The sequence below is a fragment of the Nuphar pumila genome, chromosome 1 (assembly GCF_984573655.1).
Source record: "Nuphar pumila chromosome 1, dmNupPumi1.hap1.1, whole genome shotgun sequence".
In the NCBI taxonomy this organism is placed as follows: Eukaryota; Viridiplantae; Streptophyta; class Magnoliopsida; order Nymphaeales; family Nymphaeaceae; genus Nuphar; species Nuphar pumila.
The window spans coordinates 41,527,173-41,653,006 of NC_143249.1; the positions used below are offsets into that span (position 1 = coordinate 41,527,173).

The 125,834-nt window shown below is 37.4% G+C and overlaps 3 protein-coding genes across 3 annotated transcripts; 2 read left to right on the forward strand and 1 right to left on the reverse strand.

Moving 5' to 3' along the window:
* The first annotated feature begins 24,440 nt into the window (after positions 1–24,440).
* Positions 24,441–71,724, forward strand: LOC149848799 (phosphopantothenate--cysteine ligase 2-like). The gene is made up of 11 exons (XM_090005285.1): positions 24,441–24,495; positions 24,996–25,119; positions 25,203–25,247; positions 25,342–25,427; positions 27,752–27,804; positions 27,886–27,945; positions 28,036–28,137; positions 69,147–69,266; positions 69,465–69,693; positions 70,156–70,203; positions 71,418–71,724. Exons 1-11 carry the CDS (start codon positions 24,441–24,443, stop codon positions 71,432–71,434), a joined length of 939 nt encoding a protein of 312 aa, XP_089861411.1. The 3' UTR covers positions 71,435–71,724.
* Positions 71,725–82,056: 10,332 nt separating this feature from the next.
* Positions 82,057–87,641, forward strand: LOC149848800 (protein SPIRAL1-like 2). Its single transcript, XM_089997541.1, has 3 exons — positions 82,057–82,145; positions 86,626–86,918; positions 87,343–87,641. The coding sequence occupies exons 2-3, from the start codon at positions 86,658–86,660 to the stop codon at positions 87,421–87,423; spliced, it is 342 nt and encodes a 113-aa protein (XP_089853667.1). The 5' UTR covers positions 82,057–82,145; positions 86,626–86,657; the 3' UTR covers positions 87,424–87,641.
* Positions 87,642–89,410: 1,769 nt separating this feature from the next.
* Positions 89,411–117,227, reverse strand: LOC149848801 (uncharacterized). The gene is made up of 3 exons (XM_089997515.1): positions 116,693–117,227; positions 91,889–92,045; positions 89,411–89,768 (listed from the first exon to the last, which is right to left on the reverse strand). Exons 1-3 carry the CDS (start codon positions 116,858–116,860, stop codon positions 89,635–89,637), a joined length of 459 nt encoding a protein of 152 aa, XP_089853641.1. The 5' UTR covers positions 116,861–117,227; the 3' UTR covers positions 89,411–89,634.
* Between the last annotated feature and the right edge of the window lie 8,607 nt (positions 117,228–125,834).

The following is a 125,834-nucleotide window of genomic DNA, read 5'->3' on the forward strand; positions in this document are numbered from 1 at the left end:
TGCACAGTCTTTTCAATGGGTCACTTTAGTTTTATTAAATGGGATTTTTCCAAACTAATCTCAGTGATTAAAGGATCATCTATACGTGTCAAGCCCATCTTGAGAGTCTGCTATAACACATTTTCAGATGTCACATCATCTTTTAATGTGTCAAAGTGGAGAATTCATTGTTCGTATAAGATTTGATAATCATTATGTATTTTCTAGCTTTATAAGAAAAGTAGGATAGGCTGAAATACTGTGATGTGAAATGTTTGGATGTGCCCACTTATCTAGAAAATTAGGATGAGTAGGAAATTGCAAGTTGTGTCATAATGTAAAACTCAAGTTTGTTGTTTTTCATGTTTATCTAGATAAGTGGGATATATTTTGGTACAATTGTTTGTATGTCCAATCTAGTTGAGATATGATGAGACAAGTTGGATCAAATCAATATCATGTTGTGGATGTGTTAAGCATGCTTGAGTTAGTGGGAATTGCACTTTGGATCTTGTTTTTGTGCGAAAGAAAAACATATTTTTTTGAGTCAAACAGATTTGATGTATTTACAGCCGTTGATCTTTCAATCACTTGAAAATTCAAATAAAGATCCTCACAAAATGAAGCATATGTTCTCAAAACTTGGTTCTTTTTTTCTAAGGCAGATGTTACATCAACTATTGTTTCATATAAGATTTGGTAATCCTTGTGTATTTCAGTAGAGGGTTTGGCTCCTCCCTTTATATAGAAAAGGATAAAACTGAAGTAATGTGATGTGAAATGTTTGGATGTGCCCACTTATCTATAAAATTAGGATGAGTAGGAAATTGCTAGTTCTGTCATAATCTAAAATGAAAATTTCAGATTTATCATCTTTCTCTGGATAAGTGAGTGCATATTCACAGACTGCGCCCAGCAATTCTTGTGTTGGTTGCATAACAAGGCTTCAAGTTAAAGCAAATTTCTTAAAAGGCATACGAAAATGATGTCCCCAGTAGGAATCACCTTTACCATGTGAAAACAATTCCCCACATAAAGCACCAGTTTCGCTATCATCTATAAAAGCCAAGCAAACATACAGTGAGAGATGTAATTGGAAGCTTCCAAGAAAAGAGTGTTTGAGATGTAATTGGAAGCTTCCAGTAGAATCATGCCTAATCCTAAGGTTGTTTGTTGTTGGAATTTACCATTTTTTCCGATGATTCATTAAAGGGGCGTTTGTTTCATGCCATTTCCTATGAAAGAGGCCCATAAGTTTTATTAAGAGAGTGTTTGTTTCGTGTTATTTCCTATGAAAGAAACCCTTTTTATAGGAAAGAGGAAAACGGTGCCTCATTCTTAACGAAACAAACATCTCCATGAAAAAAGTGTTGAGAACCATATAATAAATGCGAAAAAAAGCTCCTTTTTCTATCGAAATGAGATCGCACCTAACACCTCCCCCCAGTGGGCAAGTACTTTCCTATCTGAGCGTCCTTTCATAGGAAAGTTGCACCCCTTGGGATGGGAGATCAACACCTAAAGAAGTGTTTGAAAACCTCAGGTTTGGTTTGGGGACTGCCAGATCCGAAGTTCACCCAAACATCACCCGTTTCTCATTTGGGTCGGGCCAAAGATTCATGATCCTAGGTTCTCAAACCATAAGCACAAAAGATACCTTAAATTCTGGGCAACGGGTCCCGCCCCATTTGGACCGGGGATGGAGGACATGAAGCAGGGATAGAGGTTAAAATCCAAATCCGTACGGGGATGGAGGTCCGGATTTTGAGACAGGGCGGGGGTGGAGACCTTGTCCCCCGCCCCAGTCCTGGTCCACTGCCATCCATAGTCTAACCATTGAAGATGGATTTTTGGTGATTATCATGATGATGTGTGCCATTTTTTAGTTGAATCATGGTGCGAAATATAAGACGTGGTCTTTTTGAGTTTGTTCTTTGATAATTTCTTCCTTGCATATAGATGAGCTAAGCGCACTGTTCATTCTTTCCTTTATGTGCGGGACGTTCGGTCGGTTTTCATTCTTTGATGCTGAGGTCATCTATCTTATAGAATAGAAAAGAAAATGATGGTTTTCTACCTAATCTGTTTACATAACATCAGTTAAAATGCACGGATTTTTTTGGGCATATGTTCTCAGTCTTGGGGGCCTATATATATTGATCTAATTCATGCTTGGTTAGAGTCACCGGTGACTGAATTAGGTTGGTTGTACTCTGTGTAACACTGGTGTTTCAAGATGCCAACTGTACCAATGATCTGTTGAAACTTTGATCAAATCATTGAGTCAAACCATGACAATGACATAAGTTATATTGGGTCCAGACCTTGGTTGAGGCTCCCGGAAAGTGGTGATTCAAATTCAAAGATTGGTGGAAGTGGGCACCTGGTTTCTGCAAGAAAGTGCTTGGTCAGCTGAAATCTTGGAGTGAAAGTGGGATAGCTTTTGTCTTGTTTGGAAACCTTGAAAACTAGGGCCAATATTATTCGCTGGCCAAAGGATGAGGTTTGAGTCACTTCAAGGTGATAGTTCTTTGGGAGACCAACTTGCTAGAACTTCAAAAACCGATGCATGAGTTGAGCTAGAAGGAATTGTCTGATGTAGGCCTGCAAATCAAGGCATTGGGAGTTAAAATTTATGAGTAGAGAGTAAGTGAAGAAATTAGATGGAACCAGAGAGTTTAAATTCATTGGCTGCTGTATGGAGACTAAAATACAAAAAAAAATCCGTATGAAAGCTTGCAATTGAAGGAGGATTAACAACATCCTATGTATCAATGTAGAGGGGAGCAGAAAAGTAGGATGCATTGCAGTAAGTGAAAAACTGTATCAAAAATTGTTTCAAGAGGGGTCTAGAACTGGGTGTGATAGGTATTCAGTTCTTAATACAATATCCCATGTATTAAAAAGCGTGCTTTGCGATCCTATTCTCATAATCTTCAACCGTACTTCAGTTGTTGCTGCAGAGGCTATGTTGTCATTTCTTTTCCTGTAGTAATGCTTTCTTGATATGTTGTTTCTCATTCTTGTTTATAATGCAGGGAATTGAACCTAGCATAAGGAGGTTTGGCCTTTTCTCCTTGGAGTGTAAGATTTCATCAACTCTGCTCTTTTGTTACTTTTCATGCATTAGCAGCATTACCCTGTGTGTGTGTGTGTGTGTGTGTGTGTGCACGTACGTGCACACATGTTTTTCTTTATATTGGGTACCAAAGTTACATTTCTGCAAAGTCATGCGGCTTTAAGGTGGCATTTTATACTGCAATATGTGGGCAATTGCCTTCGATATTTTTGTCTATATATTCAAACTTGGGACTTGTTCTGTGATTTCCTGATATTGCAAAAATATTATGATAATGTCTCATTTTCTTCCTCATGTTATTGTGATGTATCATTTTGTCCATTCCTTTTCTCTGGTTTTTACCTTAAAATCATGATTGAACTAGATGTTTGAAAAGTTCTTGTGACCTTGCTGGTAGGGTAGTGTGGGAATCTATTGGTCAATTCAGCCACAGGATAAACCTTTTTTATTCTCAGATTCCACTTTTTCTTTGGTCTCAGAAACTGTATATCTCATGTCCCTGTTAACTATGTTGTTTTTCTTGTGATCTTTAATAGAATACTAATTGTGCTTAATTGTGTGGGATGGTTAGGTTTCCTTTTGATCATTTATGTTACATTCAGCTGCAATACTTTAGTTTTTTATTAAAATGCATTGAATGTGGTTTGTGTGTGCAGAAACCTCAGTTTATGACCCAGAGATTGGTTATTGTCCAGGTATGATCGATCTACTTTCACCAATAATTGCTGTCATGGAGGAAGATGACGAAGCATCTTGGTGTTTCGTCGGTTTTACGAAGAACACTAGGCACAATTTCAAGCTTGATGAGGTTGGAATTAGGAGGCAGCTGGACACAGTGTGGAAGATCATAAAGTCTAAGGACTCCCATTTATATAAACATTTAGAGAAGCTCAGAAGAGAGTTGAATTTTGGAGACTTTTGAACATACACTGTTCTAGCTGAAACTCAGATGCAAGCTTTATTTGATCAATTTGACTAGGAAATACATTTTAAATTGAGTGGTTTTGATGTAAAAATATGATGTACATTGCAAAATTTGACACATTGTGGACTGTTCAAATTTGAAGCCCTTAAAAATATACATATATAACCTGACTGGACCATCTAAAACTTACTTTGAATAAGCAAACCATATACATCATATCCATAAAGTTAGGTCCACAAAAAAAAAAAAAAATGTGAAGAAAGTCTTTCTACTAAAGAGTACGGTACACCCGAGGGTAGCCAGTATTATCCCCTAACATGATACTAAAAAAATTTATATTTTGTAGCACTTTTATGTTAGACGTACATTTAATTTTTGTATATGCAAAAAATCTTCTCCTGATTTTTCTGAGAAAAATGTAAAATTTTAAAATGTTGATAGACTTTCCCTCGTCGTGATTTTTCAGAGAAAGAAATGTGGCATTGCCCAAACTCAAGCTAAACCCAAGCTCAGTTACGAACGGTTTGACCTGCTTATCAGGCCTATTCATGGCACCCACAGTAAGAGAAAAAAGGGTGAGGCTAAAACAAGAACAAGCCATATGAACAAATCCACAGTGGCTGACTCTGTCGAACCTGATGCGCCTCTATACCAGCGCACACACCATTCATTGCAGCCACACCCTTCACTTTTCATCTTATTATCAGAAAATTAACAAAATCAGAATAATTTACTTTATGTTTTATGTTATATAAACATAACATTTTATCCCTTACTAGGTCCATCATGAGCTCTCTCTTGCTTGATAGGGAATCATATTGCACACTTGCCAAACATGTATCAGACAAGGGAGCTAAATTACTTCAGTCAAGTATAAACTAGCTCTTGCATTCTTCAGATTCATCGTTCAATGACAAGAAGTTCTGTTTTCCACCTAAAAATTAACACAACATAGAGATCGGTCGCTCGCTGGATCCCAGCATTAAGAATCACGCACACACAAACAGAAAGGCCTGATACACAGGTAACTGAATCACCAGTTGCACATAACAAGTTCACAATCATCTCCATTACTCTGTTCAAAGAAAATGAAACCTTCATGCCACTGAAGATTGGCAATAAGTATGTGCAAATATGCAGTCTAATATGTAGATTAGCGACGACCTCAATCCATCGCTAATCCCTTGCCACTCTGTCGCTAAACAGTTTAGCGACGGATTAGCGTCGGCTTAGCGACGGATAGCTTCCATCGCAAAATTATAGCGACGGAAACTATCTGTCGCAAATTCCATCGCTAATTTGCGACGAATTAGCGAATGCCATGATTCATCGCAAGGCCGTAGTTAATATACGAAGATTTTGGTTTTGCGACAGATTAAAATCTGTCGCTATTGTAGCGACGGACTTAGCGACGAATTAAAATCCGTCGCAAAAACATTGGCCAATTCACATTTACGATGGATTAATATTCGTCCCTAATCCGTCACTAAATTGGACGCCGGTAGTAAATAGTGACAGAAAATATCTGTCGCAAACAAGAAAAAAATTAAAAAAAAATTGTTTGAAACATAAATATCGGGAAAAAAGTCTCGTGATACAATTTATATTTCTTGTACAATTTATATTTCCTGTGTCTAAAAAATAAAGTACATATAAAAAGCAACTAAAACAATTTATCGATCCACTATAATTTTTGCCAAGTTCTAATTATTTACAAGTGAACATTTACAGTTTTGAAACAACAAGAAGGTACAACAAATTCAACACATTAATCTAATCATCACCAAAATTTTGTGGGTCATCTTCTTCATTGTCTCGATCTGCCACTTCAGCTCCTCTACGCTAATTATCTCCAGCAACCTATAAGAGAAAATAAAGGTTAGTATTGATAAACAAAATATAATAAAATAAATTATATGCAATGCACCTAAGTTAAGGCAAACAAAGTAACATGAAATCTAACGACATACAATACATCACATGAAACTTTCATACCTGAGAGGCACTTGCAGACAAAGTTTCTCTATCCCAAAACAAATTACACAACTCATTACGGACAATGTCGAAAATTGCTTCATATAAATAGTCACGCATTGTGTCCTTAACGAGCTGGCGTACACCATCCCAAGAATTAGGCGGGTCAGTCGGATGCTTGGAGTTGATGCTGACAGGAGAACTTTGTAAGTCGTGACTGCAGGAATCAACGATTGGTGAGGTATTCATATTACTCCCAAAACCGAACACACGACCCTTTTTGGGTTCACCTATTGCAGTCACCCATGCTGCAGGATCAAAAGGTGGATGTTGAGTGGAGTCATCGTCATATCGCTCTACCATCTGTTGCTCATATGACTCCTACAAAGTAATGATTACAGTATGAATTAATAATTAAGAATTACAATGTTTATGATAACTTATATATTATAATGTTTATTAATACAATAAATACATACAATTGTCGTTCTCGCCTTCTCTGATATGAACTCTTTCGTGGTCTTACGTTTATGTGTTTCAACAAACACATCCTTGTATGACACAATGCCTCATTTTTCTACTTCCTACAAAGTTAAATGATAAAAAAATTATTTAACAGGTTCGCAACAATACTTATAAAATTGACAATATATAAATTGATGAGTTACCATTTTCTTCAGGTGGCTCCCAAAAGTCCTATATCCACATGTGTGTAGATGGGCATCGAGCATTTTTGCTCAGTTTTGTGCAGTCTCCGCTGAGCGGTTTCGAAATTCATGCCCCGCCCACTTGTCGCACATTGCATCCCAAACATCTGACCTGATAGTAGAAGGTTCATGGCCCTTCCACTGCAGTGGATCATCTATCCTGCCAGATGCTTTTCTTGTTGCAGTCTTCATATTGTGCAGCATGTCTCCAAATTGATTGGCAGTCACCTTCTGCCACACCTTCCTCGCATCATGCTCCTCCATCGTAGTCGCGAAGCGATTCGAAGCCTACAAATATTTTCAGAAAGTTAGTAGACATGACTATAACAAAAAATTAAATATAAAACACATTAACTATGAGAAACGATTGTATACCATAAATGAGGACCACAATCTGTCCAACACCTCCTTCGGATACTCTTTTCATTGAGCGATCGGTCCTGATAGATGTTGAACTAGTGAATTCCTAATCTCTCGTATTGCTTCTTGTGGCTCGAACCTCGCGCTGCACATGAATTGGTATACATTAACTATCAATATATAATATTTATAAGATAAGTATAGGATAAGTGAAAATGAAATACTTATGATCGATTATCGATATATACTATTTGAATGAGTCTTCTTCTGTCAGACTGATAAGACCCTGCATCCAGCATTGTCTCATGACTTGTATAAACAGCTGGTGTAGGTGGGTCATGTGCAGGCAAAACATCATCTATAGAAAAATGAGTTAGAAATTCACAAAACGTGCATTTAAACTAATCAAGTATATAATTAGTTAAATGATATACCTATCAAAGCAGCCCATGAAGATGAAGGTTGAGACTGGCTACCACTGGGTGATCGACCACTATAACCTCTATTAACCATATTCTAACAAATAAAAAATGTCATGCAATATATTCAAACATTTCAATACATTCAAATAATTCAAATCATTCACATCAAATATTGCAATACATTCAAATCATTCAAACATGTTACAATACATTCAAATCATAATTCTATATGTATCGAAGATACATTCTAACAAATAAAAAATGTCATGCAATACATTCAAACATTGCAATGCATTCAAACATCGCAATACCTTCAAATCATTGCACTACATTTCAATACATTCAAGTAATTCAAATCATTCACATCAAATAGAGGTTTATATTACAAGATTTATTTCACTAGCTCGAGAATTCTTTCTCATCACTTGTTTGACTTTCATATTCTTCTTCTTCCTCCTCCTCTTCTTCATCTTCTTTTTCTTCTTCTTTATCCGCCCATCCACTTGGTATATCATTTGGATCACATTCTTTCATGAATATTTCATCGACCAATGGAGATATGACATGCATACCATGCGCGACATCGTGACCATAAGAGAAGTCATACATATCATCTGATTCATAGTAATCACTCTCTTCAGTTAACTTGTCTTCTTGTAACTGATCATACTCGGGGTATAGTTTGAACTTCACCTTGCAAACTGCCCACCATTCATTTCTAACTTATGGACATCGTACGTGAGAACACCGTCATCCCACAGTACTTTTAGTTCAGCAATCAATGGCCTTAAATATACATTAAGATTTTGGTCTGGAGAGGTCGGACCAGAGATCAATAGAGACAAGAAAAGATTTTGACGCTTCATACACAAGCTTTGAGGAAGGTTGTATGGAGTTACAAATACTAGCCAACACGAGTATGGAGTTGATCTACCCCGAAATAGATTAAATTCATCTGTACATAAATCGAGCCTAACATTTCTCACTTCATTATGAAGTTCTGATCAGTACGATCAACGTGCTTCCAAACTTTCGCGTCAACAGGATGCGTGATCTTGTCTTCATCATATTGAACTTTATTTGCATGTCATCTCATGTGTTTAGCTATCCTTGAAGACATATACAATCATTGCAATCTAGGGGTGAGAGGAAAGTAGCGAAGCGACTTGTATGACACTTCTTTTGACCTCGTGCTACCATTGCCTCTTGTCTTTGGCTTGAACCGAGGATGCCCACATGACGAGCATGATCTGCTATTTTCTTGTTCTTTGAAATACAACATGCAGTGATTTGGACAAGCATCAATCTTTTGATACCTCATACCTACAGTGTTGACCATAACCTTCGCACGATAGAAATTTTATAGCAATTTCTCATCTTTGGGCAACATATTCTTCATAATAAAGCACAAACGGTCAAAACATGATTGACCCAAATTAAACTCAAACTTCAAATTCAGTAGTTGAAGAACTGCAGACAAGATAGTGTGACTCCCGCAACCATTCCAAAGTGGCTCATCAGCATCTCTAAGTAAATCATAAAATCTGCTAGCTGCATCGTTTGATACTTCTTCCTTTATCCCAGTTGTTACATCACTAGAACCCATAGCAGAACTCAGTTCTGGTCCTGCGACATCAAATATCAAATTCATATAAGGATTATCGTGCACCACATCCACCCGTGCGTCAAAATTATTCCTAAATTCTTCACCATGAAATGTCTAATTCTGATAATCACTCACAAAACCCTTCTTGTATAGGTGATGTCTAACGCCATGAGGTTCTACAAATCGATTGTTCTTACAAATCTTCCAAGGACACCTAATCCGACCTTTGGGATCCACTGTACTAACACTTGCCGTTGCAAATTCAATAAAACTTTCAACATCATCCATATATTTAAGTGATACCTCATTGTCAACTATTCTATGATACATCCATTCACGGTTTGCAGTCATTTCGTTGTATGATGTTATGAATATTATCGTACCAGTTAAAAGAGAATCATTAGAATGCTATGATGAAGAAAATATCAAATTTATCATGCAGTAGTGGTAGATGTAATGATTTGATATATATCACACACACACACACACACACACACACATATATATATATATATATATATATATATATATATATATATATATATATATATATATATATATATATATATATATATATATATATATAATGTCATACAATCACAAGAACTATGATGCATGCATTGATAACTTAATATTTTTATGTGCAAACTATTCATAACACAATACATTCATTTGAAGCATGTTTTCATGATACAATTTCAGATGGAAGTCATAAATAAATTGAAATTAACTTCATGCAAGCATGGATACAATCATATCAAACATTGCAATACATTCAAATCATTCATATCAAAACAATGTCTAACATGTACCTGCAACAAACACACTCCAATATCCCGCTAACTACTACCATGACTAGCATGGAATCCAAACTTCAAAAATAAGAACACTTCTATTCTCATAAATTAAAATCATGCTCAACATGATCTCTGAACTCCATCAAAGCAGTCCTAGATATCCACAACTAAGTGAGTGTGTGAACAAAAAAGTGTTGCATCCAATAAATTAAATAACATGTGATGCGCCTGCATCACTTACTCACCACGAGTATTTACTCGATTTGCAGTTTTCAAAGTCCTTGTGCAGTTTTTCCCTACCTTGTGAGGTTGTGATGCGCTCGAGTGTCTACGAGTGTAAATGATGCGGAACTCGGGCCGCGGAGTCAAAATGTGGATGTTGCGTAAAACTGCAAAAGTGTGAAGACTTAGAAGGTTGTAGCCATATTAAAGAACAGAAAGTGACACGAGTAAAACAGATTTTTATAAAACATACTTGAGAGAAAAGAAGATAAGCTTCAAAGATACGTGGGAACAAAATAAAGAGTTGCAACTAGGGCACGTCACCTTGTGTTGGGACGTTGCAAGCTCAAATCTCAATAGTATCTTCCATCGATCCATCGCCTCAGCGCAGGTTTTTTTTCAATTTATAACCCGAAGAAACTGCACCATGTGATGATAGCTTAAAACTTTAAGGCTTGGACCCCTGATCCCAGGGCTTATGCTATGCATTAGCTTGCGCAGAAGAGTGATGCCCATGAGAATCAAACCTTGACTGCCCGTCAAGCAGCATTTGTAACCACAGAGAGAGAGGGGAGGGCACGGCAGGGGTTGCCGACCCTCCGGCAACCCGAAAGAGAGAGAGGAGGGTGGGCCCTCCAGCAACCACAGAGAGAGAGGGGGGCGGGAGATGCGGCAGAGGAGCATCGGCCTACTGTCGGCCTTCCGGCAACCACAAAGAGAGAGGGGACGGCACAGCAAGGGTTGTCGGCCCTCCGACAACCTGAAAGAGAGAGAGAGGAGGGCGGGTCGTCCGGCAACCACAGAGAGAGAGGGGGCGGGAGATGCAGCAGGGGGCCACCGGCCTCCCGGCGACCACAGAGAGAGAGGGGAGGGCACGATAGGGGTTGTCGGCCCTCTGGCAACCCGAAAGAGAGAGAGGGGGGCAGGCCCTCCTGCAACTACAAAGAGAAAGGGGGGGGGGGATGCGGCAGGGGTCGATGGAAGGAAAAAGAAAAGAAAAGAAGAAGAAGAAGAAGAAGAAGATAGAGGGGTGAGAGGTCACCTGCGATTGTCGGACGGGAGGTCGACGGGCGGCGGGCGGGCGACGAGAGGTCGCGGAGCAGCGAACGGGCGACGGGAGCTCGACAGGCAGGCGACAGCAGAAAAAGAAAGGGAAAAGGGGTTCACATTAGGGATTTATGAGAAATTTAACGACGGATTAACAACGACCAAATTTTGTTGCAACTTTGCAACGGAGTAGCGACAGAAAATTTATGTTGCTGAGCCATCGTGCATTCACGACGGAGTTTGAGACAGAATTTGGTCGTCGCTAACTCACGACGAATTCGCGACGACATGTTTTCCGTCGCTAATTCCACAAATATTTCGAACATTAGCGACATATATTTTTCTCTCGCTAATCCGTCGTAAATGGGCGACGAAAAAAAACTGTCAGAAATATTCATCGCTAATTGGAGTTTTTCTTGTAGTGACAGTAAATAAAAGGTCCAATCCGCCATGTATAATAAGATCAAAATCAACAAGGCAACTTCTTCAACTGCTCTTGGTATAGTATCTTAGGACAACGGCAAACCTAAAATCAGTAGCGGTATGAGGAACTGCAAAATCTTTATCACAAACTCGGGGGGTTTATCTGGATTCTGGATTGCAAGGCTCTTGTTTGGTGGGAACATACTTTTTCTTCAAGGTGAAAGTTGAGACATCAAGCTTGCCTATACAGTACTGCGCCATCATGTCCTTGGCTGCATTATTGTGACCCACATCTTCAAAATCATTTGTCACATCTTTTTCTGCTAAAGGACAGACCTAGCTTGGTATCTGTTAGATTATTTTCCCAATCACATTGTTTCACAATCAACATCATGATAAAAATATGAATAGGTATTAAAATAATAAACATGATTAACAGTCGATCGAAATGAAAACAGGGAGCAGACATGTTGAATTCCATATTATACCAAAATCCAAACAAATAAAAAGGACCAAACAGATGCATAGAACATAATAAAAATAATACAAACATGTTAATACTATGTAACAGGCTAAAACGTATAAAAATACTCCCCTTAGAGAAGATTTACCTCCACATAAGATGATAGTAAATTCACTTTTATTAGATATATTTTTTTCCTTAGATGAGGTGTTGTTTCTTGGTCTTGTAAGAAACAGGGTTGTGTGGCTCAGCAAACTCAAGAAGTTGGGTATGTTGTTTGCAATGATGTTGTTATTTTTACTGTTTAAATAAGTTGCTTCATTAGCGATTTGAAACACAGTACAAATTTACTGTGACAACCAAGCAACAATCACTCTTATGTATTGTGGAGCAGATAGTTTTAAAAGCAAACATATAATGATAAATTATATTCATGATATGATTGAAAAGAATAAAATTATAGTCAATTATTTACCAACTTCTGATATGATTGTGAATCTTTTAACCAATGGCATATTTGAAAAATTGTTTTCAAAACATGTATCCCGTGGGATTAAGATATGTCTAATTGAGATATCTAGCTGGATGAGTAAATATGTGATACATTATTTATTTATTTTATGTAAGAGCAAGACTCCAATAGTGGGTGAAAAAACCATGCATTATGATTTGACTTTCATGGCCAAGTGGGAGATGTTAGCCATATATTGCAACTGAGGTGGGCCATGTCGCTCCTCACATGCATGGGTTCATGCGTTAATGAGAGAGTAAAGCTCATTCTCTCATTAACACATGGATTTCCTGTTATTGGGCATATTCAAAATACGTTTGTAAACCTAATTGTAAAAACTTTTTTGAAATAAAAACAGATTTGCGTACTTGTTTTCTTGGGTATGTTTTGCATGGTTAATCGCTCTTAATTCGGGCTGGAAAATGGCTACCTAGGGGAGGGTTATATATACCCAGCCCCTCATGAACGCGGAGGCAAGAAACCTAGTGTTAAAAAGTACTATGAAGCATGAAGCAAGAAGCAAGATTCGTTTTAGAAGTGATTAGGGAAGCATGTAAGAAACAAAAAAAATGAAACAAGGGAGAAGCGAGAGGAAAGCTAAAAATAAATAATAACATGAAAAATACAAAAATCAAAAGAAAAGCCTAGTAAGAAGCGAAAGGGAAACAAGTGAAAAACAAAAACAATGTGAAAAGAAAACAATTTTAGGAGTGGTAAGCACATTTCCCCTAGATGGGAAGCGAGCTTTCCCTAAGCTTCGCACTTAACTAGGAGGTCACGTGCACCATGTACTTAGCAGCTGATGCTAGCATTGATGTCCAGTGCCCTAACGTGACCCTGTAATAAAGGTCTTGTGCAAGTGTGTGTGCCATATGAGACCCTTTAATTAATAGGGCAGATGTTGCTTGTTATGCTATGTATGAACCACAACTACCTTAAAACCAGTCACACTTTTTTAGGCCAACTGGCCCATTACCATGAATGTCAAAGTTTTGATTTTTGAGCTGTGATACATGGACACGATATCTGGGGGCATGGTGACACGACTGGACACGTTGACTGAACATTGACATGAATGGATATTGTTCTCATTTTTAAAAAATTTAAATATATTAAATATAAAAATTAATTTTATCCTGACCTATTTTTTTAAAAAAAAAAATTGAGCTTGCATGTCGAACTCACAGTGGGTGTCGGGCCGTACCCATATCTTTGTGATACTTAGCTATTTCTGATATGAATCTGGCCTATTGTTTTTCAGATTTGGATCTTACAATAAGATCTAAATGTGGATTTGAATAAGATTCGATTTTCTAAATTGTATTTCTTCCATATTAAATCAGATCACATTTGGATCAAATACAAACTGATTGTTTTTTTCAATATGTAACTTTCTTTTTTCATTTTTTACATGATCCAGTACTACCACATATTTTGCAACCGTATTTAACCCTTCCATATCAGATCCGAATTCAGATTCTTGTCTAATAAGATCCGGCCCATTTCTGATCCGATGGAACGCCTGCGATTTCATGCCTTCAAATGTCAAGTCCACAAATCAGAGGGTTAATATAGTTAGGTTCAGTTTTGCATCCCTTGCCTCATTTCTTGGCAAGCAAAAAAAAAAAACGGCAATAATCAATAAAGTTAAGCATTAATAAGATCCTGCCACCTTTATAGTTAAGTTGTATGGAGGCATTAAAAAAATATTTTTAAATGTTAGAATGTAGTAGTAGTGTCACAATATTGTGGAATACTAAAATATGTGATAATTGACATTTCTCCTGATTTTACAATGAATGTGATGGCCTTTGAATTTCTTGAAAAAAAATCACAAGAAATTGATGTTATCACCGGGTTTTCTAGACTTTCTATATAGATAAATGGAAATTATTGGCTACCCTCAACTATACCATACCATCTAGTAGAAACAGCCTGTTGCATTACATTTTCTTGATTTTTGTGTGGATCAAGTCCTATAGATATGATCCATATGATTTTTCTAGTCAAAAACATGTTTCAAATTGTTTGATTGCATCATATAAATATTTTTTTTAAAGCTTCAAAAATCAATAACATATATTGTACAAAAATTTCACGATTGAGAAATCCATGTATTTACATCAAAACTACTCAATCAAAAGCGCATTCCTCAGTAAAAAGGGACATGCTGAATGCTTCTGTAAGGTCAAATGATTAAATAAAACCCACACTTATAAGTTTTAATTCGAGAGTACAGCTTTAAGTGCAATCAATATTTTCTCATATATATACATAGACATAACGAATGCACCTGTAAGGTCAAATTGATTAAATAAAACCCACACCTATAAGTTTTAATTAGTGAGTACAGCAAATTATATATATATATATATATATATATATATATATATATATATATATATATATATATATATAAACACAACTGGTCAATAGGATGACAACCATGTTTGTCCAACTCCAAGCGTTATGGTTGTGCTGGTTTAACCTGCCTTACCTAATGGTCACCATCTCGATAAAACTGTGGTGTTCTCCTATGGTCACCAAGAAATGCCACCATGCTTTGCCTTACAAGAAGAAATAGCCACATGAGAACTCAAATTTGGAATAGAGAAAGATCCTTATCTCCAAACCCGAGGTGAAGCGGACAACCCCTTGGATTCTGAGCGTGGAGAAACTTGTTTCCTTCTTTATTCTGTGTCAGGTCATCCATTTCCCAATTGGTAGTCAAAGCCGGGGCGGAGCCAAGTTATTGGGAGGGTAGGCACGTGCCCACCCTGACCCACAAAAAAGGAGGATATGGATCAAGGTGGGCAGTTCCTACGTGACCCGCATAATATGGGAAGTGCCTGACCCGCGCCCAACCCAAGGAGGGCTGACGTTCCCCAATTATCTCTCCTCCCATTATGCCCTAATCTCTCTCTCTCTGACATAGCCGGCTGCTGCCACAAGCTCTGGTTAGCTCCCAACCTAGCCCATCAAAAGAAGTTTTGAGATTGTTTCTCTCTGCCGTCGGGCTGAGCAGACGTTTCTCTCTGCGGGCAGGCTGCGTCCATCGACAAACAGGCATTTCTCGCGTTCTGTGTTTGCAAGGGGGCATCTCTCTCTCTCTCTCTCTCTCTCTCTCTCTCTCTCTCTCTCTCTCTCTCTCTCTCTCTCTCTCTCTCTCTCTCCGGGTCCCCATTTCCCTGGTGTCGTATCTTCGCCATGGGGGTCAACCTCTCGCTGGACTAATTCCTGTGTGTGTCCTTCTCTTTCGTTCATTCCCCCTCTTCTTCTATCCTGTTTTTCGGCTCTCCCTCCATTTTTTTTTCCTTTGATCTCTCTCCATCTTTTCCTCTCTTTCTCCCTCCCTCCTTCCTCCTATCCTTTCTCCTCTCCTGCCTTGGCATCTCCTGTTTCCCTCTATCCTGTTTCTGCTTTCGGTATCCCCCCCCCCTCCCGACGGCCCGTTTCGGAGGCCTCGCTCCAGATCGCTTGTTGGGCTCAAACCAGCAAGCCTTTCGTTTCATCCAGGTTGTTATCAATAACTGGGTGGGGGGGGCTGCCTTTGCTCTTCGTCGGTGGGGTATCTACGTTGTCCTTCCTTTCAGGCTCAGATATAGATTTTTTTCTTTGCTTTCGACGTCGCTGCGCTTCTCCCTTGTCGCGGGCTCGCTTCTCATCTCGAACGTTGGTTCCGCCATTCTTCTTCCGTGTGCCATCGATTCAGGTGACGGATAAGTCGTGGCAGCGTTCCTTCCATGCCCTTTGTTCTAGATCTCAGTTAAGTCTTGCCAGGCCGGGGGATTGGTGGTGTGTTGCTTGTTTCTCTCTGAATTTTCATAAGTGTCTTCACTGTCACAAGTGTGATTCCTTCTTTTTCTCTCGGCGTCACCCGGTCTGGATGCGCAGGTGTTCTGCCTTCTCTCATCCGCTCTCGGTGGGGATGTCTCTTCCATTTCAAGTTCTTGTTGGGTTGAGGTGTTATTATGCTCGTCGGAGTAATCCTCGGCTAATCAGACATCTATCTTTCTCACCGTGGGTGCAAATCGGTGATCTTCAGCAGCCGACAGATTCCTTCCTCGCGATCAAAATTGGGTCTATCTGGATCTCGGTCTGGACATCGTCCATTACTAAGGTTTCTTAGTCCTCATCTTCGGCTTTCCCTGCCTCTTTTATGGTGAAGGATAGCCTCATTCTAGCCTGGTTTCTCGATGTGCGTGTCTCCCAGCCGTCGGTTGTTCCACGTATGTCTTGTTTTCCTGACGCTTTTTCCCGAGTCTCTTTGGCGGCTCCTCCAGGTATGCTTGAATACAGTGGGGAAATCAGACCTTCATTATTCAACGTCATCGCTCGTGCTGCCTGGTATGGGCTCGCATGCCTATGCTCAGGCCTGCATTGATTTCTCTAATGCAGCTCAAATGGTCAATTTGTCTCCTTCTTGGGACCTGGCACATTTTTCATCTCTCTCCAGGACGTCGATCGTTCCGTATGGAGAAGGTCTCATTCAATCTGTCCCTTTCAATGATTTCTCTTCTCAGGACTTTGTGTTTTTTTTTTCTCCTTCTGTGCGGGTTCCTCGGCCTACTTTTTCTTGTGTGCCTTCCCAAGTCTCGTTGGTGATGCCTTCAGGTTTGCTTGCTCGAGGTGGGCTTGTGGTGCTTCTGCCTTCCCCTTCACAACTCATGTCGCCAGGTTTGGGTTCGCAATGCCATGCCAAGGCCTACTCTCATTTTCATTCTCCAGTTAAGTCGGTCATTTCTTTGCATCCTTGGGACCCAACATTTTTTTTACCGTCTCTCTTTTCAGTTGTTGCTCGGTGGCGCGGGTGGATAGTCTTGCTCGTGGTGACCTTAGTTCAATCTCTTCCTTTATTCCCTTTCCATCTCGAAGTTCTGCTTTCTCTGTTATCCATATTATGGTAATTCATGCTTTCTCCAACCAGACCAACAACTGCATGGTGATTGGCTTCTCGGATCCTCATCCTCACCCCTTTTCCCCTCATGCTCTGGTGGTTATCTCATATTCCCTGCGTCCGATTTTTTCTCCTATCATTACCCCTGGCGGCGGTCTGTCGGGGGGGGGGGGGGTGTTGACCCACTTGCCTTCTTCTCAACTCCATCTGCATCCCAGTTCGCACCTTCTGGGTATGGAGATTGGCGACGTTGCTCTGCTGCTAGATATCTCTCTTTTCGCATCTCAGCTGCTAACTCTATCGGTTGTCATGGATTCAACTATTTCTGGTCTCCATTCTGTTTTTTGGGATATCTTCCCCCCCCCCCCCTTCTATTTCGTTCAGTTCTTCGCAGGATGACTCTCTCATCGAGAATGTTCGGCGTTCCCCCATTGGTAACCATAGACAGAGGAGGGTTGTCTTTCCTGCCTCAGTTTCTCTTGGTTGGTCTCCTCGTAGATCGCCCAGGTCGCGATAGCCACAGGTCTTTTCAGATTTTTTGTTATGAAGCTCGTTTGTTGGAATATTAGGGGCCTCAATTCTGTCCCCAAGTGCTTATTTTTAGCGAGTTGGATTAGACAGGCTCATGCTGACCTGTTTGCCATTTGTGAAACAAAAATGGCTGACATCCCGCTTGCGGTCGCTTCTTCCATTTAGCGGGGTGCGGATTTTTTTTAAGCCCGCGGTCCACCATGTCGGTGATATTCTCCTCTTTGATAAGAAGTCTTTAAATTTATCGTAGCTGGACGTGGGTCTCTACTCTTTGTCTGTTGCCTTCAGCTTACAGTCGGTTGGTTGGAGAGCAGTAGTGTCTGTAGTTTATGAACCCAATCTCGCTGCCAAGAGGCCCGCGTTTTGGGATGACCTTGACAGGGTGGTTACTTCTAATGATCAATGTCACCTTATTATAGGCAATTTCAATTGTTTGCTTTCTCTTCATGATTCCAATTCTATCATCCTTCCTAATCCCTCTATTTGAGGCTTCCAAGACTTTGTTCACTGGCATCTCCTTTATCATCTTCCTCTTACCGATGAGCGCTTCTCTTGGTTGAATAGGCAGTCACGCCCGTGCTGTCGGGTTCTTGACAGGGTATTTGTCACCCCTTCTTTGTTGGACCTCATCACTGACGTTAATTGTGTCTTGCTTGCACCCTTTATATCTGACCATGGTCAGTTCATCACTCTTTGGGGGATGACTTCTCCTTCACCAGGAGCTTTGTTTTTTTAGCAATGGTGGCTTCAGGAGCCAGATTTCAATTCAGTTATTTCTGCCTCTTGGTCTAAACCTTCTGTCGAGCACTGGGCTGCTCTTCGGCTTATCAACAAGCTTTCGCGTCTTGCTAAGTATATCAAGACCTGAATCCATAATTGCAACGTTGTTAAATTTCAGCATTTGGATGCCTGGGAGCATGAGCTTTTTGAATTGTACCAGTCTATGTCTTCCTCTGGTGCTTTTTCTAAACCTCAACTTTTGAGTTTTCAGGCCAGGTTCATTGACCTATCTATGCTATTGAATAACTGGAGAGTCAGGGATGAAATTCGTTGGAAGCAGCGATCCAGGGTGAATTGGCTCAAAGTCAGTGATGGCAACACTAAATTTTTTCACACCTATGCGTCCCATCGTCATCAGAGGAAGGTCGTTCCTTCTACCTCCATTGGGGGTGTCTACTTCTTTGATCAGCTTGTCAACCCGATCGTCACACGCTATTTCAAGTTTATTTATGCCTCTTCGGTGGTTGCAGAGGGGAAAATTGTGTCTATCATGCTACAAGCGATCTCTCATGACCAAGCTTGTACTTTATAAAGAAGATCCTTGGATGTTGAGATCCTTCGTGCTATCAAGGATTTGTATGGTTGGAAAGCGTCGGCTTTGATGGGTTCCATGTTGACTTTTTCAGGATTTTCTGGGATTCTGTCAAACCATACGTGGTTAGCCACTTCAAAGAGTTTTATCGCAATTTCAGGCTACCTCACCCTTTTCATTTAGCCATTATTTTGCTTATTCCTAAATATGTCGACGCTTCGGATATCTCTCAATTTCGCCCGATCTCGATGATGAGTGCTCTTTACCGTATGATTGCCAAGGTTTTGGCAAATAGGCTGAAATCGGTGGCTCAGCAGGTCTTCTCGAACTCTCAGTTTGCCTTCATCCATAATAAGAGGGTTTGTCATTCTTTTATCATGGCAACCGAGGTTGTGCACTCTTTGCATCTTTGCGGTCAACCTTCTTTCATTCTTAAAATAAATTTTCATAAGGCCCTTGATTTTGTGCAATGGCCCTTTTAATTTCGAATGTTATCGAACTTCGGGTTTGGTCGTCGGTTCTTTGGTTGGGTTAGGAAACTAGTATTGAATGCCCAGACTATGCTAAATATCAACGACACTTTCGGGGAACGGTTCAAGCTGGAGTGGGGTCTGCGTCAAGGTTACCCTCTTTCGCCTTTATTGTTCAATGTGATCGTTGAGGGTTTTACTGTGCTGCTTAAGCAAGCCGCTGGCTGCAGTTTCATCGATCCCTTACCAGTCCAGGACTTCTATGCTCATGCTCTTATTTATGCTGATGATATGATCATTTTCGACCGTGCTAGTGTTCAGCAAATGCTTCGATTCAAGCTTATTCTTCACTTTTTTTTCTCTCTTTTCGACCTTTCTCTCAATGAGCAAAAGTGTTCCCTTTCTGTATTCTACGTCCAACCCTCTATGTTAGCTGCTGGGATGAAGATTTTTAATTATGTTATATCTGAGCTGCCTATGTTGTACTTGGGTTTGCCGTTACAAGTTAAGTGTCTTTCCTCTGTGGCCTAGGCTCCGATGCTTCTTAAAGTTAAGCATAAATTACTCTTGTGGCAAGCTTCTTATCTCTCGTACGTTGTCCGCCTAACTTTAGTGAAGCACGTTCTCTCGACCATTTTGGAATTCTTCATGTCCATGTTTTTTATGCCTGTGGGTGTGGAGAAGCAACTGACACGTCTGTTGGTAGGCTTCCTTTGGTCTGAGTGTCATCTCAAGGGTAAGCGCCACCTAGTTGGCTGGTGTTCGGTAGTCTTGCCGCGTTCTATGGCCGATTTAGGTATTTTTGCGCCCATACTCAGGAGCATTTCCCTGGTCTCTAAGGAATGTTGGCTTGCTCATCAACCAGATAATCGTTGCGCTAGTTTTATTCTCTCTAAGTATGAGCCTCTTTCTCTCCTTCTGCTTTTCCTTCGCTTGTGGTATGGAGCGTTTTTCCATTTGCGTAAGTCATGGTTGTCGGCTTTAACTTTCTTCAACGACAATTTTGATGATCCTGTCGATATTGGTAACTGAGTGCATTGGGCTATTGCTCCTATCGAAAAGTTTCTGACCAACAAAGTCTATAGATCATTGCTTCTCCCAGGGGCAGCCTGGTTGCTCGAATCTGTGCTCTGGGCGAAGGGCCCTTCACCACGTTCTCGGGTCCTGGCTTGGTTAATCTTGTACGATAAGGTCCAAACTCACTCTACCTTAAAGAGGTGGGGCTTCCAGCTTTCGAGCTGGTGTGTGCTTTGTCATGCTGCTGAAGAATCCTTGTTTCACCCCTTCTGGTCTTGCCCTACCTTTGTGGAGATCTTTCGTAGGACTTGAAGGCACTTAGAGATCTTGGTCATGGAAGAGTCCTTTGTGCTCGACCTCATCTTGGGTCTGGCCTGCCTTCGGTGCAGTAAGCGGTGGCAGTTAATCTAGAGGTCGTGGTTGTTTACCACTTGGTGGTTCGTTTGGATGGCGCGCAACGATGCCCTGTTTCAGGAATCTCTGGTTGACATTAATCATCTTGCGCAAAAAAACTTAGTAGACCTTTACGCGATCCTGTGTATTCATTTTCTCGATCTAACGTTTCCTCCAATTGTCGTTGCGCTCCCTCCGGACCTTATTGGTTTTGCGGCTCCTACGTGAGCCGCTTGTTTTTCGTTTGTTTTGCTCCTGCTTGTTTCTGTTTTGTTTTGTTTTTCTGCTTTTGTTCTCTTTGGGTTCAACTCTGTTGACCCTTTATGTGGCTATGTTGAAATCATGTTTCAGCTCTCTCTTTTCGACCCTCTGCCATACCTAAGATGGCATTGCCTCCACTGGTCTAGCCTCTGCCATGTGTTGTTCACACGTGTCCTCTCTCTCCCTAAAACTACAGTGTTGTCTAGCGGCAACCTTCAACCGGGTAACATGCACCCTCCCCCTCTTTGTTTAGGAGGGGTCAGGCCCTCAGGCACGCTACTTGTGCCCTACGTGCCACCTCTCCAACACTGTGGCATGTCACTACATTCTTCTTGTTCTTCTTTTCATTTTTCTTTTTCAAATTATGCCCTAAATAGACTTCTGATTTTAAGGGTTTTATTTTTTTTTCAATTAGCAAGGTAGGATGTTTGTTAGGATTTAGTTTTTTTATTTAGCTTATTTTTTAAATAACATGAATGTTTAATTGGAGTTTTAGGGTTTTTATGTATTTTTTTAATTTGCATTAGGCATATAATGAATGTCTGATTTTGATTAGAATATTAAGGATTTTTTAATTTGCATAAATCTATGAATCTTTTAAGATTTAGGGCATTACTTTGGATTTTTTAAATGACATAAATATTTAATTAGGGTTTTAATTTTTTATGTCCTTTTCGTTATCATAATGTATGATAATAAAATAAACATTTTGATTTTACAAGTTTTATTTATTTTTTCCAATTAGTATAATATATGGTGTTTGTTAGGGATTAGGTTTTTTATCTAGTTTATTTTTTAAATAACATGAATGTTTAATTTGGGTTTTAAGGTTTTTGTATATTTTTTAAATTAGCAGGAAGCAATTAATGTATGCTCGATTTTGGTTAGACAATTAGGGTTTTTTCAATTTGCATAAATTTATAATTTTTTTAGAAATTAAGGTATTAATTTTGGTTTTTTCAAATGACATGAATGTTTAATTAAGAGTTTCAGTTTTTTTTTTATGTTTTTTTTCTTAAAAATTAACATGAATGTTTTGATTTTAAGGGTTTTATTTGCTTTTCTAGCATAATATATGATACTTGTTAGGGTTTTTTGTTTTTTATTTAGTTTATTTTTTTTATATAGCATAAATATTTAATTAAGGTTTTGAGGTTTTTTTATGTTTCCTAATTAGCTCATGCTTGATTTTAATTAGAATATTAGGATTTTTTCAATGAACTTAAATTCATAAACTTTTTAGATATTAGGGTATTGATTTGCATTTTCGAAAGTTGACAAGACGTCATTGACAACCCTCAGTAGGGGTGACTTGTGAATGTCATCAAGTTGACTAGACGTCATAAATAGTGTTCCTTGCGGCAAGGTTGAAGCTAGGTGTACTATCAATCAGAGGCCTGCCGAGTGCTGCAAGTGATGGGATTGTTTTCCCCTTGGCCTAGAAAAAAAAAATGTTAGAAAAATAAATATTTAGTGGTTGTGATCCATAAACCAGTGGCTCCAGCATGAGCTGCCTGGACCAGCACCGTTGGTAGGAGCTGTCAGTGTGCATCTCCTTGGGGTAGGACGTTACAGGTTCAAACCCCAGTGGTACGTTGAATAGTAACAGGTGGGGTCTGCCCAACCCAGCTTGCCTTTCAAAAAAACTAAAATATGAGCTGCCTGACAGCAACTCATGGGCCGATTGATGTTTACATCCAGCAATTAACCATTGCTTAAATTCTTCCTTTTCTTTTTTTTTTTAGGTTGATGATGAAAATCAAAGAGGGATTTTTGGAGAAACTACACAACAACTATCGTGAGAAATTGATTGAAAGTTTAAAACGGCAATTTATTGCCAGATTTTCAAAGCGTGACAAATATCGTGCGATTTTACATTTTTAACAGATATTGAAACCCCCCAAGTTTTTTATTTTTAAATATATTTTATTATAAAAATATATTTTATTATAAAAATATATTTTATATTACTTATTTATTTTTTATTGCCAAGATTTTGCCAAAAAAACACGAGATTTATGAAAGATTTCAAAATCTCCCGAGTTTTTGACTGCCAATATTTTGCCGTTTTTAACTTTTGTCACTGTGACAACAACAAACCACTGTAATTGTACTAAAACCGTAGAACAAAAAGAGGAAAAACGAGAAGACCAATCAATCTCCATCCTTCCTCTAAAGCTCCCCTCTTTAATGCCCCAACCTCTCCGATCCTTAATCCTACCTCCGCCGGCCGCACCCCTCCGAAGATCACCGGCCATCTTCCGGAGATCACCGGTACTCTCTCTCTCTCTCTCTGAAAGTCAAAGGGGTAAGTTTTGGGGATCAATTGGCCAGAAAGAGATAGATCCCAGATCAGTATCCCTGCTCACCATGTGTTTGTAGATATGCCTCAAACAACTTTTTTTGCGAGGCCCCAACGGTAAGTAGTATTATCCAATGTTACCACTGCAAGCTAAGTGTTGGATGCCCCAAAGGGGTTTGGCGTAGTGAGATGGGGCCTAATCTGCTAGGCGGGCCGTTTAGGTTCAAATCCCATGGGCGTCACCCCTCGCGCAAGCCGAAATATGGCGACTCCCTGTCAGAACAACGATAAGTACGGCATACATAACTGTTAAAATTGCCTGAAAGAGTTGCCATCTTACAAATCAGCATATCATTTTATCGTTTACCTTTTTCTTTTGTTTGTGTTTAAATTCTGAATTAGCTGATTATGCCTGATCCTAACAAAGAGATCAAACGGGTTGCTTCTTCAGTCACAAAGCAACAATCCACAATTTTGTATCCAACCAAACGTGTAAGAAATTAAATCCTAGATAACTTTTCCAAATTTTGAAGTGCATCGAAACACAAGATTTTTAAAACTAAAAAAGCCGAGGTCTGAAAAACTATATAAATATTAACACAAAAAATTAAATATCTGGGTGGTGTACAACTGTATCTTGACTTCCTGGATTTATAATGTTGAAAATTTCATGTCTCATGTTTCATTATTGCTCTTATTTTCATTTATTCCTTTGCAACCACTTGAATTTCATGTTAGTTGGATGTTTGACACTGTGAACGAGAATTACAACCAGCTACAAGCAAGCACTCAAGCTGGTATTTGAGTTTTTGTAAATTAATCAAATTTGTATGTACTAGATATGTTATAGTTTGCTTCCTTGGTTTGAGTTTTTATGAATGTTTTTAGACTCTATATTTTGCTTCTCTTGTTGCCATTGTGTGTAATTGATAGACCGTATTATTATCTAGAGAAGCTGAGTGTTTCTCTTTTAGCTTTTGAAACGTCAATTCTGATGCAGATAGACTGTAGATCAGTTTGATGGGGGAAAAGAATAGCACAGTGCCTACTTTTGAGACTTTGGATGTGAATGCAAGATCCTTCTTTTCTTCAGCTCCTCCACTGAAAGATGGTGATGATGTTGTTACGAAAATAAAAGAATTCATTGCTCAGCATGCTGAATCTGTTGGCACGTTTTCCTTTTTCTCCTCTTTTCTATTTCCAATCATGTTTGGTGGTTGCAGTACATGAAACATATGCATATGCAAGCACACATTGACACACTTTTATTGTTTATTTTTTTATCCAAATTGTACAGAGAGTAGGAGGCTCATTGGTATTGTTTGTGTAACTTCGGGGGGTACTACTGTTCCTTTGGAGCACCGTTGTGTTCGATTTATCGACAATTTTAGTTCAGGCCATCGTGGCGCAGCCTCCACTGAGTATTCTTTTTTTTTACATTTTGTATTCTATTTAGTTTAACCAAAACTTTTATTACAATAAATTATTTATCGGATATGTGCAGGTATTTTATAAAGGCTGGATATGCAGTTATCTTTCTCCATAGACGGTACTTGTGTCGAGCTTACTTTTTTGTCCCATTCAACATATTGTAGATATTGATTTGTTGTCAGCTATATCAATTGTTGCCTGTTTGTTTCCAGTGGGACATGCCAACCTTATTTTAGGGATCTTCCAGAAGATTCTTTTATGGAGTATTTCGAGCTCAGTGATGAGCTGACCATTAATGGTATGAATTCTATAAATTGTTTGCAGTTAAATTTGATCACCTATGTTACTGTAGGGCTTTATGCACTTGCATCTTGACATAGATTGCTTAAATGGGGTTTACCCTTTGCTCCTAAATCCTGAAAACCTCAGTAACCAATAATTTGGGATCTTATCGAAGAAGTTCAAAATGGCATAACTCTATGTGCTCACATCCAAAGATGTGATCTGAGCATAAACAGTATACCCAGTTGCTAGGGCTGGAGATTTTGTGGAGGGGCCATTATTTATTGGAAGCATAGCATCAATTGCACCCTCTGCTTGGCTGGTTTGCTCCTTTATATTCTTTAACTCTTAGATTTATTATTTTCTTTTTGACATTCAAGCAAAAGCTTATCAGTATCCCTTTTTTTTATAGTCAAAGGGAAACCCCCCCCATTCTGTCACAGGGATACTCCATTTTAACTGTTGTTCTGTATTCCTTTATATTCACGTCATATTATAGAAATGGCCGTATCCCCGTTTCAGCAGCTGCATCCATGTGAAATAGCCCCCATCACCGACCGTATATTGGTTGGCCTCCGGTTGGTAAAACCCTTGAGGTCCCCCCTGCCCACAGGGGAGTACACCCAGCTTCGACTTTGCGGCAAGGGATGCCACCTGTGGGTTTCAAACTTGTCACGTCCCGTCAACTTGGTGTCATTCACAAGTCGCCCCTACCAGATGAGCAGAGCCCTTGTGGTCAGTTATCACTATTTCTTTCAAAAAGGGAAAAGTGAGTGTGTGTGTCTGTGCATGTGTCCCAAACATGGAGATAATCCACCAAATTTTTCAAAATTCATGTGGATTGGAGAGGTCATTCAATTTACTAAAATAAGGAGCTATTGCAAATTGCAACAAGATCAGATCTTGTTGTCCAAAGTCAACGGTAACTAGGTAGCTTGGCATTACAAGAAGAACTGCTTTTTTTTGAAGAGGAGGTGGGAGAATGCAGTGGTTAAGGGAAATAGAAGGAAAAAAAGATCGCTATATGTGTTAAAAAGCCCATGATTTCCATCATTTTGTCAAAAATAGATTCAGAAATTGGGTACTGAGCCAAATTCAACTCATTAGTAGCCTAAAATTTGTCGATATATGGGTGAGCTTTTTAAGGACAGGAGCCTCACAAAACATCTCTATAAAATATGGTTTGGTTTTAGACATGTATGAATATGTATGAGAAGCACGTAGATTCTTCTCAAATCTAATCCAGATTTCTTGATCTATTTCTCTTGGACCTATACACATAATATATGTGTGTATATGTGGATCAATCAGAATGAAAGTTAAATAGGGTCCTCTTCCTTGCCATGTTCTTTATATGGAAATAGGAGGCGAGAAAAACATGCCAGTTAGATGTACGAATGAGGACTTAACTGCATGAGAAATTAAACAGAAGCTGATGAATCAGCCTATCTTTACATCTGAGTGAATCATTTAAAAAAGAATCAAAGAAATCAAAGTGCTCCTTGGCATGAAGGAGAGGGAGGAACAAAAGGGAATCTCCCTTTTCTTTTAGTATTAATCTAAACGATTTAGTTAGATCACATCTCACATATGCTGGTGGAAGTATCATGACCTGCATACTGTGGATCAGGTAGACTATATAGAAAATCCATATGTGAAGAAATTTTGTCAACGAAACTGAATTTTTTGTGCTTGTGAAATACCACATAATTCTTCCATTTTCAGATTATTAACAAGTTATTTGTGCATGTATGTGTGTGTGGAGAGAGAGAGAGAGAGAGAGAGAGAGAGAGAGAGAGAGAGAGAGAGAGAGAGAGAGAGAGAGAGAGAGAGAGAGAGAGAGAGAGAGAGAGAGAGATTCTAGTGCATTATTTTGTTACTTTTGTATTTGTTCAATGATTTTTTGTTTATTGTGGGTGGTGCATTTTTCACTAGGTTAATAAACAAAGCTAACATAAATTTCTCGTCTATTCTTTGCCAAATCTATGCCTATTGCTCATGATTACTTTATTAAATATAAAATATCACTAGTTTACCTCAATTATGATCTAGTAGATTTTTCCAATGTTAAATTATTTGGGTAATTTCTTGCTCGTTTAGGTCATCATTGACATACAATTAACTTTGGCACTTCCTTCAGTTTTGATCTGTTTCATAGTTCATTCATTTCTGTATTTTGATAATCTCATATTGACAATTAATTTTAAGCATGAAGAGTATTAACTTGTTAGATGCTATACTTATTTGTGCTGTTTTACATTAATAAATTATCCTATTTCAGTTCCCTTATTCATGACACTTTTGTATCCTATTTATTATTGTAAATTTTTCTCTTTTCAGTGCGACAGTCACATACTGAAGTCGTGAAAAATTCAATTGGCAATTACCATGCTGTATGCTCTGAAATATTTGTTTTCTTTGATGTTTTTTCCTTTTACATATATAGAACTTATTACTATTTTTTTTCCTTGCAGGCTGTAAGAGAAGGTCGCCTACTAAAAATTCCATTCACCACCATATTTGAATATCTGCAGGTTGTTCACTCTAATTGCTATAATTGAAGATAATGGTGTTAATATGGCCTTCAAATATTAATGCATACCTTCTTGGGTGATATCGAACAGATTTTGCGGATTGTTGCAATATTAATGAATAATCTTGGGTCACGGGGCATGTTTTATCTTGCTGCTGCAGTGTCTGACTTTTATGTTCCTTGGAATAGCATGGTAAGAATGTTGTGTTGTTAATGTTGCAGCATCAATTACACTTGAGCCAGTATGGCATATTTCGATTTTAGTATTCAATTACTGTTCCATCCAATAAATAGTTTTTTTTTAGGAAGAAATAAAAAAGATCTAGTATTATATCTTGTTCTCAAAGTATCTTAATTTCAAGTTATTTACCTATTTAGAGAAATGCCATTTACCATGCGTCAGATTTTTCAGAACTTCCATTTTGTTGCTTTATTATAAAACAACAATAGCAACATAGCTTACCGATGAATTGCAAGTGACAATAAACCTTGCTTTTTTAACACATACATACATAGGTTCTATTTCTTCTCAGAAATATATTGAATTGCCTGATATCTGCACTTCTGCTGATTCTCTTGTAGGGTTATGAAGTATCCAAAAAGTTGTTTATGAAAGGGAAAAGAAAGTAGAACTTGAACTATGATTCTGGGTATGCTTTTTCAGATCAACATTTTCCTGTAATACAAAGAACTTTATCTAAAAGTCGAAACTTTTTATGATTGCGAATGGAAATTTAAGCATGTTAAAAGTTCAAGAAAAAAAATGACTTCCAATTCATGAATGAAGAAAAGAACTGTTAAGTTTTGTATAAAAATGAAAAATATTTGATCACTGCCAAGTGCCTTATCATTTATCTATCCTTAGAGATAATTATGTGCTTAGCCATGGTGAAATTATTGTGTGCTTTATGCTTTTGTTGGACTTTGACATAATAAAGAATTTTCAACAAGGTTACAAACCTCACTACTCAACAAGCAGGAGTCGACCCTCACGCCTGAACCATCACACTGAACAGAAGAGAGGTCACCCAACTCAGGGGCCGACCCTCCCGCCAAACAGAACATACTGGGAGTCAACCCTTACACATAGGTGTCGACCTCAGATCCCAACAACTACCACTCAACAAAGCAAACTTCGAGGTGTTGATTCGAGGTGTTGACTCCCAACTCAGGCCAAGTCGACCCTCAGGTGCCCAAATGCACTAACACACATACTCATACTACATCCGCCTATAAGTGTAAACGTCTAGGTTATCCTTCAGTTTTGTTTCTCTTGTATTACGTGGCACCTCAATCCTCTATAAGCTTAACGGCATTGCATCATGCCACAACACAACATATTTTCATGATACCGGCATCTGTACAACATACCACTTTCGGTATCAACATAAAGCCAACATCACAACGTACCATTATGGCACCGACATAAAGTCAATCATCACATCATACGATTATGACACCAACATAAAGCCAAAATCATCACATTGTACCCTTACAACACTGGCATAAAGCCAAAATCATCGCATTGTACTATTACGACACTAGCATATAGCCAACATCACATTGTACCATTACGGCACTGGCATAAAGCCAAAATCATCACATCGTATAATTATGACACCGACATATAGCCAACATCATGAGGGCACAGGGTATTTATAATTTGATGTGTCGCGAAATGGTCCGGATTCCAATGCACTCCATAAGGAACTCCAAAAATCAAAACATTATACATTTGGACACAAACTTAAGAACTAGAAAGACACATGAAATGTAACACCCCAAATTTTGTATCCCGAAAATTGTGATTTTTTTTAAATACTTTTATAAGATTGCAGCGAAAAATTCAACGGGACAAAAACTTGGCGCGTTACTTCTCGATCACATTCATTTTCATACGTACATTTGATTCAGAAAATTTAACATTCATAAATCAAATAAATGTCCATCAAATTTAATAATAATAATCCATTTAAAAATTTAAATATGAATCAGAGTCTTGAGCATGACAGAATGCTCGCAGTCCAAAAACACTTGAAGGTTGGGAAAGGCTTTTCTCGGCCCCCATCACAACCTCCCGCCATCGCATGTGAATTCACTCGCTACATGAAAACATTTAAAAACAATAGGGTCAGACAAACAATGTTTCAGTAGGGTAGAGCTATTCAAAGCACACAAATTAGAACAAGCAGGAGTCATTTCGATCTTTCATGCATTCAAATAATACTCATTAAATTAAAATTTGCATATACGCATATTTAACAAGTCATTCAAGCAGGCATTTACAAAATCATTGTCACTCAATCATTCAAGTAAATATGAATAATTAAAGATACATGAACAATTAAGAATTCATCCACTTACCATTGCAGAAGTCAACTTTATATGCATGAACCAGTTATTATCTTTAATTAAATTTTCTTTCTTATATGATGCATATCATGCCTATCTAATGCACAACCAAATTAGGTTACAATTCTTATCCCTGTGGGTACAAACACAGGCAGTAATCCTGGGTCAGGGTCACGGCGCAGATGGTGTTTTCAATCAAAGGTGACTTTGGCCTGGTCGGGCACCATTCGCCAGTGCTGGGTGAGGGACGCTAAGAGCGAGATAAGTTTCCACACTACCATCCCGATGCTTCTGATTTTACTCATGAGACTCTGTACCTACACATTGCAGTCTAATGTGGAGGGTTCTCTTATCTTCGTAGCTGGGGAGGAGCAACTTTCCATGCTCAATTCGATGCCCATGAAGCCAGAGTAGTACAACTTTCCTTCTCTTATTAAGTATTGATCTTTTAATGTTGCATATTTAAACTTTTAAATTATTTGTTTTACATGCAATATTCACATAACAGTTCCACTTAAGGGGTTCGGCCACTTCGGGCCTATAGATGCATATTTGAAATAGTTAAGTTCTGTCTCATTGCACATGCTTCTTTCTTTTCAAATTTAAACATGTAAGCATAATTAAAGCAGTGAATTTTCTGTTACACTAGATGCATCCAATAAATCAACTCATTATCATCATGTATATGGCAGTCACATGAAAACAATTACAACATGTGCAGTCCTTTAACATTCGCATTGAATTTGCAAGATGGACACTTTTGTCCATTCATGAGCGAGAGGCCACGGAGGCACACTTGTGCATTAGCACACTAATCAGTTCGTGCCTTATAATTGGGTACTTAATTTTCTGCAGCAAACTAACTGTTTACAGTACATAACCAATCCGATATTCATTCACAAAGGCATATATAAAAAGGCATAAAATTCGAGTATTTGATAGTCGGGTCTCAAACCGGTTCCAAACTTGCGAAAACTCAATTCTATCTGTCTGTTACAGAGGTTACAAAACATTTTACAGTCGTCGGACAGAGCTGAAATTTTCACAGTTTGCAGAGAATTTCGTCAGCTTTTCGATGCTACAAACCGTTTGTAAAAATTCCTCAGAATAAGGGAGATATGAACGATTTAGTGTGGACCTGTACTTTTTTGTTCCGACTGTCATAGTTCAGTGATTAATTCATGAACAAAGATCAAAATTTCACAGAAGCAGTGAAATTTTGTTAGCTTTCCAATGCAACAAACTGATCGTAAAAACTCTTCCGGACGAGGGAGATACAAACGATTTACCGGTTGAGTGTCAGGCCAAAAATATGCATTTACAGGAATATGCATTCGGGTGGGCCAAAACCGGCCACCCGAATTTATATTTCCGAAATATTTTTACATGAACATGCTAAGAAAAATCATAAAAACAACACTACACTACTTTAAACTAGTCTACCATGGACAAATCTCGTTTTCACTGTTGTTAGGCCGAAAAACAGACCCGTCCCCCCGAACCCTATTTCTTCAGAAATAGTTTTGGTGATTTTTGCAACAAGAGACACAAAAACACGTATTTTTCTATGACAAAAATAAGGAAAATCATGCTAATCACTACAGTACATTCACATGAATATTGAGTACAATTTCTAACTAAATTTTGCAGGAAAACAATTAGATATTACATGTATTTTTTAAAAATTACAAATTTTATTTCTGACAAAATCAGTGGCATGCATACATAGTTTTTTTTTTATTTTAATTCGAAATTTCGTCCAGTAGAAGGGGTGAATCGATTTCTTCTAGGGGAAATCGAAATTAACCCCATTTTATTAAGTCCAACATAAATTCTTATATGAATCCCCTTTTTAATGATAGTTCGAATCGGTTTCGAAAATCGATTTTTACAAGAAACGATTTTGAGAGGGGGTTTTCTTTCGAAAACCCTCTCTATTTTATATTTCGACAAACCCCACGCCAATCCCATGTATGGGTGTAATGGTATAGAGTCTGTCCTTATGAAAAATCGAAAGAACTCGTGTCTACGAGTTTCGATTTACGTGTAGAGAATAGAACTCCCTACCTCTTTTGCGAAATCGTTTCCTATGCTTGCGAAATCGAACTTCGGACACGAACCGGCCGCCCAACACGTACGGTGACCGTGCCAACGAACTCCTTACACTCTAACAACTCACGTGGGTGTCCTCCTCGTTGGGCCAAGAGGGAAAGCACCAGGGATACGTAGGGAGGAACAAAGAGGGGAATCAAAGAAGCAAATGGGGGAAAAGGGAGAACGAGAGAGAATTTCTCAAAAGTGCAAATAGGGGGGGCAAGCCCCTCCCATGATTTTATAGGAGGTGAGGGTGAGGTCAAGGGTTAAGTTAATCTCAGACCTTCATCTCAATCAAGGGTCACTTTTCTTTTTTCTAAAATTCTCTACCTTCATTTTCCCTTTTTTATTTCCTTTTTCTTTTTTATAAATCTTTTGCTTAGCTTAGGTTAGGGTATATGCTTTATATCATAATATATATATATATATATAATGTCAAATGTGGGGCTATATGGGCTGGTCGACCCCCATGGGGTTGGACCCTTTCCAAGTTTGAATTTTCAAACTTGCTTTCTTGGCAAGCAAGTTTGACTAATATATTTTATTTTTTTCTTTCTTTTTTCTATTGTCTTTCCTATTTTTATTTTTATTCCAGCCATCCTCATCCTAGAACCATCTAGCAGGGGATGCCCCTCCTTTGGGAGGCCTCTGCTTTGAGAAATGAAAACTTTTGACTTCTTACACCTTATTTTGGTTTTTGGAAACTTTCAAAATAACTTTGATTTTTAAAGCTAGTTTCATTTTAAGTTTTTAAAGTTGGAAATGGGTGCCACATAGGATGGGACGGCCCACCTATGGACTCCTACACATTTATAAAATTTAGTTTAGTTACAATTTCTATTCCACTTAATTAATTACAATTAATTAAATTGTAAATTGGACTTCAATTCTTTCAAAAACTAGATTTTAGGTTTTTAAGTGAAATGACGCTAAATGACACTTTAAATTAGGTTCAAATGTAGGCAAATGTCTCTACTAAAATTTCAGTTATATTTGTTATTCATTATATATATATATATTCTTTTCTAACAAATATCGAATTCCTCAGAAATAATTTCTGAGAAAAGGGATTTCACTAGGGTCGATGAGACCCTTGGGCATGTGAGTGTATTTCATACACTTAAAAATTTTCTCTAAGTCTTACCTAACCTATAGCACAACACTTGGTCCAAATTATCAATTTTAATTTATCACACATAAAGAAAATTGCAAAAATTTGCGAAATTTTTTCAAAAAATCACGGGTATTACATGAAAATGTGAATGAATAACTTTATTAGTAACAAATATTAAAAATATAAAAAGAAAATTACATTCAAACATCACTACAATACACTCAAACACACACAAGCCTAATACTACTCATCACTCTCTCAACCCTTATACATACACACACATCCCTATTTATAAAGTAGTAAGAGAGGGAGAAGAATAGTGAAGAATAAGAGGAGGGAATGAGTCATCTCTTGTAGCTGTTCAGAGTAAGTCAACTAATTTGACTTGGTCCCCAACATTATATATATATACAAAATGATACATTAATCTTAACACCCCCCTCAAACTTACTTGCAAATACAAACTAAGAACTCATTACATGTGAGTTCAAGTTCTTCCATTTGTTGCTTCCTTAAATGGTGCTCTTGATCTTCAAGCATATGCTCTAAAAAGGTCTTTAGGATTTCCAATATCATCAAAGCTTGAGAACATGTAAATTGAGCTTACAAAATATCTCAACTATACATATATATATATATCATTAGAAGATTTCAAAAAAATTACTTATATTAATTATATATTAAGGAGAGAGGATGGCCAAACACACCAAAAATACAATATATAGGAAATATTTAATAAGAAAATTTACCATTTAAAAAAATCATTAATTTTGAGAAATCATAGTTCTTAATAAGAGAACACAAGTGCATAATATCAAAAGGAGAGATGCATGCATAAAATATCTCAAAGATAGGATTATAAACCATTAATCACCTTAAACATTCATGAAAGCATGCATTATTTAAAGTCAATACACACATCTATCTATCACTTTAATGAATCAAAGACATGAAATATGGATTTTCAAACAAATATCAATAAGTAACTCACAAAGGAGTTTAACTCATAAAATCCCATAAAGAAGTGTAAATTTTCACATAGATTTTCTTTTGAGAACAAAACATTTTTACACAGCGGAAGATATAATGATTCAAATCATTCAATCAAGACAGGACAAGTATGACAAACATGAATTAATCAACTATTTCATTTCTAGAAGCAATGTTAACCATACAACTAATGTATATATAAATGTCATAAAAGACAAATACGAGCCAAAAAACACAATTCAATATGCACAATCACAAGTTCACTAGGAACAACATAAAAAGCTAACAAAGAGCTTACAAAAAGTAAAGGATTTTATTGATAATATGTTTAGCAAAAAGCATTAGTTTATGCAAAACATGCAAGACAACCATCATGGATCAAATTTAAAATATCTTTAATCATGCAATTAAAGCATATTCAATGCACATAACAATGCATAAAAATATTTTAATAATCAAGCCCGGATAAAGGAGGAGGGTTGCGGTAGGCCTGTGACAGCCAGCATTAAAACTTAGTCATACCCTATGAATATGAACCAATATGAGAATTTCGTTGGGGTGTTCCCTATTGAGCGACGCGCTGTACTCTATAGGTCCGGAGGCAGTGATAAATGGGCAAGGGTTGCTAGGTAGTCGCCCGGAAGCGACACGTCACACCGGTGCCCGTGTGTGGTGTCAAATAGGCAAGGGTTCCCTCACTTTGTTAGACGGGTGAGGATAAATAAGTTAGTCCAAGACCATAAAATTAGGTTAGCCACTTGGAATATAGGGTCTTTAACTAGTAAGTTGGTAGAGTTAGTAGATGTTATGTATAGGAGAAAGATTGATATTTTATGTCTACAAGAGACCAAATGGGTAGGTGAGAAAGCAAAAGTGATAGAACCTTGGGGATATAAGATTTGGTATATAGGAATAAATAGGAATAAGAATGGAGTAGGGATTGTTATGTGTCGTGAGTTTATAGATAATGTAGTTGAGGTCCGTAGGAAGGGTGATAGGATTTTACTTATTAAATTAGTATTAGGTACGGATATTATTAATATTATTAGTGTTTATGCACCTCAAGTAGGTTTAGATGATTCCATTAAGCATCAATTTTGGGAAGATTTAGATGGAGTAGTACAAGGGATATCTTATGGAGAAAAACTTTTCATCGGCGGTGACCTTAATGGGCATGTAGGCATTTGTAGGGATGGATTTGAGAGTATCCATGGAGGCTATGGTATAGGAGAAAGAAACGAAAGTGGAGAAAGGATTTTAGATTTTGGTTTGTCCTATGATATGATCTTAGCAAACACTTGGTTTAGGAAGAGGGAGTCTCACCTAGTAACATTTAAAAGTAGGGTTAATACGAGTCAGATAGATTTTTTCCTACTTAGAAAGAGAGATAGGGGTTGTTGCATCGATTGTAAGGTTATACCGGGAGAAAGTGTAGTTACACAACATAGAGTCTTAATTTTAGATCTTAGAATTAGACAATGCCGCAAAAGGGATAGACACAGGATAGATCCTAGAATTAAGTGGTGGGCACTGAAAGGAGCTAAATAAGGAATGTTTGTAGAGCAGGTAGTTAAGGAAGTTGATTGGTGTCTCGAGGAGGATTCAGAATCAATGTGGAATAAGATAGTGGGTGGCATGAGAAAGGTGGCTAAGGAGGTATTGGGTGAGTCTAAAGGCGGTGCACCGCTAGGTAAGGATACATCGTGGTGGAACGAGGATGTCAAATTAGCTATTAAGGTTAAAAGAGTGTTATAGAAATCTAAGTAAGAGTCGTGATAATGAGAATTTGGAGAAGTATATGATAGCAATGAAGGAAGCTAAAAAAGTAGTTCGAAACGCGAGGGATAAGGTATATAAAGAGGTTTATGCCAAGTTGGATACCAAAGAGGGCGAGAAGGATCAAAGATGAGAGATAGGAAATCGAGGGATCTGGGTATGGTTAGATGTATCAAAGATGAAACACAAAGGGTTTTAGTCAAAGACGAGGAGATCAAGGAGAGATGGAAAGATTATTTTGATAAGCTATTTAATGAAAGTCATGCTCAGGATCTTGGAGACTTCTTCATTCCTTTTCATGAGATGAATCGTGACTTCATGCGCAAGATTCAAAAGAAAGAAATTGCAGAGGCTTTGAAGAAAATGAAATCAAGAAGGGTGGTTGGCCCATATGGTATACCTATCGAGGCTTGGAAATGCTTGGGAGAGAAAGGTTCAGAATGGTTGACAAATCTTTTTAACAAGATTTGGCGGACAAATAAGATGCCTAATGAGTGGAGGAAGAGTACTTTGGTGCCTCTATATAAGAATAAGGGTGATATACAAGATTGCACAAACTATCGTGGTATAAAACTCATGAGTCATACTATGAAACTTTGGGAAAGGGTGATTGAGTCTAGGTTGAGGAAGGTTGTCATGATATCGGAGAATCAATTTGGTTTTATGCCTGGAAGATCAACTATGAAAGCTATACATCTTCTTAGACAACTTATTGAGAGAAATAGAGAGAGGAACAAAGATTTGCATATGGTTTTTATTGATTTGGAGAAGGCATACGATAGAGTACCTATCGACGTTCTCTGGTGGACAATGATGAAGAAAGGTGTTTCTATCAAGTATATTAGTATAATTAAATATATGTATGAAGGAGTAGTAACCAATGTCCGCACTTGTGGAGGGGTGACAACCAATTTTCCTATAACGGTTGGGTTACATCAAGGATCTGCTTTAAGCCCTTTCCTATTTGCTATAGTGATGGATGAGCTTACGAGATCAATTCAAGAAAATGTGCCGTGGTGTATGTTGTTTGCTGATGATATTGTTTTGATTGATGAGTCTAGAGCTGGGGTTAATGCTAAGTTAGAATTATGGAGACAGACATTGGAAGCAAGAGGTTTTAAGTTAAGTAAGAGTAGGACAGAATACATGGAATGTCGGTTTAGTAAGCAACAAAGTAGTGATGGGAGTGTAGTGAAGCTTGGTGAGCAAGAAATACCGGTGGATGATTGTTTCAAATATTTGGGATCTATCATTCAAAAGTATGGAGAAATTGATGGAGATGTAAATCGTAGGATAAAGGTTGGGTGGATGAAATGGAAAAGTGCAACTGGAGTGTTGTGCGATCGTAGAATGCCATTGCGGTTGAAGGGAAAGTTTTATAGGACGACTATTAGGCCCGCTTTACTATATGGTACAGAATGTTGGGCTGCCAAGAGATATCATATTCAAAAAATGAGTGTAGCTGAGATGCGTATGCTGAGATGGATATGTGGAAATACAATAAAAGATAAGATTCGGAACGAGGAGATACGTAAGAAGTTAGGCGCTGCACCCATTGAAAATAAGATGAGAGAGAATAGTTTACGGTGGTTTGGACATATTCGGCGAAGGCCTAATGATGCTCCAGTTAGAAGGATGGAGAAATGGGAAAATATATTAGTTAAAAGAGGTCGGGGTAGGCCTATGAAAACATGGCATTGGATAGAAATGATTGGAGGAGAAGGATTCATGTGGAAGACCCAGAATGATTTTCTTTTTTGGTTCATATCGCCGACCCCAATTGTTTTGGGATGAAGGCGTAGTTGTTGTTGTTGTAATCATTTCCCATACAAGGTGAGTAGTAAAAATTTAGAAATTTTATAAATAGATTTAAAAATCCCGTATAACACAATGATGTTTGCAAATCTCAATAATAGTTCGACCATCACAAGCAATCATCCCACTAGACCTCTAAACCTCAAAAATTTAGGTATATCAGCTAATAGAAGAAGAGCACAATTACAAATGTTAGCATAAATCATTTTTGTAACCATGCACATACAATGCATTGGCTCCCTGACAATACAAATTAAGAAATTAATTACAAATGTCAGCAACAATCATCTCTATAACCATGCACATGCAATACAAGGCTACCTGACAATACAAATCAGCTACAATCCATAAGAGGTGCACGTAACCCACCTTACAAATGATTGTAAAAATGTAAACAACATCAGTTTCAAATGTCAGCAACAGTCATCTCTATGACCATGCACGGGCAATATAGGGCTACCTGCCAATACAAATAAGCTACAATCCACAAGAGGTGCACATAACCCACCTTACAAATGATTGTAAAAATGTAAACAACATCAGTTTCAACGGGTGCCACATAACTCACCACACTGATAATCCAAAGTCTTTTACAACATCAGTTTCAATAAGTGCACATACCTCACCCCACTGATAAACGTCTATTGTCTACATAAAATGACACTTAAATAAAAGGCATAAAAAGGAGAAACACACGTGGTAATAGATCTTGTAATGGAAACAAACTAATGTTACCAAGAAGAATATCAATTTTAACAATCTTTCGAAACCCCATGGTTTCAAAAATAGATAGTCATCATAGATAAATACAATTATAAGCATCCATGGTAATAACAATGACAAAAAATAAATAAGTGATTCAACACAGATCTAGAGATCAAGCAACCACCAGTTAGAGCCAAACCATAAATTGACAATCTAAACAGACATAAAACAAGGTGCACATAACTCGCCCCAACAAACATCTCCGATTCAACAATAACAAGGACAAGAGAAATAATGCATTATATAAGTTTTTGTGATGGACAAAATCAATGCTATAAGAAGGCAATAAATACTCACAAAAATCAATTTCCAAACAAGTGAGTTCATATAAAATAACTTATTTGAAAAGACAGTTTCAAATCCAATCCAATAAAGGTAGATGAAAACTTAGAATGAATATAGTGCAATCATATGCACAACAATGTCAATTGATGCAATTATATGCAATACATGATGTCTTATTACCATTTTTCACAAATTTGAACAAGCAAATGATGAACAAGGTGATAAAATGTGATTAGACGTCAATCCAGATCCGTGCGTCTGATCACATAATCATGTTTTATATTGTGTAATGGCATATTTTGTAATTTGTTTGTACTTTAAACCCAATGTATATTAAGTTGCATATAATACTATTAGGGCATGCCTATTGCAAGCGTGGCTGCCGTTTTCTGAGCATCTCTCTCTCTCTTTCTCTTTGTCCCTATTTCCTGCAGAAAGCTAACTCTAGTGGCTTCCACACATCTAATATTCGATTTATTTTCATGGTATGAGACCAGGGCTGAGGATTTTTTCCAAAAGGTATGCCCATAGAGATTTGAAATTTGGTCTTCTAGTCAGAATCTTTCTTCCTTCTTGCTTCTTTCTAAACCTTCTTCTCTTCTTCCTTTCTTTCCCTGCCAATCCATTCTTTTTTTTTGTATTTCTTCACTCAAAATAGCGTATTATCCTCTTTGACGTCAAGCATTCTTTTAAAACCTAAAAATCTTTTTTTGACGTCAAAACAGTGTTCGTTTGTTTTTAAATATCCTAATCTGAAAATCCCACTTGTTCTGGTATTAAACCAAATTTTATTTTCTGGGATTTGCCGATTGATCTGAAATACTCTTCTTTGTCGACATCTCTTTATTGTTGAATTCATTATTTTTTTTCATTGTTTTCGCATATATTCAGTTAGCATATATATAGGCAGCACCTTATTGTATTAGCAGGCCTGGTTTCAGGGATTGGACTAAGTCCGGAATAGTGCCTTTTTCAATTAAAAAAAAGAAAATAAGGCACGTTTTGCATAAAAAATACAGTTTTTCCTGCTTATTGGCCAAATCTGATTTTGTTGCTGCATATTAGTTCTTGACTGAATCAGTCCTAATCTTCTTTTTGTTCTATCTTAACTCTCTTCTCTTTTTATCAATGGATTCTTCTACCTATGCTGGACTCTCTTCGAATTTTTTGAGCCAGCTTGTTTCCGAAAAGCTTAATCACTCTAATTTTCTGACTTGGAAGAGGCAAACTGTTCCTTTCGTAAGGAGCCAAGATCTGTTTAGGCATCTGGATGGATCAATTTCAGTCCCACTATAGTTCATTTAACGAGAAACGAAGGATGATAAAGGAGTTACATCAGTTAATTATATTTCAATTCTTGAATTTACGACATGAATGAAGCGAGATCAGGCCTTGGTTGCATACATTACTTTCGCGCTATCACAGAAAATATTGATATCAATACCGGATGATTGTATAGCTGGACAAATATGAAACAGGCTTGCACAAACATATTCTCAGATTTCAGAGGCAAGAGTCTTATTTCTAAAAAGGGAGTTTCAGACCCTTAAGAAAGGCTCAATGTCAGTCACGGAGTTTTTAAACAAGGTAAAGTCTGTTACAGATGAGCTTTCTATTGTTGGAAGTGCAATCTTTGATAAGGAAAAGGTACAACAAACTCTTAATGGACTGGGCCCAGAATATCATGTACTCTCTACATCCTTATCGGTTCTGCCAGTGTTGCCCATTTTTGAAGATCTTTAAGCTAAACTTCTTCAGTATCTGATGAACATAAAGAACATGACTGAAGGTGGTGAACATACATATTCACATAGTGTCTTGGCCTCAGATATGTCTCAAGGTACTGGGTGTGGGGGTAACAGTTTTCAAGGTCGTAGAGGACGTGGTCGCTTTGGATAGGGAGGTCGTGGCATTCTTCCTACTCCGAATCCACTAGGATTCTTTTATGCAGGGAATCAAGGGAGAGTGCCTACATGCTTTCTGTGTAATAAGAAAGGACATGTGAAATTTGACTTCTGGTTTAATCCCCAAAACAAGGGAAAGAATAACAAAGCAGGAAATAAAAGGGAATCTGAAGGGCTGAAACCCACTGGAGATATGCAACAACTTTTGTTGTCTGCTTTATCTCAGATGAGTATTAAGCAGAATGAGCAAAGAGAATGGTATGTGGATTCCAGAGCAGCTACTCATGTTATAGGCAATGTTGGTAAGCTCTCAAATTTATCCCCTTATTTCGAAAAAAAAATAGTAGTCACTGGAGATGGCACACATCGTTACATTTCTCATATTGGAAGTGCACAAATTCCTTTATCTAGTACTTCTCTTAGTTTGTCCATTGTTCTTCTTGCTCTTATCGTTAAAAAAAATATTGTCTCTGTATCTAAACTTGTTGATGATACAATTTCTTCTGTCGAATTTACTCCCTCTTCTGTGTATGTTAAGGATCTTCGAACAAAGGAAACGTTCACTGAGGGGGAGCGACGAGGAAACATGTATATCTTCAAGGAGGATCCCACTTCTCATTCATCTTCTACCTTGAAGTCAACTTTCTTGGAACCGGTATCACAGAGTCTTAAGTCTTGTCATACAGGTGTCTACAATCTTTCTCAATATAATAAGCCAGATTTGTGGCACAGTCGTTTGGGTCATTGTAGTCATGGTTTTATTAAGAAACTTGTGTCGGAAAATTTGATTCTAGAGTCTTGTCTGCACCCTGTTTTGGATGCTAAAAAATTTTCGAGTTGTAGCCTCAAGAGCTTTTGAAATTGTGTACTCTGATGTATGGGGACCAGCTCCTGTCTATTCTTCATCTGGAAGTCAATATTATGTTTTATTCATAGATAGTTATTCTCGCTTCACCTGGATATACTTCATGAAACATAAGTCCAAAGTTTTTAGATTATTTCAAGACTTATGTGCACTCGTAAAAAATTGTCTCTTCTAATATTATATATTTCCAATGTGATGGTGGAGGTGAATATTCTTTAAACGACTTCATTGATTTTCTTTAAAAAAATGGGATAAGTAGACGAGTGTCTTGTCTATGTACTCCTCAACAAAATGGAGTGGCTGAACGAAAACACCACCATATTATTGAGAGTGCTATGAGCATGATTCATGATAGTAATGTTCCTATTAATCTTTGGACAAAAGCTTTTCACACCGCAATACATGTAATTAATTGCCTGCCCATGGGAATTCTAGATGACAAGTCTCCATATTTTACACTTTTTGGAAAACATCTTGATTATAATGACCTGCATATTTTTTGTTGTGTTTGTTATGATCCTGTAACTAAACTTATCACGATTTCTAGAATTGTTTTTGATGAACAGAATTTTGAGAGCATGTCATTGTCTCAAGAACAAAACCAAATGTTGAAGTTTATGATCCCTAGATGAGTGCAGAATTTTTTGCAAGTGAAGGGAAGACTTGTCGGCCATTTTGTGAAGAATTGTGCTTAAATGGACAAAATCTTGAACCTCCACATTCTTCAGAAAATGAAAGGCCTAGAGAAATTCAAAATTCTCTAGTCAAGTTTATGTTCGAAGAGAAAAAGATCCTGTCAGAGACAATGCCGAGCAGAATATGAGTCAACCTCCATTAAGATCGGAAAGGATACGTCATCATATTCAAAGATGGGTTAGCTATGATAATTTCTCTATGGATTTTCAGTTGTTTATGTCACAAGTTGAGAAACATGATGAACCGGTCAACTTCTATCAAGCCATTAAATCTCATAAATGGATAGAGGCTATGAATAAAGAGATGGAGGCTCTACATGAATGCCAAACCTGTGAAATTGTTCATAAACCCGAGGAGAAAAACATTGTGGGGTGCAAGTGGGTTTATAAGATTAAATATAAGCCTGATGGATGCATTGAGAGATATAAAGCAAGACTTGTGGCATGAGGTTTTACACAAGAAATGGGTAAGATTATGATGAGACTTTCAATCCTGTAGTTAAAATGAGAACAATACGGATTGTTATTGTTGAGAATAGGTGGTTTTAGGTTAAGTTCTCTTATATTAGAGGTTTTCTGAAATTTTATTCTCATAAGGACTTAGATGTAATTTTTCTTTTTTGCCTCTCTCTATTTAATATAGAGAGAAACCCTAATCAGAATTAACGAGTTCTATTGTGCAGCCGTCTCTCTCTCTCTCTCTACACCCACAGGTGGTTGTACATCCCTTCTCATTCTACATGGTATCAGAGCCCTCGATCGTGGGAGCGTGATCAACAGGAGCTGATTTTCATCAACGAGGAGCAACAACCCTACGACTTCTTAAAATCAGGTTCGGTGGTGGTTGACTGGGGAAGATCTGATCACAGATCTGGGATGTTACCCAGATCTGTCGTCAGATCTAAGGAGAAGATCTAAATTTGTTCTCCTCATCTGGATTTCCTGCTGCGACCTAGTGTTGCCGAGACTTGTTTCTGCTATGACGTGATTTTTTTTTGGTTCGTGAGTTGTCGAGGGGTATTCCTGATGGTTGGGAGTAACAGAATTTTTTTTCTGTGTTGCCGTGATTGTTGAGTTCTTGTCGAGGTGTGTTCCTGCTGTTTGGGAGCAGCAGAATTTTTTTTTTCTGTGTTGCCGTGATTGTTGAGTTCTCGCCTGTGCTGATTGTGTGTGATCAGAATTCTGTCGTGAATGGAACTTTCTTTTCTGTGCTGATTACTTGTGATACTTACTGGATGTCGTGCCTTATATGTTGGAGAACAGCAGGTGCAGTGAATATTCTGTTTTGCGACTGCATTCTATCATTTATCGTGATGTATTTGGGTGCAGCAATGTTCGTGATTTCTGTGGTATCAACAACAACTGAACTTTAGTTGTTTTTAGTGGGTTGGTTTATTTCAGAATGTGGTTTTCAATGACTCCCTGCTGTGTCGAGTTTTTTTTTTTAAGGAAGCATGGTAGCTTAAGTTACTCTTCTGTCGTGGAAAATAGCAAGTGTGATTTCCTGCTGGGTTTAATTCTATTTTGTGTGTGGGCTGCTGTTTGTTGTGGAAACAGCAGGTGTGGTTTCCTGCTGAGTTGACAATTCCTCTTGAACACTTGTTGTTCAAGTGAGGTATTCTGTTTTTTTTATCTTCAGTATGGCTGAAACTTCGAAATGTGATTCCAAAATGGAACATATTGGGGAGTATAAGGCTTTTGCCAACCCCTTCTCGTATGGCTCTTCCGTAAGGTTGAATGAAACCAACTATGCCAGGTGGTCCAGAACTTTTATGATGTCGGTATCTGGACATCGTCGAAAACATATTTTGTTGGAAGGCGAACCCATTGAGAAATTGGGAAAATATGTTACTTGGGATGAAGATAATGACATAGTTATGTCATGGATCATGAATAGTGTCGAACCCCATATTGCAGATGGGTTGATCTTGTAATGAAATATGCGGAAAAGAAAAGTATGTCCTACAATGGACATTCACACATAGAAATCAAAGAACAAGTCCAAAAGAGGACATACACAAAAGCCAATAATGGCTAGAAAGCATAAAATCTTATAAATGCACTAAAGGGCTTGAAGAAGCCACACTTTACAAAGGGGGAGACCCCACTTATTTATAGGCAAGGGAGGAGTGAGGGAGAGTTAGAGAAAAGCAAGAGAGAGGGACCATTGGGAGTCCCAACAAGGAGTCGTTGGGCTCCCAACGGTCACAATTGTGACCGTTGGGGGCCCAACGACTCTTTGTTGGGGCCCCCAATGGCTGTGCATTAAATGCACAAAAAGAAATAAAAAAAGACAAAAAAGAAAAAGGAAAAAATAGAAAAAGAAATAGGAAAAAGGAAGAAAAAGGAAAAAGACTAAAATGCCCCTATTGGGCGAGATTACAGAACTACCCCTTATCGGGTAGTGAATGATAAATATATTTATATATATATATATATAAATATAGATTACATATATTTTAACACCCTCCCTCAAGTTTTACGGGGATACAACGGAAAGCTTGTTGAGAAGAAACATGAAACGAGGAGCAGCAAGAGCTTTGGTGAAGAGGTCCGCCAACTGGTACTCGGATGTGACGTAGGGCAGTGCTATGGTTCCTTTTAGGTATTCATCTCGAACATAGTGGCAATCCATCTCAATGTGTTTAGTACGCTCATGGAAGGTGTGGTTGCTTGCAATATAGATAGCACTCTTGTTATCGCAACACATCTTCGAAGGAATTGAGATGACGATGCCCATATCACAGAGGAGACTTCTAAGCCACACAAGCTCCATGGTTGTAGTGACCATTGCACGATATTCCGCTTCAGTTGAGGACAATGATACTTTATGTTGCTTCTTGCATCTCCAAGAAATCATAGAGTCACCTAAGAAAACACAAAAACCAGTGGTTGAGACTCTATCATTGGGATTTCCTCCCCAATCAGCATCTGTATAAGCAATTAAATCAAGGGATGAGGAGGAGGAAAGAAAAACTCCCTTAGTTATGGTGTTTTTAATATATATGACAATCCTTAAGACTGCACTCATGTGCACAGTTGTAGGAGCATGTTGAAACTGACTGACAGAGTGAACGGCATGAGCTATGTCTGGCCGAGTGATGGATAAGTATGTCAGAGCCCCAACGAGTTGACGGTAGGGAGTAGGATTCTCGAGAAGTGTCCCATCTTCCAGCCTGAGCTTTGCATTGATAACCTCAGGGGTTTCTGTCTTCTTATCATCCGAAATTCCAGACTTGGCACAAATGTCAGCAGCAAGTTTCATTTGAGAGAGAATATACCCCCGGGGAGAATATGCAACTTCAATTCCTAGAAAATATCTTAAGAAACCAAGGTTAGACGTCAAAATTTTCTTTTAAAATTTTCTTAATCTCATGGATTCCTTGCTCATCACTTCCAGTGATGATCATATCATCAACATATAGTAGTAGAATAACTACAGAAGACCCTGCACTCTTCACAAACAACGCAGTATCAGTATAACATGAACAAAAATTTAAGCTAGTCATTACATTGCTAAATCTGTCATCCAAGCTTTTGGAGCTTGTTTTAACCCATATAGTGCATTTTTTAGTTTAAGAATTTTGTTTTCACCAATAGATACTTCTGGTGGAGGATCCATATAAACCTCTTCACTTAGTTCACCATTAAGAAATGCGTTCTTAACATCCAATTGATAGATAGGCCATTTTTTAACGGATGCAACCGCAATAAGAGTCCTAACACTAGTCATTCTAGCTACAAGAGCGAAGGTTTCTTCATAGTCTATTCCGTACTCTTGAGCATATCCTTTGGCTACCAACCTAGCTTTATAGCGTTCTAATGACCCATCACTTTTAGTTTTAATTTTGAAGACCCATCTACATCCAATAGTCTTCTTTCCATTGGGTAATGAAGTTATTTCCCAAGTTTTAGCTTTTTCAAGGGCACTAAGTTCTAGTTTCATGGCCTCAACCCATTAAGGAATGTTTTTGGCTTCATTATAGTGTGATGGTTCATGATAAGAGCCTAATGCAATTAGGCATGCCCTATATTTGGGTGTTAGGGACTCATAGGAAACAAACCTATTAGGAGGATTGGAGATTCTGCTAGATCTCCTTAAAGAGGTTTCTTCTATGTTGGAACTCTGAGAGTATTTTTCTAAAGCACTTATGGGAATTTCTTGACCACGCCTAGCATAGGTTTGAATTGACCTATTTTCAACATCATTACTTCCATTTTCAACATTACTGATAGGAGTATCCTCTAAATCATTAGGAACATCCTCTTCGTGAGGAGACACATCTTCTTGAGAGAGAAGATCAAATAAGAAAGCATATTCGCTTTCATTAATATCTTTATTTTTCTCAAAACCGTTCTCATTTTCTAAAAAGGTAACATCTTTGGATACATATAGTTTGTTGCTTTTGGGGTCGAAGCATCTAAAGCCTTTTTTATTTTCTCCGTATCCTAAGAACACACATTCGATAGCTTTGGGAGATAACTTATCTCTTTTATGTGTAAGAACAAAACACTTACACCCAAAAATTCTTAATCTATTAAAATCGGGTGTTCTTTCAAAAAGTTTTTCATATGGAGATATGTTTTGTAGGGATGAGGATATCATTCTATTTATCAAATAAGTGGAGGTTAAGGCGGCTTCGGCCCAATAGCATTTTGGAATTTCTTTGGAAATAAGGAGAGTCCTAGTGGTTTCCAAGATGTGTCTATGCTTTCTCTCGGCTAGACCGTTTTGTTGGGGAGTCCTAGGACATGACCTTTGATGACAAATTCCATTGGTTTCCAAATATTCTTGAAATTCATTTGATAGATATTCTCCACCGGAATCGGATCGAAGAATGGAGATATTAGTTGAAAATTAATTTTTAACAATCATATGAAATTTTTTAAAGAAGTTAAAAACTTCGGATTTTAGGTTGAGAAAATAGATCCACACATATCGAGTGAAATCATCAATGAAAGTAACATAGTAAGAATATCCTCCTTTTGATATGACCGGAGAAGGACCCCAAACATCCGAATGAACTAATTCAAAGGGTCTTTTGGACACAAATGTTCTCTTTGAAAAAGGGGTGGATTTCATTTTTCCAAAAATACAACTCTTGCAAACAAAATGTTTCTCATTACAAAATTTCTTTTCAAAAGGAAAGGAGTACATTTTTGAGAAGCTAGGATGTCCAAGTCTTTGATGCCAAGTTTCTATATTTTTATCTTGGACATGATTACAAAATGAGTTGATGGGAAGTTTCAAATGGTTCATGTAGTAGAGATCTCCCCTCCTATGGCCTTGCCCAATCCGCTTCCCGGACTGGAGATCCTGTATAGAGCAACCCTTGGTTGAGAAAGAGATTTTACATCCATGATCACATATTTGAGAGACGGATAAAAGATTTAAATTAAGTTGAGGTACTACTCTTACATTTGGCACAAAAAAGTCTTTTGAAAAGTCTAAGGTTCCAAAACTTTTAACTTGTAAAGAGGTACCATCGGCGGTTGAAACAAAAGAATTTTTGGAGTTGCTACATACATTGGATAGTCCATTTTCAATAGGGGTCATATGAAAAGATGCTCCAGAATCAAGAATCCAAGAGGGCGTACCTGGAGGAGAAGAAGAGGCAATGGCGGCTCCCGAAGTTGATGGCGATTTGAGTAGAATTTGAAGTGCTTCGGATAGTTGAGCAAGGGAAAATGACTCTTTCCCTTTCATTGGCTCCTCCTTCTTTTGTGAAATTTCTTCAATAATAGCAACTTTCCCTTTTGGAGGTTCATTTATCTTTGGACAAGTCTTATATGACCCGGTTCTTGACAATGATGGCAAATGGTTTCCTATAATTGCCATTATAGTTATTTTGCCTCCCAAAATGTGGAGGCTTATATGCTTTCATATGATTGCCGGGTTTAGACACGGCAAGAACATCATCTCCTCCTTTAATCATGCCAAGACGCGTTTCTTCTTGGCATATTTCGGCTATGGCATCTTCCAATGGAAGTGGTTTGGATCTATGAAGGAGGGAGGACCTAACTTGTTCATATTCGGGCCTAAGCCCATGTAAAAATTGGGAAAAGTGTTCTTTCTCCATTTGCTCTCTTCGCATTTCCATATCTTCACTTGATACCCATTTGGGTTCAAGAAGGGATAGCTCATCCCACAAAGGTCCAAGAGTGCTATAGTAATCTCTTACACTCATTTCACCTTGCTTAATGGTACGAATTTTTTCTTGGATAAAGAATTGACGAGCAAGGTCTTTTTGGGTATACATACCTTTCATAAAAAACCATGCTTCATTGGCTAGACGGAATTTGGCAATGTTGGCGCAAATCTTTAGCTCCACGTTGTTCATGAACCATGCAAGAATTTTTGCATGCTTACTTTCCCAATCTTCTACCTTGGATTGGTGATCTTCAATAGCCTTCATGCGAGCATTTCCTTCTAAAGCTTTTTCTTGATCACCATCTATTTTGGTAAGTTGAAGTTGAGGTTCCCTAATGGTGTCCATAACATATCCCCAAAGCTTTTTACCTTTGAGGTTGTTCTCCATGGCGGCGGCCCACGTCATGTAGTTAGTACCATTGAGCTTGAAGTAGAGATCAATCTTTTGTTCTCCTTCCATTATATAATCAAGAATGGAGGATAAACAAGAAGAGAGATAAAGCTAGACAACTAGCAAAAAGAATCAAGAGCACAACCAAGGCTCTGATACCATGTAATGAAATATGCGGAAAAGAAAAGTATGTCCTACAATGGACATTCACACATAGAAATCAAAGAACAAGTCCAAAAGAGGACATACACAAAAGCCAATAATGGCTAGAAAGCATAAAATCTTATAAATGCACTAAAGGGCTTGAAGAAGCCACACTTTACAAAAGGGGAGACCCCACTTATTTATAGGCAAGAGAGGAGTGAGGGAGAGTTAGAGAAAAGCAAGAGAGAGGGACCATTGGGAGTCCCAACAAGGAGTCGTTGGGCTCCCAACGGTCACAATTGTGACCGTTGGGGGCCCAACGACTCTTTGTTGGGGCCCCCAATGGCTGTGCATTAAATGCACAAAAAGAAATAAAAAAAGACAAAAAAGAAAAAGGAAAAAATAGAAAAAGAAATAGGAAAAAGGAAGAAAAAGGAAAAAGACTAAAATGCCCCTATTGGGCGAGATTACAGAACTACCCCTTATCGGATAGTGAATGATAAATATATTTATATATATATAAATATATATTACATATATTTTAACAGATCTACTATAATACAGCCAAACTAATGTGGGACAATCTTCGTGATACATACTCACAAGAAACGAATGTGAGTCGTATCCTACAAGTTGAACAGGAAATATATAACTTACAACAGGGAGATCAGACCTTGGCCCAGTACTATGCCTCTGTCAAAGCTGCGTTTGAAAGACTTAATGCTCACAGGCCTCTTTGTTGCTCGAAGCAAAAGGATCATCAAGAACAAACCATGGTTGCTCGTTTTCTTACAGGTCTTTCTTCAGATTTTTCTGTTGCAAAAGTTCAAATGTTGACTGGTTCAGATGTTCCCACTCTTGCTGATGCTTACAATCGTCTGAGTAGACTTGCGATCTCTTTGCCACAATCTCAGCCTGTGACTCAGTCATTTGCTCTTGTTGTCCCATCTAGTTATGGGCGTGGAAATATTCAAAATATCAGAGGACGAGGACGTGGACGTGGTATGGGAGGCAGAGGAAAGCTTCAATGTACATTCTGTGGAAAATCTGGACATTTAGAAGATCGTTGCTGGGATAAGCATGGTCGGCCAATCTCTTCTTTATCAAAATCATATACCCCTAAAGCAAATGTTACTACTATTGAGGCAGCAAATGCACAAGAGAATATCACTGCAAATGAAAGTAGTATCACCCTTAGTCGTGCTGAATATGATGAGTTGATTGCTCTTCGACCTTTGAGTTCCACCACTCTTGTAGCTGGGGTTGCCTATTCAACCGGAAATCATCTCCATCCGAATGATAGTAAGTGGGTTATTGACTCTGGTGCATCCAAACATTTGTGTGAAAATTCACGTGTTTTTTCAGATCTAAAGGTCATTAAGGCTCAACTTGGAGTCTCATTAGCCGATGGGAGCTCCTCCCCGGTTGTTGGTCAGGGAAATATTTCTATATCCTCCTCATTACAGTTGAAAAATGCTCTTCATGCTCCAAACTTTCCTCAAAGTTTACTTTATGTTAGTTGCCTTATAAAAGAACAAAACTGTAGAGTAATATTTGATCCAATGGGTTGTCATTTTCAGGATTTGCTGACGGGGAAGAAGATTGGTGGAGGCTATGAAGAAAATGGAATTTACTACCTACATCATCCAATGGGTTCTGTTCATGCTGCAGTGGAACATTCATTCAGTCCTGTTCGGTGGCATCGTCGTCTTGGTCATCCTTCATTGTCAAAGCTTCGGTCGGTCTTTCTTCAGATTTCTTCCACCACATCATTTCAGTGTGAAGCATGTCAGTTGGGCAAGCATCATCGAAGTTCGTTCCCTTCGAGTCAGAGTCAGTCTAGTAATAAAGTTTTTGAACTTCTTCATGCAGATGTATGGGGTCCTAGTAAGATTCCTACTAGGACTCAGTGTCGTTATTATCTTGTTATTGTTGATGATTTCTCTAAGTTATCATGGGTATTTTTAATAAAAGAACGATTTGAAGTTCCAAGTCTTATCAAATCCTTAATTCTTGAAATAAAAACTCAGTTTGAATCTATTGTCAAGATTGTTCGCACTGATAATGCTCTCGAGTTTAAATCAAAAGGTCTGTTACAATTTTACCAAGATCATGGCATCCAACCCCAAACTTCTTGTGCCTATTCATCTCAACAAAATGGGGTGGCTGAGCGAAAACATCGGCACCTCCTTGATGTTGCCAGGACCATTATGATTCAATCCAATGTTCCTGCGTTATACTGGGGTGATGCGATTACCACTGCTTGCTATCTGATCAACCGCATGCCTTCGTCTTCTGTGGGTGATCAAATTTCATTACATATCCTAAAACCTAATGCCCCACTTTTTTCTTTCTCACCAAAAATATTTGGATGTGTTTGTTTTGTACACAAACTTGGCCCTGACCGTGATAAATTAGCCGCTCAAGCTACAAAATGCATATTTATCGGTTATCCAAAAAATCAAAAGGGCTATCGATGTTATGATCCTATTTCTCGCCGAGAGTATGTCAGTGCGGATGTATCTTTCCTGGAATCCTCTCCATATTACTCTAGTTCCGGTTCCCCGCTGTAGGTTGATCCAGCTGAGTCTTTTCCATTACCTATACCTCCTTTTCCTTTGGAATCTGTGCCCTCCTTACCGAACCAAACTTTATCCTCTTCCAGATTTAATAATCCTCCATTGGTATATGTGCGTAGAGCTCCACTTCCGCAAGAGCCTTCATCTTCTTCTTCTCCTGAGGTAAGTTCTACTGACAATAGTGATCTTCAGGATGATGATAGCAGGCCTATTGCTCTACGAAAGGGGACAAGACAATGCACCTTATATCCCATATCTCATTATGTCTCCCATGCCAGAATTGGACATCAGATGAAGTCTTTTATTTCAGCCTTGTCTGCTGAAACCATTCTTCTGAACTATCAACAGGCAGCACTTGATAATCGCTGGAAGCTGGCTATGCAAGAAGAAATGACAGCTTTGGTATCTCAGCATACCTGGGATCTAGTTGATTCCCCAGCAGATGCTGACATTGTTGGATGTAAATGGGTATATACAATAAAGTACAAATCTGATGGTTCTATTGAAAGGTATAAGGCCAGATTAGTCGCGAAAGGGTATAATCAGACATATGGAATTGACTTCTTTGAGACTTTTTCTCCTGTTGCACGGATGGGTACCATCCGTCTTGTTCTCTCAGTAGCTGTTCAACATGGTTGGAGCTTGTGTCAATTAGATGTGAAAAATGCATTTCTTTATGGGGATCTATCTGAGATCGTTTACATGCAACAACCTCCAGGTTTCGAGGTTGAGGGAGAGTGTTGAGAATAGGTGGTTTTTAGGTTAAGTTCTCTTATATTAGAGGTTTTCTGAAATTTTATTCTCATAAGGACTTAGATGTAATTTTTCTTTTTTGCCTCTCTCTATTTAATATAGAGAGAAGCCCTAATCAGAATTAACGAGTTCTATTGTGCAGCCGTCTCTCTCTCTCTCTCTCTCTCTCTCTACACCCACAGGTGGTTGTACATCCCTTCTCATTCTACAGTTATATCCTTGGCAGTTGATTATGGATGGCAATTGAGTCAGTTAGATATAAAAAATGTGTTCTTACATGGAGATCTAAAAGAATAAGTTTTCATGGAACAACCTCCTGGATATGCTGAAGGAGATCCCAAGAATAAGAATTATGTGTGCAAACTGAAAAGAGCTCTTTATGGGTTGAAGCAAGCCTCTCGCTCTTGGTTTGAGAGTTTTTCTCTCAAAATTCAAAATTATGGTTTTCGCAAATGTTCTCTTGACCATTCCTTGTTCATTTTCAAGGATAAAGATGTTACTACCTTACTACTTATATATGTTGATGACATAATGCTTAGAGGCAATTCAGACAGTCATATATAGACATAAAGAAATTGTTGATGCAAAATTTCAAGATGAAAGATCTTGGTGATTTAAGATATTTTCTTGGAGTTGAAGTGGATAAAAGAGGTGATGTTTTTGAAAAAGTCTATTTTTCTATGTATACTTGTATTTGTTATTTTGTATTCTGGGTCTGGATAATATATCAAACCCGACCCATACTATAAATGAAGGATATATATACATGTTTTAGGTCACGATTTCATTATTGAAAATCGTGACAGCCACAACTCCTCCTTTCTCTTTTCACATGTGACAGATCCTAGTGAAATATGACATGGTATTAGAGCAGAGATCCATCTAGGGCTTCGAAGCTGTCCAGAAGGTCTAACCTGAGAGATCGACCTGCATCCAATCAAGAGGTTTTCTTCTTCCACACTTTTCTTCTATCTTCTTCTTTCTTTCATTTACTCCTTCTCTACTATTCTTCGTGCCTGAATATTCAGATTTGATGTGAATCTGCGTTAGACCTGAAAGGCTTCAGTTCTTCTTTCTATTCTCGTCTCACGGTTTGTATTGAATATTCAGATCTGATCGTGTACATGCGTCAGGTATGAAATATCCAATCCTTGCATCAGATCCCAAATTTTCTTGATCGTACATATTCTCCTTCTCGCACTTCCTCATTCTGTCAGATCTGAAATACTCAGATCTGATTGTGAATATTCTTGGTCTCGCAATTCCTATTTCTGCCAAACCTTGGCTGAAACAATCGGATTTGATCATCCATCAGTATCATATCTGGAATACCATATTTCTTGATTGCTGAATCATGCAAATCGTTGTGCCTACAAATCATTGTATCTACAAATCATTGTGCTACAAATCGTTGTGCCTATAAATCGTTATGCCTACAAATCGTTGTGTCCACAAATCGTTGTGCCTACAAATCGTTGTGCCTACAAATCGTTGTGCATGAAATACACCTGTTGTCAAATTCCATATTCACGAAACCCTTTGTTCTTGAACCAACATAGTTCCCATCTGTGATTTATTAAAGTCTGTTCAGCATGAGCTGTTTTGCTCCTTTTCTTGCATTTATCACAGCAAAAAAAAGAAAAGAAAAAGGACAAAGGCGAGAAGGGACGACCAGCAAGTTTCTCAAGCAGTGGACTGTGCATTTCGTGAATACCTTGTTAACTTTTAAGCTATGGACTCCTTCCATTTTTCTCAATCTGGTCTTTCTTCGAGTTTTCTCAATCAGCTTGTTTCTGAAAAATTGACCACCTCGAACTTCTTGATTTGGAAAAGACAGATCATTCCTTTTATAAGGAGTCAAGGTCTCTTAGGTCATCTGGATGGAACCACTTCAGCTCCACTGGAATTTGTTGCACAAGAAGAGAAGGATGATAAAGGGGCAATCTCAATTGTGTATGTCAAAAATGCAGAATATCTCAGCTGGAAAAAGAAAGATCAGTCAGTGGTCGCGTATATTACCTCTACACTCTCTCAAGAGGTACTTATTGTAATTCCTGACAATTGCACAACCATGCAACTTTGGGAGACACTGGTTCAGACATATTCACAAGTTTCTCAGGCAAGAATGGTTTTTCTCAAGAGAGAATTTCAGCTACTGAGAAGACTCCATGACTATCTTGGAGTATCTAAACAAGATGAAGACTATCATAGATCAACTTGCGGTTATAGGATGTGAAGTGAGCGACAGTGATATGGTGCAACAAACCTTGAGTGGATTGGGATCAGAATTTAACATGATTGTTACTTCATTACTGTGTTTGCTTGCTCTTTTCACCTTTGATGAGCTTCGAGCTAAATTAATTCAGTATGAAATGTCTCTGAAAGGCTTTTCTGAGGATAATCACACTCATACGAATACCCAAGAGGTCTTTGCCACATGAATGACTTATGGTCGAGGACGAGAGCGAGGAGGACAAGGGCAAAATGGACACGGGGGATGTGGATTACTTCCGACTCCCACCGTTACTCAGGGATCAAGACCCATTCCCACATGCTTCTTTTGTAACAAAAGGGGGTATATCAAGGCGAATTGTTGGCATAATCCTGAAAATAAAGGAAAGTCTCATCAGACAACATCCAAAAGGAAGTCCAGCAGCACCAAAGAGAGTGGTGAGATTAAAGAGTTGTTAATATCTGCCTTGTTGGGATTGAATCTAAAGCAGAATGAACAAGGAACTTGGTTCGTTGACTCTGGGGCAGCAACTCACGTGACCGGTGATGCAGGTAAACTTTTCAAACATATCTATTTTGGAAAAAGTAAGATTGTCACTGGAGATGGATCTTATCACCCTGTTACTCACATTGGAAAGTCTATCATCCCCATGTCACATCCTACTCTTGAACTCTCCAATGTCCTTCATGCTCCCAATATCAAGAAAAATATTGTCTCTGTTTCTAAACTTGTTGATGATAATCATGCTTTAGTCGAATTTACTCCCTTCTCTGTGCAGGTCAAGGACCTTCGCACGAAGAAAACATTCGCTGAAGGACAAAGACAAGGCAATATTTATGTCTTTCAAGAAGATCCATGTCATTCGGCCTGTCCTGCTCACCCGGATTTGAAGTCTCTATTAGATTTATGTCTTTCTGAAAATGTTCTTAGTATTTCTGAATGTCATAAGCCTTCTCTATGGTACAGTCGTTTAGGACATTGTGGGAGTCATTTTATTGATAAACTTGTTTCTAATAATCTCATTTCAAAAGAAAGTCTCAATGTGGAAGGGAGAAGTCAAAAGTGTTTCAGTCAGTGTTGTGAAAAGCGTTGAGGCGTAGCGAGGCGCTCCACCAAAAACCTAGGCGAGACGTAAGCCTCGAGGCGTAAAGCGTAAGCCTCAATTTTTTTTTGAAAACTTTAAAAAAATTATAAAAAAAATATAAAAATACAAATAAATAAAGAAATGCTTTATTGATGAAATAACAACCAATAAAAAATAGAAAATCTCAAATAAGTACTAAAAAATATGAGATTAACATATAAAAGTAACTAAAAAACTGATTACATAACTGAAAATTATATGAAATTAACCAAAAAAAGTTAAAATATACTAAGAAACTGATTACATAACTGAAAAATATATGAGATTAACCTACAAAAGTTAAAATATATGAGATTATTCTAAAAAACATAAGATTAACATATAAAAGTAACTAAAAACTGATTACATAACTGGCAAATATATGAGATTAACCAACAAACGTCAAAATATACTAAGAAACTGTTTACATAACTGGAAAATATATGCGATTAACCTACAAAAGTTAAAATATATGAGATTATTCTAAAAAATATGAGATTAACATATAAAAGTAACTAAAAAACTGATTACATAGCTGAAAAATATATGAGATTAACCCCCAAAAGTTAAAATATACTAAGAAACTGATTACATAACTGAAATAACTGGAAAATATATGAGATTAACCTACAAAAGTTAAAATATATGAGATTATTCTAAAAAATGTGAGATTAACATATAAAAGTAACTAAAAACTGATTACATAACTGGAAAATATATGAAATTGACCAACAAAAGTTAAAATATACTAAGAAACTGATTACATAACTGAAAAATATATGAGATTAACCTACAAAAGTTAAAATATATGAGATTATTCTAAAAAACATGAGATTAACATATAAAAGTAACTAAAAACTGATTACATAACTGGAAAATATATGAGATTAACCAACAAAAGTTAAAATATACTAAGAAACTATTTACATAACTGAAAAATATATGAGATTAACCTACAAAAGTTAAAATATATGAGATTATTCTAAAAAATCTGAGATTAACATATAAAAGTAACTAAAAAACTGATTATATAGCTGAAAAATATATGAGATTAACCAACAAAAGTTAAAATATATTAAGAAACTAATTACATGACTGAAATAATTGAAAAATATACCAGATTAACCAACAAAAGTTAAAATATAGTAAATTAGTAATATATTAAGAAATTTATTACATAACTGAAATAACTGGAAAATATATGAGATTAACCTACAAAAATTTTGCTGATTATGTCTCAGAAATCTTGTTGGAAAGTAAAAAAAAATAACAATTTTTTGTGCCTTGAGGCACAGAGGACCGCGCCTCAAGGCAAGGCGCGCCTTTTGCGCCTCAAGGCGTGTTTTTGATAACTATGGTTCCAGTTGTTTTTTATGCAAGAGTCATGTATTACCTTTTTGTTCCATTAATAAAAGAGCTTCAAAGCCTTTTTGAGATAATATGTTCTGATGTATGGGGGCCTGCTCCAGTCATCTCTGGATTTGGAAGCAAGTACTATCTATTTTTTATTGACAGTTACTCTCGATACACCTGGATATACTTCATGAAAAATAAGTCTGAAGCTTTCCTTTTGTTTCAGAACTTCCTGTCCTTAGTAAAAAATCAATTCTCCGACTCCATTCAATTTTTCCAATGTGATAGAGGAAGGGAGTTCACATCTAGTGACTTCATTTCTTTTCTTCAAAATAATGGGATAGGAAGAAGAGTGTCCTGTCCACACACGCCACAACAGAATGAGATTGTTGAGCGCAAACATAGGCATATTGTTGAAAGTGCGATGAATATGCTTCATGACAGTCATCTTCCCATTAATCTGTGGACAGAAGCCTTTCATTCTGTTATACATGTGATAAATAGACTACCCATGGTTGTTTTAGAAAACAAGTCTCCTTATCATTGCCTTTTTGGAATTCATCCTAATTATCATGACTTACGTGTTTTTGGATGTGTTTGTTATGTGCATATTGATCAGTCCTTGAGAAACAAGTTTCAGGATAAGGCTCAAAAGTGTAGATTTGTGGGATATGTGGATGACTACAAATGATACAAATGTTATGATCCCATTAGCAGATGCATCAAAATCTTGAGAAATGTTGTTTTTGACGAGCTGAACTTCGATCATAAAATTGGCAAAGGTGACATGTCCTCTACCTCAGTTGAAGTTTATTACCCTTGGCTGAATTCAATGCTCTTTGATAGTTCGAATGAAGAATGCCATTCGGACTATGTGCAACACGAAGAAGAGAGTCCCAAGATCATTGGTACGTCAAAATTGCAGAACTGTGAAGCAGCACCACCATTGGAATTGGGAAGGTATAAAGGCATTTCCTACACCAGACAGAGAACGGCTGCTTCAGGACTCCTAAATCGAGCTCAAGAGGCTGCACCTACCTCCTCACACACCCTTGACGTCAGGAGATCCAGTCGCATGCGGCATCCTATTGATAGGTGGGTCAGCTACAACAATTTCTTCATGGATTTTCAACTCTTTTTTACTGCTCTCAACAAGGAAGATGAACCTATTATGTACTACCAGGCAACCACTTCTAAGAAATTGGTAGAAGCCATGAATGATGAGATGCAAGCCTTGCATGAATGTGGAACCTGGGAAATTGTTCCCAGACCGCCTGACAGAAATGTGGTAGGATGCAAATGGGTCTACAAAATAAAATATAAACCAGATGGGACCATTGAACGATACAAGGCAAGACTTGTGGCAAAGGGTTTCACACAAGAAGCAGGACAAGACTATGATGAAACTTTTAGTCCAGTGGTGAGAATGAGAACGATTCGAATCATTCTTTCCTTAGATGTTGAACATGGATGGACACTGAGTCAACTTGATGTTAAGAATGCATTTTTGCATGGAGATTTGTAGGAGGAAGTTTATATGGAACAACCACCTGGATACTATGAGGAAGATTGTAAGACAAATGTATGCAGACTAAAAAGGGCTATCTATGGCCTAAAGCAAGCATCTCGCTCTTGGTTTGATAGCTTCGCTCTTGAGATTCAGAAGCATGGCTTTCTCACTCCCTACTAGATCACTCATTGTTCATCTTTAGAGGGCAAAATGTGATCACCTTATTGCTAATTTATGTTGATGATATTGTGATCACAGGAAACTCTGAGGATCATACCAAAGAAGTAAAGAAACTATTGAGTGAGAGATTCAAAATGAAAGACCTTGGTGCCCTGCGTTATTTTCTTTGAGTTGAAGTTGATAGTCGAGCTGATGGGTTGACTCTCACCTAACACAAGTATACGATGGACGTTCTAACCAAAGCAGGTATGAAGGGTTGTAAACCTCTAGGGACTCCAAGTATTCTTCACCAAAAACTGAGTGCTCATGATGGAGACTTGTGTGAGGATCTCACCAGGTACCGCAGCCTAATAGGGATGTTACAGTATCTCACATTCACTCGACCTAATATTGTTTATTTAGTCAATCAGGTGTCCCAGTTCATGCATGAACCGCGTACTGGGCATATTGAGGTTGTTAAAAGGATACTCAGATATCTGAAAGGAACAGTTGGGGATGGATTGATATATTCTCCAAAACCATCTGACAAGGACATGGGCGAGATTACTGTATATTGTGATGCAGACTGGGCAGGGGATCCAGATGAACGAAGGTCTACATCAGGATATTGCATCTTCATTGGAAGAAACTTAGTATCCTGGAGCAATAGAAAACAAAAGGCCATTGCTAGATCAAGTACTGAGGCTGAGTACAGATCCATGGCTGCCGCTACTGCTAAAGTCACATGGGTCAGGCATTTGCTAACTGAAGTGGGAGAAGTGATATCTGTAATGAAACAAGGTACAATGGAACAATAGGGAAACAAACACAATGCCAACAAAGGGCTTTAATAAACTCACTTAAAGTTGGTCACTAATGGACCAAATACAATTTCAAAAGAGATAAAAATACCAAACAGCACAAGAGGCATACAAGCCTATAAGATGGGAAAAAACTCTAGAGAAAACCCTCAAATGCTTCTAAAAGCATTGAGGAATAACAAGGGAGTGAGGCTCTATTTATAGAGCTTCACTCCAACATATGGGAGACAGTCCAGCTCTTTGGACTGCCTTCCAACAATCATTATTATGACTGTTGGGTGGCAGTCCAACGTCTAGTTGGACTGCTGCCCAACAGTCATATTTTGACTGTTGTGCACAACAGTCATATTTTTGACTGGTGTGCACAACAGTCATATTTTTTACTGTTGTGCCTAAGCTGTATGGCAGTTTATTTATTATAATGTTAAATTACATTTCAGTCTCTAGTGGACTGTACTATATGATAAAAGACAAAAATACCCTTATTGGGTATTTGGATACAATTTTATTTTTAACACTCCTCCTCAAACTTATGGGGAAATCACCGAAAGTTTGCTAAGAAGATACAAAAATTGAGGTAGTGGAAGAGCTTTGGTGAAGAAGTCTGCAATCTGAAATTCGGACTGGACATATGGCAATGTAATGGTCCGCTTCAAATATTCTTCGCGAACATAGTGACAATCCATCTCAATGTGTTTTGTTCGCTCGTGAAATGTGTGATTGCTGGCTATATAGATGGCACTTTTATTATCACAGCATAGCTTTGAAGGTTTTGAGACATCAACACCCATATTGGAAAGTAGTGCTCTCATCCACACAACTTCAGTGGTTGTGGTAGCCATTGCTCTGTACTCAGCTTCCGTAGAGGATAAAGACACTTTCTGTTGTTTTTTGCATCGCCAAGAAATGAGAGAATCACCTAAAAACACACAAAAGCCAGTAGTTGAGTGACGGTTATTGGGATCTCCTCCCCAGTCAGAATCAGTGTAAGAAATAAGACTTAAAGATGAGGAAGAGGATAAGAATAGTCCTTTAGATATAGTTTTCTTGATATATCGAACTATTCTTAATACTGCACTCATGTAGACGGTTGTGGGCGCATGTTGAAATTGACTTGCAAAATGTACGGCATGCGCAATATCTGGCCTTGTAATCGACAGGTACATCAACGATCCAATAATTTGTCGATAAGGGGTTGGATCATCTAATAATACTCCATCTTCAGCTCGCATTTTCGCATTTATTACTTCAGGAGTATCAGCATATTTTGTGTCCGTGATTCCTGAACGCTCAACAATATCAGCTGCAAACTTGATTTGAGATAAAATATATCCTCTTGGTGAGTAGGCTACTTCAATTCCTAAAAAGTATCTCAAAAAACCAAGATCAGTCATATCAAAAGATTTTTTAAGCAAAATTTTAATATCTTCAATTTTCTTTTGATCATTCCCTGTGATGATCATATCATCAACATACAAAAGAAGAATGATCAATGAGGTACCTGTAGATCTCACAAAAAGAGCGGTGTCAGTGTAAAAAGATTTAAATCCAAGTTTTAATATTGTACCACTGAACCGATCATATTATGCTTTAGGGGTTTGTTTAAGCCCGTATAAGGCTTTTTGAAGACGAAGGACCATGCCTTTTTCAATAGACAGACCAGGGGGAGGATCCATATATACTTCTTCATTTAAGTTTCCATTCAAAAATGCATTTTTAACATCTAACTGATATATCAACCATTTTCGAATGGATGCTATAGCAACTAGAGTTCTAACTGTAGTCATACGAGCTATTGGGGCAAAGGTTTCTTCATAATCTATACCATATTCTTGAGAATATCCTTTTGCAACAAGTCTTGCTTTATATCTCTCAACAAACCCGTCACTTTTTGTTTTAATTTTAAACACCCATCTACACCCTATTGTCTTCTTTCCGATAGGAAGAGGTTGAATTGCCCAAGTGTGAGCCTTGTGTAATGCATCTAATTCAATTTTCATGGCTTCAACCCATTCGTTTATATTTTTGGCCTCGTTATAGTTGGATGGTTCATGATAGGAATGAATGGCTAGAAGACATGCCCTGTAGTTTGGTAAGAAGGATTTATATGAGACAAACCTACTTGGAGGCCTATGTGTTCGTTCTGACCTTCTAACACTAGTTTCTTCAGTATTTGTTAATTGATTATATCTGTCAAGGGCACATGGATGCTCCCCAGTATTTCGTCTAGAGTATTGAAGAAGATCTTGAGATGGTTCACTACTTGAGTCATTAATAGACTCGAAGGTTTCAATATCATTACTAATACCTTTATTGGGTAACAAATCAAATAAGAAAGCATACTCGGATTCTTTCTTAGGAACTTCAAAATCAAATCCACTGTCATTTTCTAGAAAGGTAACATTTCTAGAAACATAGAGTTTATCATTTGTTTTATCATAACATCGATATCCTTTTTGATTATCAGCATAACCAAGAAAGACACATTTTATGGCTTTAGGAAAGAGTTTGCTATATTTTTCAAGAAGCACGAAGCATTTACAACCAAATACCCTTAGCCTTTTTAAATCAGGAGAAATTTTAAAGAGTTTTTCAATAGGAGACTTGTTTTCCAAAGTTTGAGAAGGCATTCTATTTATCAGATAGACTGCGGTTAGGGCAGCTTCAGCCCAAAATTGCTTTGGAATTTCTTTTGAAATAAGTAGGGTTCTAGTAGTTTCAATAATATGACGATGTTTTATTTCAGAAATCCCATTTTGTTGAGGTGTCCTAGGGCATGATTTTTTATGCACAATTCCATGATTTTTTAGATATAATTGAAATTCATTTGAAAGAAACTCTCCCCCAGAGTCGGAGCGCAAGACTTTAATATTTGTTTTAAATTGATTTTTAACTAGATTATGAAATTTTTAAAACATGAAAAAACTTCGGATTTAAGTTTTAGAAAGTAAATTCAAGTATGTCTACTAAAATCATCTATAAATGTAACATAGTACGAATAACCACCTTTTGACATAACAGGGGCGGGACCCCTCACATCCGAATGCACTAATTCAAAAATTTTATGTGTCACAGAGGTTATAGACCCAAAAGGTATCATTTGTATTTTTCCAAGTATACAATCTTCACATACAAAATTTTTATCTTTACAAAATTTTTCCAAAAATGGAAAAAGAGATAATTTGGATATACTTGGGTGTCCTAATCTTTTATGCCAAAGATCTATATTAATGTCTTTGACATGATTACAAAACGAGTATTTTGGTAAACACAGGAAATCCATGTAGTAAAGGTCTCCTCGTCTATGGCCTTGCCCAATCAGCTTCCCTGACTGGAGATCCTGCACCCAACACGCCTTAGATGAGAAGAATATTTTACAACTATAGTCAACAATTTGAGAGACCGAAAAAAGATTCAAATCCAGTTTGGGAATGACTCTCACTTTTGGAACAAAATTTTTTTTTGAAATATCATCAAGGTTTCCTAAGCTTTTGACTTTGAAAGAGGTACCATCGGCAGTTGACACACATGAAAAATATGATTTAGTGCAATCAGATAATAGAGACTCATTATGAGTCATGTGGAAAGAAGCACCTGAGTCTAGAATCCAAGAGGTCTTACCTGGAGGAGACGAGGATGAGATGACAGCTCCGGATGTAGAAGGTGCAGCCTTAAGAAGTGAGGCCTCTGCTATTTGAGCAAGATTTAATTCATTGAAGCTGCCCCCTTTTCTTGATTCTTGAGGTTCTTCACTTAAGGCGGCCACTTTTTTAAATTTGGGACATTCCGGTCTTATATGTCCGGGTTCCTTACAATGATGACAAATAATTTTTCCTTTGTATCCTCCCTTGTATCCTCCTTCATTGTGTCCTTCTCCAATGAACTTCTTCTCAAAGTGAGGTGGTTTATATGTTTTCACAAAATTTTTGGGCCTTGCCATGGCAAGGACCTCATCATTAGACTTGTGCATTCCAAGTCTTGTCTCTTCTTGACAAATTTGAGCAAGGGCCTCACTTATAGAAGGAGAAGTGGTCCTATGAAGTAAGAAATATCTTATTTGCTCAAATTCCGGTCGAAGGCCATAAAGAAAGGAGAAAAGATTTTCTCTTTCGATTTGGGTCCTTCTCATATCAATAGCCGAACCTTCCCATTTTGGTTCCAACATGGCTAATTCATCCCAAATAGGAGATAAAATACCGTAAAAATCTTACACTTTTATCTCCTTGTTTTGAATTACGTACCTTATCTTGGAGATAATAAAGTCTAGCCATATCCTTTTGGATAAAAGTACTTCTTAGAAAGCTCCATGCGTCACATGCCTTCTTGAATTTGATGATATTGGTGGCGTTCTTGAACTCCATGGTATTCATAAACCATGAGAGTATTTGTGCATTGCTTGCCTCCCAATCTTCCAATTTATTTTGGAATTCTTCCAAGGCTTTTTCTTTTTTTTCTTCGGACAAGGCTTTGACTTGATCTCCTTCTCTTCTAGTCAATTTGAGTTGTGGTTCACTAGTAGAACCACTAACAAAACCCCACAATTTTTTTTCTTTGATATGATTCTCCATAGCCGTCGCCCACATCAAGTAGTTGTTTTCATTGAGTTTGTAGGTGATGACGGTGGCGAACTCTCTTTCTCCCATAATGAATACTTGAGTTTAGACTAGAGGAGATAGGGAATGATCAATGATCGAAGAACACTTCCTTCACGAGATTCTCCTTCTTTTAAGAACCTCGCTCTGATACCATGTAATGAAACAAGGTACAATGGAACAATAGGGAAACAAACACAATGCCAACAAAGGGCTTTAATAAACTCACTTAAAGTTGGTCACTAATGGACCAAATACAATCTCAAAAGAGATAAAAATACCAAACAACACAAGAGTTATACAAGCCTATAAGATGGGAAAAAACTCTAGAGAAAACCCTCAAATGCTTCTAAAAGCATTGAGGAATAACAAGGGAGTGAGACTCTATTTATAGAGCCTCACTCCAACACATGGGAGGCAGTCCAGCTCTTTGGACTGCCTTCCAACAGTCATTATTATGACTGTTGGGTGGCAGTCCAACGTCTAGTTGGACTGCTGCCCAACAGTCATATTTTGACTGTTGTGCACAACAGTCATATTTTTTACTGTTGTGCCTAAGCTGTATGGCAGTTTATTTATTATAATGTTAAATTACATTTCAGTCTTTAGTGGACTATACTATATGATAAAAGACAAAAATACCCTTATTGGGTATTTGGATACAATTTTATTTTTAACAATATCTCGGTCTGTCTTGTTGTGCAACAATCAAAGTGCTCTTAACATGTCATTCAATCCGGTTCATCACAGTCGTGCCAAGCACATTGAGATAGGTCAACATTTTGTGAGACAAAAGTTTGAAGAAAAAGAGATCGAACCTGAATTTGTTAACACTGAAAGACAAGTTGCAGACATATTCATAAAAGGCTTGACCAATGATCATTTTTGGACACTTAAAAAGGCACGCTGTTCATGGTTCAAAACCATGATCAACTTGAGGGGGGGTGAAAAAGTCTATTTGTCTATGTATTCTTTACTTGTATTTGTTATTTTGTATTCTGGGTCTGGATAATGTATCAGACCCGACCCATATTGTAAACGAAGGATATATATACATGTTTTAGGTCATGATTTCATTATTGGAAATCGTGACAGTCGCAACTTCTCCTTTCTCTTTCATCTCTCTTTTCACGTGTGACAGATCCTAGTGAAATCTGACAGTTTTAACTCTTACACAACATAAATACATTCTTGATCTTTTGAGTAGGGCAAAAATGACATTTTAAACCCCTAAACACGCGTAGCGTTTTGCATCAAAGGCTAAGCTCTAATGGTGAAGACTTATATAATGATCCAACTAAATATCAGAGCATTGTTGGGATGCTTTAGTATCTTACTTTCACATTGTATATTATGTTAATCGGGTATCTCAATTTATGCACGAACCAAGAACTGGTCATGTTGATGCTGTGAAGAAAATTTTAAGATTCTTGAAAGGAACCATTGAAGATGGTCTTCTTTATCAAAGAAATTGGTCTGACAATAAGGGGCATAAAATCATCACTTATACAGATGCAGATTGGGCAGGGGATCCAGATGAGAGGGGATCTAGAAACAAAGACTTGTTGCTAGATCCAGTACTGAAGCAAAATACAGGTCTATGGCAGCCGGGACAACTGAAACTACATGGGTGAGACATCTTCTAGCTGATTTAGGAGAAGGAGCATCTCAATCATTTTTTTTTGTGATAATCAGAGTGTTATTAACATTGCTTATAATTCAATACAGTGTAGTCGCACAAAACATATTGAGATAAATCAACATTTCATTAGACAGAAGGTTGAAGACAAGGAGATTGAGCCTCATCACATTCGCACAGCAAGTCAAGTTGCCAACTTGTTCACTAAAGGCCTAACAAAGCATCAATTTTGGTTCTTAAAGAACAAGTTGTCCATGCTATTGTGATCATGCACAACTTGAGGGAGGGTGATAAAATGTGATTAGACGTCATTGGATCTAGATTGGATCCAGATCCGTGTGTTCGATCACATAATAATGTTTTATATTGTGTAATGGCATTTTTTGTAATTTGTTTGTACTTTAAACCCAATGTATATTAAGTTCATATAATACTATTAGGGCACGCCTATTGCAAGCGTGGATGCCGTTTTCTGAGCATCTCTCTCTCTCTCTCTTTCTCTTTCTCCCTATTTCCTACAAAAAGTTAACTCTGGTGGCTTCCACACATCTGATATTCGATTTATTCTCATAAGGATCATGTTTAAATTAATCAATCAACATCGAGGAGATTTAAATTTTTGGAGTACCTTTCAAGAGATAATGGAATCATAAATCCATCAATCAAGGAACACATGCACCAAGGCACAAAGATTCAATACAAATCAATAGAGACAAAAATAATAGTTTTTTTTAAGAAGCTAAATCTAAATCATAAGTCTACTATGAGACACTTGAAGTATAATATGTAGAGATTCATAAAGATCTACATATAGAAGTTTAATATATAATTATCTTTAATCATGAACCCACATATGTTATGCAAGAAATTTTATCACAATGCAACAAATATGAAATCTCTAAGAAGCATGATATAAAATATCAATGCTTAAGAAAGAAACTACTAGGAGTTGTAAGAGTGCACAAGTACCCAAATCAATAAATCACCAATGGGCAAAAGCACATAAATCCACTAAGGACCAAGCATGCAAGAATCTTTCAAAACTAAGTTTTAATAATGCTCGACAGGAAGCATAAATACAAGAATCTACTAAGAGAAAGATACAACACAATTAATATCATTAACATATACATTCGAGTACATAATGACAAGCCTACTTATGTCATTCAATAATAATCATATGATTTACTTTGAGGCATATACCAAGAATTCCTTAATCCAACACAAGTCAATAATTTGAAGATAATTTTACTTAATAAGTTATAAAGCAATATCACTCAAACATACATGGAATAACACATTCATATGGTAGGAAGACCTTTATGAAAGCATAGAAAAATATCTATGTTAAAATAGTTCACACAATATATCATTAAAAATTCATGCTTGGTCACATAATTCAAAATAACCTAAAGAAACATCACAATATATTAACAATCCCAAAGATGTTCCATGTATACACATAAGATAAGGGACATTCAAACATGAAATTTAATATTTTGCAAAACATGAACACATACAGGATTTTAAGAAACCACATATCTTTGCAAAATATAATTTTTCACTACCCCCATCCATAATCTAAGACATATATTTCATATATCAGTCACAACAATTTCTACGTATTAAAAAAAAAACATTTATTTTTAACATAACACTTTTAAAAACAATTACCATACATATGAAAATAAAAAAGTCAAAGATACATATAAGAATGCGAAAGTCTTGAGTCCATACCATTCATTAATACGAATCTTTTTTAAGACCCCGATGTCTCGCTTTGATACCATATCATGAAATGGTATGGATTTCAATGCACTCCATCATGAACTCCAAGAATCAAAACATTGTACATTTGGATACAAACTTAAGAACTAAAAGACACATGAAAGTGTGAATGAATAACTTTGTTAGTAATAAACATTAAAAATACAAAAAAAAACATTCAAACCTCACTACAATACACTTAAACACACACAAGCCTAATACTACCTATCACTCTCTCAACCCTTACACATACACACCCATCTCTATTTTTAGAGGAGTAAGAGAGGAAGAAGAATAGTGAAGAATTAAGAGAGGAGGAGTCATCTCTTGTAAAGAATGAGAGACCTCCCAACGGCTAGAATTCTAGCTGTTTGGAGCAAGTCAACTAGTTTGACTTGGTCCCCAACACACACACACACACACACACACACACACACACACATATATATATATATATATATACATATATACAAAAATGATACATTAATCTTAACATGAACTGGTTGCTCTAATTTTTACTCTTCCTCTATATCTTTATTTTTATGTTATGGGAAAGCTTCTGGGTATTTGAGGTTCCTACAAGAAAATCAAACCTGATTTGTATCACTTTCTGTCATGAAAATATTGGAATGATCTCAAACAAAGAGGAAAACACCATAGAAGTCGAAGGAAAAAGCTAAGTTGAATGAAGGTTTTCTCTTCTTTTTTCTCTCTTAATTCATCTGTTTTTTTTCCTTTGTGACCCTTTGCTCCTACTATATTTTTTGAACCTTGCTTCGTTCTCCCTTTCTTCCTCTTGTCATCAGTCATCTTCTTTTCCTTTTCCTTTTCCTTTTCCTTTTCCTTTTCCTTTTTCCTCTTCTTTATGCATGCTTAGCAACAATGCAAGCCTTTCTTGCATTTTCGTGGAATGAATTTCCGTAAGCTTGTAATTGCATGGCTGGCAGAGTATATATTGCAAGTTTATAGCTTACATAGCAGATGGAAGTCCTTTCCCCTGATAAAAATGGCAATAGAGTCATAGCAATGCAATCTTACCCTGATAAATCCAAGACATCTTAGGATGTTAGCAAGATTTGCAATTCTTCGTTGCTTTCTAGGTCAAAAGCATATGTTAAATATCATACTGAAAAAAAAAAAAAGATATTCTGATACATTAGATGTACCTGTCCTTTTTTTTCCATCTCCTAGCGTTGACTTTGGTAAATGAGGTTCAATTCAAACTCTAGATCATCTCAAGAATGAACGAAGTTGGTTTTGACTGCAATTTTACTCAACTTTAGGCAGTATCTGCCCCAATAATCTGGGTTGCATTTGATGTTTATTTTTCAGGTAGAACACAAGATTCAGTCTGCTGGTGGTCATTTGAATGTGAGTCTTGCTCCAGTGCCAAAGATGCTTTCAGTGCTTAGAAATGAATGGGCTCCCAAGGCCTTTTGTGTGTCTTTCAAGGTTGGTAAGAGATGCCAAATTTATCTATGGTTCACCGATGTACAGGTCGAGCATTTTTCCACTTAAAAACATGAGATTTAGGGTTCACCAGATAGTTGTACTACTCAGTGGCCCTTGATGATATCACTTTGACTAGTCTTCTGAATACAAAGATTTATGCTGGTTTTGATTTCATGTCTCCCTCTTTTGATGCATTAGTTGGAGACAGATACTGAGATTTTGTTGGAGAAAGCTGAGATGGCACTCAACAGATATACAATGCATGCAGTTGTTGCCAATGAGCTGCTGACACGTAAGGAGCAGGTAATAGTCCTCGTTGCAGCTGACAAGTTTACTATTCGCAGAAACAATGAGTTTGCTGATGTGGAAGAGCCGCTCATCGACCTCCTTGTGCGGAGCCACTTGGAATTCACTAAGCAGTTTGAAGGTGAGGGTTCTACTTAAATTATTGTTGCCTGGATAACCCAGAGACCGTGCTGCTTATTGTACAAAATGAAGGTTATTTTAATTTAAATAAAAAAGAGAAACAGAATTAAAAGAAGATGATTTTACGGAAGCATTTTTTTTTTGGTTCCTGGTAGTTAAACCTGTGGTATTCAAACTGAAGATACCAAAAATATAAGACAAGAAACACTTATCAAATATCTTATATAAATAAAATCCTACTTTTTCTTTTACCTGTGTTTGTTGTTCTTGTATGTACTGTCTTCAAGCTAAGTTCCCTCTATATACATATATGATTTATCATTTTTTTTGGTAAATTTTCTATTGGTCGTGTATTTTCCAATTTTTACCTTATTATTTATTCTTCGAAATTTCTCCTTGACCTTATTTATTTGTCTTCACTAAAAAACACCCTTTTCTTTTTCCTTTGTTTGCATGGGCCAAGGGCATAGGTGTTGGTGGAATGAGCTCAAACTAAGTCATGACCTAACAAGTAAGTGGAACTGATCTTGGTTCGAACCTGGGATGTAAAATTGACGAATTCCCTGAACTAAAACCCATTTATACATGGATGTAAACTGTTTGGACTCAGGCCGCGTATAATCGGATCCAAGTTATTTGGATTAAGGGTTGGAGCTGAACTCAGAAGGAGAGAGAAATATATACTGAATGTCTAATGCATTTAGAAGCGGCAAGTTTTTGTTAGAATTTGAGTCATACTCGGATTCAAATTCATTTTCAGATGTGAAAAATACTAAAACCAAATCCTTAGATAAAAAACATCTGCTTTTAAATTTTATAGTTCTATTGTTTGGGGTCCATAACTGTAGCAAGGTAGAGAGAAAAAAAAATCTCTTATGGTGTTCAGCTACTCTTAAAAAACTTTTTCCAAATAATGGATTCTTGTGCATCATTCTTTAAAGAATTGATTAGCTGCAGATGCCTTCCTGTATAAGGTGAAACTTTTGCTTATGTTTAAAGTCAATATGGTATCCAAGGCCGATAGAGAAAATGTCTATTTTTTTTTTGTATAGAACTATCACACCTTTAAAATGTGGTTGGTACCCCTAATTACCTGCATCAACAGCTGAGAGATAACTATTTAGTTTGTCAGGGACCCTTGGATCTTTTTGGCATCCCAATAAACAAATATTAAGCTACCAATGAGTTGAACCGCTCTGTATTCATCAAATCTGGACCAAGTGATTTTGTTTTCTATAATGTATTCCATCTCTTGTCGAATACTTTCTTTGAGTTTGGCTAGAGAAACCTACCAACTTGCATACCAGATCATTTAATGTTGTATGTGTGTATGCAAAAAGATGGTGAAAACCACAAGTGGAGCGGGCATTTTTCAAATTTGAGTAGATTTTTTAAGGTATTAGCTCAAAGAGTAGATTATAGCAAATGTGCTCGAATGAGATAACAGGATGGTTAGGTCACATTATCATAACAAAAGGAAATCTCGGGTTCGAATCCCAAGGGGGTTTTCCCTCCTCCTGTTAAAATAAAGAAAAGCATCATTAAACTGCGACAAAAAGTGAATAGCTATTATCATGTTTTTTTTCTTTTTCTTCTTTTTGTTGCGTATAGTGTATACAACCGACAATATGATCCATGAGATGCTTAGACTATCGACCAATCAAATTTAGCCGACAAAGTGAATATTTTTTTATTTATTAATTTTTTTGTTTTTTTCTAAACCAGATATCCAGCCAAATTAGGAATCAAGGCTTTTGGGAGCTGGTAGTCTGAGGGTGCTTCTGGAATTGGAAAGTGAAAGCCAACCATTTGTAGTGTTGACAGCTACTACCTCTAAGAGAGGTTGCTACCAATTCTGGAATGTCTCATCTCTTATCTCATTTCCATTAGATATGTCATCAGATCAGATTTTACCCCATATCGAATCTCAATTCGTTTAGTCAAAATTGGTACCGAAACCATGCCCCATGATGACTGGATGCAGATATGTTTTCAATTTTTTTGCTACCGAATCTGATGGTATTTGGATTTGATGGATGTCAGAATCTGATTACATGTAAAAAAACATACCTAGTATGAGCTTTTCATCATCCATAAGCTACTACTTCCTTGACCTCATTTTCTCCCAAACAATCACCTCTTATAATAGTTTTCACTAAACTGGAAACCAAATCCTCAACACAGAGCCAAATGTAGTGGTAACTTAGAGAACTTTTTTTTTTGAAAGGCAAGCTGGGGTTTAGGCAGACTCCTACCAGTTATACAACTATACCATTGGGTTTTAAACCTGCAACGTCCCAACATAAGGTGACGTGCACTAGCTAGCTGCTCCTACCATAAAAGCGGAGCCCTCCGTTGGTGGTAACTTTGAGAACTTGCCTGTACAGATCGGCAATGATGTTCCCCTAGTGATGCAAGTGATTTTGTCATTTGATTTTCTTTTTTAATTCTGCTTTTCTGTCCCAGTGAGCCTGCTAATTGTGTCCCAGTGAAAAGGGATGCGCACCCCATGTGTCGAACTCATGATATCCTTCAACTTGAACATCTTAAGCCGACCCATGTAACCATAGTTATTGAAAGCCCCTTCCTATGAGGGGAAGCGCGCTTCCACGGAATCACGCTTTCGAAACAGGAAGTGACATGCTTCCCAACTCGCATCCCATTTGAAAGAAGTGTGCTTTCTACTCCCTTCTCTCTTGCATTCTTTTCATTTTTCTTTTGCTTCTCCCTCATCTCTCTTTGTTTTTTGTGTTTTTCATGTTATTATTATTTTTTTACTTCCCACTCTTTTGCATCATGTTTCCTTTTTTTTTCTCTGCTTCTCACACACTTTCACTACTACTTTGAAAACTAATTCTGTTCATGCTTCATACTACTTTTTAGCACTCACTTGTCCACTTAGGTTTCAAGCATAGCTTCTCATATCCACTTTGTTTCATGGGTGAGAGAAGTGAGAGCCCTTTCATTTGAATGTAGAGAGGTACATCCCTTTGCCAAACCACGTTAAATCGCGTTTCTTTGTCTGTGATTTTCTCTATGTCATTTTAGTAATAAATGATTGGATCTACATTGTGCTAATTGAATCTAAATCAGGATCCTAGCCAAAGCATGGAATGGATTTGGTTGGAACCTCAATTGAAATCCATATGCAAGTAACCCCAAGAAGCAAGGGTTCACCTTTCTGTAGGGCCTCAAATCCATGATACTGCACTTCAAGCCACAGGGTGCAGTTGGACATGAATCTGGTTTGGTTCCCATCCAGGTTGGCATGGGTCCAACCTGTTGCATCTTGCATCCCTAGTGACAAAAGTTTAAAGCGACAATTGGAAAATAGTAAATTCTTGTATTTTTTTTGGCATTTTTATTAGCAAAATGTCAGTAAAATAAATAAGAACGCAACACCTTTGAGGAAGGATAAGTGAAATGGAATAAGAGTTTTGAAATACATAAAAGTACATATAATAAAAAACCGGTTTTTTTTTCAAGTTTTTTTTAATAAAAAAAGCATAAATATCTGGATAAATTAAGGATATTTGCACTTAAACGGCCATACAAACACGCTGCGGTGTTTGCAAAATATCGATGATATTTTAACTATTTAAAATGGGTGACAAAAATATCACATTGTGCTTTTTGAAAATACCACGATATTTTGTTGGATATGATTCCAGCAATTCTATTGGAATACCATGCACTAGGGCTGCAAATGAACAACCAATGTTTATCTCGACTTGGCCAATATAAGTTCATTTACTAATAATAAATATATTTTACATAAAATTTATATTATAAAATAAAGATGGCTGAAGTGTTTGGCCTGCAAGCATTAAGTTTAGAGTTCAAATGCTATGGCTTACAAGTTCGAAACAATTATTTATTTTGTAAATGAGTTAGTTTGAGTTTGATTTAGTAGCTTTAGAGTTCAAATTCTATTGTTTTCAACTTTTAAAAAATATATATTTTTGTAAATGAGTTTGATCATGCTCAGCTCGGCTTTTCATGAGCTCAAGCCCGGCTCAGCTCGACACAAGAAACAAGCAAAGCTTGAACACCCTCCGTTCGGTTGGTTTACCAGCCCTACCTGGAGCCAAAGCCTTCGTCCACCCATGAAGTTCGTGGATCGGATTCACGATCTATGGATTATCCAGGCCGAAAAGTACAGGTTTCGGGTTTTGGGTGTGGATACATTGCAATCAAGTATGAATAGTAAATAGATCACGGATCTGGGTTTATTCACAACGCAGAATATCCCTAAATTTTCCACATAGCGGCTATTTTGTGGTGCGGTATCAGCTAAACAGGATCCTGCTCCGTCTCGAATTCAGAGTCTTAGACCAACCACTGATGGACTGGCTAACTGGGTCCGACTTACTGGTTCGGATCCAACTTAAAAAAAACTATCGTGAGATCCACCCCAGTTTACAGCTCATCCCTCAGAATTACAGGTGGGTCCATTGTGTCATGAAATGGGTCCCACGAATTAACTATTTTGCAGCACTATTTGTCTAATTTGCCCCTGAAATAAAGCGTACTGAGGCGAATTCTAGCGCAGAGCATTCAAGGGCTATTTCGTCATTAGAACACTCAGGGACGTTTCTGTCAATTGATATCCCAGCTGCTCCGTTGGTCACCATAAAATATTTTAATGTGACCAAAATACCCTTCATCCACACGCCTAGCACGTCCGTGTACTTGCCGACGATGACCACCATAAGACTTTGATCAAGAGGCTTTACTTTTACCAAAACCCGTTTTCTACCCTCACCTTTTAGAATTTTACGAACACATCCCCTTTCGTACGTCTCTCTAATAATCACAGGATTACCGGCTTTGATCTTCATGACTTACATCACAGGGGTGCTCTGACTCGTGTCGTGTCTCTTTATGTTATTTCTAGCGAAATTTCACCAAGAATGGTGTCTTGCGTCCTTTTGGTTGTATCCTTGTGGCACATTAAGGCTATGCGTATGGCCAAAAACAATCATTGATAATATAATATTGAAGGTTATTATAAGTTTTGTTGTTTCACGCAAGTAATGTTGGCAGCGTGACTTTCTCACTAAAATCCTTTCACATGGGCAGAGATGAGAAGAGATTTTCATACCAAAGGGAGGAAAAAACCAAGGCTGAGGGTAGACTTATCCCTCCTCTTTTTCCAGTATTTGTTTCACCCATGGTGAGAAAAACCTCAAGTTTCCTGCCTGCCTGCACTTTTCTCATGAAAATAGGGTGACAAAAACGAGTCATTGGTAATGGAAATATAAGAGTGTCAATATATTAAATAGTGTATGCTCTTGAATCTCAAAACCTCTGTAAATGGATTGGATCAGGGTCAAACCGGACCCGCCCATATAATTAATGATTCGAGTTTTGTCAGGTCATGAAAATGAAATCCCAAACCCGGACACAGATAATTCTAATTTTTTTTTTTATTAAAATACATATAAAATATTTGGTTTAGGTTGAGTACCAAGCAAAAAACATGGTCGGGTCGGGTACCTGGCAAAATCATGACCCAAACTCAACGGGCTTCTTGCATGCTCATACCCTCCCCTACCCAGTTTGCCAAGCAGAAACAGAACGCATTGAGGGCTCGGCCCTCCCCTACCCAGTAAGCATAGGGCGGTGGGAAGAAACCCAGTCCTCCCACTATGCCCACTGGTCAAAGAAAAGACACAGGCAGGGGGCTCTGCCCCACCCAGCTTGACATGAAAGAACAATGACAGGGGGCTCTGCTCCCTTGTCGATCGAACCAAAGAGGGAGGCAGGGGAGAAGTCCCCCTGCCGACAAGCGGCGATGACAGGGGGCTCTGCCCCCTGTCGGTCGGCTAAACACGGAGAAGGTGAGGGTGCAGAGAGGGCTCGACCCCCTCCCCTGTCGCATCTGTGAGCAGGGAGGGGCTCGACCCTCCCTCCCCTGCTGACAGGAGAGCAGGGAGGTGGCTCGGCCCCCTCCCCTGCCAATATAGGGAGCAGGGAGGGGCTCGGCCCCTCCCCTGCTAAGAGTGGGCACAGGGAGGGGGTTAGACCCCTCCCGTGACCCCACGGGGAGTAAGGAGCAGGGAGGGGGGCTCGGTCCCTCCCTTACCAAACACGGCGCAGGGAGGGGCTCGGCCCCTCCCTCGATGAAAAGAGTCGCAGGGAGGGGGCTTTGCCCCTCCCCTGTGATTTAGGGCAGCAGGGAGGCGGCTCGAACCCCTCCCTGCACAATGGAAAGATGAGGGAGAAAGAGAGGGGATCGGGGAAGAGACGAAAGAGCAAAGAGGGGAAAGGGGCGTACCTGGGGGTCGCCGACGATGACGGCACGATGTTCGGGGAAGACCGGACGCGATGGTGACTCAGGCTTGCTCCTGAAAGTTATCGTCGTCGGTGGCGTCGGAGGGAATGAAGGCAATCCACGGTGGCATCGGAAGGGGTCTCCGGCGAGCAGAGGGAGAATGAGATGGCCCGAGAGATGGGAGTCGGGGGAGTCGAGGGGGAGAGAGTGCAGAAGAGAGACAGCGAGGGGGGTTTCGTATTTGAAACCCCCCTGCCTTGTTGTCTAAAGAAGGCCCGAGGGAGGCGATGAGGTTGTGCCCGATCGCCTCACCTTTTGGATCTAGGTCGGGTCCAAATCTGGATCCGACCCAGGTCAAACAAATTTTTTTTCCGACTTTTACACAAACCTACGGAGTTTTAAGTTGTCAGGACAATGATCATAAGTACGGCAGGCAGAGCGAGCACGGATAGGCCTCTGATCCTAGAGGTTGTGTCTTTGTGTAAATATAAAAGAATTAAGTCATTTACCATTTAGTATTTGCACCCAAAAGTGAAACTGAAAAAATCCAATAATCAAGTCCACAAAGGCTCCTTTGATCTGGTTGGGGTGACTTAAGAACACATTAAATTGGCAGGACGTCCTAAGTTCAAAACCCATAGGGGTTGTCCCTTGCTGCAAGAACAAAACTAGGTGTGATCCACCCATTGAGCAGGGGACCTTAAGGGTTTTTCCCCCAACCAAAAACAACTCCAACAATCAAGTGCTTTTACTCTTCCAATCTCATAAACTCTCTCCAATTTTCAGCTCCCAAACATCGATTTAACATCCTAACAATTGCAATGGGATAAATGACCAAACCAAAGTTTGAAATTTTACTCGATGAAAACATTGAAATCATATCTTTATTTCTTGAAAATCTAAGACCCATTTTTATGATTATGAGATTATGTCAAAGATACATGAAACTATGCACTTCGGATCTTAAATTAGACTATGTTGGGTAACTGGTACTTGGGATGGGAGTTTATGCATTTGGTAAAACTTAGCCAAACTACCTTGGTGGTGGCTATTTGGAAGAATGATGTTAAGAACATAACTTTGGTAAATGCATAAACTTCAGGTTCCCAAACCGACCTTAGATCCTTGGACATAATAACTGGGAACTCTTAGGAATGCAAATGGGTCGGATCATAGTATCATACCCATCATGATGCACTCAAACCTAAGGATGCAAATAGGTCGAATCTAGGATGGGGGTTTGCAAGTTTTAGTTGTTCAGGGTTCGATTATGATCAGAATTCCCATGTAATTAGTTGTTCTGGATCTAAACCATTTGCATCCCTACCCTAACCTGTCAAAATGACAAGCAATCATATCTGGTTCAGGTTTGAGTTAAATGCAAGCTAAAACCTAACTTGTATTAAAGATTTTCTTTTTAATGACGAAGAACCATCCCCAAGAGCCGGATCACTTAATAGGCTTGATCCCCTACAAGGTAAACCCCAGTCGGAGTCACTGATGCCGAAGTATAACACCCTAATTTTTATAACCCCAAAATAGTGAAAAAAAATTAAATGCTTTTAAAAATCTTTAACAAATAGCAGCGAAAAAATTCAGAGGGTCTAAAATTGGTATGCTACTTCTCTTATTCATGCATAACTATACAATTGTGAGAACTTAAAATAAATAGATCTTGTCATATATAAAATGAATCAATGTCTACAATCATGCAAAATATTAATTAAATTGTTCATTGCCATAAAAATCAAATAATAAATCAGAGTCTGAAAATCTTGTAAATGTGAAGGAAAGGTAGACTCAATTATCATCGCAACCTCCCGCTTTCATATATAAGTTATTCTTCATTACCTGAAAAATATTAAATCATATAAGGTCAGACAAAACATGTCTCAGTAGAGTTAAATATGCTAAGCTTGTAAGACAAATTCAAAGCAAAAATTTCAATAGAAATTTCATAGTTTAGCATTTGGAATTAACTGAAATAATTACACAACTAATCTTTCATGTTCAAAATTTAGAAATTTAACAAGAGAGCATCAATTCATATATTCAAGAAATAAAATGCATGAGCAGTTAATATGCATGACTTACCATATGCAGAAGCCCTTCAATGCGTGTATATATTCTTATCTTTAATTATATTTTCTTTCTTAAATGATGTATGTAATGCCTAACTAATGCACATACATCTTAAGTTATTACTTTTTAGCTCTGCTGATACGACAGAGGCTTATATTCCCAGATTAGAATCGTAGCTCAGGACGTGTTTTACATACAGGAGTGGCTTTAGCCTGACCAGGTCCATTCATCATGACGGGGTGAGGGACGTTAATATAAGAGAGATTCCCAACTCATTTCAACCTGATGCATCAGTTTTTCACATGAGTACCTTATACCTTCTACACTGCAGTCTAATGTAGAGGTTTTCCTATAAAATCGTGGCAAGGGAAGAGCAACCGTCCGTGCTCGAATCATACTTATCCCATGGAGTTTTGTACCACATGTCACTCTCTTAGTAAGTATCTTGAGTTTTAATATCACATGATTACTTGATTACATACATATTTTTCATGCAACATTAAAACTTGAGCCACTTTATGGGCAATAGATGCATTCTTATAAAGCAATATAAAATTTACTTAATCATACTTGTAACATAAACTTGAGCATATGCGTAAATGAAAATCTTATTCATTTTCATACTTCATCTAACACATATGCATGTACATGGCCAATGCAATAAAGAATATGAATATAAGCATCCATCTTAGTAAAACATTCATAGTATCATCATAACATGAGCATACTTGCAGCCAACATATTTTCAGAATTTAAAACATAAACTTGCATTCATTGGACCCTTTCATTATTGATATTAATGTGTAGGATTTATTAACTATTCAGGTCATAGGCATATTCATATAAACTTTTGCATAGGATCAGACCTGCATACTTATTCACATATTACATGTTATTTGAAACGAAGAAATTTATACAAAAATATGTGAACTATGCATAGGTCGACCTTTGGTCCAAAGATCGGTCTTGATTTATGAAAACAATAACTCTGCCAGATTGTTACAGAGCTCATAAAAAATTTTATGTTTAGTAAATAGAGATGATACAGTATGTAGAAAATTTTGTTAGCTTTTTGTAGCCTCAAACTGTTTGCAAAAATTCCTTTGTATGAGGGAGTTATGAACGTTTTACTAAAGACATACCATATTTTGTTCTGATTATCACAAAGCTGATCTCAGTTCATGAACAGAGCCCAAAATTTCACAGTAGATGCAAAATTTTGTTAGCTTTCCAACACAATAAATCATTCATCAAAACTCTGTCGGACAAGGGAGATACAAATATTTTACTGGGCGGAGGTCTGGCCAAAAACTTGAAATTCTGGATATAAGCATTCTGGTTAGACCAAACCGAGTCACCTGAATCTGTACACCCATGATTTTTCTTGCATATTTTAGATTAAAAGCCACAATAAATTATATAGTTACATCTGATATATTTTATCTGAGATAAATCATATTTTTTCTCAGCCTTTTGGCCAGAAAAATATGCTCGATACGCATATGCTTTATTTTCTCAAGAATTAATTCAGAAGAATACACAATAAATTAACTAAAATATGCAATATTCATGAAATACAATTCAAAAAAATCCACAAAATTCATAGAATATTTAACAAATCATAATCTATCAAAAACCATCAAATCTTGCATGAATCTAACCATAAAATCCACTTTCTTTCTAAATTTACCAATTTCTTTTCTAAAAAACTCGATATTGCCAAAATCGTAATATCTCAAGATTTTGACCATAGAAATTTACAAAAATTTTACAAAACGTCTACAACAACATACCCTACCAATATAAATCAATACTTGCAAGAAAATCATAGCATAATTTAAGTATTTATAAATTTTACAGTTTTCTTTTTTGAGAAATTGGTTTTTATGAATAACCCGATTTCAAAGATGGTTTTCTTTTGGGAAAAATAGTCTTTTTCCATGAATCTTTAGATTTGAGTTAAACATATGGTTAGGAGGGTCTGATAATGATCTAAACTCATGAAAAGTCATTAAAATTCATGCCAAGAACTTCGTTCTTGCAAGAAAAGCATAAATCACCTATAACTTATCGCAAAAACATTTTTCGAAGATTCTGGCTGGTCTTTTTGCACGATCCGAACGATATGTACCTTCTACTAGCTTGAAAAGGATTTAATACACTCCCTGAAATCAGGTGGAGGTCTCTCATGAATCCAAGAAGGAGAAGGAAAGGTTCTAAGTGATGTGAACAAGAGAGTAGAGAAAAGAAAAAACTAACTTTATTAATCTTTTTCATGAGGGCCTCTATTTATAGATTGACTTAGACAAGAGTATCATCTCTAATATAAGAAGTTAAAATTTATTAATTTATTTTATTAATAAAATAAAATAATAAATTATAAGACCTAATTCAATAAATTTTTAAATTATTTAAGCTATAAAAGAAAAGTAGAAACTTTTTACCTTATCTTGGACTCTAGTGATAAGGTAACATTAAGGAAGGCCTAGAGACTCAAAGACTCATCAGAATTGAATGTTTAAATAGTCGATTTGATAGCCCTTAAAACGTAGATCATTGTGGTGGTCTTAAATTTAATCGTATGCATACGGATTGGCAAGAAAATTTAATCAATATCAAAAAATGTTAATTTTTGACCTATAATTAAGCATGAACTTCGGTCACTAAAAATGCTCAAATCATCAATTTGGGCATGTAAATAGTTGATTTCGATGCCCTCAAAATGAGAAACGTTAAGGTCAACTCCGATTTAATAGACGAGCCATTGATTGACCAAAATTTTTATCAAAACAATAATACCATATTTTTTTTAAGCGTCTAACTCTATGAGTTAAATTCAATGATATATGATTTAAGATATCTTGAGTTATATCCTATATAATCTATCTTTTAATTGATCTAAATGTTATGGATTATATTCAACTTAATCAGATTTGATTTAAATATCATTAGTTAAATCCATGGGATAATTTATATTTTTAAGCTTCTTTCTTGTAAAAATTATTATTTATTTATTAAAAATATCCTAAAGAATCACATGTATGACTTTTGAACTAAATTTAAAATTATAGATTTAATTTTAATAAAAATATAATTTATTATATTTTTTCAACCTTAACTTTAATACTCAATTAAGTCTTAATTCATATTTGAATCAAACTCAAATCTAATTATAACATTTTAGACATATTCATTAAATTTGAATTCAAATCCAAAATTCATAATCTAAAAATATACAAATCATTTACTTTCTTGTTTAGTCTATATATTTTAGTTTTTTCAATTATTCGTGAAATAATCTTCATAACTTGAGATAAAAGTTCATAATTAATCAAAATCAAGAATTTCAAGAAAATCAAGAATTCACAATTATAGTCATAAATACACCAATAATTCATCATTTATTTACTTTAATTATCAAGAAAAATCTCAAATTTTAAGTCAGTTATATTGGATCAGACACTCTGGCAAAATTCATAGAAAGGGTCCATTCCTTTGACTCAATCCTACCCATCCAACCAAAGCATCTGGATGGCTAAGATTAGTTTGCATCTACATGAAAATGTGGACCAATCCTAGCCATTGATTGGATGGCTAGATTAAACGATGAAACCCATCCCATGTCAAAGGACTGCACCCTCCCTCCAAAATTCATTTCTCAAACCCGGATTGACATGTTAATCGGGTCGGGTGTACTGGGATCAACACTGCTACTCCCATACTCGGGTTTCTGTGAACGGGTCGGGTCAGATACCCGATATGAACGAGACCCACTCTTGAGTTACCGTTACCACTTCAGGAGTTAATTGACAGGTTAAGAATAATAACGTTTACGGGATTTGCAGAGGGGAGGATATTTTCGTCATTATCTTATTAAGAGGGGAACTTTACGTAAATTCGGTCGCCGCCCCCACATACCCCTTCCTTTTCAGCTGTTTTATCATTTTGTTCTCGTCCGTTCCCTCCGATCCCTGATATAAATATCAGTGTCACCCCTGGTCCTCCCTACTCTTCCTTCTCACTCCCTCTCTTCTTCTTTTTCTTCTTCTTCATTCTCTGTCTCTTCCTTCACGCTGCCCTAGAAGAAGCCTGAGGTACAGATCTCTCTCTCTCTCATCAATTCTTAGGTTTCGTTATTTTGGACCTCCTTTTCGGATATATGAAACTCTGATCTTTCGGGTAATGATGGTTAGAATTTGCGTTATACTTGACGCATGCTATTATTCGAGAGTTTTTAGCGCCAATACCTTCTAGAAGAAGAGGTTAGGATTTGGATCTGCGGTTTCGTTCACGGATGCGTTTGGTTTGTTATGCATTGCCAAGGATTTGAGGTTGTTGTGTTGCTTGTGGATGGTTTTGAGGCTTCCTGTGCGGATCAGGATGCGGGAGTCTGATTTTTTTATTTTATTTTGCCAAGTTTTGTTGATTTTTTTGCTTTGATTGTGATGCTGTTGATGATCCAATTTGAATAGTTTGGATTTTTGGTTTATTTCGAAGGGATCTGGATCTAGGATTTCTCAAGGAGCTTTTTTTTTTTTGCTTGAAAATATGAAATGTTTGATATTTCTTGTATTTTTTTCTGCTAATTGTGTCATTGATTGATTTTGTTGGGGAAAAAGTAGAACGAGGAACGATTGTTTTGAAACTTCAACTTCATCGCGTCCATGTATTGGACATCATTTTGGAAGATCTTCAGATCTTTCTGCTTCTGCTTGAAACAGTAATCTCTTCGTCTGATTCAGAGAAACGCTAATTTAATTTTACATTTGTGAGCTTGTATAATAGGTTGTAGTTTATGGTGATCAATCGATCTCGTCCAACGTAAAATCGCTTGATGCATCAGCCTCCGATCTTCTTGAAATTTTCGATACTAAAGAACCATCCGGTGCCCCATATCTTGGGCTCTTATAGGAGATCTCTGTTTCATAGCATTAGCTTGCAGTTAAATTTTTCCTACCTTCAGTTGTCATATTGTTTCTGGAATCCATCCATCAGACATTTTCAGGTTTATGTGGGAATTTCGTGAAAAGGGAAAAAATTGTTGGACAGCTGGAAAGTATTCAAGTGTTTTGATGTGCTGGTGTGTGTTTTCTGGCTTGTTTTTTAGTAGTAGTTCTTTCTTGTAAAAGTTGTCCTCTAGCATACGTTTTGCATGCGCTTTTTTTTTGTCATGTTTTACCGGGCATTTGGCACCGTGTAATAAACCTGTTGATGAGAAAACTATTAGATTTTTATTTGTATGCAAATTTGCTTTGTATCCTTTCATTGCAAAATGCTGAGTTAGACCTGCTATGGAGGAATAGTACATTGGCTTGGAGAATGGAATCCATGTACACAAAACAGCATCATAGCCCAATCAAGTGTTAGTTCAGTTTAAAGTTTTAAACTTTCTTCTACAGACACTTGACAGTTGTCTTTGAGCGGTATTTATTTCTGCAGTAATACCCATTTGTATTTGATATCCTTATCCAATTTAGATTGAAGAGAGTTCTCCACTTTGGATCACAACCAATGACCACAGCTACCTCTGCAGTAATGCCCATTTGTATTTGATGTCCTTGTTATCCAATTTAGATTAAAGGGAGTACTTCACTTTGGATCACAACCTATGACCACAACTTCCTCTGCAGTAATGCCATTTGTATTTGATGTCCTTGGTAACCAATCTAGATTAAAGGAAATTCTCCATTATGGATCACAACCTATCGCCACAACTATGCCTGCAGACTGCAGCCTGTTCTTTTTTTTTTAATGCCCATTTGTAGTTGATATCCTTGTTTTCATCTTTCTCTCTCATGAGACTGCAGGATTTAATAAAGAAAACAAAAAAAATTCCCTGCAATTTGAGTTTTTTTTGTGTTTCACTAGAAGTTACAAGCTTACTACTTTGTTCTGACATTTCTTTTGCATCATATGTGGTAGTTTTAGTTTATAATTTTATTTCACCACTTGGTAGTTGTTGAATTTGATTCAAGCTTCTGATTACTTGAGTCTGGGACTCTGGCTCATTTATCTGAACAGTACCTATTCTTCTATTTCTGTTATTATCTTGGGGTTTAATATACATTTGTAGGATAAAAATATAATCTGACTCATTGAGGCAACATTTTTTCAGTCTTTTCAAGGGTTGTATCTTGTACATACATTCAGTCTGTAAGTTATTGGATTGTCTTGAAAAAGTAAATTTCTATAGTTGTTGCTTCTTTTTTACAATGTGGCTGTTGTTGATTAAAAGCATGATGCAGCCTTGATGTTGATTTGGGCTTGTGATTATGTGTTGATGTTCATAGAATTAGCTCTCTTCTTCTGGGAGGAGCCATTCATTAATTTCAACTATATATTAAAGCAATGGTGAAGTTTCAGTATTAGTAGATCAGCTATTTCATGATTGACAAGCACTTAAACATTGAGGCTATTTAGGAGCTTGTTCTTGAGGTAGGAATTGTATAATTGGGGTGGAGTTCGGTCAGACTACTCTGGCAGTGTTTTTTTCTGTGTAGTATCACACAAAATAGATCACTGAAATGATACTAGTCTTTTTACAGTCTACCATCTGCAAAAAAGCACTTAGATATTTGCCTAAATTCGTTTGCTTGGCTAACATAAACAAAAGTGAAAATTCGTCAACCAATCAAACCTTTTGATAAACTTGGACTTGAGTCATTGCAACCTTTGTAAGCCCAAACCTTGTGTCAACTATAGGCTTTTCTTTTTTTCCCCCAATTTACTGATGCATATCAGCATCCCAAAAGTACATCCATATTTGGGGTGTTCTACCCCCTAGGGCCACTATGTCCTCTCAAATGTCTTCACAGAGAAATGATCTGATGGCTCCCCCTGTGGGGTGGGGTGTGGGAAGGGTGGATGTGCATGTGTGTGTGACTGTGTGTGTGTGTGTGTGTGTGTGTGCAAGTGCGCATAACATGTACGCATATGGAGAGAGGTGCTCCCTATTTCTTGATTGATTGATTGATCAGGAGATGATTGGACAAATCCATATCAGAAAGCCATAGTAATATCGGCTATGGATGGAAACCTAAAGAACAGGCCGTCCTTGCATCCATGTGTAATATGATATGCAAATGGAGAATTGTTTATTTAAGTCATACTATGTCGAAAATGGCAATTATAGGATTAGTCAATTAGAAAATGATCAGGCTTAGCCATGACCCCTTGCCATTTCCATATTTTATGGTCACTGGCTGCAGATCTTTACTGTTCTATACTATGCTATTTCTGCACTTCACTTCCTCTTGTATTGGTGATTTTGCTCCATCACATGGCATCAGTTATTAGGTGGTAGATTCACAGCTACTGGACGATGTACCAACCATTTTTTGCATAAATGATTGGTGTTTGCCTTCATGTAGTTCTCATCACATTGTCCAGGAGAAATGGGGCATTGACATTCTTTCTGTCAATCTTTACCTGCTCACAAAGGCATTACTACTAGAGAAGCTTTCACAAGAGGGGCCTGCTTGGTTCCAGACAAAGATTTGGTTAGGATATCTGATTTTCTAAGCAAGCTCTTAGGCCCCATTGATGTGAGGGCACGAAATCTAGTACCATAATTGCTAATGGGTTCTGTCTGGAATGTTGACATAGTGTTCTATTGTTGGTCGGTATCTTAGTTTATCTATGATTGAAAATTAAGACCTTTGTCTTTATTCTATTCTATTTATAGAATTGGGTATGCCTTTTTTCAGATATATTTTGGTAAAAAAATTCCTTGAATCTCTAGCGTTGTTTTGTTGTTTCTGCCCTGCTTCTCAAACCTATTTCTGGATTTCTTTCTATTGTGAAATATCAGTGTTTGCTATCTTCAGTCACAGGTACATAGTATTGCTGCTGGTGCTTTGCCTTCATTGATTGATCTTTTTCTGCATCTCAAGTATAATGTTAGGAAGGCACTTCTATCTGCAGGATATTGGTGTTCAGAAAGCAAGTCTAGATAAGAAACTTGGGATTGGGTAGGATTTGATTCAGGCTGCTCCTGTAATTGATAAGAGGCGGCATGTGGTTGCATTCTTCACTGTGATCGATTGTATGCCTTTTTGGCACTAACTTCAGCAACAGTCATTTTATCCAAGCCCTATGTTATGATCGCAAACAGACATTTTTCACTGCATTGCTATTGTTGCTTTTGTTAATTGTTTGCTGATTTAAGTTTTAAATTATGTACATTTGAGTTAGTGATGACATACTTTATTTTGTGCTTGGATTATTATCAATGTCAGAGCTCAGAAGTGTGCCGAGCGTAAATTGGTTGCTCTAGTCATATTTTAAATGTAGTAACTGTTTATGGTGAATGTCATGGTGTACAATTTTATCACACTGTCCAATTTATTCCTAGTGTGATTATGTATTAGTTGGGTCATAGTTCTCACTTCTAGTGAATATCATCATATTAAACTGTGTTATGGATTCTGATTTATTTGCAATTAATCATGGTCGAGATCAACTTGACCGTTGTCTTTCGGACGATATTGCTTTTGTTTCACTTCTGGCATTATTTTTGTGCATTATGTTCTCTGCGTCAATTTGTGGCTGACAGCATTGAGGGAATCTTTGCAGGTCCAGAGTGGGCTCATAGAAAGCTAGAGAAGATGGGCCGTGGAGTCAGCAGTGGGGGCGGACAGAGTTCGCTCGGTTACCTGTTTGGAACTGGTGAATCCCCCAAGCCTGCCACCAATCATACTCAACCTGTGCAAAATCGTAGCTTGGATGCAAGCAATGGACCCACCCCAAAACCAACTGCTTCTGTTCCGCAGTTGGACACTAAGAATCAGATTGCAGCTGGAATCCATTCAAATCATTCCAGCAACTATTACCGAGCAGACGGCCAGAACACAGGAAACTTCATAACGGTTTGTTGCGCTGCCCAAACTTTTATACGAAGAGTGAAATTTTCTTCTATAGAAAGAAGAGTGAAATTTCTTTCAGTGTTTCTTGATCTCATCCAAGAATTCAATTGCCACGGCTTCTGTGGGGAATCAAGTATCCCTGAGTCCTTCCTCCTTGGCTAATCACTCTGAAATGCTATTTCATTCATTCTATCAACGCAGCAAGCCTGTGATGTAATGTCAAATTTTGTTCTTGCATGTGTTCGCCAAATCCAATTGAAGATTTGGATGCCCTTTGGTGCACCACACGTGCCTACCTGGTTTATTTCAGTGGAGCCCGTTGTGGTCAATGCCAACTATCTTTAATCTCCCCTCTTAATCTTTGTTTCCATCTCTTTGATTGTTGTTTGATTATGAGACTATCTAATTTGCAATTTGATCAATCCAGGACCGGCCTTCGACAAAGGTGCACTCGGCTCCAGGTGGTGGGTCCTCTCTCGGGTACCTTTTCGGTGGCAGCAGCAACTAAGACATGCCTGGGTTAACGTCATGTTGGAGTTGGTTACTTTTCAGTTTAAATTTGGTTTTACTCGTGGGTCTGTTTAATCATGTAATATAAAAGCAACAATGAACTGCATTTGTTTTTGGGTTTGTTGTTAGAGAGCTCCCTGATAGTGTTATTGTAAGAGTTGTTTCCATCTGATGCAAATTTAATGCAGATATTGAAACATCGTCTTTTTATTTGCATATTATGTCAATGTTTGGAAAATCTTCATGCTTGAGCCCTAATCTTTGAAAACATCCTGCAGCTGCTGGACAACTGTTTGGCTGTGATGGTTTCTGCCTCCAAAGGTTTTTTCTTTTCTTTATCCCGCCGAGCTTCCAGTTTTCTGAAAACTCAAGATCCTGGCTTTGGTGATCTCAATATCTAAAACCCTGTTTTTCAGGCGACTTGAGATCCCTCGTTTGAATGACTCGGTCTTGCTGGAGATCTATTTCCATATCTGAGTGATTCAAACATCACCTGAGATATTTTTGGTTGGTGTAAAGTACTAGAAGCTAGTAGACCCAAGGGGTTTGGCGTAGTGGGATGGGGGCCTGGACCGTTTGATGGGCAGTCTAGGTTCAAATCCCATGGGGTGTCGCCCCCCTGCGTGGCGACTCGACAGAGACCGTTATTACAGCAGGCTAGGTCTCTGTGCCTGGGATGGTTTCTTCGAGTAAAAAAAAAGTACCAGAAGCTAGAGAGTCTACCGCTAGGCTTGGCATCAAACACACGCTTAATGTCTGGAAGATGAAAATGAGGTCAAAATTAATCTCGTATCAGTCTAGGGATCATATCAGCAAGGTTCACTTTTTTTCTGGGACAAGACTGAAAAAAAAGCGTGGCTTATTGTAGAAGATTTTGCGCAATATTCTCTAAAATAAAGAATAAGATTACAATAAAAAGTTTAAATTCTCAAAAATTAAAAAGACTGATTTGCAAATCAATTCTGCATTGTCTTCCCAAGTCTTTTTGTTTGATGTGAAATTTTGAAGATTCTATTATAAAAAAGAAAATGGGAACGCGATTAATTCGGGAAAAGGATGCTTGAATCAAGCTGCTTTTTAGGCAGCTTGATCACCATCCAAATTTTACTAGTAATCAGCTGCTTGGAAACATAAATATGCACTGGAGAATTAGTTGAATTGGAGGGCTTGCTTGCGTGCTGCTCCTATGGCTTCTATACCAGCCATGAGGCAAACCCACCTTGGACCTACTTATCCAGAAAAGTACCTCAAGTTGGGAATTCTGTGTTTTCCCGACACGCCAATTTATCCCAACTTTTGTGGATAAGCTGGCATTTCCAAAGACCCCCAAGAACCAAAAGAAACTATTCGGCTTTGAGGGCTGTTTCGGATAGACGACAAAGTTTGTCAAGAAACAGAGGGTTTTGGTGATTATGGTGGAGCCATGGCACCTTCATTGAGGGGATCGCAGCTTCAAATCCCATACCTTGCAAGAGCATTCCTGGTGAAAGAGATGGGAATTGCTGATTTTCCTGAGTTTGATTACCTAGCATTCTCTCACCAATGCTTTTTAGGCTCGTTTTTGGGAGCCTTAAATTGGAGGTCTCTTGCGGTTTTCCAAAGAGCCTCTCCTATTTGGGAGCAGTGCATTGCAGTTTCCCTAATTCCCTCTATTGTTTGGAAGCAATGTGTTCCGGTTACACCAACACCCTCTGTTGTTTGATAGCAGTGATCTGGCCAAAACACTGCATTGGAGTTGGAGTTGGCAACTCTAACACAACATTTCAACTCTAGGAGCATGTGTTCTGACAACTCACATCTGCCATGCCACATTTTGGCAACACAATGAGGCTCCCTAACAAAGTCTTAATTTTTCTGATTACTGTCAACTAAACTCGTTGATTTTCGCATAAGGCCAACTTGCTTAGAAGTTAAAATGTTGTAATATTTGATCTATGCTTTATCTCAAAATATTTCTCTAGCTATACTTCAACAGAGAAGCAAGATGAACAACAAAGGAAACTATACTGAACGACAGGTATCTTTTCTTTTTTTCTTACCACACGTTACAGAAATATGCATGGGCATAATTTAGAGTTCCATGAAATGTGGTCTCTTTTCTTCTAACAAGACTAGGAAACATGTCCCACTGGATTTAAACCTGAAACCCGCCAATAAGATGGTGCAACTCTACCAATCCAGTTATCATATTTGATACCATCAAAAGCATTCAATCAGCATCAGAAACGGATACCTTCCCACTTAGTGTTTGAATTATAGCTTCCAAAACTTTAATTTCCTCATCTTTCCTTGCAATCACCTCTTGCTTGGACATCAGCTCTTCCATGTGAAGTTTAAAGACCTCTGCAAGAAAAAAAAAGGTCCAAAACATCGAGAAACGGTCTCTTATCTATCAAAAACAACCATACAATGAATGAAAAACACACCAACTTCCTGTAGCTGTTATTAAATAACTTTGATTGATTTCCACAACAGAAAAAGAGGATGAAAGAAGAGATGTTCAGCCTGGGAAGAAATAACAAGAAGCAAGAAGATAATAATGGTAATTTGTGATATTGAAAGCAATGGGTTCCGCATACAATGATGAGTCAGCTTCTTGGGCAATCATGTACAGCGTAATGTGGGAATAAAATATTTCTCTAGTTTAAAGACCTCTGAAAGAAAAACATAAGGGTCCAAAACATTGAGAAACAGTCTCTTAAAAAACAACCATACAATGAATGAAAAACACATTAACTTCCTCAATCTGTTATTAAATAACTTTGATTGATTTCCACAACAGAAAAAGAGGATGAAAGAAGAGATGTTCAGCCTGGGAAGAAATAACAAGAAGCAAGAAGATAATAATGGTAATTTGTGATATTGAAAGCAATGGGTTCCGCATACAATGATGAGTCAGCTTCTTGGGCAATCATGTACAGCGTAATGTGGGAATAAAATATTTCTCTAGTTTAAAGACCTCTGAAAGAAAAACATAAGGGTCCAAAACATTGAGAAACAGTCTCTTAAAAAACAACCATACAATGAATGAAAAACACATTAACTTCCTCAATCTGTTATTAAATAACTTTGATTGATTTCCACAACAGAAAAAGAGGATGAAAGAAGAGATGCTCCAAAATATAATGCTGAGGGATTAACCTGGGAAGAAATAACAAGAAGCAAGAAAGAAGATACAACAACTACGCCTTCATCCCAAAACAATTGGGGTCGGCGATATGAACCAAAAAAGAAAATCATTCTGGGTCTTCCACGTGAATCCTTCTCCTCCAATGCCATGTCCTCAGTGAGGTTCAAAGCATTCATATCATAATGGTAATTTGTGACATTGAAAGCAATGGGTTCCCCATACAATGTTGAGTTAGCTTCCTGGGCAATCATGTACAGCATAATGTGGGAATAAAAGAATGATAATCACAAGCAGGCATGTCAAAACAGTTAACATCACTTTTGCAGTGTGCAAGATTAGATGCTAAAACTGAAATCCACCATCTAAACGCCTCACAAAGGGCTGAAAAAGCAAAGTTATGACATTCATCTGAAAAGAGTCTTAGGGATATGGCCACAATTCCTCATTGAGAAACCAAATCACCCCAGTTGTTAAGTTGAACGATATATGAAACAAAACTCACATATGAAGGTGTCTAACCTTGATAGCTTTTTAGTAGCAGCTGCCAGATACAGAGTAAGAAGGATTTTGCAGATTATAATTGTTTGGAAATAGCAATCACCATGAGGCCCATATATTTCCAACTGCTTTAGATATAGATGCTAGAGTTTAAAGTTTCTTGTGTGGTAGTGCCCATGCCTGACGTATTCTGTATTGTATTCCTATTTCATCCCCACATTGATAGTTCAAAAAGAAATTGCACAAAGGATTAAGCATTTGCAAAATAAAAAAATGATTATCCTGGCTAATTTCAGCAGAAGATAATGGTGTTTTCTAATGCACCTCAATATATGGACTAACAAGGAGTGAAGATGCTAAAAGGAAAAGAGAAAACTGCATGAATCAGTGGCATTTACTTTCAATCATCAAGATGACAACTTGTTTTTACCAAAATGCCATTTTTCAAGGTAAGGCCGTTTTGCCATCAGTGCTCCTAATAATCATTATTTTGTCATATTATACTAGTTCAATATTTGTATCCCAGATATAAAGATCGAAGCAAGACTCCGTGGTTAAATGAAATAAACAAATAGCATTTGAGGTTATGTATCAAAGTTGGTAGCAAATATCGATAGAAACATATGAATGTAAGTTGGACAGGGGCAGCAAAACAATGCAATTGATATGTTGGTCCTACAACATCAAACAAGAATAATAAATTTCATTCAAATCCACTTGGCAAGATGACTGCCCATATAGATATAGTGCTGCTGCAGACAGAATTGGCAATAATCTGCGCTTGTAAGAACTTTGATTGTAGTATAAATGAATTAATTTAAGTGTAAATGCATACTTGTAGTATTTTCAAGCTCTCTTGCAAGTTCTTGGGCATGCAACTCAGAAGCTCGTTGTGCCGCTTCAGCCTGCCGCTTCTCTGAACGAGCCCGAGCAGCTGCCGTGATTGCTGCATCAAGTTCTCGCTCCAAAGTCTCTACTCTCTGTTCAAGTGCCTGCATATAACGGAAAACGTATTATAACTGCAAAAACAAGTGCTTAAGACCAAATTTTGGTGCAATAAATCATTGAACGAACCTAGTCTGGCCACACATCGAAGCCTACACAAGTTAAAAAGGAAAGACGATAACCCCAAAGAAAAAAGCTCTCCAAATGAACCTTAAGGTGGTATTCAAATATATACAAGCTGGGTAAAGGAGGCATTGATGGTCGTACTGCATAAGAGCAAAAAATGATTGAAAAAACAATTGCATAAAAAGAAAATAACCATGTAGAGGAATATAATCAACGTAACTCAGTGCAAAAAGATACAGGTCTTAGAAAGAAGGTCTTTCCGCTCACCTGTGCAGGAAGAGGGAACGAGATATTGAGAGAAGAGGCTGTGGAAAGAAAAGACGTCAAAATGAATTCAGCGCATCTTACTTCGTATTAGGTTTCGAGTATATATTTAATACATAATTTTAAGGTACAAAAATACCCTCTAACAACAAGCTTAATAACAACACTATTAACATTCAGATCTTGACCCGATCCAATACAGGAGTTGGGTCTGGTCCTGCACAGACCCGACTTGGGTCCAAGACCCAATAACGACTTCTTTTCAGCCTCCCTCAAGTTGTGCATGGTCCTGGACCATGAACAACTTGCCTTTCAGAAACCAAAATTTGTCATTTGTCAGCCCTTTGGTGAAAATATCCGCAACTTGCTTTTCAGTTCGCACAAACATAGGCTCAATCTCCTTTTCTTCAACCTTTTTCCTGACAAAATATTGATCTATCTCAATATGCTGTGCTCGACTATGATGAATGGGATTAAAAGACATATTGATGGCACTTTGATTATCATATAACAGCAGTGATCGAGCAATCGGTTCTCCCATCTCTGTTAGGAAATATCTTATCCATGTAGCCTCAGCAGTGGCAGCAGCCATCGATCTGTATTCAGCCTCAGTACTCGACCTAGCAACCGTCTTTTGTTTTCTACTACTCCAAGAGACCATGTTCGATCCAATGAAGCTGCAATAACCAGATACTGACCGTCGTTCATCTGGATCACCCGCCCAATCAGCATCAGCATAAATAATGATTTCATGACCACCTGGAATTTCACTTTTCTTGTACACCAGCCCATCACCAACTGTACCCTTCAGATAACGAAGTATTCGTTTAACTGCCTCCATGTGCGGTGTATGAGGTTCATGTATAAATTGAGATACCTGATTAACCGAATACACTATGTCGGGTTTAGTAAAGGTCAGGTATTGCAGCATGCCAACTATGCTACGATACCTAGTGGGATCTCTATATATATCCCCTTCTTTAGAACTCAATTTCTGATGGATGACACTTGGAGTTGCCAATGGCTTACAATCTTTCATGCCTGCCCTACTAAGAATATCCATCGTGTATTTGTGTTGAGTAAGAGTGAGTGTATGACACGTCTTATCAACTTTCACCCCAAGAAAATATCGCAACTCCCCCAGATCTTTTATTTTGAATCTCTGATTTAATAACTTCTTTACTTCCTCAATATGATTTTTGCAGTTCCCTGTGATAATGATATCATCTACATATATCAATAGAAAAGTGGTGACCTCTCGTTCATTGTGGATGAATAATGAGTGATCTAGAAGAGACCGAGAGAAATCATGCTTTTGTATTTCTAGCGAAAAACTCTCGAACCATGACCGAGAGGCTTGTTTCAATCCATAGAGTGTTCTTTTTAGCTTACATATATACTAATTGGCGTCTTGTTCTGCATACCCAGTGGGTTGTTTCATATAGACTTCTTCTTTTAGATCCCCGTGTAAAAAGGCATTTTTTACATCTAGCTGACTTAATGTCCATCCATGTTCAATGGCTAGACTCAACACAATATGAATGGTTCCCATCTTAACGACAGGACTGAAAGTTTCATCAAAGTCCTGTCCTTGTTCTTGTGTGAATCCTTTGGCTATAAGTCTAGTTTTATACCGTTCAATGCTCTCATCTGGTTTATACTTTATCTTGTACACCCACTTTGACCCAACGACATTTCTATTTGGTGGTCTAGGCACAACCTCCCATGTCCCACATTCATGTAAGGCTTCCATTTCTTCATTCATTGCTTTGATCAATCTCCTAGAACTTGCAGCTTGATAGAATGTGAGAGGCTCATCCTCTTTATTTATGAACGTTAGGAATAGTTGAAAATCCAATGAATTTTTTTTATAGCTTACTCACCTGTCAAGCGTATGTCAAGTCCAGGAGGATCTTCTGATGTCCAACATCTGTGGAGCGGGAGTAGAAGGACTCGTATCTGTCCAAGGAATGGATGTGTAAAACCCGAAAATTTTATAAAATTTTGCAAATTGGGCCTGGATCCAAATTACAGATCCAGGACCCATAAAGTGGTTTTTCGCATACATTTACCTCGTAAATTTGATATGTACGTATAAGCACAATAATTTGTAATTAACTAAATAATTCGGAGAATAATCATTCAATAGGGGTGCGTAGATGGGTATGGGATCCATATACTGGATCCATGTGCATATATATATTTATATATATCTAAATATATATATATATATATATGTGTATAATCATAAATAAATAATATTAATATTTGTAATACTATAGAAATATAATATATATATATATATATTAAGCGGATTCGAGGATCCACAGTTGGATCCACTTGGATCCAACTTGCGGATCCATTTTGGTGGGGGTTAAGGTTTTATATAAAATGCGAGATTTAAAATGAATAAAATTTTTAAGTTTTTTTTTATTTATCTGAGGATCCACAGTGGATCCATTTGGATCCACTTGTGGATCCATTTTGACTTGGGGTCGGGTTGCGGGTCTCGGGTTCGGACCCGAGCCCCACCCCATATTCTTCAGCCCTGTTAAACGAAAAGGGCAACCCGATAAGGGTTGCCCGATGAAACCCTAGCAGAAAGCAAAAGGGGGCGCAGGGGGTTACGCAGAGCGTAACGACCCCGCGCCCATCTCGGCAGAGGAGGGGGAGTCCGGGTCGATAAAAGGAGGTGGAGAGGAAGCCCTCTCCACTCGCCTCTCCCTTTTCACTCAGTCCTTCTCTCTCCCTCGTCTCTCTCCCTGTCTGCGTGCGCGCACCGGAGGTAGAAGATCGTCGACAAGTTGCGACAGCCACCGCAGCTCCAGCAAGCACCCTTCTTCACGGTAGCAGCGTGGAGCGACACCAGCCGACCGTGCCTGCACGTCTCCAGCCTCCGATCGCCGGAAAGATCGCCGGAAAACCAGCGAAACAGGTACGGTGCCTCTTGGATTTCGGGTTAGGGATCGAACATGGGTTCGATTCCATGCGTGGGTTTGTGGGGAGGATTCGGGGATTAGGTTGTTTCCCCATTTCGAAAACCCAAATCGATTTGGGGATTTACTGTACCTAACCCTAAACTGAAACAAAGTCCAACCCAAATCGATTTGGGGATTTTCTTACCTAACCCTACATTGCAAAAATCCCTAGCCCAAACGATTTGGGGTTCGGCTGTGGTATCGAATTAGCCCCATTCGTGGGGTTTCCGATTCTTTGAAATGGATAACCCCAATTTTTGGGGGATTTCTGTTTTGGGACCCAATAACCTAGATACTAAAGGGAAAGAGGAAATTGGAGTTTGCTTATGTTGGGTGCTAAACCATATGGAAGAATTTGTATCTTGGTTCAATTAAGTTTTTGTTTCAGCAGGATGCCCAGTTTCAACGTTATTTGCTACAGAAATCTTGAGTTTTATTTAGGAAATAAATTGGTAATAATTTTATGAGTTGTTGGTTTATGCTAGGCATCGATTGTTTTAAGATGATTCACATGCATTGTTGATTCCATGTGAACCGATGTTTATGGATAGGTGTTTGAAAGATTGTATATACAAAACTGATCCTGTGATATTTCATGTACCCATTTCATTGATTTGAATTTGATAAGCCTTAAAACCAAATCTCCATTGAAACAAATGGAAATGGAGTCTGCAGTTTTTGTTAGCATTAATATATTAAATTTTACCCTGTTTCTTGATGAACTGCATGAGCAAATTCCCCATCTGTGTTTTCTATTTGGACGTTCTTTATGATTTTTGCATAATTAATGTTGATTAAGATATATATATATATACAAGAACTGGACCACAGGCTGTATGATTTCACTCTTAATCTTATATGTACGTTGTCTGAAGGGGATGTGAGATTTCTATTTTTCTTATATAAAAAGGGGGTTTATTAGTTGTTGCATCCTCTGTCTTTGGAATTTGAGCATTTCTTAGGTTATGACTCAAAGTTTGCTCTTAAATTGTTAATGGTCTGTCTCAGGTATTGAAATTTTATCTTAGGCAGATATGGTCTTACTAGAGTTATGAATTATGACTTGCATTTTTCTTTGTAAAGATACATATATTAGACGTTCTCAAGACCATATGGGTTACGCTCAGGCTTGCTATTAGCTGGACCATGTGCATTCAATGCTTTTGATATCAAATCCATAGTGTTGCTGTGTATATTTTTGTAAATAAACCATAAGTCATTTTATGTATAGAAATTCTTTTATAAGTGTTCATTTGACTACAGTAGTCTTAATCAATGACTTTATACTAAGTGTCAATATTAAAGAAAAAAACTATTATGCTTGCATTGCATTTTTGGCTTCTTGCAGTACTGTTTCCAACCATGCATCTCTTTCACAACAAATTAATTAGTGGTGAAATACTCTCTTGGAACTTATTTGGAAGTATACCTCTTAGCATACTAAAGTCAAAGTTTTCAGAAATATTGTATATATTCTCTTAAGCTTCATTTGAACTGTCTGAAAAAGTTTTCCATCAGTTGAAAAGGGAAAGGAAAGAAACTCAGCTGATTTAGGAGTACTAGCTGTGAAGTTTTGTCTGAACTGTGAATGTTTCCTTTTAACTGTTGATGATGCAGAAATTTGATTGTTGATCTTTTAATGACAAAGCAATGGCTAGCTGGAATGTCCATTTTGACTAGCGTTAGAACCAGTTAGCATGACCATTGTGCTGTTTTTGACAATTTTAGTCTTGTTGTTTTGTTATAAGTATTGAGTGGAAAGAGAGCATAAGATCATGGGTTGTGTGGTACCCTGCCAAGCCCAGCCGACTGGTGCTGGATTATATTTTTACAAAGGAAAATATAATAAATGCTATTCCCTTAACCTGTCCATGCTTGTGGACAAAGGACAGGTCCATTGAATCCTTGTTCATGTATAGTATGACTCATATGGAAGCTTAGCTTAATACCTTAAGTTTTCAGAATACTAGCTAATCATGTTAGATCTGGCTCTTTGCATACAGGTGAATGAAAATGTGAATAGGCTTAAACTTGATTTGATATGCTTGAGTTGGATATCATTGTCTAGTTGTTTTCATGGGCATGAGCAATCATGAAAGTAATGTTTTATTGCTTAAATCTACATGCATGGGTGTTCACGTGATATAATAAAAATTATCAAGGAATGACAACATACATTTTGGAATAAATATGTGAATCCTTGCACATGAATCTTTGAAACCGTGCTTGTGAATGTTGTTGTTTTATGTCCATGGTTATATTGGCATATATGGATGTGCATTTGGAAACACTTGTCGTGGAGATTTATGCTTTCACTTGACTGTTATGACTATGGTTCGCATGAGTGTGAGCATGATTCAATTGTTGGTAAGTCTTCTTGAACATGTACGCTTGATTATTGTGTGAATTGGTACATGTACACTCACACACTTAAAGAAACCATGGATTGGTTAAGACCCATATGTGATGTGGGTAACACACACATATTGAAAATGCATATGAATGAATTATGACATGCATATGTTTGGGTTTATATTTGCATGAATATATATGTTGTTTGGCATTTTGGCCTAGTGTTATGAATGAAACACTATTTGGTTTTATTATGTGATGCACTAATGGCCAAATTGGACCATCACCGGCCTGAAGAGCCGTGGGTTTGGTTTTCTTTTAATTATGCTTTTAAATGCATCACTTGGCACATTACTACATTGTTCTAGTGGTGGATACGGGCTGGAGTCCCGAATGGGTCCCTGCAAGGGAGGATGCGGGGTTTTCACTTTACTTTTGCATATGTGTGGCAAACTTAAAGAATGAACTTTAAATAAAAATAATGAATAAGAACAGTGTAATATACATTCTGGGATATCTCATCTGGAGTATGAGAATCTTGGATATCCGGTCTTGGGGAGACTGTGAGGATACAAAAAACTCCGTGTGCGTTGTTGCCCCTGAACCCGATATTGAGGTTCTTCTCCTGGCCACGGTTTTAGGGAGAGCCCACCACTTTACCCGGGAGTGGTGTGTTAGTCACAGCTGTGAGTTTATGGTACCAAGGAAGTGGCACTTGTGGGCGTGGGATGTCCCTTGTGTCCCCGACATTAGATGTGGAGGTCTAATGTTCCGATGGATGGTGCTGTTTCCTGATATCGGTCGAGGGCTAAGTTGGAACCCAGTAATAAAATATAAATTGTGTGTTAAGCTACCCTGGGAACCTACTTGACCTCGGGGTTTATACCCGTTTAGTGTATCCGCGGGCCACGGTAATTAAAAAGAGGAACTTAAGGATGTGTGCATCTAATAGGGCATGCATATGGAAAGATGGAACTTAAATGAAAGATAACAGAAGAAATCATGCATTGCACATAATCATGCATTTTTCTGTTATGCATTAGATCATGCATGTTTGAATCATTCTTGATATCATGACATCATTTGGTGGTTTCATACGCTTTACTTCGTGAAATCATGCTGAAAGGTTGGTTATTTAGTTGTTGATATATGACACTGTTTACTGTTATTGATTGGTGAGTAAATGAAATCATTGGTAGTTATGAAAATTTAGATGTTGAAAATTTTATATCTGCACTCACTCAAATCACTGCATGAAATCTTATCCATGTTCTTTCTCTCATCTGGTTTCTTTAGAAGTAGCTGTGCTCAGAATTTCGGTTCTGACACCCTACTTTGTTGGTTTTTCACAGGAAATGGTGAACAGTGAAGTTGGACATGCATCTGGGGATGGATGAGTTATACTTGGACTTGTCAGCTTCAGTAGAGGATATTGTGGCTCTTTTGTCTTTCAGTTCTTTTAAATTCTGCAATTGTTACTTTACTTTCAGTTGAAGGAAACTTTGTCTTTGAAATTTTATTACTCATTAATAAAAGAGTTTTAGTTGGTTGATATGGATAATAATTGCAACTTCGTTTGTGGTGTGTGGTTATCCAACTGAAATTGGAACTGTAGGGACCCCAGGTCTCTAGGAAGTTTTCCGCAACTCTTAGAAAAAAAAAAAAAAAATTTCCGCATTTTGCAAAAGTAGGAGTTGGGGTCGTTACAGGATGAGGGCTCTTTCTCTCGTCGGGCGTATACAACACCCTTATACCTTACTGGCTCCAAGTTTTGTGTGGTAACCTCTTCTGGTTGAGATGCATTTGCTGATTCCTCATATATCTCCTTCTGACTGACAATCTTCCTTAGCATTGGAGAAGAGTTCTGAATTTAACCATGGATAGTACACCTCAACATTGGGACTTGAGTTAACAACATCAAGACTTGAATTAGCCGGCTGATCGTCAAAATTCATTTCGTCATAAATGACATTTCTCGATATTTTGACATGTTTGCTCAATGGATCATAGCACCCATACCCCTTGTAGTCTTCAGCATATCCCACAAACCTGCACTTTAAGGCTTTGTCTTGAAACTTATGTCTCAATGAGCTATCAATGTGAACATAGCAAACAGATCCAAACACACATAATTCATGATAATCGGGTTGTATGCCAAATAGAGAAAAAAAATGGTGACTTATTTTCTAAAATGGTCATGGGCAGTCGATTTATCACATGGACTGTGGAGTGGAAAGCCTTTGTCCATAGTGTAATAGGGAGATTACTCCTATGCATCATGCTCATTGCACTCTCAACAATATGTTGATGCTTCCTCTTAGCAATCTCATTTTGTTAAGGTGTATGTGGGCAAGACACTCTTCTCTTTATCCCATTATGTTGAAAAAAACCAACAAAATCACTAGAAGAGAATTCACCTCCTCCATCACATTGGAAATTGAGAATGTTGGTAGAGAAATGGTTTTGGACAAAGGAATGAAATTTTTGAAACAATCCAAAAACTTCTGATTTGTGCTTCATGAAAAATATCCAAGTATAATGTGAATAACTATCAATGAAAATAAGGTAATATTTACTACCAGAAAGAGAAGCAATTGGGGCAGGACCCCAGACATCAGAACATATGACCTCAAAGGGCCTTGAAGCTCTCTTATTAATTGAATTGAAAGGCAAAACACGACTCTTACATAAATGACAACTAGAACACTTTATATCAGTGACTTCTGAACTCAGACTGGACTTAGGAATGAGATTATTCGAGACAAGTTTTTCAATAAAATGACGACTACAATGACCCAAACGACTATGCCAAAGAGTTGGCTTATTACATTCAAAGATGGCAAACACAAATTCAGAAGGAACAAAAGATGCATGTTGATGAGGCTTCAAGGTTGAATAGGCAGAATGAACAGATAAAGGATCTTCTTGAAAGATGTACATGTTGCCCCGTCTCTTTCCCTCAGCGAATGTGTCCCTCGTGCGAAGATCCTTGACATAAACAGAAGAGGGAGTAAATTTAACTGAGGCATTAACATCATCAACAAGTTTTGAGACAGAAACAATGTTCTTCTGAATATTAGGAGCATGAATAACGTTTGAAAGATTAAGAGAAGAATTGGACATGGGTATAATGGCATTTCCAATATGTGAGATGGAGTGATGAGAATCATCTCCTATGACTGCTATTTTTACCAATATAAGGAGCAAGATTCAAGAGTTTACCCGCATCACCTGAGATGTGGGTCGCTACTCCGGAGTCGACGTACCAAATGCCTTTATCATTTTGTTTCATATTCAAGCCTGCCAAGGATGCCAATAGCAACTCCTTCACTTCTCCATCCCTCTTAGCCTCTGCTTGTGGGGGGTTTCCCTTATTTTGAAGATTGAACCAACAATTTGCTTTAATATGCCCTTTCTTATTGCATAGGAAACAAGTAGAAATGGGCTTTTGTCCCTGTATGCTGGGCGTTGGAAGTAGACCACGACCCCCAAAAACATTTCTCCCTTGTCCTCCCCTTCCTCGAGAGAAATTTCCTCCTCTACCTCTACCATAAGTCATCCCTGTGGCCAGCACATCTTGAGTTCCTGAATGCATATGGGTGTCCACAGAAAACCCTTTCAGGGTCATTTCATACTGCAGTAGCTTTGCACGAAGATCTTCAAATTTTGGAAGCTCTGGGAGACACAATAAAGACGTCATCAGAAGATGATAGTCTGGCCCCAATCCACTCAAGGTCTGCTTCACCTTATCTTTATCACTGACGAGACATCCTACAATAGCCAGCTGATTTGTGATGCCTTTCATTTTATTCAGGTACTCCATAATAGACATCGAATCTTTCTTCAACATTTGAAATTCTCGCTTGAGAAACATGATTCTCGCTTTAGAGATTTGTGAATATGTCTGAACTAGCTTGTCCCGCAGCTCTTTGGCTGAACAATCATTGGGAATGGCTACAAGAACTTTCTGTGAGAGTGTTGAGGTGATGTATGCCACTAACGCTTGATTTCTTTTCATCCAAGCAACATATTCTGGATTTTTGAGAAGAACAATAGATTGCACCCCTTTATCGTCTGTCTTTTCCTGCGAAGTGAACTCTGGAGGGGGTGAGACTGATCCATCCAGATGACCAGAGAGATCCTGGCTCCTTATAAAATGAACAATCTGCCTTTTCCAGGTCAAGAAGTTGGAATTATTCAGCTTTTCAGAGACCAATTGGCCGAGAAAATTAGAGGAAAGGCTTGACTGCGGATAAGATGAGTCCATTTGAAAATATTGTGAAAAGGAAAGAAGAAAAAGAAATGCCTAGACTGGACAAAGAAATCAGTCACTCGAATATTCTGTCTTTTTTTTTTTGAGTGACGGATATACTATATTCGGGTATGATCAGAGAGAAGAAAGGCAATTGATCAAAAACTGAATATCAAAAATTGAATCAGTGTCAGATTCAGTGAAGACGTGAAATAGGATTATGAATGCTTCAGGATAAAAGTATTGCAAACTTAAACAGCACAATATTGATTTCAAAAACAACACAATATTGATTTCAGAAAGTAGAATATTCAGACTGAAACAACACAATAATGAAGAAATGGTTCCAGATTAAGTAAAATCGTGAAACAGGAATATGAATATTTCAAAATAAGAGATTATGCAAACAGAAATATCACAAGCATTAACTTCAGCAAGTAAAATGTCCAGATAGTTATGGAATCAATTAACTGATTTCAAGAGAATCAGATCTTAAAAGGAAAAAGGAAGAGAAAGAGGAGACGCTGACAGAAGAGAAGGGGGAGACGTTGATAAGAAGGAGGAGATGTTATCGATCTTACCAGAACTGAAGAACAACGGAAGAAAGGGGGAAGAAGACTATAAGGAAGAAGATGCACACAGACGAGAAGGCGATCTCAGGCCAGGCTTCAACATTGCTCTGATACCATCTTAGAAAGAAGGTCTTTGCGCTCACCTGTGCAGGAAGAGGAAACGAGATATTGAATTCAGCGTATCTTACTTCGTATTAGGTTTTGAGTATATATTTAATACATAATTTTAGGGTACAAAAATACCCTCTAACAACAAGCTTAATAACAACACTATTAACATTCGGATCTTGACCTGATCCAATACAGGAGTCGGGTCTGGTCCTACACAGACCCGACTTGGGTCCAAGACCCAATAACGACTTCTTTTCAACAGGTAAGTTGTACCTTGTAAGACATTAAAACTATGTAAAAAATATGAATAGCATGAGCCATTATTGAAGGCAGCTGCCTCAAATACCATCTCATCATTTAGGTTATATGATACCATCAAGCTTCTAATGACGGACATGAAATCACCAACTCAAGCTTAAAAAAGTTCAAATGTGACCGATAACCAGTTACCGGAAGCGCCTAAGTAAGTGGGGAAGCGTGCTTCAAAAGTGCAAAACATCGCGCTTCCGAAACACGTGGGGAAGCACCATTTTTTAATGGGAAGTGCGCTTCCCTTTTATGGGAAGCGTGCTTCCCATCACGCTTCCCTCGCGCTTCCCCCATTTTTTAATTTTTTTTAATTTTTAAATTTTTTTATTTTTTTTTTCGCTTCCTAGGTCGCTTCCGATACGATTCCCGATTCGCTCCTAAGTGGTCCCACACTTCCCGCTTCCTAAAAATTTAAAAGTGCCTCGCTTCCCGTATCGCTTTCCGCTCCCGCTTCCTCAACTGGCAACCATGCCGATAACTATAACACCCCAAGATTTTTAACCCAAAAATTTTGAGTAAATTTTTTTTTTCGTCAACAGAAACATTTTTCAACGTCTTAAATGAAAAACTTTGGGTGAGTTACGGTCGGTCAATCACACTAGTATTGGAATTTAATAAAAGAAAAAACATCTTCTTATAAACTTTCATTGTAGCATATAGAAGTTCATAAAAACTAAATAACAAAATAACAGCAGTTTCAAAATCCAGTCTTTAGAAAAGGGAAATGAGATGGCTTCCAGACTCCACCAGATCTCCTGGTCATCGCTCCGCTGATTCATTCAGTTCCTGTAATTGTGTAGGGGGTCAAATAACACCCCTGATGGAATACAATGACAAAGTACATGTATACAAAAGTAGGAATGCAAGAAACATTATTTTCAAACAGACATTGATAAATCACAAAACCACTAAAAACACTTTAATACGTATGCATGATCAAGGATGTTATGCATGACTTAACAATGCAATAGAGTATACTGTTAAAATGTATACTCAAAAACATTATTGTAAGTATAAATATATATACTTATATACCTAGAGATACGTATACATATGTTATATGTATACGTATCTCTATATATAAGTATATATATTTATACATTTTTCCCCTTTTTTACCCGAAAAGGGTATTTTAGTCCTTTTACTCTTTTGCGCATATTCCATTTGGAATATGTTGTAACTTTTTCTTTATTTTTTAATTTCTTTTATTTTTTTATTTTTTTATTTTTGCTTTTTTGCTTTTTTGCTTTTTCAAAAAGGTGCTTTGGGGGTCTCCCCAACGACTCCTTTGGGGAGCCCCCAAGCACCTCCCATTTCTTGTATAAATAGGGGTGTTCCCCCTTGTATATTGCTAAGCTTGAGAGTCTCAAGCATTCGGTTCCTTCTATAAAATACATGCCATTGTGCATGTTTATTATTTTTACGCTTTTGCGTATTTGTTCAAGTGTTGTGAGAGTGCCTTCGTACACATCTTTTTTCATATTCTTTGTGCTCGTATGTGTATTGTCTTTTCATAGACAATTTTACATGGTATCAAAGCAAGGTTGATTATTGAAGATCGTGGGATTCTCTTTTTTTCGAGTGCCTCGAAAAACGTGTCTTCCGATTCTTAGAGATTGAAGTGGTGGATCTTTCTTCTCAAATATTTTAGGAGGATCTTGTGCAAATTTGGTGTTGGAAATATTGTATTGGTACGCTTTTTTCTCTATCTCTCTTCTCTCTAATGGGCGAAAAAGAGTCCCATTTTGCTCTTGGTTTCAAATTAAATGGGTCCAACTATCATGTTTGGGCCGGAAATATGGAGGCTCATATAAAAGGGAAAGGCCTATGGGGATATGTTCTTGGCACTATTCCGGAACCGGAACCCAAGATTACCATAGTTAAAGAAGGCGAAATCAAGATTCTTGAGGGAGAAGAAAGAACCAAAGCTCTTGAAGAATACTCCAAGAAACACGATGAATGGGAAATGAAGAATTTCAAGATTCTCTCTTGGTTTTTCTCATCCGTAGAAACCAAGATTAATGCCAACATTATTAAATTCAAAAAAGCATCGGAAGCTTGGCATTATCTTGAAAAAATGTACACCTCAAGGGATCTCTCTCATAAGTATTACCTTCAAAAGAAGGCTATCTCTCTCTCCCAAGGTGAAATGACGATTAGGGAATACTTTGCCGATCTTTCCTCTATTTGGGATGAGCTTGCAATGCTTGAACCTAAATGGAGTGGAGAGGCAATTGAGCTCCGTCATAAGCAACTTGAAGAAGATCGGTTCTTCAACTTCTTAAATGGGCTAAGGCCCGAATTTGAGCAAATAAGGTCATCTCTTCTCTCCTCTTTCACTCCCCCTTCTCTTGAAGATGTTCTCACCAAGTTAAGTGGTGAAGAGACTCGTATGAATTTATGTAAACAAGGACCAAATGTTCTTGCGGTCCCTTGTAATATTGAAGAACATAGTGAGGTCAATGCCGTATCAAGACCCGGAAACAATGTAAAAACCTATCGTCCCCCTCATTTTAAATTCCAAAATCAAGGTGAAAATGCTGGTCAAAGAGGAAGAAGGGACTATAGCAAAACTATTTGTCATTTTTGTAAAGAACCGGGACACATCAAACCCGTATGTCCTAAATGGAAGAGACTTCTAGCTATGGCTACTACTGGGGTACCACAGAAGGATGAGGCATCTTCAAGTGGGACCCTTTCTATAAATCAAATAGTGGAAGCCCTTCAACCTCTCCTCAAGGGATCTACCTCCGGTGCGGCCGTATCCACGTCTTCTCCTCCAGGTAAAATCTCTTGGCTTTTGGACTCTGGTGCATCTTTTCATATGTCCCCAAACTTTTTGTCACTTTTCGATTATTTGAAAAATCGTTCCCCATCGTATGTCTCCACTGCTGATGGAACCTCTCTTGAAATTAAGGGAATAGGTAATTTTGAAACTCAAGAGTTTTCTATTCCAAAAATCAGATTTATACCTAAACTTAACTTAAACCTCCTCTCTGTTTCTCAACTCACGGACCATGGCTGTGATATTAAATTCTCTTATGACAAATGCTTAATACAGGATCGCCAGTCCGGGAAGTTGATTGGGGAAGGCTTTAGAAGAGGAGATCTATACTATATGGAATCTCTTCAAGTTCCAAAAGTTTTGTGTAATGTTGCCCGACATAAAGATATAAATGTATGGCACAAAAGACTTGGTCATCCTAATATCACCAAGTTATCATATTTACATTTTGCAAAAGACCTATGTAAAAGCTCTTTTTCTTGTAATGACTGCATTCTCGGAAAAATGTGCAGCTTACCTTTTGAGCAAAGAACTATGTTCTCTTCCAAAATTTTCGAAATTGTTCACTCAGATGTTTGGGGACCCGCACCTGTGGTTTCAAAAGGAGGTTTTTCTTATTATGTAATATTTGTGGATGACTTTTCCCGTTACTCGTGGATATATTTTCTTAAGTTTAAACATGAAGTGTTTTCATGTTTTAAAAATTTTCACTCAATGATTAAGAATCAATTCAATAGCAACATAAAGATTTTTAGAAGTGACTCTGGGGGAGAATATCTCTCCAATCACTTTAAGGTATACCTTGAGGATCACGGTATTATTCACCAAAGGTCTTGTCCTAAAACACCTCAACAGAATGGGTTGGCTGAAAGGAAACATAGGCACATTATTGAGACCACTAGGACTCTTCTTATATCTCAAAATATTCCTAAAAACTTTTGGGCCGAAGCAGCCCTTGCTTCTGTTTATTTAATAAATCGTCTACCATCTAGGTTATTAGGCAAAATATCTCCTTTTCAGATTCTACATAAGCTTGAACCTGATTATAATAGGTTAAGGGTCTTCGGATGTAAATGTTTCATACTTACGGATAAGAATGACAAGCTTTCACCCAAGGCTATCCCTTGTGCTTTTCTTGGTTATTCCGAAACTCAAAAAGGGTTTCGTTGTTACGATTTTCGAGAGGATAAGCTATATGTCTCTAGAAATATAACCTTTTTAGAAAATGAGAGTGGTTTTGAAAAAAATGTTTCTCAACAAGAAAATTTTGATTACTCCTTATTTGACTTGTTATCTAGTAATGATGACATATCCAGTGATGATGATGTATCATTAAACCATGATGAGGAAAATGATGAAGATATTGGTGAACATAATGATCCAGAAAGTAGAGTTCCAAGTGAGCCTATTACCTACTCTCGTAGAAACCAAGACACCTTTAGAGTGCTATTGATCAATATAGTGAGCTTTCCACTCCTCTTGACCATAGAAGATCTAAAAGAAATAGAAGACCTCCAACCCGCTTTGTATCGTTTGATTCTTTTTCACCCCGATATAGGGCTTGTCTTAGTGCTATTCACTCTTATTTCGAACCAAGAAATTTTGCAGAAGCTAATCAATGTATAGAATGGCAAAATGCCATGCAAAGTGAACTTAACGCTCTTAAAAGGGCAGGAACTTGGGATTTTCAAACTCTACCTATAGGAAAGAAAACTATAGGCTGTCGATGGGTCTTTAAAGTTAAAACTAAGAGTGATGGTTCTTTAGAAAGGTATAAAGCTCGATTAGTTGCTAAAGGGTATGGGCAAGAGTATGGAATTGATTACGAAGAAACCTTTGCCCCTGTAGCTCGGATGGTTACCGTTAGGTGTCTTATTACTATTGCATCTATTAAAAATTGGAACATTTTTCAAATGGATGTTAAAAATGCTTTTTTAAATGGTGATCTTAACGAAGAAATATATATGGATGCCCCACCAGGCATGATAATTCCTAAGGATAAAGTTCTTCGTCTTCGTAAGGCTCTCTATGGCTTAAAGCAGGCCCCCAAAGCCTGGTATGATAGATTTACCAGTGTAATGTTGGAAAATGGTTTTTCATCATGTTATACTGACACTGTTTGTTTACTAGAAAATCTAATGCAGGGATTGTAATTTTATTACTTTACGTTGATGACATGTTAATAACAGGTGATGATGTTCAAGGAGTCAAGGGTATTAAGTCCGTCTTGACTTCAAAATTTGAGATGTCAGACTTAGGTTTTCTGACATATTTTCTTGGAATTGAGGTTGCCTATTCGCAACGTGGTTATTTTCTGTCTCAATCTAAACTTTCCTGCGAGATTATTGATAGGTCAGGTATTTCTGATGACAAAGTATGCGAAACTCCTGAAGTTGTGGGAGCAAAAATGAAGATTGACGACGGTGTGCCTCTAACCGATCCTACTCCTTACAGGCAGTTGGTAGGGTCTTTAATGTATCTTAGCATTACTCGACCCGACTTGTCTCATGCTATACACATCGCCAGTCAGTTTCAGCATGCTCCTACAACCATTCTTATGAGTGTTGTGCTCCGCATCATCAGATATTTGAAGGGAACGGTAAATAAGGGAGTATTTCTATCCTCTTCCTCTGAATTGAAATTGCTTGCTTATACTGACTCAGATTGGGGAGGTGACCCTAGTAACCGTCACTCCACCACTGGTTTCTGTGTTTTCTTAGGTGAGTCCTTGATCTCGTGGCGATGCAAAAAACAACAAAAGGTCTCCCTGTCATCCACTGAAGCCGAATATAGAGCCATGGCATCTACCACCATGGAAATAGTATGGATTAGAAGCCTCTTGGAAGATATGGGAGTAGTTGTCAAAGAACCAACCAAGCTTTGTTGTGACAATAAAAGTGCAATCTACATTGCCAAGAACCACACATTTCACGAGCGAACAAAGCATATAGAGATGGACTGCCATTATGTCAGGGAAGAATACTTGAAGAAGGTCATTGATCTGCCATACGTGACGTCTGAGTATCGACTTGCGGACTTCTTCACAAAAGCACTTTGTTCGCCCAGATTTCATTTCCTTCTTAACAAACTTGCGGTTATCACACCATAAGTTTGAGGGGGGGTGTTAAAATGTATACTCAAAAACATTATTGTAAGTATAAATATATATACTTATATACCTAGAGATACGTATACATATGTTATATGTATACGTATATCTATATATAAGTATATATATTTATACATTTTCCCCTTTTTTACCCGAAAAGGGTATTTTAGTCCTTTTACTCTTTTGCGCATATTCCATTTGAAATATGTTGTAACTTTTTCTTTATTTTTTAATTTCTTTTATTTTTTTATTTTTGCTTTTTTGCTTTTTCAAAAAGGTGCTTTGGGGGTCTCCCCAATAGAGTCGTTGGGGAGCCCCCAAGCACCTCCCATTTCTTGTATAAATAGGGGTGTTCCCCCTTGTATATTGCTAAGCTTGAGAGTCTCAAGCATTCGGTTCCTTCTATAAAATACATGCCATTGTGCATGTTTATTATTTTTACGCTTTTGCGTATTTGTTCAAGTGTTGTGAGAGTGCCTTCGTACACATCTTTTTTCATATTCTTTGTGCTCGTATGTGTATTGTCTTTTCATAGACAATTTTACATATACATCTATGACATGAGTAGAACTCCGCCTGTGTAGTTATACACTGCCGGTCCCAAGCCCGGATAAAAGAGGAGGGTTGCGGTAGGCCTGTGACAGCCAGCATAAAAACTTTGTCATATCCTATGAAAATGAACCAATATGAGAATTTCGTTGGGGCGTTCCCTACTGAGCGACGCGCTGTACTCTCTAGGCCCGGAGGCAGTGATAAATGTGCAAGGGTTGCTAGGTCGTCGCCCAGAAGCGACGCGTCACACCGGCGCCCGGGTGTGGTGTCAAATAGGCAAGGGTTCCCTCACTTTGTTGGACGGGTGGGGGTAAAGAAGTTAGTCCAAGACCATAAAATTAGGTTAGCCACTTGGAACATAGGGTCTTTAACTGGTAAGTTGGTAGAGTTAGTAGATGTTATGTGTAGGAGAAAGATTGATATTTTATGTCTTCAAGAGACCAAATGGGTAGGTGAGAAAGCTAAAGTGATAGAACCTTGGGGATATAAGATTTGGTATACAGGAATAAATAGGAATAGGAATGGAGTAGGGATTGTTATGAGTCGTCAGTTTATAGATAATGTAGTTGAGGTCCGTAGGAAGGGTGATAGAATTTTACTTATTAAATTAGTATTAGGTACGGATATTATTAATATTATTAGTGTTTATGCACCTCAAGTAGGTTTAGATGATTCCATTAAGCATCAATTTTGGGAAGATTTAGATGGAGTAGTACAAGAGACATCTTATGGAGAAAAGCTTTTCATCGGCGGTGACCTTAATGGACATGTAGGCATTAGTAGGGATGGATTTGAGAATATCCATGGAGGCTATGGTATAGGAGAAAGAAATGAAAGTGGAGAAAGGATTTTAGATTTTTGTTTGTCCTATGATATGATCTTAGCAAACACTTGGTTTAGGAAGAGGGAGTCTCACCTAGTAACATTTAAAAGTGGGGTTAATACGAGTCAGATAGATTTTTTCCTACTTAGAAAGAGAGATAGGGGTTGTTGCATCGATTGTAAGGTTATACCAGGAGAAAGTGTAGCTACACAACATAGAGTCTTAATTTTAGATCTTAGAATTAGACAATGCCGCAAAAGGGAGAGACATAGGATAGATCCTAGAATTAAGTGGTGGGCACTGAAAGGAGCTAAACAAGGAATGTTTGTAGAGCAGGTAGTTAAGGAAGTTGATTGGTGTCTCGAGGAGGATTCAGAATCAATGTGGAATAAGATAGCGGGTGGTATGAGAAAAGTAGCTAAGGAGGTATTGGGTGAGTCTAAAGGCGGTGCACCACTAGGTAAGGATACATCATGGTGGAACGAGGATGTCAAATTAGCTATTAAGGTTAAAAGAGAGTGTTATAGAAATCTAAGTAAGAGTCGTGATAATGAGAATTTGGAGAAGTATATGATAGCAAAGAAGGAAGCTAAAAAAGTTGTTCGAAACGCGAGGGCTAAGGTATATAAGGAGGTTTATGACAAGTTGGATACCAAAGAAGGCGAGAAGGATATTTATAGGCTTGCAAAGATGAGAGATAGGAAATCGAAGGATTTGGGTATGGTTAGATGTATCAAAGATGAAACGCAAAGGGTTTTAGTCAAAGATGAGGAGATTAAGGAGAGATGGAAAGATTATTTTGATAAGCTATTTAATGATAGTCATGCTCAAGATCTTGGAGACTTCTCCATTCCTTTTCATGAGATAAATCGTGACTTCATGCGCAAGATTCAAAAGAAAGAAATTGTAGAGGCTTTGAAGAAAATGAAATCTAGAAGGGCAGTTGGCCCAGATGGTATACCTATCGAGGCTTGGAAATGCTTGGGAGAGAAAGGTTTAGAATGGTTGACAAGTCTTTTTAACTTGATTTGGCGAACAAATAAAATGCCTAATGAGTGGAGGAAGAGTACTTTGGTGTCTTTATATAAGAATAAGGGTGATATACAAGATTGCACAAACTATCGTGGTATAAAACTCATGAGTCATACTATGAAACTTTGGGAGAGGGTGATTGAGTCTAGGTTGAGGAAGGTTGTCATGATATCGGAGAATCAATTTGGTTTTATGCCTGGAAGATCAACTATGGAAGCTATACATCTTCTTAGACAACTTATTGAAAGATATAGAGAGAGGAACAAAGATTTGCATATGGTTTTTATTGATTTGGAGAAGGCATACGATAGAGTACCTAGGGACGTTCTCTGGTGGACAATGATGAAGAAAGGTGTTTCTCTCAAGTACATTAGTATAATTAAAGATATGTATGAAGGAGTAGTAACCAATGTCCGCACTTGTGGAGGGGTGACAACCAATTTTCCGATAACGGTTGGGTTACATCAAGGATCTGCTTTAAGCCCTTTCCTATTTGCGATAGTGATGGATGAGCTTACGAGATCAATTCAAGAAAATGTACCGTGGTGTATGTTGTTTGTTGATGATATTGTTTTGATTGATGAGTCTAGAGCTGGGGTTAATGCTAAGTTAGAATTATGGAGACAGACATTGGAAGCTAGAGGTTTTAAGTTGAGTAAGAGTAAGACTGAATATATGGAATGTCGGTTTAGTAAGCAACGAAGTAGTGATGGGAGTGTAGTGAAGCTTGGTGAGCAAGATATACCGGTGAATGATTATTTCAAATATTTGGGATCCATCATTCAAAAGTATGGAGAAATTGATGGAGATGTAAATCATAGGATAAAGGTTGGGTGGATGAAATGGAAAAGTGCTACTGGAGTGCTGTGCGATCGTAGAATGCCATTGCGGTTGAAGGGAAAGTTTTATAGGACGACTATTAGACCCGCTTTACTATATGGTACGGAATGTTGGGCTGCCAAGAGACATCATATTCAAAAAATGAGTGTAGCTGAGATGCGGATGCTTAGATGGATGTGTGGAAATACAATAAAAGATAAGATTCGGAACGAAGAGATACGTAAGAAGGTAGGTGTTGCACCCATTGAAAATAAGATGCGAGAGAATCGTTTACGGTGGTTTGGACATATTCGGCGAAGGCCTAATGATGCTCCAGTTAGAAGGTTGGAGAAATGGGAAAATATATTAGTTAAAAGAGGTCGGGGTAGGCCTAGGAAGACTTGGATGGAGATGATAGGAAAGGATATGAATGCTTTGAACCTCACCGAGGACATGGCGTTGGATAGAAATGATTGGAGGAAAAGGATTCATGTGGAAGACCCAAAATGAATTTCTTTTTTGGTTCATATCGCTGACCCCAATTGTTTTGGGATGAAGGCGTAGTTGTTGTTGTTTGTTGTTTGTTGTATCTATGACATGAGTAGCTTAAGATTCTGACATTTAGGTGATCTTTCTTATGCGATACTTTTATCAGAAAGCACAATACACTTTTGTTCCTCTTGTTAACAGTCTTTGTGGGTACGACAGACAATATTCGAATTGGAGACATGACCAAGGGGTACATTCAAACAAATAGTGTCTTATTACCTTGGCCTTGCACATCCTTTCTGGCTCTGGGTGAGGGATGAAACTTATCGAGAAAGAAACCTCAACACCCTCAACCTGGTATACCAGTCTTTTCTTTAGCTGAAGCCTTATTCACTACCACCCCGCGACACCAGTGGTAGCTATTCCCTATCTCCGTGGTTGGGGAAGCAACCCTCCATGCTTTACAATACCTCATGGAGCCAATCGTACCGCTTACTCTCTCATTGTAAGCAACATGAGAACTGACATTCACATTCTTAATTAGTTCAGTCTCATGACATACATACTTAAACATTACTTTTAAACTTTTAATGACCTCCATAGGGTACAAGTACGCATGATTTTCTTTTTAACTTATCACAGTCATTGGCCACCACTTTGGGCCACAAACATTACAATTCCATTTCAGAGGTTCCGAGCACATATGGCCTTTTTCACTGCCTTGAGAGTCAATTTTGACATTTCGCCAAAATGTCTTGAATAAAGCATTAACACACACTTTCTTTGCATTCATGTCTCATGTTTTTATCTTTACCACCCACTTGGTTGTCAAGCCATATGAATCACATGAATAACTAACTTTGCTTAACTGAACGCGTGCACTTTTTCATAAGGCAAAGTATTTGTTTCACATACTCAAAATCACATTTATGACATATCTTATAAAAATCCATTTGTATGGTAAAAATGCATACAAAGCTAACATAACCCTTAATCTCTTACTTAATGTAAATATGTAGTTTAAAATTTACTTAGGCAAAACAATGTGACTATATTTTCTCAAACTTGAATCATATGCAAAAACCAAATAAAAAACAGGATTATGTTATAAGTCAAAAACATATCCCAAGTAGTTTAATCATGTATATTTTCATAAAGTCATACTTTTAAAATCACCGATTATAAAGCTTGAAATTTGTTTTTCACAAAATCCAAATTTCAACTTACCGGTCACCATATATTTCACAAACTACATAGATCGTTTTATTATTTCTATTTTTCTTATAAAATGCATTGAATGGTGTCCCTGAATTAAAGTACACATTTTAAAATCCAATCTGATTTTTAGTCATGTGTGACTTCCTTTCTTTTTTTTATAAAAGCCCGATTTCATGAAAACCGTTATGTTGAGCCAAATCATATATATATATATATATATATATATATATATATATATATATATATATATATATATATATATATATATATATATTTTTATTGTTTTTTTTTTTTTTGAAACCAGACTTATGCAGTTTAAGAAAATACAGACCATTCATATGGTACTAAACTCGTTTTTTTTTCTGGAATCGACAACAAAAACGCCTAAATGATGTAAGCATATTTTTTTTTCTTCCTTTCACATTCACGTATACTCGTAACAGTAGATTTTTGGCCAGACAGACTATGCTGCCGTCCAAATCTGATTAAGTGCATCTTTCGTCCATTACAAATCAATTTAATGAACTTACAAAATAAGCATTGTGATTCCTAATCATAACACATACTGTCATAAACATACAAATCACATTTAACAAAGATCAATGATATCACAGACAGGGCTGATCAAACTGGATTTCCAGAATCTCATGATAAAACAGAAAATTCGATTAACACAAATCATCTTTTGATGTCAAATAATATTGTAGCTAAAATGAACATTTTCCAAAAATCAGCAATTAGGAAAATCGACATTTCATGGGCCATACTTTCACACGCATATACTTAAATCAAAGTACCTACCTTAAACGAGAAGCTTTGAATCGTTGGTTGGACTATAATAGTCGGCTACGAACCCGGGTAACAATCTTCACCACTTACACAATCTAGTTATAGCACAAGAGAGAGAGACATAGGAGAGTATGGAAAAACGTGTAGGCTCTCTCTTAGCATTTTATAGGGAGGAAAAATAGTAGTTACAAAATTGGTTAGTGGGGGTTTCAATTCTCAAAGGTCTTTAGAGTAGTAGGGAGGCTGTCATTCACTCATGGCTTAATGAGAGTGAGATGTGGGTGGGAGTTTCAAGAAACTCCAAAGCCTTCTTATTTATTTTATATTTTTTTTCATATGTTTTGTAACTTCCCCCATTCACATGAATGGGGGTGTTGTACAACCCACCCATGTTTGGCTGTTGTAACTCCAGCCCACCATCTTTGACACACACAAAAACGTTTTTGGCTTGATTGAGTTTTATTAATTTTTTTCTTATCTTTTTTTTTAACTTATTTTGAAGTAACTAATGTAACTCCCCCATTCACGTGAATGGGAGAGTGGATTCAGCCCACCATTTTACTTAAGTGAAACTCCTAATCATAAAGAGAAGCAAAACAAACGTTTTCAATTTACTTCTTTCTCTTAGGTATTGAATATTTAGCACTGTATTTTATTTTATTTTTATTTTTGGTTCAAGTGGGGTCCACTAGAGAGGACGCCCCTCTCTTTAATGTATTAACTCTCCTTCATATTCTATTAGTTGATATATATATTTATGCATCCCTAAGTATATACTATGTACACATTTCATAGATTATGAAATCCATCTTATGTATTAATTGTATTTCCAACACTACTTTTACCTTATGTTACATCATAAATTTCTGGATCCATGTTGGATCCAGTCCTATGTACATCAATTCATACTCATATCTAAAAGTCATTTTGGATTTCAGATCTTGGGATCCAGATCCAATTTGGATCCTTTCGAGATCTGGATCCAATTACCAAAATCTGACCCATACACATCTATTATATATATATATATATATATATATATATATATATATATATATATATATATATATATATATATTCCTACTTTTGAATCTCGGATTTACCTATGCACTAGATCCAAGTATTGGATCCGTTTCTCATAGATAGTGGATTTCAGATATTTTCGGTATTGGATCAAGATCCAAATCCCAGTAGTTTTGAACCCACGAAATTAAAATTTTAAATTCCTTATAAACCTTTAGTTTATATTAACCTTTCACAAATTATTTTCAAAACACCTAAAAATTTCCTCCCAAATTTGTGGGGCTTACAATAACAATTCCTCACCTCAAAATATTAACAGCAATCAAATTGTTGGGTATGCATATCATATAAGTTATCATGTTGCATCTGAAATATCCATTGGAACATTTACAAAACCTGATGGTGAAGTATTGGAAAGTTTACAGGGCAGTATTACAAAGTTTACAGTTACTAAGTTTCTTTAACATAACCACCACCACTATCGCTAACATCATTTCTCAAATCAGGTGAATAGGCAAACAAAACAACATATCACAAAATATAGCGTTTTGGCAACGTAGCTGAGCAAAAGCACAAGAACTCTCAGAAAGTCAGAAGCAATTGGGAAAATAAGCAAAACAAAAGCAACTTTGCTAGCTAAATCAATTATCGTAACCAATGTCATCGTCGGTAACAAGTGACAATCATCAAGAAGCAGAAGTGAATAAATTGTCCTTTCCCCAAACCCAAATAAGGAAAATAAAGAAAAGTTCAAGTCCAGACTCCATGGATCGCAATCGCTAAGCATTACAGACACCTTTAAAAAAACGATCTTTTTCCTTAAAGTCTCCTGTAGACTATGGATCCTTGAGATGAAAGTTCGCCAATTCTCAGCATTATACCATTATTGGAAGAAGCAATCACTAAAAAACAACACCAAAAACTCAACTCCCATCAAATCAACATCGTCTAAGCATCAATTTTTTGTTCATCCAATAATCCCATGACAAAATGTACACGCTCTGTGTACCAAAATCAAGAAAAGCATGCGCATTACAATCAATTCCTCCAAATAAAATTGAAAAATATAGTGTAGAAGTTTTTGGGCACACCTTGATCGTTCGAGCCTGATCGGAACACAGCGTCGCTTGATTGAAGGATTCGTCGTCGACGAAAACAGCCTTCTTGACTAGAATCTTCTGAAGGGATCCAAGGGTCGTTCCCATTTCCGTCAGGTTCACGGTGGCCGCTTTCCATCTCTCTAACCCACTGGCCTCCATTTGGGATTCCCCAATTCCTTCTTCTTCTTGATTAAGATACCCCAAATCGTGTTCTTCTTCTTCTCTTAGAATTAGGAACTCCCAATTTCTTCTTTTTCTTCTCCTTGTTATTCTTCTTCGAACTAGAATAAACCAAATTCTCTTCTTGTTAATTAAGATTACCCAAGTTCTTATTCTTCTTGTTCCTCCCTTTGAATTGAGAATCCCCACATGATTCTTATTGGCCTTCGATTAGAATTCACCAAATTCTCTTCTTCTTTGAATCAGCAACGCCAAATCCCTTCTTTTTTTCTTCGATTCATGATTTCCCAAAATCTTCCCCCTTCTTTCCCAAACAAGCATTTCCAGAACTTACCGTCTTTCTCTGCGTGAGTTCGTTCTTATTTAGGACGAGAACTCGTCCCACAAAAGGTATCGGCGCTTGGGTTTTCATGAAGTTCCATGTTACGTTAATGAACTCTAAAGTTTAGAAACATTGAAGTTCGTGAAGTCGGTCAAGAACCTGTTTGGATGTTACGCCAATGTACGACAGTTTCCTTGCTTCTCAAAGTTCCCTCTTTGGGAACGCTAAAAAGTCGGACGAATATCAAGATTGTCGCTTATGAAGTCTAAACTTTCATGGATCTTTTGGGACTCTGTTTGAAATCCTAACAAGTTAACATCTGATTTCAGAACTTGGATCTTGAAAATCCAATTTTAATGAAATGATTTTCGTTTGAACTTTTTATTTTATTTTTATATATACACAGAAACTTCCCCCAAGATCACTGCTTCTGCCTACTTTGTCCAGGAAACTTTTTGGGTTTTATCAAGAACTTTGAAGATCAAGGAAATTTTGGATTCTTGATGGATACTGTTGGTCCTGACTAGATCACATTGATACTCCAACCCTAGGTTTGGTTTGTGAATGGGTCAAATATATGCACTATTGGATCCTATGTATTTGAATAGCAACCATACAAATGTATACGATACATAAAAGGGTGTGTTGAATTAAGTTTTTTAACTAGAGACCCTAGTATTAGAGATATGATGCACCCTCAATACGAGGATGTGAAAACTAAGTTACGACTTACTATACTAAAGAAAATTGGAGTTTCAATAAAATAAATGAAAATAATAGTTGCAAGGGGAACCAACGGGGCTCCGCTTGTCTGGCAAGAGCAGTTAGTACACGTCACCTTGTGTTGGGACGTTGAAAGTTCGAACCCCATGGTATGGTATGGTTGTATAACTGGTAGGAGTCTGCCTAATAACAACTTTTTCTTTTGAAAAAAGGAAAAAAATAGTTGCAAGGGAAAAATCAACACGAAAAGGAAAATGAAAGAGTTTAGGGTTTGAGAGAAAGAAAAGAAAGTTGCTCACAGTCGATCAAGAATTTTTTTTTTAAATAACGAAAAATGATATGACAAAAATAATGTGTTTTCTTAAAAACTCTATAATTTACAAAAATTCATTCGATGAACATAACTGCAAATAGACAACTTCGTTAGGACCTTTTTACTCTTTGCATGTGCAAAATTCATAGATTTCTGTGATATATCATTGTACTCATCGAGTATCGCAAACTCTCACTTAAAAGAAAGTTCACATATTTTTTTTATTTTTTTGGATATCACAAAGTTCGCATAATAATATTTGTGAACATCCTTTTAAACTCAAACCTCAAAACTTTGCAAATACCTAGTTAAGTTTGCATATATATCATCTTAATATAGGAAGTTCCTCTAAATATGGAAAGTTCCTCTCAAATATGTGAATTTCCTTCCAAATATATAAAAAAAAATTCAAAAAGATTCACAAATATATATTGGCATGCACAAATTTTTGGCATGTGAACCTATGTAACTTTGCATGCTTTGTTGAATCATATAACCTATGTAATTTATGCACTAATTTGAATGGTGTTCGTAAAACTCTAAGTATGTGCCAATGAAGTTTTTATATTTAATCTTGAATATTGAAAATGCATGAATGTTGAATACATAGAAACAAAGGAAGTGATAGATATAATGAATTTTGATTTACTTTGTACAACAGAGCAATCAATTAATGATAGCAGCTATCACATTGACAGTGAAAAATTGAATGCTATCATTGATGTTGACTATTTCATGTCGATGGGAGAGGAGGAAGACAACGATAACATGAGACAAATGGCATTTGAGAAATTGAATCCTTGGTATGTTGTATAAGTTATATGAACATTTATTGAGAAGTATAATTATTTTATATTATTATACTAATGATACGTTGTTGAATATGTTATCGTTTGATGAATTCTCTAACAATGAAGATCAATTAAAAAATACTAAAGCAGGGGCATCTCGTTTGTATGACGCTTGCATAACAAATAGCTTAATTATTGTTAACATTTTAAATGGCTAACACCATGCTCAAATGATCGAAACATTGCTTTTGACAAATGGTTTTAATGACCTCCAATATTGTCGCGAGATTTTTAAATATCAAGAATAAGTGTAAAGCAAAATTCCTAAAGAGTCACAATAACATAGTCATTGTTGTATGCACGAGAAATAACATGCAGATGATGGTTGATTACCCCTGAAAGATCTATTAAACAAAGACGTATAAAGCAGAGTTCTTTTAAGTGAAGAAGTATCAAAATGGGCATGCATGTGGTGGATCACTGGGCGAACCTTGTAGTGAAAAAAAATATTTTTCAAGTGGATTTAAGGTGTTATTAACAAACACATGCATGGTAACTCCAAGGTAAATCATGACCGACATCAGTCATGAGAAAGGTATGGAGGTTACTTATAGACAAGCATTTCCTAGACAATAAGAGACTAAGGAGTTGTTATATGGTTCATTTAAAAAGTCTTTCACGATGTTGCCCACTTATTTGGATAATTTGATTAAGGTTAACCGATGATCACTATGGTACATTGAGATTGATCAGAGAGATCAATTTTAGTATATATTCTCATCATTTTGTCCAAGCATCAATGGTTTTTGAAAGGATGTCCTTTAATTGTTATGGTAGATGGTATAATCCTAAAAAAAAGATGCACATATATATTATTGTTGACTTATAATATTAATTATTGTGTTGAGATATTTTTTGGTAGCATTTGCAGTTCTTGATAAAGAGTCAAAGAATTCATGGGTGTAGTTTTTGAAAAATCTAAAGAGATATCTCATACGCTTCAATAAATATAATGAGGGAATACAACTTACAGTTATCTCATATAGGTATGAAAGTCTAAAGTATGTTGTCCCCCACACATGCCTTACATATCGTGTTGGATATTGTATGAAGCATTTAACGAATAATTTTTCTAAGAAACTTTGTTCACCACTCAGTGTACTTTGGTAGAATATAGCTCGAGCAACCATGAGATGACAATTTTAGAGGTAACACCTCGGAGGGTGACACCCCCTAAGTCTATAAATACCCCCACTGAGGTGTCTCTCTCTAAAAAAATTTGCACCCTTTAAAGCCTCTCTCTCTTCTCGCTCCTCCCTCTAGCCCATTCTAGCTCCCTCTCTCTCTCTTCTAATTTTTAAACCCAAACCCTATTATTTTCCCTGTTTGTTACGTTAGAAACCTTTGAAACACCTGTTTTCCTAGCTAAGGTACTTCATTTAAGGTTCAATAGCAGGAGCCTTATCTTTCTGAAGACAAATTTAAGATCCTATTGTGGAAGTGTTGCCAAAATTGCCATGTTCAAAGGCAAATTTAAGAATGCACTATGAAAGCGCTACCCAAATTTTCAAAATAAGGATGTATTCGCATAACTCATTTACGCTTTCATATGAATTTATAGAATATCCTAGCTCTCTCCTAAAACTTTAGGATTTCTTTTATAGATCGAAATATGATAATTATACCAAATTTTTTATCTAATTATACTTCTATATAGGGGAGGTTCTGTCAAAAAATTTAAGACTACTTTTGAAATTTGTATACTAAATAGGAAAGGTTCTATCAAAAAATTTAAAATAATTTGTGGATTTTTTAAATTAAATAGGATAAATATTTTTCAAATTTTAATAAATTCATAAGCATTATTGATAAAAAATATAGTAGGTGTTGTCCAATTTTTTAAAATAATTTTTAGAACTACAATCTAAAATAAGTTAGGTACTTCTTGTTTAAAAAAAACCAAAATAGGGGAAAAATCCTAGAATGATTCGTACAAATTTATTTTAACATTAGATTGCCTCACTTGTTTTTATTTAAAAAAATTTAGGTTCACAGAAATAAGTGGATAGATGCTACAGTACAGGACTCAACTAAAATTTTGATATAAATTAGGATGATTTGAATTGTCTACGAGTCTTTGCGCTTTTTGCTTGTATAAACTCTCACATCCATTTAATGAAATGATTGTTGTGGTTTGGTTTTCAACCTCTGATGGACCTAAAAATCAGAGCAAATTTTCTATTTTGAAAATAACTTTTGATGTATTTAAAAAAAAAAACAAAGTAAAAATTTTCTCTAATTTTTTTTAGTATTATAGAATTTGTATCAAAGCATGTCAAATTTAGTTCAAATTTTGTTTCGATAGTAAAAGACTAGTCCAAGGAATTGTGTTTCTTTAGGCATACTGTATATTATGATATTGTGTTCGTACATAATATAGGAACTTTTGATGTTTTGCATACAAACATAGTGTATATTTAATCTAAGGAGGTTATTATATGTTTAGGGATGACTGACCGTAAGCCCGACAAACATTATGACTCATGTGAACAAGGTATTTTTGAGTTACCTCCGTACCTAGATACAAAATAGTTTGTTGTCTTTATGACATTAATAACAACTCAACCTACCCCAATTATTATATTCGCAAGAGAAGGAGAGATATACAACTTGGGTGATCTGCTATTACGATCTTCTGTTATTAGGCATAAACAACAACCACAACCTGATAGTCGGGAGGCTTGCCAGTTTGGAGACCATGGCGAACATATGGTACACAGGAGATTAAACAATGAGTAGATGTCGATTCAAAGTGAAAGTGCATCGAGAGGTAGAGTCCATATGATGAGTGTAAGGGGATAACATATGTCTTGTTCAAACTATAGGAATGCCATGAGCATGCAAAGTTGGGTGAATATGGATTCAACTGAGAGATATGTACTAGTCGTAGCCATGGAAGTGTAAGCTAAGTAAAATATGAATGCGGCAACAAGTCAGAATATTAACAATGTCAGTGATAATGGTTCAGGGCCAACACAGGGGCAGACAACCTCTATGAGCTCGTTAGATGAAAACAAGGATCTCATGTACACTCCAACTACACCTACCTACCAACCATGTTATGATTAGACTGAATAGTTAAATTTATGCCTTGTAAATATCTTTTTGTATAACGTTTTGTTATAAATAAAATGATTTTTGAATTAGTATATGCTATAAGTTTTGTTGAGAATTTGTTAAAATTATGACATTTGTATCCTCTAAGTTTCATATTTTCAATAATATACCCCTTGAAAAACCTAAACCAATGATGGTAAGAATTTGTTGAAATCATTGAGGAAGACTTGGATCCAACTCGGTGGCTCAAAACATATCAGACCCAAGCTCATGCCTGGCCCTATAAGGCAGTGGTCAACATGGCTTAATGGGTTCAATAAGCTTATCGTGTCGAGTCAAGTTGCTCTTTAGCTCACATGCACATAGATTTGAGCTGGGTATGTCTTTCATGGGTCAACATTTTGATGTACTGACACTACAAGAAAACACGTTGTTAGCGACGAAATATTTCTGTCGCTAGTCAGCGACGGATTAATGAGCGAAAAACATTCGTCGCTATAATCCATGAAGCATACGAAACCAGTGACGGAATATAGTCTGTCGCTATTTTGCGACATACTATTTTGTCGTTACGTCCGCACGATTTACCGACGACTCTTGCGACAAACTTTAGTCCATCACTAAGTAGCGACGGACTTGGCGACGGCGTATCGTGCGTCGCTGGTTTCGTAAATTTGATTTACGTGGGCTTAGCGACGGATTAAATCTGTCGCTAAGTTTCCAATAACCCTAATCCCAAACAACTTTTCCTTTTCTTTTTTCGTTGCTCCCGCCGTTCGTCGGTCCCACTCCCACAGTTCGCCGGTCCCACCGTCCGCCGCCCAGAGAAAGGTAAATGACCCCCCCCCCCCCCCCGCGTTTTCCGGCAGGGGGTCGACCCCTTAACCCCCTGCTGTTCTGGCCGGGGGTTGACCCCCCTGCCGGAAACGCATGGGGTTAACCCCCTCCTGTTTTCGGCAGGGGGTTAACCCCCTGCGTTTTTCGGCAGGGGGTTAACCCCCTGCATTTTTCGGCAGGGGGTAACCCCCTGCGTTTCCGTCAGGGGGTTAACCCCCTGCGTTTTCCGGCAGGGGGTTGACCCGGGCAGGGGGTCGACCCTGGCAGGGGGGTTAACCACCTGCCGTAACAGGCAGGGGGTCAAGCCTTTCCTGCTCAGGCAGGGGGTCGACTCACTGGCGGAAAGACTGGGGGTCGACCCCCTGCCCGAACAGGGGGTCAGTTAACTCCCTACGTTTCGTAAGGGGGTTAACCCCCTATGTTCCGTAAGGGGGTCGACCCCCTGCCGGAACAGCAAGGGAGTCGACCCCTTGCCAGAACAAAATTTTTTTCGTGGTGACTTCATTTTAAAACAGTATTTTTTTGTGCAGATTTTTCAACGAAATCAGCTCGTGCTCAGCCACCTGTGGTAAGTAAGTGTCAAAAATAATGCAAATCGGGTAAATACTCGTGGTGAGTAAGTGATGCAAGCGTATTACATGTTATTTAATTTATTAGATGTAACACTTTATTGTTCACACACTCACTTAATTGTTGATATTTAGGGTTGCTTCGTTGGAGTTTGGAGATCATGCTAAGCATGATTTTAATTTATGAATATTGAAGTGTTCTTATTTTTTGAGTACGGAGTCCATGCTAGGCATGGTAATAGTTAGTGAGATATTGAAGTGTGTTTGCTGCAGGTACATGTTTGTCATTTGTTTGATATGAATGATTATAATGTATTGCAATGTTTGATGTAATTGTATCCATGATTGCATGTAACTTTCAATTTGATTATGACTTCCATGTGAAATTGTATAACGAAAGCACATTTCAAATGATTGTATCGTGTCATTAATAGTTTGTACATGAAAATATTAAGTTATCAATGCATGCATCAAAATTCTTGTTATTGTATGACATCATAAGCTTCAGGCATTGTGGAGGTGAATCATAAATCCAGGTTTGGAACATATGAACCATTCATATTAGCCTCGCAAGCTCAAAAAGTTTATTATACTTCATATCCGAGTATAAAAAAAGTCAGATAGAAATGAATGGTGGGCAGTTTGCAAGGTGAAGTCTAAACTATACCTCGAGTATGATCAGTTACATGAAGATGAATTAGCTGAAGACAGCGATTACTATCAATCAAATGATGTCTATGACTTCGCTTATGGTCACGATGTTGCGCATGATATGCATGTCATATCTTCATTGGCCGATAAAACATTCATAGAGGAATGTGATCCAAATGATGTACCAAGTGGATGGGCAAACAATGAAGAAGAAGAAGAAGAAGAAAGTCAAACTGGTGACGAGGAAGAATTCTCAAGCTAGTGAGCAAAATCTTGTACTACAAACCTCTATTTAAATGCATTGCAGTACTTGATGTGAATTATTTGAATTATTTGAATGTATTGTAATACTTGATGCGAATGAATGAGTTGTATTGCAATACTTGGTGTGAATGATTAAAAATTTTATTTGAATGTATTATAATACTTGATACGAATTATTCGAATGCATTGCAATACTTGATGTGAATGATTTGAATGATTTGAATGTATTATAATACTTGATGCGAATGCATGAGTTGTATTGCAACACTTGATGTGAATGATTAAAAATTTTATTTGAATGTATTGTAATACTTGATACGAATTATTTCAATGCATTGTAATATTTGATGTGAATGATTTGAATTATTTGAATGTATTGTAATACTTGATACGAATGATTCGAATGCATTGCAATACTTGATGTGAATGATTTGAATTATTTGAATGTATTGTAATACTTGATACAAATGATTCGAATGCATTGCAATACTTGATGTGAATGATTTAAATTATTTGAATGTATTGTAATTTATGCAACGAATGATTTGAATTATTGCAATACTTGATGTGAATGATTTGAATGCATTGCAATGTTTGATGTGAATGACTTGAATGCATTGCAGTACCTGATATGAATGATTTGAATTATTGTAATACTTGATGCGAATGACTTGAATGTATTGTAATACTTGATGTGAATTATTTGATTATATTGTATGACATATGTTATTTGTTAGAATATGGTTCGTGGAGGTTACAGTGGTCGCTCATCCAGTAGTAGTCAGGCCCAACCTTCATCTTCACAGGCTCATGTGATAGGTATATTGATTAACTAATTGGATGCTTGATTAGTTCAAATGCACATTCTGAGAACTTCTAACGTATTTTTTTACAGATGATGTTTCGCCTATACACGACTCACCTACACCAGTTGATCACACAAGTCAGGAGCCAACACAGGAAGCAGGGTCTTCTTAGTCTGGCACAAGAAGACTCATTCGAATAGTGTATATCGATAATCGACCGTAAGTATTTTATTTTCAATTATTGCATATCTTATAAATATTTTATATTGATATTTATTGTGTAACAATTCATGTGCAGCATGAGGTTTGAGCCACAAGAAGTAGTACGGGAGATTAGGAATTCACTTCTTCAACATCTACGAGGACCGGATGCTCAATGGAAAGATTACCCAAAGGAGGTGTTAGACAGATTGTGGTCCTCATTCACGGTATACAGTTGTTCCTCATAGTTAATGTGTTTCATATTTAATTTTTTTAAGTAATGTCTCTGAAAATATTTGTAGGCTTTGAATCGCTTCACAACTACGGTAGAAGAAAATGATGCAAGGAAGGTGTGGCAT

What these genes read in the sequence shown, in the direction of transcription:
- LOC149848801 (XM_089997515.1), bottom strand. Translation starts at nt 116,860, where the DNA reads ATGGAGGCCAGTGGGTTAGAGAGATGGAAAGCGGCCACCGTGAACCTG. An exon ending in ATCAGGCTCGAACGATCAAG is followed by an intron (nt 92,046 to 116,692) that starts GTGTGCCCAAAA and finishes CGTTATATGCAG; the next exon opens with GCACTTGAACAGAGAGTAGA. An exon ending in AGAGCTTGAAAATACTACAA is followed by an intron (nt 89,769 to 91,888) that starts GTATGCATTTAC and finishes TTTTTCTTGCAG; the next exon opens with AGGTCTTTAAACTTCACATG.
- LOC149848799 (XM_090005285.1), top strand. Translation starts at nt 24,441, where the DNA reads ATGTTTGACACTGTGAACGAGAATTACAACCAGCTACAAGCAAGCACT. An exon ending in CGTGGCGCAGCCTCCACTGA is followed by an intron (nt 25,120 to 25,202) that starts GTATTCTTTTTT and finishes GGATATGTGCAG; the next exon opens with GTATTTTATAAAGGCTGGAT. An exon ending in TGATGAGCTGACCATTAATG is followed by an intron (nt 25,428 to 27,751) that starts GTATGAATTCTA and finishes TTCTCTTTTCAG; the next exon opens with TGCGACAGTCACATACTGAA.
- LOC149848800 (XM_089997541.1), top strand. Translation starts at nt 86,658, where the DNA reads ATGGGCCGTGGAGTCAGCAGTGGGGGCGGACAGAGTTCGCTCGGTTAC. An exon ending in ACACAGGAAACTTCATAACG is followed by an intron (nt 86,919 to 87,342) that starts GTTTGTTGCGCT and finishes TGATCAATCCAG; the next exon opens with GACCGGCCTTCGACAAAGGT.